Source organism: Xenopus tropicalis, chromosome 3 (assembly GCF_000004195.4).
Source record: "Xenopus tropicalis strain Nigerian chromosome 3, UCB_Xtro_10.0, whole genome shotgun sequence".
NCBI classification, from domain to species: Eukaryota; Metazoa; Chordata; class Amphibia; order Anura; family Pipidae; genus Xenopus; species Xenopus tropicalis.
In genome coordinates this window covers 130,921,163-131,065,341 of record NC_030679.2, presented here as the reverse complement: position 1 = coordinate 131,065,341, position 144,179 = coordinate 130,921,163, and the positions used below count along the sequence as shown (strand labels likewise).

At 42.5% G+C, this 144,179-nt stretch overlaps 3 protein-coding genes across 13 annotated transcripts in view; 2 read left to right on the top strand and 1 right to left on the bottom strand.

Moving 5' to 3' along the window:
- letm2 (leucine zipper and EF-hand containing transmembrane protein 2) overlaps positions 1–6,066 on the top strand; it is a 17,136-nt gene extending 11,070 nt beyond the window's left edge. For both annotated transcript variants that reach the window (XM_012959045.3, NM_001016801.2), the window contains 5 exon segments: positions 2,221–2,340; positions 2,444–2,560; positions 3,114–3,200; positions 3,988–4,047; positions 4,811–6,066. In XM_012959045.3, coding sequence (XP_012814499.1) covers positions 2,221–2,340; positions 2,444–2,560; positions 3,114–3,200; positions 3,988–4,047; positions 4,811–4,837 — 411 coding nt within the window. In that variant the 3' untranslated portion in view covers positions 4,838–6,066.
- A 36,759-nt stretch (positions 6,067–42,825) lies between these two features.
- coprs (coordinator of PRMT5 and differentiation stimulator) lies at positions 42,826–50,035 on the top strand. 5 transcript variants are annotated; one of them, XM_012959403.2, is made up of 6 exons: positions 42,826–42,916; positions 43,211–43,338; positions 45,960–46,053; positions 47,819–47,896; positions 48,479–48,709; positions 49,015–50,035. In XM_012959403.2, the coding sequence occupies exons 2-6, from the start codon at positions 43,333–43,335 to the stop codon at positions 49,200–49,202; spliced, it is 597 nt and encodes a 198-aa protein (XP_012814857.1). In that variant the 5' UTR covers positions 42,826–42,916; positions 43,211–43,332; the 3' UTR covers positions 49,203–50,035. The 5 variants fall into 5 exon arrangements, with proteins under 5 accessions (XP_012814857.1, XP_012814858.1, XP_012814855.1 ...); XM_012959404.2 differs by having other exon boundaries at positions 42,859–42,954; positions 49,019–50,035; XM_012959401.2 differs by having other exon boundaries at positions 42,859–42,954.
- A 25,896-nt stretch (positions 50,036–75,931) lies between these two features.
- Positions 75,932–122,913, bottom strand: fgfr1 (fibroblast growth factor receptor 1). 6 transcript variants are annotated; one of them, XM_012958975.3, is made up of 18 exons: positions 122,301–122,913; positions 114,944–115,110; positions 99,393–99,656; positions 95,866–95,952; positions 92,363–92,529; positions 90,753–90,876; positions 88,130–88,320; positions 86,542–86,692; positions 82,816–83,012; positions 81,444–81,589; positions 81,241–81,362; positions 80,831–80,941; positions 79,842–80,032; positions 79,540–79,662; positions 78,856–78,926; positions 77,692–77,829; positions 77,457–77,562; positions 75,932–77,336 (listed from the first exon to the last, which is right to left on the bottom strand). In XM_012958975.3, exons 2-18 carry the CDS (start codon positions 115,032–115,034, stop codon positions 77,172–77,174), a joined length of 2,445 nt encoding a protein of 814 aa, XP_012814429.1. In that variant the 5' UTR covers positions 115,035–115,110; positions 122,301–122,913; the 3' UTR covers positions 75,932–77,171.
- Between the last annotated feature and the right edge of the window lie 21,266 nt (positions 122,914–144,179).

The window sequence follows — 144,179 nt, the reverse complement described above, 5'->3', positions numbered from 1 at the left end:
TGTCATATTGAATCTGTGCATATTGATGGAATACAACCCATTACACTTGTGTAAAAATAAATAAATCTTAAAGTATGGGTTTATTAGAAGTCACCTTGGCATTCCTTGACCTCTATAACTCAGCCTGCAGCCTTGTGCCTTTATATGGAACCCCTTAGTGACTTCGATTATCCTTATCATTTACAGTAGGGGGTACATTATCCCATATAATACATGATTGATACTCAGAGTTCCCTGTATAACTCAGCCTGCAGCCTTGTGCCTTTATATGGGCACAGAACCCCTCAGTGACTTCTAATATCCTTATCATTTACAGTAGGGGGTACATTATCCCTTATAATACATGAGTGATACTCAGTGTTCCCTGTATAACTCAGCCTGCAGCCTTGTGCCTTTATATGGGCACAGAACCCCTCAGTGACTGCTAATATCCTTATCATTTACAGTAGGAGGTACATTACCCCTTATAATACATGAGTTAGAGCTGGGCGGTATGACCAAAAATTTATATCACGGTATTTTTCAAAATTATATCGGTATCACAGTATTTGACGGTATATAAATAAAAAAATAAATAATAAATATTGGTGGCCCCCAACCCCCCCCAACAACCCCAGCCCCCCCAACCCCAGCCACAACCCCCCCAGCCCCCACAACCCCAACCCCAGCCACAACCCCCCAGCAGAACTTACCCAACTTGTGGTTCCTCCAGCTCCAGCGATGCGTCCTAGCGACGTCGCGTGCGCGCTGACGTCACGTACGCACGGGCGCAACCCGGAAGTAATAGGAGAAAAACAGCAGGAGGCGTGCATACCGGTATAGCGGTATGTTTAAAACTCATACCGTTTTTTTTTTTTTAAAAACCGGTATACCGGTTAAACCGGTATACCGCCCAGCACTAACATGAGTGATACGCTCGTTTGGTGACCTCGCTAAATGAGCGGCTCTTACTGTGCATGGCTACCATTAGGTGTATGATATAATATATATGGCAGGTCAGTGCTGTATCATACTTGAGAGGCAGAGCAGAGTTTTTATTCAGGTTTGGGCTTATGTTGTATTCTTATAAATGTCTGACTACCTGATCGTTACAGGATATTGACCATATACACAAGTGCACCCTAAGGGCAATTGTCTTTTTTTATGTTTTTGAGCTGTACCAGGTTATTAGTTGAGGCCCAAGTCATTAATGCAACTTGGATTCTGAAAATCCGTTACCAGAATGAATACTTGATCTGTGCAGAAAAACAAGCAAAATAACATCCTTATTATCAACAATAATATAGTCCTGTTAAATGAGGAATCCGTCCTGATGATCTGCAGTTTGGAATGTGTCCTTTAGGTGTCACTGCAGAAGCAGCGAAATAAAAGCCCTTAAAGGAACAGTAACACAAAAAAATGTATATATTTTAAAGAAATTAAACTATAATGTACTGCTGCTCTGCACTGGTAAAAGTTTTGTGTTTGCTTCATAAACATTACTAGAGTTTATATAAACCCTAGTGTGTAGCCATGGGGGCAGCCATTCAAAAGAAGAAAAGGTACAGGTTATATAGCAGCTAACAGATAAACCCTGTAGAATACAATGGTGTCTTATCTGTTATCTGTTATGTAACCTGTGCCTTTTTTCCAGCTGGAATGGCTGCCCCCATGGCTACACAGCAGAGTATTTATATAAACTATAGCAGTGTTCCTGAAGCAAACCCCCGAGTTTTACCAGTGCAGGGCAACAGTACGTTATATTTCAATTACTTTAAAACACTTTCATTTTTTGGTGTTACTGTTCCTTTAAAAGCCTGTTGCTTATAAAGGATACACATCAGGATACCATGTTGGGGAGGTACCTGCAATACAGAGATTTAAGCCTTACAGCTGGACTGAGTACCCCAATGAAATATACATGAATACCATTCACTATTCTTAAAACTAAAGCATACATTAACTCACAATATATACTGGCGAAAACCATGCATTTAATTACCTAGAAACCAAAGGAGATAAAAATTTCTAACTTTTTTAGCCCTGCATGGTGCAGTCCACGTATATAAGTATGAATGGCATTCTATAGCTCCTGGGTAAAGACTGACCTGGCTGGCAGGTTGGCATATTTCACTGACTTTTATGTAGTGCAAGGAAAGCCTGAATGGTTTGCTGTGCCAATTGAACAGAGCAAGAAGCAAAATGGAGTCACTCTTGCTCACCTGAGTTTTTGTTGTACAGATGATCTCCAAGGAAGGAGTGGAGAACCTGACTGTCGCAGAGCTTCAAGCTGCCAGCAGGGCACGGGGTATGAGATCTCTGGGCCTCACAGAGGAACAACTGAAGGAGCAAATGAAACAGGTAGAATTGAGGGGGGGAGGGGTTGGTACAGCCATGGGGATACTGCTGCTTAATTATAATTATATTTAAGTTATAACCATATCAATGTGATTCCATCCCGCAGTGGTTGGATTTACACCTGAAGGAGAACGTTCCTCCATCTCTGTTACTTCTCTCTCGTGCGCTGTATCTGACTGAGCTGAAGCCTAAGCCAATCCTGCCCTTGAAACAAGCAGTGGAGGTAAGATGGAAGCGCCAGGTTGTGTGTGTGGCACTGCTGCTTCAGCCTGTCTGTCCCACCCCTCCTTCCATTCATACGTATTTACCGGATCACCAACAGCCATGTCTTTGCTTGTACCTGGGAATGGCCAATGGGGTGAATAACCCCATTTAAATCTGACAGGGGAGCCTTATTTAGCTTCATATCTGTGCCCATGCTACAGGAGGGCTGCTGCCATGCTGGGCATACACAGAGAAGCAGCATGATTGACTGACACACACGAATTCTGCAAACCGGGGAGCTCTCCTGTGTATATTCCACTACATGGGGGATCAACGCTTTGCAGAAGCCGTGTGTGCCGGACAATTTTGCTGGCTCAGGTACCCTGTGGGGTGCCAATCCCCCCGGACTAAGCACCTTACTGTACTGATGAAGGAGCCAGGCTGTGCGGTTGTATCTCCATGACTTTTATATGGCTGCAGAATTTCCTATTGAGGTTTAATGATATGTACATATAATTCTTACGTGTATTAAACACCACTTTCACTATTCTGCTCGGTAATCTCTTTCCTAGATCCCTAAAATAAACCCCACTGTAGTGGAAGCCGTAGAAGCTAAGGATAATCTAGCAGACACGGCTCCTACGTTGAAAGGGTTAAAGGTAAGTGTAACCAAGTTTCTTTTTATCCCTATTTTTGCAAAACAAAACTATATCCAGATCCAGCAACACTGATAGCCCCCTACAGAGCTCAGCGTCTCCAGTTTCCCTCTGTCTGAGTAGCGAGAGAGGGAGTAGCGAGAGAGGGAGTAGCGAGAGAGGGAGTAGCGAGAGAGGGAGTAGCGAGAGAGGGAGTAGCGAGAGAGGGAGTAGCGAGAGAGGGAGTAGCGAGAGAGGGAGTAGCGAGAGAGGGAGTAGCGAGAGAGGGAGTAGCGAGAGAGGGAGTAGCGAGAGAGGGAGTAGCGAGAGAGGGAGTAGCGCAGACAGTACACACACATCCATCCTGGGCCCATACTGGTTTTACCCATGGATCAGTAGCGGTGTCTAAGCAATACTGACATTCTTACCCACAAAACTTAGGGCCCCACCTACCCTGCTCCCCTTATTTCTTTGACTGGTGAGTGTTTATCAGTCACAGCTGCTGATTCCCTTTTCCATATTTTTACCCTCGTCAGCCAGAAATTCCATGCTCTAAACAATGGTGGTCATTTATCAACACTGGGCAAATTTGCCCATGGGCAGTAACCAATGGCAACCAATGAAATTGCTGCATTCGCAGTTCTACATGCAGCTGGCTGAAAGAAGCCAACCGCTGATTGGTTGCTATGGGTTACTGCCCATGGGCAAATTTGCCCAGTGTTGATAAAGGAGCCCCAATGTATTTACATTGAAACTCTTTGCCCCTCTCTTGGGCTGTCAACATAATGTTTCTATGGATCTACCCCTGCAGGGAGAAGAACTTGTGTCCGGGACTCTACTCAAAGAATCTGCCGTGCAATCGAAGGAGAATGTAAGTTCCATTTTGGGCCTATTATTAGAATGGTCAGTTCTAAGCAACTTTTCAGTTGGTCTTTTTGGTAGTTTTTTCTACTTTTTTGCCACCTTCTAACTCCTTGCAGGGGTCACTGACCCCCAGCATCCAGAAAACCTGTGTTGCGTGAGGCTACAGTTTTATTGCTATTGTTACTTTTCATAACTTATTTTTGTATGCAGGCCCTCTCCTATTCATATAGCAGTCTCTCTTTCAAACCACTCCTTGGTTGCTAAGGTAATTTGGACCCTAGCAACCAGATAGCTGTTAAAACTCCAAACTGGAGAGCTGCTAAACAAAAATAGAAATAATTAAACTAATAATAGAAAATGAAGACCAATTGCAAACTGTCTCAGAGTATACATGGGCAACACTGAAGCCCAGTCCGTATCACTGGCTACAGGAAGAGGGAGGCAAATCCAAAACCAGGGTAAAAGGAGAATTGGGAAGGGAAGGGGGGGTAGTGTATCTCAGAATTATTTTCCATGTAATTGGGAGTTGTGACAGTGTAGCAGATATTTAGGGTTATGTTATAAAAGGCACTAAGTTTGCCCAGGAGCAGTAACCCATAGTGACCAATCAGCAGGAAGCATTTACTGGTCACCTGTTAGCAAACATCTTATTGGTTGCTATAGGTTACTGCTCCTGGCAAACTTGGCGGCTCGAGTTGACAACTTTATTATACCCAAACTTTCATTTTGCGATAGGGGGTGGATTAAACATCTTGTGCTTGTTGCTACAGACAAAAGCCAGTGCCAATGGGGTGTGACGCTGCTGGATACCAGGAGCAGAGCGAAGGTCCAAAGCTGAAAATCGCAGCCAATGAAAATCTCCCGTGTTTCTCTCATCTAAAATGATGCTGTGTCTCCCGGTGATCTTCCCAGAATTCTTTGCATTGTATCATGTCTTGTCATGTCACTCCTACTATGGCTGCTAATGGGTGTGCTGGGCTGTGCCATGGTGCTGGGTATCACTATTCACTGCGGGTTAAACTCTGCACTGTATACTGATGCCACTTATCCTTCTATAAACACACACCTGTTGCGTGGAACTGTCAGATTTGTCCCCTACCATTTTAGGTACAGGGCTAAAGCGGGTGCATATCATAATGCTGAGTATCACCAAAGTATATATATTGTACAGGGCCCAGGTTTTTTTTTTTTAATTACTGTAGCACTGAAAATGGAGCAGAACAAGCATGAAGTTCCCATGCCCCCCCCCCACCTTCCAAGCAGGCAGCAGTTGCTGTACAGGGAGCCTTAACTCTGGCTGTCGTTACAGCTGCAGGGGTCACATTTGGATTCTTACTAAGGCTGATTAGGTGGGGTCATCAAAGAACTGAAACCAGAATCAGTCAGGATCTAACCGTGATCATTGTAGCTGTACTAGCAGGCAGCAGTTGCTTTACAGGGAGCCTTAACTCTGGCTGTAGTACAGCTGCAGGGGTCGCATTTGGATTCTTACTAAGGCTGATTAGGTGGGGTCATCAAAGAACTGAAACCAGTATCAGTCAGGATCTAAACGTGATCATTGCAGCTGTACTAGCAGGCAGCAGTTGTACTACAGGGGGAGCCTTAACTCTGGCTGCCAGTGCAGCTGCAAGGGTCACATTTGAATCCTTACTGGGGTTGATTGGGTAGGGGTAAAATGCAGCCCTCTGTTTATCCGGTGTTTAAGTGACCAGCGTATTTCCCTGCATTAGTTCCGATATAATAACTGTACTGTGTAACTAACTGCATGGGTCCAACAGTTTACACGGAAATGAAATGCCAATACTTTTCCTATTCTGTAAGTAGCTCTATATAATATATATATTACTTTTAAATTATACTGTATGTAAATATGTACATAGGGTTTTTTTGGACTAAACCATTGTAGACCACTGTACATTTCTGCTCAGATAGACTTTATATTCTTGTATGTAAAATTGAATATTTTCCTTGCTGTCTTTAATTGTAAACAAAAGCCTCTATTAAATGTCTGCAATTTTTTTTTTAACTGGTATTATGTATTTTTTTAAATCCCGTTGGTGACATAAATAGAAGTTGCCAGGCCCCCCAGCAAAATCAAATTAGGGGTCCCTCCTTAGCCTTTTCAGAAATGTCTTATTCCTACAGTTTAAGTGAATGTCTCACTGGGTTAATAACACGATTGGGACCAGACCATGTGTTCTAGGGCAGGGGGGGGGGGGCACTCTCTTACCAGGCAAACCATTTAAAGCTTAGCAGAAAGCATGGAGGCATTGGGATTTGCCTCGGCCCTAACCTGAGATACAGAGTTGGAGTGCACTGAAGCATTATGGGGGTCAGATTACCATTTGTGTTTATAACACTGCCTTGGGTGTACCTCCCAACTCACCCTAATATGTTCTAACAGTCCAGAATAGCCGACCCAAAAATGGGCTGTGACCCTGCTATAGAGAACATGGTGGGTCTTCCATATATTGGGCTACACCCAGCCAAAAATGTAACCTCAGCCAGCAGAATGGCATGGATTTATCAGAAGAACAGCACCACCTAGTGGGAAGTCTTTTATCACCACCAATGACTGTAATCCATATTGAAATATTTTTATATCCATCTATCCAGAGGTGTCCAACTGCTGGCTGGATATGGCCACCCAGCATGACCAAGCTCTCTAAACACTTGTATGGACATAATTGTTTTCTAATAATTGCCCACCCCCAAATATGTGGGGGAAAAAAGTTGATAACTGACCAACAGCATTGAGCTATGCCTACAATTTATCCATCTAAAAATATACACGCGCCTAGGGCATTGCCCCCAGTGGCCACCAGGTGGCAGTGTGGTAAAGCAGACCATCTGCTCATTCCATGTTTGCAAGAGGAATTTTTATATCCCTTTGCCAAGTCAAACTTGGAATATGAGAAGGGGCTAATTTATGGTTAAAACAGACATGTTACCTGCCTGCAGCCCTGAAACAAGTATCCCTTTGTCCGGCTCAATCACTTTCCCCCCCATGTCTTCTTTACTGCCATGTTTCTCTTCCAGTGGTTCCCTGTCCCAAAGAAACATCTGCTTTAAATAAGCTTTTGTGGTGCCTAAAACATGGCTGCCAATGTTAATCCCTCTGTAATGCCAGCATATATTTGCTTTGGAATATCTATATTATTTTTCATTGTCAGCCTGATTCCCTGTTTGAGAGTTTGGTACCCTGTATGCAGGGGATAGGGGTGCAGCCTGTAGGCCGGGGGGGAAGAGGGAATGCTTATTGGCTGGACATTTCTGGAGGCCCAATCGGAGATGAGATTTGGGGGGCAACGGCGCTTACTCTTTCCCTGACTAAAAAGGTTCTTGAGGGACCTGCAACACCCCAGGCTTTTAGTTCATTTCCATTCCTTTGACTAAGGAGGATCCAAGAGCCTGAACTGGACTTTCTGCCTTTTGTATTTTCACAACTCATGTAGTGTTGCCATCTTCTTCAGGAAAAGAAAAAATACTGGCCTATAATTTTGTCTTGCTTTCCTGTTAATGTCATTGCAGCATTTTTATTGGCCATGCTGGTAAACTGCTGGCCAGTTGGCACCCAGTCCTGTCTGTGTCACATGGGATTCTCAGCCACTCAGGGAAGAGGTAACATTGCTATATTGGGATAATAAAAATGAGTTCCAACATGGCGGCTGGCCGTTCCCTCTGCCTCGCTGGGTCACAAATACAGGTTCACTCCAAATGCTCAAATGCACGGTCTTCCCAGCCCATTCTGTGTAACTGGGGGGCCTTCCTACCCTGAGGCAAGTTCAGAAACTTCCCCCTGGCAGTCAGATGGCAGGTTACCAGGGTGGCAAAAACCTGCTCCTGGCAACCATAAGAGCTACCAGAAATTTGTGGTGCAGTAGAGCTCTGTGCCGTAGGAATGCGGCCTCTCCTCACCCCTGTAGGGGGGGCCATCTGAAAGGCAGCCTCTGGGGGCCATGGGGGCCGGAGTTGCCCATGACTGCAATGTTACTACATGAGGCAACAAGGTATTGATTTCTTACCAACCGGCCAGTGGGAGGGGTGTCCAGATATTCTTTGCAATGGCCCATGGTGCCCAACTTCTGTGCAATTTGGTTCTTGTGGGCAGCCTACTTTATATGGCAGTTGTGTAAGTAGGCGCTAATGGGCCCCCTACACTTTATAAATGACTTTTTTCATGAACATATGTTGAAACTGTCACCCTGTGCCCCCTCAACCCCATTCAGTGGTGCAAAGGGCCGGGCCCCCCTGCAAAAAAATGTCAATAAGCCTATTCCCCAACCACCAGCACTGCCCGCCCCTAGCTGCCCCGCCCACTCAGAGGTAAGAGAGCGGCTGAGGAGGGGGGATTTTGCAGTCCACGCTCCTCTGGCCATTGGATCTTCTTCCTCTATAGTGACCTCATGGGCCCCCCAGCAGTCGCAGGGTCTGCTTCCTCTATAGTTACCCCCCCCCCCCCCCCGCCCATGGCTTGAGGTATAGGGACACGTTGGCCTTTGTCCTCTGAGCTGGGGGTGCATTTGCTCATTTATTTCCACTTACATAGCTGCTCCGTTATTTTCCCCACAGTATCACAGGCCCCCGCACCAGCGCCAGGGTTAAACGTCCACAATAAAAAAAGTGAAGCGATCAATTCTACACTTCAATTCATTTTTGGGGGCCTATTTTCCATTTCCATAGAGGCTGACCCCGCATGTCAGGCACAAGCCGCTTGAATTATTCATGAGCCGCCGCTACATTGTTCCTTCCAAACCTTTAGACAGATGAAGCTGCTCCGGGGTGTAGGAATCGATTCATAAGTCCATCGCTGTCAGCCATCACTCTTCCCATGCTAATAATGGGGGGGTTGCTAGAGGGGCAGGCCACTCTGAGAGCCGGGGAATGTGGAATTTCCAGCGCCTGCGGGTGTTTGGGGGCCGTCGGGAACTTAGTGGAAGATATTTATCATCTGTAAATGTAATATTAGGCTGTCACTGCTTCCTGGGGGGGGGGGGGGGAGTCACCTGTAATGTCATAATGGGCATGTGGCTGGCACGGAACCTAGCTGCGGATTTTAGCAGTACAATGCCATCCCCAAATCCACTCGTACCAGCATAGCCAATGGCAGCCGGCATGGATGGGTCCATGCACTTCTCCACCAGAAAAGCTGGGAGTCATGTAATAAAAGGGAATAAGTTTGCCCAGGAGCAGTAACCCATAGCAGCCAATCAGCAGGTGACATTTATTGGTCCCCTCTTTAAAAGCAAACATCTTATTGGTTGCTATGGGTTACTGCTCCTGGGCAAACTTAGTCCCTTTTATTACATATCAGGGTAAATTAGAGATTCCAACTGTGGGGATGGTGGCTTAATGGGCACACAGGGAGAGTAGTATCTATAGCTTGGCTGTGGTTGTGGGGAAGCCCAGACTGCGGGGCCTGCTGTACCATATTCCCCCTCCCCTGCATTTCTCCTACCGGAGGCTACTATTAGCCTGAGGGCATAATGAAGGTTAATGCAGGCTGTCAGGAGAGGATTGTATGAACAAGGCAAAGCAGTCCTCACCTTGATGGAAACATTAAATATCCCTGATTGATAGCTGTCCAATTATTGTGCAGTTATCTGTTGGGCAGGGCCCATACACAGGCCAATCAGCAGCTTTATCAGCCTGTGTATGGGCAGCTTATGGGTATAGACTTATGCCATTTATCAGTGTCCAACCTGCTACTTATTATAATACAATTATAACACAATAGGAGGGTTACTGCAGACAATATGGATGCTCTATTATCCCCTCCTTGTATCCTACTCTATGTCCCTAACACTCTGCTATTCTCACCCCCCCTGTCCATTCTTTCTGTTCTTCTCTGCGCTGCAGGGGGGCTGAACCAAGAAAGCATTTTCAGTAAGTGATAGGAATCTCATGTGTCCGTTCTGCAATCAGATTAATGGATCTTATTCCCAGGGTGCTGCGAGCACTTTCTGCGCAGGTAGAAATTAAAAACATCTTTGCAAACCAAATCTCTTATTGATCAGCCATTTTAGCTCAGGGGAGGGCCTGTGAGACCCGAAACGGCCGCAAAATGGAACGTCTGCACTTTAGCGCCAGCCCTCTCCCCCATGAATATTTCATACTCTCAGTACTTTCCATATTTAGGCTGGACGCCATGCTGATGATAAGGGCAATTAGGCCCATTTAACCTGACATCACATGCAATTCATTAATGCTGTGCTTATTATAGGATGAGTCCGCAGGCTCCTTTTATCATCCTTATAAATAACCCACACTCATTAATTGCATCTGTGCCTGCTGGCCCCCTATGGAAGCTTTCCTGCAGTCACTCAAGGACCAATCCAAACTGAGCACAGTCACATGGTCAGGGGCAGTTGTAAGTGGTAATTAGTCACCAAGGGGTTTATTTGGCCAGAAAAAGGTCCTTTGTGAAAGTACAAATTAAAAAGTTAACATTAAACCCCCCCTCCTATTTTGTAATTACCACTCCTTACGACTCATGAAGGAATAACTGCTGGGAGTTGAAGTTCAATGAAAACCAATGACTACAGGTTGGGCCCCCAGGTGCCCTTCTCCCTGCCACCCCCATTGTTATTACTCTGTATCTGCCCATTGGATAGTCATAAGTGGTTTTACAATGCAGTGCTGGGCCAAGCTGGCTGGGTGCCATAGGCAACCCTACCGGCCACTATGCCCCCCACGTGAGCTTAGGAGGGGGGAGTAGGAGCGGGCAGAAAGGGAATTGAGCGCAGGACTCGAGGGCCCAGACCAGGGGTAGGTGAGGGGCCGTTTGTGCCTCTGTGTAATCCAAATGCCAGGGGCTATTTTTACTCCCAGTCCAGACCCGGTTCTGGCCTTGCTACAATGTTTATTAATCAGCCCCATATTGTGTAATTTAAACTATTCTAGCGTGCTTGTTCTACATTACTATACTGTATTGGTGAACTATTAAACTTAATCAATACAGGGAATGAAACAAATGACTTAAAGCAGATCTAACCCCAAACAATGAACTGATCTGTAATTAGGGTGGTCCTCTGAGCCCTTTTGCCATTTACATTAATGTTACAGACCTATACTATCTATACACTTTTTCTTGTGTTGCAGATTTGGACTTTTAGATAGAGCCGGTGATCCAAAAGCCTGGTATTAGCAGGCTTAAACTGCTAATATTAAAAAAAAACTGCTAATAGTCAAAAACCACTACAAATAGAAAATCAATGTAACATAGTAAGTTTGGTTGAAAAAAGACATACGTCCATCAAGTTCAACCATAATGCCTATATATAACCTGCCTAACTGCTAGTTGATCCAGAGGAAGGCAAAAAACCCCCATGGCAATTGGACCTGTCCCTGGATCAATGTGAATAACAAAAGTTCTTAGAACTCAGAACAATTCATTTTTTGAGGTTTATATCCCCCATAAAGAAAACTGCCCCCTCTGCCCACAGCACTGCCATTCTAGCACTGTACTGTATATACTGTATATAGTACGCTTGTCACTACCAGCATTCCCGGGTATCTATCTGCACTAACCTGCTCTGAGATTGCAAAGAACTGGTCAACTGAGTCAGGCCCAGCTGCCATATGGAGCTTAAAGGCAGAACATGTGATGCACCTCATTATCTAAACATTTCCTGCCCTGGTTGGGGGGGGGTCCAGGCACCTGTAATGACCCCCCCGTTAAACCTGCTCTTGCCACGCACTGTGAGTGCTGCTCAGTTATGCACAATGTGGAGCCGATATGTATCCGGCCTGGAAGGAATGATATGGCAGCCCCAGGGGGAAGAGTTATTTGCTGATGTGGAATTGCCTAACGCATTTCAGATACAGCGAACAGCAGCCCAGTACGGATTTCCTTAAGCCATTTGTTTGGCTCAAAGGGGGGGCCATTATCAGGCTTTTTGTTAGGAAAGTGAAAACTATAGGCCCCCTGGGAGTGTCTGATGCCCAGCACACAAGTGCTAGAGTAGCCACTATCCACAGAATATCTGCCAAAGTGCACAGTAGCCTTTACTGAGTTGTTTCCTCTTTAGCCAGTGAAACAGAAACACATGGATATGATTGTGCTTTTAGCTCCTTTTCCTACACAGAGAGTGTGGCACCTGTGTAGGAATGGGTACTGGTGCAAAAAACTTTCTGACTTTGATCCTTCTGTGCATGATTTTGGAAGCCTCCCATAGGGCTCAATGGCACTCTGCAGCTCCAACCTGGCCCAAGGAAAGTCTCCCATAGAGCTCAATGGCACTCTGCAGCTCCAACCCGGCCCAAGGAAAGTCTCCCATAGGGCTCAATGGCACTCTGCAGCTCCAACCTGGCCCAAGGAAAGTCTCCCATAGAGCTCAATGGCACTCTGCAGCTCCAACCCAGCCCAAGGAAAGCCTCCCATAGGGCTCAATGGCACTCTGCAGCTCCAACCCGGCCCAAGGAAAGTCTCCCATAGGGCTCAATGGCACTCTGCAGCTCCAACCCGGCCCAAGGAAAGTCTCCCATAGGGCTTAATGGCACTCTGCAGCTCCAACCTGGCCCAAGGAAAGCCTCCCATAGGGCTCAATGGCCCGGCCCAAGGAAAGTCTCCCATGGGGCTCAATGGCACTCTGCAGCTCCAACCCGGCCCAAGGAAAGTCTCCCATAGGGCTCAATGGCACTCTGCAGCTCCAACCCGGCCCAAGGAAAGTCTCCCATAGGGCTCAATGGCACTCTGCAGCTCCAACCCAGCCCAAGGAAAGTCTCCCATAGGGCTCAATGGCACTCTGCAGCTCCAACCCGGCCCAAGGAAAGTCTCCCATAGGGCTCAATGGCACTCTGCAGCTCCAACCTTGCCCAAGGAAAGTCACAATACTGAAGCTTGAATGAATCCGAAACTTTCGTACTTGTTGCGACAATACGATTTTGTCGCACAAGCAGCACGAAAAAGTTGTGGAAATTAATGAAAACATTTCAGAAAATATGCACAGTTCTAAAATTTTTTCCATTCAGACTTAATCATACTTTAATGAATAGGCCCCTAAATAATAAGAGTGCCCAAGGTGAGAGCCCTGCCATCGTTCCCCTATCACATAACAACCACCACCCTGGTACCCACAACTCCACCAACAACCCCATGTCAGCACTTGCCTGCTCTCTGATGCGCAGGGGACATTCAAAAGGCAGAAGAGGTATGTGCTTAGGTTCCTAGCGCCCCCATGTGGTGCCTCTAGGCATGTGCTTCCTCTGCCTTCCCCTAGTGCAGGGATCCCCAAACTTTTTTTACTTGCAAGCCACATTTAAATGTAAAAAGAGTTTGGAGAGCAACAAAAGGATGCAAAAGGTTCCCAGTGTGCAAAATATGGGCTGTGATTGGCTATTTGGTAGTCCCTATGGGGATTGGCAGCCTACAGGAGGCTCTGTTTGGCAGTACGCTTGGTTTTTATGCAACCCAAACTTGCCTCCAAGCCAGGAATTCAAAAATAAGCCCCTGCTTTGAGGCCACTGGGAGCAACATCCAAGGGGTTGGAGAGCAACATGTTGCTAGTGAGCCACTGGTTGGGGATCCCTGCCCTAGTGGCAGACCCTAAAAACTATTTTGCGGTGGTACTGCGTATGTATGTAATTTTATCACATATTACCTAGACCAACTGGAAAAGCCAGAGCTAGAGCAGAGGTACAATTTGGTCCAGTTGCTACATTCTGGGGCCTCCGGCTTCCATTACTATTGGGAGTGTCTGTAAGTACAATGCCTTTACTCAGCAGTACCCCCACATAAGGTGCAACAGGCAATTTGTGGATTCTGGAGGGGCTGCTCTAAGAAGCCATAGACAGTTGCTGGGGCTGTTTGGGCCCTTGTGTACTTGTAATGCCAGGGCCTATTTTAAATATCAGTCCTGGCCTGACAGCAGACATTTCTGTAATTGGTCTAATTTATCTTACTTTTTACTTTTTATTGGCATCAGGTATTACCTCTTGAAACAACTGCAATCAAAGCAAAGTGCGCACCATTGCCCTCTGAATTCTGCCCCAAGGTATTCACTTTTATGTAGACGGTATTAATAAGTAAGTAAAGTCTGTAGCTTTTGCAGCAATGCCATATTGCAAGGATTTCAACAAAAATCTGTTATTGTTAGTTCCTACAAAATACTCCCCCTAGTGGTTTTATTTAGTAAAATAGTAGGGGTCATTTATTATGTGCAGGACAGAGAGAAAGGTGCAAAAAACAGACACAGGAAACAATGGGCAAGTTGCTATATTTGATGTTTTTTTGCACTTAGCACCCTGCTCTACACATGGAAGAATTGCTGCAGGTTTCCTGCATGCCCTCAGATGAATACAAAGCTGCTTGGGTTTGGCAGCACTTTATTCACAAGGGGCAGGTAGAGGGAACGTGTCCCAATCCCACCTTCTTGCTCAAGATAAGGTGAAGGGTTTTTACTTTTTTTCTCATTTTTGTTCTAATATAAAGTGAAAAATATAATGTATATATATATATATAGTTAAAGAGTTAAAAATATCAGAACACATTAAATGTATGCAGAATTCAGAAGTGAGTCAGTCCCTTTAAACAGCTTTGTGACTTCCAAGTGATTTATGTTCCTGTGTTACTAATTATTACTGGGGAAGTGAATATCCTCAGGGCCATCAACACATTGAGCAATATCTTGTACCCCGGACTGCGTGTGTGTTTTTTGTTTTTTTTTTAACTTGGAAGAAAAATACACATTCCTCCTCCAATGGCGTCTGCTGAGTTACTTACTAGGAAGAATGCAGCCAGTGGGATGAAAGGCTGAAATAATGAGTGGGGCTGTTTTTATTTCCTATAGAAAATATTTACACCCCCAGTCCGTTGAAGGTCATTATCCTGTTTACTGTAAAATCAGATGTTGCTTCCCAAAGACAGACCCGGAGCCCTGTGCCATGTCGGCTCGGGATGCATTGGGTTTGTGCAAGATCCGTTATCAGCAGCAAAAGAAATATTTGCCTTTCTTGTTCCAACCTAATTCCAGATGTCAGGTTCTGGCCCAACTCTCCAGGGTAACAATCCATTCATGGCAGATTACAGGAGAAATGTCTAAAGGAAACATTAACCCCACTTGTGTTTCTTTCCAGTTGGGAACATTGGTTTTTAACAACAATATAATTTGAAAAGTCACCTTATTTATAAGCAGACTTATGGGTAATGATTATTCCACTCTTAAGGTGGCCATACACGGGACGATTCTAGCTGCCAATATTGGTCCATTAGACCGATTCGAATTACGACCGAATTAGCCCAATATCACCCACCCGTAGGTGGGGATATCAGGAGAAGATCCACTCGCCTGTATGCGTGTATGGCCACCTTTAGGCCATCTATACCTTTAGATAAAAACTATCAGCATCCATTGGGCCATATAGTGTAAATTTGTCCATATCAGTAGTTGAGCTTTTAGAAAACCATGGCCAAGTTGTCTCAGTACTTGTATGGCCACATCTTGATGTGTCCATACAAGCACTAGGAAAACATGCCCATAGTCTCCTTACTGCTCAATCACTGATATACATTCTAAAGGTGGCCATACACGCTAAGCGAGCGGATCTTCTCCCGATATCCCCACCTACAGGTGGGTGATATCAGGCTAATTTGGTCATTTGGCTCTTGGGCCAAACGATTCAATTAAAAGATGGGTATAGGCATCCATCGGTTTTGGGACCACCTCAACAAGCCGATACGGTCCCCGATCCAACTGAAAACCTGCCCAATCAAGATCTGCTCGATTTCAGGCCAGATTTCTGTCAGGCAGGCCCGTCATTAGTGCCCATACACGGGGCGATAAGCTGCCGAACCAGCTAGAATCGGCATGTGCTCATCAGTTTTTCTAAAGGGATGCAGAGCTGGACTGGCTGCAAAGGGAGGATCAACTCCATATCAATGCACTTTTGTCTGGGAATGAGATGATGGACAGGCAGATGTACTTGTGGCCGTGTAGTGTCTATAGAGGCACCACAGTAGGCAGCTGGCACAAGCCATAGTGCTGTCCGGACAGATTAACTCTCTGAGGTCCCTTCTTGGCTTGCTCACACTTCTGTTCAGGTTCGTGAATATTCAGGACAATTTCGCTGTTCATGTGAATAGCACTGTAAGACAATATATAACTGGATTTCTTGAATAGCCCCAAAAATTCAAGTAGATACAGGAAAATAACCAAAATATGAACTGGGTGGAAAGGGTATGTTTATTTAAGAGATCACCATGCCATGACCCTATATTATATAGTGCTCACTGGAAAGGGAATGCCATTAAGGCAATAGGATCTTTATATACAGTGTAAGCTGCTTCCTACTCAGTGCTAATGCTGCCTGTTTATAAACTGTCACATATAAAGGGACCAAAAGAAGAAAGACCTAATGTGTGAGCCTTCCTGTGGCCACAAAGATAGCCCCTACTGCTAGCATAGTGTGGTGGGGTACATTGTGGAATCCAGTGTGGGTATAATGGAAACCAAAACACTGTTAAAAGCCATAGACAACAGTAGCAGAAGTACAGACTAGGGTTGACCGAGACAAGTGGTAGAATGTTCTGCTCCTTCATACTCTACTGCAGGGATCCCCAACCAGTGGCTCGGGGGCAACATGTTGCTCACCAACCCCTTGGATGTTGCTCTCAGTGCCCCCAAACCAGGGAGTTATTTTTGAATTCCTGACTTGGGGGCAAGTTTTGGTTGAATAAAAACAAGGTTTCCTACCAAATAAAGCCCCTGTAAGCTGATAGTGTGCATAGAGGCTCCTAATAGCCAATCTTAGCCCTTATTTGGCTCCTCCATGAACTTTTATGGTGCTTGTGTTGCTCCCCAAGTCTTTTTACGTTTGACTGTGGCTCACGAGTAAGAAAGTTTGGGGATCCCTGATCTACTGTGTATTTAATTGAAAGTATCTGGTGCTTCAGGTCAGCTCTCTTGTTTTTACTCGTGAGTCCGGGAGAACAAAGTGCAGGACCAGCTGGGCTTCTAAATATCAAAAAATGTGTGTAGTTTTCTGTGTTTCCTAAAACACCATCTTTCCTAAAAAAACAACACAGAAGAGACAGGAAAAGTCCTTACGGTCACATAATCTGTCATGTTGGCCTGAGTGTTTGGCTTTGTTACATAATCTGTCTATGATACATAATCGCTCATGTTAGACTGGGTGTTTGCACATATGGATCCTACTATGGGCCTCTCCTGATGTTCTTTGGAGATAGGATGCTGTACAAGACATTATAGGGCCGGTGACTACAGAACTTAGTTTGCCAATTTCACTTTTTTCCTTCTTGCAACTGGCAAAGACATGGGTGCTATGTGGGAATAGATATGGGTGTTTGTGTCAAACAGAGGTACATTGTGTTCTAGGTAAGTGTCTACGGTCATTAATAGAGAGCAAGTGGTTACGTATCTATCACAGTGCTGTCCAACTGGCGGCCCGCGGGCCGCATGCGGCCCGCGGCCCCCCTCTGTGTGGCCCCCCACCTGTCTGGCTGCTTTGATGGCTTACTCTTGTGTAAGCTCTAAGTGGTATCAGTACTGAGATTAACTGCCCCCTGCATGGTTCTCACCTCAGATTCAGGCTGTAATCAGGCTGTATTGTTTAAATATGTAATCCCCTGTGTTTTTCACACCTTTTAATCTCTGCATTGTTCACCCCCTGCAGTGTTCACACCTCAGGCTCAGGCTGTAATCACCCCCATTGTTCCCCTGTTCACACCTCAGGAGCAGTAGAAACCCACAAATAATCCCTGCACACTACAAAAAGAACATATACTGAGGTGGTACTGCAATTAAAAAGTTTTTTAATATATAGTTATTGTGCAGACTGTAGGAGCAGTGCCAGCATTGTGTCACTGTAGGATGCCTGTGTGTGCCATACACACAGGCATCATAGGGCAAGCAGAGTATGGCACACACAGGCAGGGAAGGCAGAGTATGGCACACACAGGCAGAGTATAGCACACACAGGCCAAGTATGGCACAAACCAGCCAAAAATGGCAAACACAGTGAAAGTATGGCACATGCAGGCAGGGTAGGGAAGGCAGAGTATGGCACACACAGGCAGGGTAGGGCAGGCAGAGTATGGCACACACAGGCAGGGTAGGGCAGGCAGAGTATGGCACACACAGGCCAAGTATGGCACACACAGGCCAAGTATGGCACACACAGTGAAAGTATGGCACACAGGCAGGGTAGGGAAGGCAGAGTATGGCACACACAGGCAGGGTAGGAAAGGCAGAGTATGGCACACACAGACAGGGTAGGGCAGGCAGAGTATGGCACATGCAGGCAGGGTAGGGAAGGCAGAGTATGGCACACACAGGCAGGGTAGGGCAGGCAGAGTATGGCACACACAGGCCAAGTATGGCACACACAGTGAAAGTATGGCACACACAGTGAAAGTATGGCACACAGGCAGGGTAGGGAAGGCAGAGTATGGCACACACAGGCAGGGTAGGAAAGGTAGAGTATGGCACACACAGGCAGGGTAGTGAAGGCAGAGTATGGCACACACAGGCAGGGTAGGACAAGCAGAGTATGGCAGGTTTTTGCTGTACTACAACCATTAATATGGGTATGGTCATGTGATAACACGGGTGTGGTTTCAAGTGGGTGCGGTTTCAAAAAGGGGAGTGGTCAAAACTGGCTTCCATTATCGGCCCTCCACCACGTACGTCGGAAAAATTCCGGCCCTCGGTACCACAGAAGTTGGACAGCACTGATCTATCAGAACCTGCCGGTCAGTATTAGGCACAGCCCTAGCCAATAAGCAGGAAGTCGCCTGTTAATGTACTTTTTGCTCGGCTGGTTATGGCTGCACAACCTCCCCGAGATATATTCCACACTAAAACAGATGCTCCTGCCCATAAATCAAATAATGCTTTTCACAGTGCCGGCCAGTTAAAAGATTTCCCAGAATGCTAAGGGGATACCAACAGATGTCAATCAATCAAGTAATAGGGTCAAAGGTTTAACGTCAGGAAAAGTTGATAAAAGTGGAATAAATCTGTCAGCCCCGTGCAGCTGAGAATCAATTTCGGAAAACAAGAAATTTAATGTGTCGACCAACTCCCTGTAGCCCCGCGGAACGAAAAAATGTTAAACAGAAGTACTGGGTTCTGTGCCACTACGTGCTTAGATAGGGATACTGAGAGGGGCCGCTCTAAAGCTTTAACAGCTGCGGGGTCTGTGTGTAAGGGGAGGGGTTCATGGGATTGTGCTGGATACCGGCCCATTGTACTCACTATATCGTATGATATACTGTATATTATATATATCATTCTCAGCATCATTATATAGAGCAGCCTGGTCATTATTAACGTATAGAGATACTCATCATCATTATACAGAGCAGCCTGGTCATTATCAGCGTATAGAGATACTCAGCATCATTATACAGAGCAGCCTAGTCATTATCAGCGTATAGAGATACTCATCATCATTATACAGAGCAGCCTGGTCATTATCAGTGTATAGAGATACTCAGCATCATTATACAGAGCAGCCTGGTCATTATCAGCGTATAGAGATACCCAGCATCATTATACAGAGTAGCCTGGTCATTATCAGCGTATAGAGATACTCAGCATCATTATACAGAGCAGCCTGGTCATTATCAGTGTATAGAGATACTCAGCATCATTATACAGAGCAGCCCGGTCATTATCAGTGTATAGAGATACTCAGCATCATTATACAGAGCAGCCCGGTCATTATCAGTGTATAGAGATACTCAGCATCATTATACAGAGCAGCCTGGTCATTATCAGTGTATAGAGATACTCAGCATCATTATACAGAGCAGCCTGGTCATTATCAGTGTATAGAGATACTCAGCATCATTATACAGAGCAGCCCGGTCATTATCAGTGTATAGAGATACTCAGCATCATTATACAGAGCAGCCTGGTCATTATCAGTGTATAGAGATACTCAGCATCATTATACAGAGCAGCCTGGTCATTATCAGTGTATAGAGATACTCATCATCATTATACAGAGCAGCCTGGTCATTATCAGCGTATAGAGATACTCAGCATCATTATACAGAGCAGCCTGGTCATTATCAGCGTATAGAGATACTCAGCATCATTATACAGAGCAGCCTGGTCATTATCAGCGTATAGAGATACTCAGCATCATTATACAGAGCAGCCTGGTCATTATCAGTGTATAGAGATACTCAGCATCATTATACAGAGCAGCCTGGTCATTATCAGCGTATAGAGATACTCAGTATGGAGTTAATCAGTGTATAAATATACTCAGGACATGACCAGACTATTTTTTGCTACAATTGTTTCTCAGATGCTGAATATTTAATGAAAATATTTATTTTCCAAATGTTCTCCCATTTCACATTATTAGATTTGCATTTGGCATTTGTGTGCTTCTACCCATCATCTCAGTCATTTTTAGCTACGCAGCTGACAGACAGATCTTTTCTATTGGCTTTGAAAATAGTTTCCATTCCTGGAAATACTGATCTTCAACCACTGATGTCTCAGGAACAAAAGTCCATTAAATCCCCTCTTAGCATGAAGGGTCTGGCAGGGGGATGCTTCATGCAAAGGTTATAGCAGATGAAATGGCTGATAGTGGGCCCCGGGTAAATTTTGCCCACCTTTAAAATGGCCGTGAGTTTGGGAAGCTCAGCTGTACACTGTATAGCAACACTTGCCCTGCACTGTGTCCCATATATTGTAGTAAGTAACATATTACCAGTGTAAGGTTTCACATATCAGCACCCTCTTTTCAGAATCATTCACCAAATATCACATTTATCTGCCTTAATGGGATTCAGACATAGTGGAGAAGATAATGGAAATGGCTAATCCTTTATTGATCAATGCTTTGGGCCTCATCCAACTTGCTGTTGAAAAAGTGCAGGCGTGGGCTTCTTATTTTTTTATCCGTCTAAAAGCAAATATGGTGCATGGACTTCAAATGGATAGAGAATATTTTCGAAGTTAATGGTGGATTATGACTACCCGGAGCTCTGTGAGGTTGTAAAAACATGGGATCCAAACTGATCTGTTGAATAGCGGTCACCAGCGTCCAATTAATGATCAACCACAGCCATGCAATATCCACCAAGTGTCAGACTAGGGCACCGGGTACCTACCAGAGACCCTGAACTCATGGGCCCCCTGGACCTAGCCAATAATGTCATCAATGATCCTTCTTGAGCGCACAAGAATAATAGGAATAAATAAAGAATTTACAGAAATGAATAACTAAATTTAACCAGGGACATGTTCTGCACTCCAGTATAGTAGGGTAATGTAGTTCTTTTTGCATTTAAATTTGCCTTTTCAGCATATGTATAAAATATTTTTTTCTGTATGTTGCAAGGTGCTATTACGTGTGCATCGTTTTGCTTTATCAGTTTTGTTCTAAGGGCTCTGGCACACGGGGGAGATTAGTCGCCCGCGACAAAACTCCCTGTTCGCGGGCGACTAATCTCCCCGAGTTGCCATGACCCACCATCCCGCCGGCGAACATGTAAGTCGCCGGCGGGATGGCACACACGGCGGCGTGATTTCACGAAATCGCCGAAAAAGACTCGCGGGCGACTAATCTCCCCGTGTGCCAGAGCCCTTAAGGTGTGATCATAGTATGGTGATGTCACATTCATACCCTTTAAATGTCAATTGGCCTCAAGTTTGTCTGATGAAGGGTTTCCCCCCGAAACGTTACTGTGTTGCACTAAATAAATGTGCAGGGTTTTCCCTGCTTACTGTATATACTCGAGTATAAAACGAGTTTTCTAGCACCCAAGCCGACCGGGCGCCCTAGGCAACCCGGTAAGCCAACTCCGCCCACCTCCCCGCCCCCCCCCCCCGAACGGCGCATGCGCGCCAAAGTACAGGAGGAGGTGCAGGGGGGGGGCGGTGCAATTACATCGGTCATTGTGGAGGCAATGACAAAGTAGCACTAGGGGTAGGCAGGAGAGGCTGCCTGACGCCCCTCAATCGTTGCGCCCTAGGCAGCTGCCTCTTCTGCCTACCCCTAGTTCCGACCCTGCTCAGTGGTTAGGCATAGGTAGACATGCTATGTATTATATACAATCAATGCAATCAATAGGGGATGGTATATGTTCCAGTTCAGGCCTTTCATTCATTTGGTGACTGGCAATCACCTGAATGCAACGTAGCACTTCCTGGGCAGGCTATTCTTGCTCAGAAACCCTGACCGGTGAGTTTTCCAGGGACAATCATCTGAGAGCTCAACAATAAATATACAGGTACAACAATGAAAACTTTAAGGCAAACTTTTCTCACCCCTTTACACTGAATGATCTTTACCTAGAACTTCTGACAAGCAGCAGTTGAGAACACTGCTCTGATTGGTGGGAGATTCAGTGCTTTGCTCACAGTAGCTGCTTATCAGAAGTTCTAGGCATCGGGCACAGCTTTCCAGATGGGGGGTGAGTAGAATTATTTTAGGCTCCAACTCCATGCTGTTTATGTATTTAATTAATTATTAATTGACTATAATACATATTATTGCTCTTAATCTGCAGCTGCCAACATTATATATTTATGTAGAGTTCACAGGGGGTTACGCTGAGTGTCCTTTTATTAATTATTTGATTGTTGAAATTTAGCAGTAGCGGCTGCATTTCCCACCCTAGGCTTATACTCGAGCCAATAAGTTTTTCCAGTTTTCTTAGGTAAAATTAGGTAACTCGGCTTATATTTGGATCGGCTTATACTCGACAATATATATGGTATAACTGCCTTGCTGTGCCAGCATCTGTGTATTTTATATCAGACAAGTAGTCATGAATCATTTTAAAAAGGCCAACGCAGGACCCAACAGGACCAGGGTCCACTGGGAATTTCGCTGGCCCTCTGGTTGGCCAGTCTGATCCTGTATCCACCAGAAACATCCTGTTGGTAGTTACTTAGGCATGCACACACCACATGGAAGGATGGAAGGTGGGTCTTGGAGTTGGAAACAGGATAAAGGACCAGCAGGGCAGCTTTTAGTGAAGGACACAAGCCAGAGCAAAGACACAGCTCAAGCACCAATAAGCATGTGTGATTGTTTATGGTGTTGGATACCAGGATCTGCTTTTGTGAGTGAGACAGGAGCTATAAAAAGACCAACCCAGGGCCCAACATGACCAGGGTCCACTGGGAATTTTGCTGGTGCTCTGGCGCACCAGTTTGACCCTGTATCCACCAGAAACATCCTGCTGGTAATTACTTAGGAATTCATATACCACATGGAAGGATGGAAGGTGGGTCTGTTGTTGGAAACATGATGTAGGACCAGCAAGGCAGCCTTTAGTAAAGGACACAAGCCAGAGCACCAGTAGGGAAGATTGGTTATGGTGTTGGGTATCAATATAGAACAGGCAAGAGGGTTCCTATCACTTTGCCATCTCTGCAAACGAGAGATCAGAAACACATTGCTGTGGCTTTGACTCCTGGGGCCCCTGGGCAGCTGCCTTTAAAGCTCTTACTGTAAACCATCTCTGATGCAATATATTCTGGTAGATCACTATTTTGCACACCAGCTCCTCTAATGATAAATGCACCTGTATAATCCCCCCAGGATGGTGCAGGGAAAATAATTGTCTGTGACAGGAACGGCAATGACTGCGCTGAATAGAAACACGGATGCATTTGCAGGGTAATCGACTACTGCTTCCAGCCGCCTAATGCCTGTGGTCTTTTCCATACCTGGTTTTGGGCCCAACGCCATGTAACCATCTATTTAAAAGCATATGCTGACTTTAACAAATTCACTTCCTCTCGGAAGAAAAAGGAGGTTGCATTTTCCCCCAGCCACGTTACACTTGTCAGCAGAATTTCATGTTCATTTTGTGCTGGGAGCGCTTTAATGGGTTGCAGACATATGGTTGGGAGAACAAAGTAGAGCCTCGGTTTCTTCCACATTACACAGCACTTTATCTTCAGGCAGCAAGGCCTTGACTCTCCGATGGGGCCCCTTGGGCAAGCTGTTATTGTAAAAACAAAATATTATATTGTATAACAACAAATACGTGTATGTTTTTTTTGTAGTATTTATATCAGAGATGTCCACCCTGGGCCTTCTGGCTGTTGTTGAACTATAGTTTCCAGCATCCCTTCAGCAGCATGCAAACTTCTCATAGAGATATTGATTTAATTCTATTGCTAAGATCTTACCACCTTAAGGTAAGCAGCAGTTCAACTACACCTTCCATCTAAGGCTAATGCCACACGATGCCTATGGTGTATATTTTCAGCAAGCCGGAAAACGCTTGCCGAAAATATGTGCCATATGCTCCTACCTGTGCCTGCACCCGAATGAATGGAATATGCTTGGGTGCAGGCACATGTAGCCGATATCCCCGTAAAAACACGCATTCTCGCATTTTTAGGCAGATATTGGCTACATGTGCCTGCACCCGTATTCCATTCATTCGGATGCAGGCACAGATAGGCACGTATGGTGCGTATTTTTCACAAGCGTTTTTTTGCCGAAAATATACACCATATGCATTGTGTGGCATTAGCCTAATACCTTTATCTATATGATTAGAACAGGGGTCCCCAACCTTTCTTACTCATGAGCCACAGTCAAATGTAAAAAGACTTGGGGAGCAACACAAGCACCATAAAAGTCCATGGAGGAGCCAAATAAGGGCTGTGATTGGCTATTAGGGGCCTCTATGCACCCTATCAGCTTACAGGGGGCTTTATTTGGTAGGAAATCTTGTTTTTATTCAACCAAAACTTGCCCCCAAGTCAGGAATTCAAAAATAACTCCCTGGTTTGGGGGCACTGAGAGCAACATCCAAGGGGTTGGGGAGCAACATGTTGCCCCTGAGCCACTGGTTGGGGATCACTGGCTTAGAGGCTGATGCAGAGTCAGACTGGGCCAGCGGGGCTCCTGGGAAAAAACAGATGGGCCCCACCAGCCCAGGTCTGCTCCCTGCCCGCAGCTTGTGCACTCTACTTGGCCCCAAATAAAAATAATGCAATGCATCGTGCGTGCACAGTTGTGTGTGTGGCTGCAAGTGCAAGGAAGGCAACATGGAGGAACGGTAAGGAAAAGGATGACTATAGGTTGGCTGCGGGGGCCCTTGGGGTGGCAGCCCCAGTGGGACCCAGACAATCCAGACTGACACTAGGTGGATGTTTAAAAACAATACAATTTTTACTGTAATGTATGTGTTATAAGTGTTTATATAGCAGGACAATACCCTGGCCACATGGGTCAAACACCCCAATGGGCATCATTGTTTACAGATTGTATACATCAGTAACCCACATATAGGCTAATGTGACCTGGCCAAACCTTAGATGAAAAACAGAGGCTTGAACCCAAAATATTTTTTTAAAAAAACCCTCACCCAGCTACTGGTTTATTTTCCCAAGTCACTGTTACAGCACAGTCCAACACTCATCAGCTCCTCTGACGTTGCCAAACCCGGAGCAACATGTTCCGTGCCAGTTTTCTGTCGTGGGTGGCTTTTAAAATATGGCAACTTAGACATTAGGTCATTGAGTCTTGTCGAAATCTGTAGTATTCCATTGAAGACAGGTCTGTGGTTATTCTTTGCTTTCTGTCAGAAAATATATTTTGGAAAGTAGAATTATTTGTGCCAAAGTGCCCAGAGCCATAAGCACAGATAGTCACGTAAAATATGTTCACCAGAATATACAGAACCTGTTGGTCTATCCCAACCATATAGCTAGGAAGCTACTACATGTTTAACCTTTAGAATTGGGATCCCAAACTCTGGGTCTGGTCTCCCTGAAGAACCTGGAGCAGTGGCACGGGTGGGCTCAGTCTCAAGGCCAGTTTTGATTTAATTTTGTAATTAGAGAGAATGGAAATTTGTTCTAGATACACTTGGAAGCCCAGCTTGAAGGTCAGTTAGGATTAAATTGAGGGTCCTGTTCTGCATAGTTCTAGATAGTCTTAATGACCAAAATACCAATATTCCTGTATCCAGGGCCGGAACTAGGGGTAGGCAGAAGAGGTAGCTGCCTAGGGCGCAACGATTGGGTGGCGCCAGGCAGCCTCTCCTGCCTACCCCTAGTCCGCTCTCTTTAGTCACTGCCCCCACCGCTTGTCCTTACACGGTGGGGGCAATGATCCATCGAATCGCATCGTGAACCCCTAACCCACCCCGCGACTCCATAGACTCCATAGACTCCATTTTAATCAAATCATTTAGAATTTTAAAATGGATTTCCTTTTTCTCTGTAGTAATAAAACAGTACCTTGTACTTGATCCCAACTAAGATATAATTACCCCTTATTGGGGGCAGAACAGCCCTATTGGGTTTATTTAATGGTTAAATGATTCCCTTTTCTCTGTAATAATAAAACAGTACCTGTACTTGATCCCAACTAAGATATAATTACCCCTTATTGGGGGCAGAACAGCCCTATTGGGTTTATTTAATGGTTAAATGATTCCCTTTTCTCTGTAATAATAAAACAGTACCTGTACTTGATCCCAACTAAGATATAATTACCCCTTATTGGGGCAGAACAGCCCTATTGGGTTTATTTAATGGTTAAATGATTCCCTTTTCTCTGTAATAATAAAACAGAACCTTGTACTTGATCTCAACTAAGATATAATTACCCCTTATTGGGGGCAGAACAGTCCTATTGGGTTTATTTAATGGTTAAATGATTCCCTTTTCTCTGTAATAATAAAACAGTACCTGTACTTGATCCCAACTAAGATATAATTACCCCTTATTGGGGGCAGAACAGTCCTATTGGGTTTATTTAATGGTTAAATGATTCCCTTTTCTCTGTAATAATAAAACAGTACCTGTACTTGATCCCAACTAAGATATAATTACCCCTTATTGGGGCAGAACAGCCCTATTGGGTTTATTTAATGGTTAAATGATTCCCTTTTCTCTGTAATAATAAAACAGTACCTGTACTTGATCCCAACTAAGATATAATTACCCCTTATTGGGGGCAGAACAGTCCTATTGGGTTTATTTAATGGTTAAATGATTCCCTTTTCTCTGTAATAATAAAACAGTACCTGTACTTGATCCCAACTAAGATATAATTACCCCTTATTGGGGGCAGAACAGCCCTATTGGGTTTATTTAATGGTTAAATGATTCTCTTTTCTCTGTAATAATAAAACAGTACCTGTACTTGATCCCAACTAAGATATAATTAATCCTTATTGGAGGCCAAACAAGCCTATTGGGTTTAATTAATGTTTTATTAATTTTTTAGTAGGCTTATGGTATGGAGATCCAAATTACGAAAAGACCCCTTATCTGGAATACCCTTGGTCCCGCGCATTCTGGATAACGGGTCCTATACCTGTACTATGATTTATAATTCTTCATAAAGATTAAAGATCATTTGCTCCTTTAAAAGAGACAAGTTATTCTGACCCTACAATGAAAAATCCACTCATATGATGAGGTTGTCTGAAGAGCAGACCTGAATGTGATAGGCCAAATCAGGCTGATGTGATCATTTTGCCCCAGGCCAATGATTATATTACAATGGGGGCCCACACAATTCAACCAGGAGAGGATCACATTAAAGGTTCCTGGTTCCTGCTGGGCCACATCTTGTGAGTGACAGTGGTGGGACTGGGGCTGAGAAGCTAAGCTTGGGGATCATTTGAAATCATACCAATATTAGCAGAAAGTGTTAATAAGGTACATTGCTGATTATTAATCAATTCCATTCCATTACTGCTTTCTGGCTGCCATGTAATGTGAATCTGAATGAATAAAGGGCTATGGTGTCCTTGGGCTGGAATGGAAGTCGTAAAACATAACTAGACTACATTTTATAGTGAGATTAGTTCTCCTTTAAGTTATTAACCCCCATGTGTAAAAATATGCACTTGGTTTGCTCAGAAGCAGTAACCCATAGCAACCAATAAGATATTTGGTATTAAAGAGGTAATCAGTAAATCCTACCTCCTGATTGGTTGCTGTAAGTTACTGCTCCTGGTCCTGGTCAAATTATATCTGACGAGTCAGTTATAATTTATCACTCTTTATACCCCTATAGCATAAAAATCTTTCCTGTACAAAATTATTTGCAGTTACCAGACATAAACGATATCATCTATGAAGCTATATAAAATAATGTTTTTTGTGTCACTGGCCCTTTAAGGTTCTGGAATGTTAATGCTACATATGGAAGGCGTAAAACCAGTAAGTAATAGAGACTTAAAGTTTTGCCTTCATTCAGAATGATAGATATTGGCAAGTCGAAATGGTCTTAACGCCGGGCAAAATAGAGCGGAACTAGTCTTAATGCAGCTCTGTCTCCTCTGGCATTAAGGGCCTTATTTAATATCAAATATTATTGCATATGACACTCCAGTAACAAGATTTGCCTCCGACCCAGACTTTAATTTCAGCTGCCAGATGAATTTACTTTAACAAGATTGTTTTTTCAAGGGAAGGATGTGGTTTGAGAAGCAGGTTTCCTATAGGATTTCTGAACAAACCTGTATTTGTGTGGCTTTCAGAATGTTTCTTTTGATATCCACCCCAAACCAGGCCTTATTTTATTAAACCACATTTCTATGAATTTGGGCCTGTCGAGTCTTCCTGTGCAGAGTTCAGCTGCGTTCGCTGGCCCGTGAGTAATCCAGCAACAACTCTTGCTTTTAGGTCAAAAATAAGCTTTTTTGGCTCAAATGAAACACTTTTCAATTAGTCATTAGTCACCAATAGACAGCAAGCGGAAGCCTGATTATTCAAAATAAACAACCCCCGCGGAAACCTTGGATAAACAAACATGTGGCTAATAAGGGATGTAGTGATAAAGATTAAGCAATGTATAAAATAATAGATACTGAGTGATGAGAAATCAGGAACAGTAATAGTATTCTGGCAGTTAATATACTCTACAGATGTCCATACACTGCTGATTCATATACATCTGACCAGGCTGGTTGGAATATCCTTTCAGGTGGTGGCTGTAGAGTCCTCTGCCAATTTGTCTGGACGGCCCCTGATGTGATCATGAGATCAACATGATGTAGCCCACCACATGGGGTCACCAAAGAAGTAGACCTTCTTGTGTAGGGCCAGCAAAAGTCCTATGGAACATGGTGAATTGTGACCCAACCTAGTCCATCAGGGAGAAATGACATGGTCAAAACACCATTTTGCACCACCAACAGTTGCTTCCCATTTGTGTAAATGGTAAATATGTTGCCTTTGGAAGATGCTGGTGATGATCATTTAGGAAAGGTCGATTTAGTGTTGCCAAAAAATCCCTGTCTGAGGGCATCAGCGTCTGTCATAAGCAGTGTGTTTCTCATTAGCATGTCCAGTCAGGAGACTACTGCATCCACTAATGCCCCACCCCCTCATGTGGCATGATAGTTGACCTGGTAGGCTTATGACTAGATCTAATTTAAGCCTACCAAAATAGATCTCCAAACGAATGGATCTTCTTGTTTATGGTCAGTGTAAAGGTGGCACTACACGGGCAGATTTAAGCTGCCAATTTGAGTCCTTCAGAACGATTTGGCAGCTTATGTGCCCATGTATGGGGCCATCCGACAGGCCTCCCTGACCATTACCTGGCCCAAAATCAGCCAGATGTCAATCACACAGACTTGATTTTTCTGTCAGATCAGCTCATTGATATCGTCCCTTTGAATTTTCATATCCCTTGGCCCTATTGCATTAACACGATAACGCCCACCCAAAGTGCACATATTGGGGGAAAGATTTGTTTGCCGACCTCACCAAATGAGTGAATGAGTATGTATGGCCGCCTTAAGCCTCAGGGCACATTGTAAATTTTAGCCCAGCTTAGTCCATTAGGGGGAGGTGAGGATTTGAAAACACCAGTATACACCTGCTTCCCATTAATCTGAATGTTAATATGCTGGTGACAAGATCAGCTGAGGACCAATAGGGAAAGTGTTTTGCGTACAACATTGTATGTGTGGCAGCCACTATAGATTGTAAGCCCCACTGGGGCAAGGTCTGCATAATGGGGCTGCTGCCATATAAATCAAGGATTGTAACAATAAAACCAGTTAAATGGTATAAAAGTGATGGCATTAAAGTAACGTATTGCTGCTGTTGTTCTGGTGCTTCCAGACATTCCTTGTGCAGAAATTATGCCCGTCTTGTAAATTAGCTGTCAAAGAGGCACCAATATGTAATACGATGTGCATCCAATAAATGAGAATTTGCATTAAAATACATCAAATCAGACACAAATATTTACACACAATAACAGATCAGAAATACCCACAAACATCTGGCACCAAAAGTTCCTGCTGTTTATTATACTGAGCCATCATATTAATAAATCCCCCCCCCCCCATTTCCCAGGGTACTTTGCTTTATAAAAACCCAAAACTGCTCCATTTGAATCTAGGTGAGTTAGTAGCACATCACTCACTGCAAACACTTGGAAAATGCTAATGCTTAATTAAAAAAGCTTTCTTCCTCAAAAACCAAGACTATATTGTGATAAATAATCCCTTTAATGTTTTAAACATCATTTCCCGGCCGGTTAAAGAGATTTACTTTGAAAGGTTCCTTGGAAATCATTCACAGCCAGTAAATAAGGTGCTATTTTCTGCCCGCTGCCTTTCTAGAGAGCCCATTTGTCTTATGAAGTCATGTGTAATATCATCCAGGAGTGGTGGCTCAGTAACCTCATATACATGGCCAGGAGGCTGCGGGCAGGATGTCTCCTCACACAACAAACAAACATTATTTATGGCTATGTACATTACAAATTCAGCCTCAATAGATGTTGGTGTCTCGACAAGCTTTGAAGAAGGTACAAGAAAATAGGTGTGTGTGTCGGGAATATTGTGTGAAGGAAATAGCTAAGGAGAGATCACTGTAGTTGCATTTTGAGCCATTTTAAAGGGACACACATGGTCAGATTTCCCTGCAGCTTATAATACCAAAAACTTGCTCTTTGGTACCTTTCTGTACAAGAAAAACCTAGGGAGGGGGTCTCTGCAATGAAGAAGTTCCATTTATAGCCAAGCTTACTGACCACACCGTTAATGGTCGTACACGCTCCTTGAACCGCAGTGGGTACCGCAGGGGTCAGTCCTTGGTCCTTTGCTTTTTAACTTGTTTATTACTGACCTGGAGGAGGGCATAGACAGTACTGTTTCTATTTTTGCTGATGACACAAAATTGTGCAAAACTATAAGTCCCATGCAGGATGCTGTCTTGTATAAAAAAAGGGCATTGACTCAAGGGATGAAAACATCATTTTGCCCCTTTATAGGTCCCTGGTAAGGCCTCACCTTGAGTATGCAGTGCAGTTTTGGGCTCCAGTCCTTAAGAAGGATATAAATGCGATACTAAAATCTACAGTTAGTGTTGGTGTTGGTATATATGATTTATGTATGTGAGTGGATAGATAGGTCAGTATGGGTCTGTATGTGAGTGGACAGATAGGTCAGTATGGGTCTGTATGTGAGTGGATAGATAGGTCAGTATGGGTCTGTATGTGAGTGGATAGATAGGTCAGTGTGGGTCTGTATGTGAGTGGATAGATAGGTCAGTATGGGTCTGTATGTGAGTAGATAGATAGGTCAGTATGGGTCTGTATGTGAGTGGATAGATAGGTCAGTGTGGGTCTGTATGTGAGTGGATAGATAGGTCAGTATGGGTCTGTATGTGAGTGGATAGATAGGTCATTGTGGGTCTGTATGTGAGTGTATAGATAGGTCAGTGTGGGTCTGTATGTGAGTGGATAGATAGGTCAGTATGGGTCTGTATGTGAGTGGATAGATAGGTCAGTGTGGGTCTGTATGTGAGTGGATAGATAGGTCAGTATTGGTCTGTATGTGAGTGGATAGATAGGTCAGTGTGGGTCTGTATGTGAGTGGATAGATAGGTCAGTATGGGTCTGTATGTGAGTGGATAGATAGGTCAGTATGGGTCTGTATGTGAGTGGATAGATAGGTCAGTATGGGTCTGTATGTGAGTGGATAGACAGGTCAGTATGGGTCTATATGTGAGTGGATAGATAGGTCAGTGTGGGTCTGTATGTGAGTGGATAGATAGGTCAGTATGGGTCTGTATGTGAGTGGATAGATAGGTCAGTATGGGTCTGTATGTGAGTGGATAGATAGGTCAGTATGGGTCTGTAGGTGAGTGTATAAATTGGTAAGTATAGGTTGTTGGTGCTGGGTTTACTTGGATGGGTTGAACTTGATGGACTTTGGTCTTTTTTCAACCCTATGTAACTATGTAACTATGTAAGGCCACATCCCATCTGACTTTTTCTAATGACATTAGAACGCCACAGGTTGTCTGAGCTTGTAGGTACAAACCTTAAAGACAATAGCAGCCATATATGCCTTCCAAGGCAGTGTACAAAGTGCAAAAATCAGGTGCAATAATCCACACCTTCCGGGGCTTAATAGATGCTTACTGCAGGAAGAGGTGGAAACACAATCAGATAAGGTTAAGATAAGGCATGAGTTTCATTTGGCTTTCATCCAAGGGTTCCCAGTTTAGTTCCAGCCAGACCACTCTATAATTTTCATGAAGTTTGGCCTGAAACTGTAAGTGGTGTACCACAAGCTTTAGCACTTGGCCAAGATCTTCCCTGCTTATTATATTTGGAAGATATTGTGGAACGTGAAGTCCAGTGTCAATCTTTGCAGATTATAAATATGTTGACTAATAAAGAGGGGATGTATTTAATTAAACAGAGATTTGGAAGGGATGAGAATTGGGCAAGTTGGTGGCAATTCAGAATTACTGAATGTATGAAAACAAAATTGTTTATAAATATATGTGTGAAACCCCCAGGAAAGGAGCCAGCTACCAGCAAACCGACCAACATGGCTGAGCGACAACAGCTGCATGCTTGTGATGGAAACAGAGAGATATTGATGGTTGCGGTGAAATAAATATTAAATTCCTCTATATATACATTTCTGGTTAGTTACACCCATCATATGGGCACAGCCTGGGAACAGAAAGAGGACATTGACTATAAAAGTGTTACAGGGAAAGCAGCATCAGTGGCTGTTATAAAGAGACTCCAGGGAAGGGCATGCTTATTATGGGTTGTTTTCCTCAAAGGAAAAAGCTGACTTCAAAGGGAATATGGTCAGTATAGAAATATATCCGAGGTGAGAATACAGAATTCCTTAGTCCTAGAAGGCAGTCAAGGGAGTTCATCTAGTGTGACTAGTGGAGATATTCCAAGGGACATGGTTACAGAGAATTAAAAAACAACTTGCTGGTCTTTTTTGAATGGAAGGAGGGTGAGTGATAAGCAGGGGGCTGTATATTCTGCTTGCCAAACAGTTATACTCAAAGGGGTGATGCAACAAATCCACTATTTTAGGATCTGGCCAAGTCCTGAATCCTTTGCAAAAGATTTGGCCGAATACCGAACCAAATCCAGTGCTGTATTCAGTGTATCCCTACTAGTGATGAGCGAATCTGTCCCATTTCAATTCGCTGAAAAATTAGTGAAACAGCGAAAAATATGTGAAACGCATTTGTTGCACGACTTTTTTGTCACACATGTCTTTTTTGCCACTACCACACCCATTTTTATGTGACCACACCCATTTTGATGAGACCACGCCTATTTTGATGCAACTGCTTTTTTTATGCACAATAAATTTGTTTGCGTCAAATTTTCGCAGAGCTTTCACAAACCAATTCGCGAATGGCAATATGCAGAAATTCGCTGCTGATGCTCTACCTGGACAGTTTTCTCATAGACTAAAGTCTGGTCCAATACAGGGCCACTTTCAGGTAACTGTGGGTTCATAGAAAAAATCTTATTGGTGGGTCCCCATTGCTCAAGAAAATATTGACAATACCAACCTGTAGCTACTGATGGGGGGCAGTTTTTAGAACGCAGGAGTGTTTAACCAGAGTGTGTTGTGTGTGGAGGTCTGGAAAATGGTGGCATTTTCTAGTAGAATGTTCTTAAACCTATTGAGCTCTGATTAGGACCCCTCTTAGGAAGGCCTTACTAAATGGTTCCTATTGGTGCTATTCATTATTCTGTTTCATGGTGATTTACCTGGTGCTGTGGTTCCCCGTGCTTATGACAACTCATGGGACATGCTGCCACTGTTGCAAATATGGAGTTTCTTTAGTGGGCAGAGTATAAAGCATGCCAGTAGGTGTTTTTGGATACAATGCCAGACTAAATGACCTTGTATTTTAAGGTGGCCATAAATGGTACGATCTGCTTGTTTTCCTCGAACTTCTCCTGATATGCTCACCTAATTTGGGCGATATCTGGCTATTTCAGTTGTTTGGTCCTAGGGTCAATTTAAAACTGTGGATATATGCACCATCAGACCGGGGATTGCATCAACAAGCCGATGAGGTCCCTGATCTGAAGGAAAATCAAACCTGCCCATGGAGATCTTCCTGATTTTAGGCCAGATATTGGTCGGGTAGGCCCATCGGGGTGCCCATACATGGGAAGATAAGCTGCTGAATCTGTCTGAAGGACCCAAATTGGCAGCTGAAATCTACCCGTGCATGGCCACCTTAACACATAAGCATCTATCCAATACAATTGGAGTTTGTTTCCATTTTAATAACAAGAAAAGGATAACATGCTCTAATCTGTTGTCTTTAGCAGGGTAGATAATAAAATCTTCCTGTGAGTCAGAGATTTCTAAAATCAGTAAACCTTATTTTCATGAGGAAATGACACAACAACAATGTGAAAGTCACAACAATGAAGTTGAGTTTGAGTCTGGCTTTGTGTGACCTTATGTGAGTCATTGCTATCTCTAGGACGAGCAGCCTTCTAAATGTGTGGGAAGAAGGAAGAATCATATAACACAGGACTGGAAATTTCCCCTACTCTTCTTTGGGCAAATTCTATAGGTCCTGTACAGTCACATATACATTCAAGTGGCAAAAAGGCCAGCTCAGCCTATTATTGGCATATACACAGGGCCACCATCAATGGTGTAAATGTGTGGTACCAGTAATGTGCCCAGTACTAGTAGGGCCCCAAACAAACACAACAATCTTTAACTATGCTAAATGGCCAGCACTATCAGCTTATTGCCCACCTTGACCCTTGTGTTTGGGTAGCAGAAGGCCTGGGGGGAATTGGGCTAATTGTATGCTGGTGGATTTGTTTTTGTTTTTTTCAGTGGTACATCTATCTATCTATCTATCTATCTATCTATCTATCTATCTATCATCTATCATCATCATCTATCAATCTATCATCATCTATCTATTATTATCTATCAGCTCTATCATGTATCTTTCTATCTCTATCTATCTATCTATCTATCTATCTATCATCATCTATATCTATCTATTATGATCTATCATGTATCTTTGTATCTCTATCTATCTACTGTATCTACTGTATCTATCTATATATCTATCTATCTATATATCTATCATCTATATCTATCTATTATGATCTATCAGCTCTATCATGTATCTTTGTATCTCTATCTATCTATCTATCTATCTATCTATCTATCATCATCTATTATCATCTACATCTATCTATTATGATCTATCATGTATCTTTGTATCTCTATCTATCTATCTATCTATCTATCTATCTATCTATCTATCTATAATCTCTACCTATCTATTATTATCTATCTGCTCTATCATGTATCTTTGTATCTCTACCTATCTATCAGCTCTATCATGTATCTTTGTATCTCTACCTATCAGCTCTATCACGTATCTTTGTATATCTATCTATCTATCTATCTATCTATCTATCATCTATCATCGCCATCTATGGTTTAGTCTCTCAGCTATATGTATATCTAGCTGTCTCTGTATGTACCACACATGGGGGTGGTTCTCTTTACTGATGTGCTTGTTGGGGATGATTTAAAGTGCATTTAATATGCACGTTGTTGTCTTGCTTCACAATAAGAGATCGATACAAAGCATGTTTAAATTTTTTTTTTGTTGCAGCCCAGGCTGATTATTTATGGGCTTATGCAGGCCAGCCACAGCTTTAATTAGACTAAGCAAAACAAATGTGTCTCTGTAATTTCCCTTGGACTCCATAGAAAACTCAGTGACTCAGTAAGCCTAGTGAGCTCATGGAAACTGTACACCTTTCTTATAGCCTTACCTGATCGACTGTCCCACTGCCAAATGTTGGCAGAAAGCTTGTTTTCTGCTCTGCTAGAGATGAGATTATAGCTATTTATATATAAACAAGTCACATTTTCCGACGCTCCAGAAGGTAGCTTTGTTCCCAATTTAGATACAGCTTCCACCATACAATTCTGCAATACCACAATACTTTGCTCACAGCTGTATTTCCATAGAAGGATGGAGCCTTACTTATCAATCAGACAAAAGGCTTTGGTTATATTCTGTCTTATTTAAAGGTGAAAACCTTTACTAATCAGCCTTTTTATTCAATTACATTTTATTGTATAAGAGTATAATGTTTAAACAGTACCCTTGTATTTCTTTACTTCCTATATCTCATTAAAGGAAAACTATACCCCCAAACAATGTAGGTCTCTATAAAAATATATTCCATAAAACAGCTTATATGTAAAGCCCTGCTCCATCTAAGTAAACAATTTTTATAGAAGTATGTGCCATTGGGTACTTCTAAACTGAAAACTGCCATTTTAGGTACTAAGGGCCGCCTACTGGGATCATATGATTCACAGTGCACACAAACAAACCAAGGGCACACATACATGTTAGGCCCCATCAGCCACTTAATGTTCTGTCTTTACTCCAACATTTCTTCTTGTTACAGTTAGAGCTGCATTATTTCCTGTCAGGTGATCTCTGAGGGAACACACAGCCCATCACAAAATGGTGGATCAATGGAAAGGATGTAAATGGGCAATATTTACTGATTATATATATATATATATTCCAGTTTGGTAAGATTCTTTAATAGGTGCTTAATATGATATAATATCTGTTGATTAAATGTTCATTCTAGAGGTATAGTTTTCCTTTAAATAGCTTCAATATTATAACATAATCTCTGGAATGGACCTCTAGAGCCAGTAAGTGAGTAATTGAAGAGCATAATTAATTAGATTCCTGTATTGATGAAAGGTCTGCTGATACTGTACAAACTCATTTACCAAACATCTCTAAAGTACTGGAAAAGGAGAATTTCAATGTCAAATTGTATGAGTGAGTTGTACCCTCTGGAGTGGAGCAGATTTCTTTAGACTAGGTCATATCTGGATCATTGTCTTTAGTAATTTAACTCCTGTTTAATGTGAGGTGCCATGTAATATACTGGAGATCCTACGCAAGTGAACTTTTCTTTGTGAATCGTTTTCTTTTCAAAATCCTCTGATCATATGGAAACATTATAAAATCACAAATGTGGTGGAATGGTGGGTAACTGGTGTAGGGCATGAATAGGTATTGGCTAGTTTGTGAAAATACTAGTCCTGGTTCAAATTGTATAGAGGAGCATAGGGTTTCCAGGTACAGAAAATGAGCAATCCAAGGAAGTCCTAAACTATTCTACCTCATAGCTTTGTATCTGCAGAAATGTTGAGTGATGATTATTTTAAAGATTGTGGCACTAGTCCTTATGGTGCAACATGGCATGCTAAGACCAACTTGTCCTTAGGGACATTTCACATGGGGCTAGCCATATTCTTCATTTCCCAGGGTGCCACAACCATGTGACCTGTGCTCTGATAAACTTCAGTCACACTTTACTGCTGAGCTGCAAGTTGGAGTGATACCCCCCCCAGCAGCCGATGAGCAGAACAATGGGAAGGGAGCAAGATAGCAGCTCCCAGTAGGTATCAGAATAGCACTCAATAGTAAGAAATCCAAGTCTGGCTTGGGACTCCTCCAGTTACATGGGAGTAGGAGAAACAATAGGTTACCTGAAAGCAGTTCTAATGTGTAGCGCTGGCTCCTTCTGAAAGCTCAGACTCAGGCACAATGCACTGAGATGGCGCCTACACACCAATATTACAGCTAAAAAAATATATATTTGTTGATTCAAGAATAAAATTTTAAATGGTAGAGTGAATTATTTCCTATGCAAACAGTGTCATTTAGAAATAAAAAGTATACCATAAAAATCATGACAGTATCCTTTTAATTAGTTTAGTCCAGTGAGTAAGTATCACTCCTTGGAAGTCCACATTTTGGTCAGGCACCTCTTAGGCCAAAACAAGGTTATAGATATAAGATAATACCAGTGTATCAGTCATTGAGTTAAGATTATCTAGGACAGAAATAAAAGTTCACCCCTAATATTACCTTTATTGACCTTCAAGCTGAGCTTTGAAGTGTTTGTAGGAGATTCAATGGGCTTCCTCTATAAATCTCACCCTAAATGGCCTTCCATCTTAACTGCCCTTCCACTGCTCCAAGTCATGCCTGGTGGGAGACAGACCCAATTCACAGTTTATAAAACACTGGTTTAGGGTTATCATTCTCTCCTTGCTTTCTCTTTCCCCAAGTATTCAACCCATTCTGTTCCACTGAGTTCCATATTGGATCTGCTTAACACTGGTCAACAAAAGTCAACCAGATCCATGACTTAACATCAGGATTAATATTTATTAACTAATCTACCAATTGTTACAATAACATAATAACCAAGATATCCCTTTCACCAATTATTCTGCAGGCAACAAAGAATAAGGGAAGGGCAATAACACCAGTTCTTATGGAATATATTGAGACAGCCGTAAAGGAAAACCACGTTCATCCTTGTGCCACATCTGAATTACAAATGTTTTAGGCTGCTCTCCTAAATATTGCAACAAACAGAAAAACAAGTTATCTTGTCTGGTCACAATATGTGAAGACTGGTTTATTTCAGAAATTCTGATCTAATAAACAATAAAATGATTAGGCTATAAAACTCAAACATGTGATACTTCCCCCAAGAAACCTCCTCCCTTTCCTCATGTCCAGATTGCTGCCTTCAGTAGCTGTCTGGTGATGCCTTTTCCTTGATTCCAGCTGTCGTTTATTATCATCATTATAGGAAAACAGCTGGACAGAGGGATTCTGACTCACAAACTATTTCATTATAATATCCTGAAGTGGGATCTCTCCACTACCCACCTATTGCCATCCACATCCTGAATGTACAAGACTGGTTTTATATGAAGAGGATTTGGAAACCTGGAAGTGAATGCCAGACAGTCTGGGGAGCGTAAAACTTTCCTCTGGTCTACATATTCTGTTAGTCCTTCAAGATGTCTCGGAGAAAATAAAAAACTAATTTGGTTTGCAGTTTCCATATTTCCCAGTTTTGAAACTGATTAAAGCATCTTGTGATTATTTTGGATACTCCCTTTGATTGTAGTTCCTATGTGATCAGACCAATATTGCGGTCAGTTTATTGCATGAAGCAATACTTTTATCTATGTAGTCAAAACCAACACCAATGTTTCCTCTTTCCATGTGTTTCTTCCAGCCCCCATAATGAGGCACAGCCATTTTGTGACACACACAGCATCATGTGACCAGGCTGTGGCCCAGGAGTCTCAGGGCAAATGAAATAATGATATTGCTATGGGGCCCAATAACTAGTCATTCCACTGCTGAAAAGTTCATGTAAGAAGTGCCTATATCATTCAATAAATAGCCAAAGTTACTCTATAATAAGTAGCCCATATAAATACTTCCATTAATTAATGAGCTAATAAGTCAGTCAGTTCATTGGGGGGCAGTGGAATTTACTTGAACTTTTTAATTCATTGGTGGTCAGTGAAGTTTGCCTTCATACACAAGTTGCACAAGTTAAAAAAAAAAGTTGCACCTGTTTTGTTGCATTTTCTTCTGTGGTTGTGTTTTATTATTTTTCACGAAAAACCCCCCTGATTTTTACGCCATTTATTATGCATTAACTGCAACAAATCCAAAAGAAAAATTACAACATCTAAAAGCTGTCCAGGTCACATAGAAGTCAATGGGCATCCTATTTCCAATTAGGAGATTTCTTTTGCTTCATGTATTAGAGGTTTTCAGATTTTTCGGATGCTCCATTCGTTGAAAAATCTGTGGTTTTCACATTTTTTCTGCGTTTTTTTTTTTTTCGACGGTGCTTTGTCAATTCGGGTCTTTTAAAAAATGGCCAGACATAACTGGGAATGAGTTGTGGTTTCAAAAAACTTGAAAACTGCGAAAATGAGAATGTTGATAAATGGTCCTCCGCGTTTCAGAAGAAACGTGTCCAGAAAAAATGATCACTGCATCACACAGGCACTTTACGTACATTTCCCAGGCTTCCCTCAGCAGACTGCAGGGGTTATTTACAACCACAAGTGCAGGGAGCAAACTGCCCTTCTAGAAGTTATTGCCATGTTTTTTACCCACATTGCAACACTTTTTTCCCATAGTTATATCTTTAGGGTCCATATGGAAGGTTTCCATGATTATACTGACCAGACATCAAGCCATGGTTTCTTTCGTGCCAGGACAAATGTTTATCAAAACTATAATATGAAGTTTTTTCAGAATTCCCTGTAAATACATAAGCATAAATGTATACATTTTGCAATGTAATTGAAAATCTTATATGAAACAAATAATGGACCGATAGTTCTTTCTGAATATGATTCAGATGTCAGCAGCATGAGCGTTATACCAATATTTCACTATATAACATAGTGCATAAGCGCAGACTGAACTGCTCCTATCTGCTCTGCTTTGTGTTTGCACCTAGAGCCATTGCAATGCCCTGGGTGCAGACAAATAGAGCGAATTTCAGAATAAAAAATGCATTTTCGTGCTGAAATCCACTCCGCATGCCTGCACTCATGCTAACACAGCAGTTCTGGGTGCAGACACGACAAAGAGCACATAGGTGCAAAGTGGCAGTTTTTCAGTCTGCACTTATATGTAGGACAAGAAACTGTCCTATAAGCTATTGATTCAGGGCATTAGTCACTCATTTGGTTTTGCCCCCCAAGTAGGACTCTTATTTTTTATCATATTACTCATGTGGTTAGGAGTAAAGCTGACAAATCGTTTGTTCCTTTTCTAAAGAGCTGGCTGCCCAGGTTTAGGGTAAATTAAGAATTTTAGTGTATAGGAAGTCTTGCCAGTTTTGGTGCAAATTAGGGGCAAGAGAAGTGCCAGGGAATGCCAGGGCGGGAATGTCTTAACTGGTACCATCAGAACCAGCATAACCTACAGATCAGCAGCCCTGTGGGCAACTCTGGATGATTAGCTTCAGGATAATGTGGAGTTTAGCTAGGGTTGCCACCCTTTCTAGAAAAAAAATTTTCAGCATTTTTGAGAATATATTGCCATTTCTCAAATAAATCATGAAATTTAAACAGACATTTCCATGAATCCTCTATTATTAGCGGCCATTTTAGGTGCATTGAAGCTCATTTTACTCATTTGCATCTTGGAAAACAATAATGTGTTCCACTTAAAAGTGTGTGAAACAGAAAAAACATTCATGTGTTTAAGTTATCCTTGAAAGTGTGTGAAATACAAAACAATAATGTGTTTAAGTTGCCCTTGAAAATGTGTCAAGGACAGGCTGTCACTATTCTATTTCTTTGTGTTTTTTTTCCAATGAAACTCTAAAAATCTGAATAATAAAAGCCTTCCATAGGACTCAATGGCTTAAACCTGGCATGTTTTTTGTTAATTTTTTTTACCAGCAGGCTGGGGGCCAGTGACAAAAGGGGGCGGTGTCAATGGGTTGTAGTAGGGGTGGGTGATGTCGTAAAAGGGTGGGGCTACAGCACATCGGTAAGCTAGAGAGAGGATTAAGTCGAGATGGAGAAAGGGAAATGGTAATAATGCGTAATAATGCGGCAGGTTGAGGCTTAAGCTGGCCATATACGCACTGATGATATCGTACGAAATTAGGTTTCGTACGATATCATCAGTGCGTGCATGGTGGCTCGATGAGGCAATCGATATTGCAAAAGGCTGTGGATATCAGTCAACTCGTCTATTGGCCAGGTTAAAAGATTTTGATTGGGCAACACTGAAAGTTCCATATCTGACGATTCAGCCCTGAACATCAGTGGAGGGTGGGTACGATCTTTCGCGCGACCATCGGAAAGATCGAAATTGCTACATGTATGGCCATAATTAGGTGGGCAGGCCAGGAACTAAATTAAGGGATATTACAAATATCCTTCATTGCCAGTAAATTTGTAATACTGGCCTTGGCCTTGACAGGTGTTTTACTGGCTAGGCTGGTAAAATACCAGCCAGTTGGCATTCCTAGCTGGGAGGTGTGTACCTGGCCACATACTAGGTAGCGATCTGCCAGGTTTGACTTTTGTGCCGGATCGAGGGCCGCATCACTTTGGGAATCACTTCCAAGGGCAACGGCTGCTGTAAATGCAAGTCTAAGGCCAACAGCACAAATGCCATTTTGTTGTCAGCTGATGCAGACAGAGGACAAAATCCCCATATGTTGTGTTTTTATAACAAAGCCTTTGAATCGCTGCCTCCTTGCATTTCCCTGCTATTACATGGCTTCACTGACAAGCACAGGGATCCAACTGTTACACTAAAGGATGACATTTTATCACTGAAAGTTACACAGGCAACAAAATACAGTGTGCCCCAACAAGCAGAACTCATAGGAGCAGCACTGCAACAACAGCACAGGACCAACTGCATAAATGTACTTACAGCCAAATAGCAATGTGTTTAAATTATGGCCACCCCCACCCCCACCCCCACCCCCACCCCCCTCATGGTTTCCTGAGTCTGAAAAAAATGGATATGGTAATTGTGGAAATAGCCCTGCTGGATATATACCTTTGCCTTATATGTTTATTATTTACTACATCAAGGTATTTCTTTAGAAATACATTAAAACCTGGCTAAACCAAAGTTTAATCCATCTATTATTCTTGCAGTTCACACCCCTACAAAAAGAAATGGACTCTACCTGAACTGAAGCAGCTGGCTTAGCCCCGCCCCTTCCTTGTACAGGGAGCCCAGCACCATTACTGTGTGAGGAAACAAATAGGAGTCTCCTCCAAATAATGCAGGTGCTGTTACCCCCACCCCCAGATTGTGTGTGTGAAGGGTCAACAGTGTGTGTGTGAGTGAGTATGAGAAATTGTGAGAGTTACTGTGTGTGTGTGTGAGACAGAGTGCAATGGATTAGTGAATCTGCACATAGGTGGGTGCTGCTGGGTGTCTGTTGTGCCACAGCCCATCCCTGCCCCAGCTGTACATTACAGTGCTGCCCTGTAGGCTTTCTGCCTCTCTGCCCTATGCCTACTGTTATGCTTTATCTCTTAGGAATCTGGAAGTCACTGGGGGGCCATGCTCTGAGCTGCCCCTTGTGCCCTTAGGTTGGCACCTCTGTGTGCAGAGAGATCTACAGAAACAACAGGAGTCCCAGCCAAGTTTCATTTTCACCAATGGAGGTATAAACAAGTTCATTATGGAACTATTTTCCGTCTATTGTTAAACAGCTCACTGATTAGTTCTACCCTTCTATACATTCATTCTTAATCCCTCAGCCCTCACCCTGTGAGCCTTCATTTCTCTGGTACATCCCACAAGGGCTACTGCAAGCTGCCACAGAGCAGCACTTGTTTTATTGGACCCTCACTGTACCCAACCAGTATATTCTAATACTCACTCCAGTCAATCCCAAGAGAGTAAGGCAGCTGTGGCTCTGTACTGCTCAGCCATTCCTTCCTCCCATAATGCCTTCAAGCTGCAGAGTTGGCTTTGTAATTCTCACCTTTCACTGGTTTCCCATGATGCTCTGGGCTTGCAGTTCTCAGTCTGTGCTCCTTGCCATTTGCCAGTATCCCTATGCCTGTGGCTGGGAGTCTTTATTTACTTTATTTGTAGAATATTCCTGTACCCAGGAGGGCTGAGGTGAGGGTGCCTGGGAGGGCAGAGGTGAGGGTGCCTGTGCCTGGGAGGGCAGAGGTGAGGGTGCCTGTGCCTGGGAGGGCTGAGGTGAGGGTGCCTGTGCCTGGGAGGGCTGAGGTGAGGGTGCCTGTGCCTGGGAGGGCTGAGGTGAGGGTGCCTGTGCCTGGGAGGGCTGAGGTGAGGGTGCCTGTGCCTGGGAGGGCTGAGGTGAAGGTATCTGGGAGGGCAGAGGTGAGGGTGCCTGGGAGGGCAGAGGTGAGGGTGCCTGTGCCTGGGAGGGCTGAGGTGAGGGTGCCTGTGCCTGGGAGGGCTGAGGTGAGGGTACCTGTGCCTGAGAGGGCTGAGGTGAAGGTATCTGGGAGGGCAGAGGTGAGGGTGCCTGGGAGGGCAGAGGTGAGGGTGCCTGTGCCTGGGAGGGCTGAGGTGAGGGTGCCTGTGCCTGGGAGGGCTGAGGTGAGGGTACCTGTGCCTGAGAGGGCTGAGGTGAAGGTATCTGGGAGGGCAGAGGTGAGGGTGCCTGTGCCTGGGAGGGCTGAGGTGAGGGTGCCTGTGCCTGGGAGGGCTGAGGTGAGGGTGCCTGTGCCTGGGAGGGCTGAGGTGAGGGTACCTGTGCCTGAGAGGGCAGAGGTGAAGGTATCTGGGAGGGCAGAGGTGAGGGTGCCTGGGAGGGCAGAGGTGAGGGTGCCTGTGCCTGGGAGGGCTGAGGTGAGGGTGCCTGTGCCTGGGAGGGCTGAGGTGAGGGTGCCTGTGCCTGGGAGGGCAGAGGTGAGGGTGCCTGTGCCTGGGAGGGCTGAGGTGAAGGTATCTGGGAGGGCAGAGGTGAGGGTGCCTGGGAGGGCAGAGGTGAGGGTGCCTGTGCCTGGGAGGGCTGAGGTGAGGGTGCCTGTGCCTGGGAGGGCTGAGGTGAGGGTGCCTGTGTCTGGGAGGGCAGAGGTGAGGGTGCCTGTGCCTGGGAGGGCAGAGGTGAGGGTGCCTGTGCCTGGGAGGGCTGAGGTGAGGGTGCCTGTGCCTGGGAGGGCAGGGGTGAGGGTGCCTGTGGCAATAATGGCAGCCATAACATAAAAATATCTACTGGTATATTTTTATTTTTAAAGCCCAGTTACAGCATTTACTGCATGTAACTCCTTCTTACTGTATGTAATGGTTGTAATTATATAAAGCCATTCTGCACAATAAGGGCCCTTGTACGCTGGTGTTTTTTCAATGCATTTTGGCACACAGGTTTGAGTGCTGCTGAGCCCATGAGCCAGCCCTCTCTATTTTGCCTGACTGTTCCCATGAGCAATTTAATCTGCCCTTTAGCACTGTCCTGCTCCTTTATATTTAGTTAAATACAGCATTCTGCATCTCTATGCAACTGGCATGCATTCAGAATTAACACAATATGTTGAACTCCTAAAACCCTCCTTATGCTAACACATGTATACAATAGATTAAGGTTTAGATGAGGTAAGCATGAGTATCAGTAGATACAAAGCCCATTTGTAAGGGTGAAGACACACGGAGCTACTTAGTAGCAGCTACTTGTCACGGCTACTAAACGCCATAAAATATTCTGCCATAGACAATAATGAGAATTGCCTCTGCTTAAACATACAGAGAGACAATTATCAGTAAATGATCAGCATTGTCTATTTCTGTAGCCATGACAAGTAGCTGCTACTAGTAGCTCTGTGTGCCTTCACCCTAAGGGCTCTGGCACACGGGAAATTAGTCGCCCGCGACAAAGCTCCATCTTCGCGGGCGACTAATCTCCCCGAGTTGTCATGACCCGCCATCCCACCGGCGAACATGTAAGTCGCCGGCGGGATGGCACACGCGGCGGCGCGATTTCCCGAAATCGGCGAAAAAGACTCGCGAGTCTTTTTCTGCGATTTCGGGAAATCACGCCGCCGCGTGTGCCATCCCGTCGACGACTTACATGTTCGCCGGTGGGATGGCGGGTCATGGAAACTCGGGGAGATTAGTCGCCCGTGACAAGGGAGATTTGTCGCGGGCGACTGATCTCTCCGTGTGCCAGAGCCCTAAGGGCCCTTGATACTGCTGATAGGGGGACATAAGGAATGCAATACTGAGGAGCATGTTGTACTGCAGATACCTGTGGATGATATTGGGGTATGTAATACCATGCACATATGGTAATAAGTGTGCCATTTTGCAGACAGATAGTGGGAACAGCAAGTGCAACAGTGAGGCGGAGGGAAGCGCCATTATACAAGGGGAGACGCCAGCGCGCTGTTTGCATCCAATAGCAGGTTGGTTTATGCTGACTTTCTGTATTAGTGCTTGCACGTAAATAATATGTGTGATTGTGTCTATTGCAATAGCAGTATTCCAAGACAATTTGCAGTTGGTCTTAATTTTATATGTATTTTGTGTTTTTTTTTTATTTTTGGCAAATTGACATCCTCCTGCAAATCTTAAGCATAGAATTTCTGCTGCTTTCTGGTTGCTAAGCTAAGGGAGCTATTACCCTAGCAACTATCAGTCGTTAGGAAGTCAGAATGGAAAATCAATAGGAAAGGGCCTGAAAAGAAAGATAATTGTAAAATAAGTATAATGATAACATTAAGGGGGTGGTTTGCCTTCAGTTTAACTTTTAGTATGTTATAGAATGGCCTATTCCTAGAAAATTTTCAGTTAGTCTTTATTTTTATTTTGTATTGTTTTTAAATTATTTGCTTTCCTCTTCTGACTCTAACCAGTTTTCGAATTGCTGTATGAAGCTACAGTTTCATTGTTATGTTTTATTACTTATCTTTCTTTTTAGTCCATCCTATGTTAATATTTCTGTCTCTCTTTCAAACCACTACCAGGTCGCTAGGTTAGATTGGACCCTAGCAACCAGATAGCTGTTGAAATTCCACACTGGAGAGCTGCTGAATAAAAAGCCAAATAATTTAAAAACAGCAGATAATAAAAAATGAAGACCAATTGCCAGCTGTCTCAGAATAGCACTCAGTAGGGGCAGTTTGCCTGTAAATGACAGAAAAGAAGTCTAAATGTAAGACTATCTGCAAATAGTCATTTTTATTTTTTTGTGGTTTTTCAGTTAATTTGTTTTTTGTTCAACGGCTCTCCTGTGGGGTATTTTACCAGCTATCATGGAATTCGAAGAGAGTCCATTGGAGAGTTGTTGAACTGTATTTAGTGATGCATAGCTATACATCTCTACATAAGCTTACCCTTGCACTGCCATGGCTCTCCAGTGGACTCTTTTCAATTTCATGATATTATTATTATTATTATTATTTTGGAACACCAAACCACTGTATTGAGAGACACGGGACACTGTTTATCACTGCAGTAGTATATGAGAATATGATGAACTGATATTTTAGTAGCTATCTGGTTGTTAGGATACAATATACCCTGGGAACCAGGTAGCATTGGCTTCCAGAAAGTTATTTAGTCCTGTCCGGCACATGAACTGGAGAAAGTGGTGACTATAGCTTCTGACACTGAAAGAAATGGTAGGCAAGAATATATATTCCCTGCATATGCAAAGCTGCTGCCCATACACAGTGGATTTTTGGGTGCTCTTGTCGGGTTCATTTTACTGCCCTGTGTGTGGGTTAAGTCTCCCTGGTCATTATGTGGACCTAGTTACTGTGCATTAATGTGCACTGGTACCCCTATGATCATTGGAGCAGCATGTTGCTCATCAACCCCTTGCTCCCAGTGGCCTCAAAGTAGGTGCTTATTTTTGAATTTCTGATTTGGAGGCATAAAAACTATGGGCAACATCACCGGTGATATTTGTTTACACACTATAATAAATATGCCCGTGTGTACTGCCAAACAGAGTCTCCTGAAGTCAGCCAGTCCACATTTGGCTACCAAATAACCAGTCACAGCCCAGTAAGGCTCTGGGAGCTGTTTTCATGCTTGCATTGCTCCCCAGCATTTTATATATTTAAATGTTGCTTACAGGAAAGGTTGGGAACCCCAGCTCTAGATCAACTTGGGGCTACTAAAACACATTTATGGAAAGTAATATTTTTTTTGTTGTAAATGCAGATAACAAGGAAGCAAATGGTACATGTGGAACAACCTGCCCAGCTGAACACCACCCCTTTTTTGCACAGAGCTCAGATGGTATGCCTCTATGTGTGATTGTGCCTTCTGTTTTGCACTAAGGTTAATATACATTCTTCATCTCCTGTGCAAGTACCTACTTTATAAAGGGCATGCGTGCCCCCACATGAGCCAGATACCTATTGCTTTGCAATACAAATGCCTGTTGTTTCAGTTTCCTGCTGAAGGCTGTGCATCTATAAAGGGTTTGGGCATGGGTTGTTACCAGCTGCAGCTCTGTTTGGTGGGACAGAGTGGCACACTGGGGGCAGGGCAGGTGTGGGTATAAAAGCCTTTTCTCAAGCCCACACACTGGGTTGGGTCTAGGTTGAGTAGGGGGAGGCAGAGGTTGGGATATGCCAAACCCATGTGTCTCTATACTTCTGCTCTTCAAGCCCTCTGTGGCCACCACATATTTCAGCTTGGTTTAGTCATGCTCTACAAATACAGAGTCGTTTAGGGCTGGAGAGGGAACTGAATGCCAAATGGAAAGATCCTGTTAAAGGAAGCAGCTGACTTGTGCCTAGGCCTTGAGTTGAAGTGGAAATAGCAGTTAATGGAAAGATTTCTAATAAACTCAGATCTTGTCCCTGATCATTGTAGGGTCACCTCGGAGCAAACAGCTTTGCGCATCTGATAACGAAAGTGACACAGAGAGTAACATCTCAGATACAAGCTCAGAGCCAGGGCCGCTAGACTTTCATCATTGTTTTGAGGAAGAGGAAGAGGAAGATTGGGTGGGTAATTGTGAATTACCCCCTAAAATGACTGCCTTTAATCAGGAAGTGGAAGACTGGGATGCTGAATTGGAACAAAGTGAAGACAATTATTATGGTATGGTTAAAATATAAACCAGGGAATCTCCCATTAAAACATTGGGATAAATCCATTATAATATACAGTTTAGTCATTTCCCTATGGGACCAAATTGTAAATGATATCCTTATAAACGGTGCTTAGTGACATCACCAGTTATAATTGGTGCAAAGTGATGTAATTTCGATCTTTCACAGTCTCTCTTTCTCTTATATATAGGATTGGATATGCAGCATTTTAACATTTCTATGGGCTCTATAGAGTGTTTGTCTCCCATACTCCTCTCTGCACTTCTGGGATTACATATGTTTCTCTTGCCTTAGACAGGGAGGACCTGGCTGATCTTGCCTCTGCTCATAGTTTCTCAGTGCCGGACTCTGAATGGCAGGAAGATACTTCATACAACCCCAGTGTGCACCATGCCTCTGTAATCGCATGGACTTTGGTGTCTCGACAGCTAACTGAAGGACAATTTGATGATGCTGATCCCAAACAACAGAAGCACAGTTAAGTGAGGCTGAGAATTAGAGGGCACAAGCTGAATAAAAGCCTTGGTAAGGGTATTTTTTTGAGGCCCAGAAGTAGAACAGTGTGATTCTGAACAGTGGTGGTATTGTAAATATATCAAAGAGTAGAGGAGCAGCCGTTTCATAATCTCTGATTTCGAGCAGTACTTTACATTGAAAAGCAAGTTTGAGGCTAAGCATTAGAAGGACTCGACAAGAATGACAAGCAGGAGAGGACGATCACAGTTTGTGCTGTGTTTCTTTAACCTTAAAGGAGAAGAAAAAGGTTGAATCATGGGGGGGTAATTGGATTGAAATTACTTACCCGATGCCCCAGCCATTGTTCCTGTTAGCAAAAAGCTGCAACCGCCCGGGGTACATGCAAGTGACCCTCTTTTTGCTTCATTGTGAGTGAAAAGTCAAACTTAACAAAAAAAAGCTGCTTTTTTCACTCTACTGCACATGCCTTGGCCCTGGGATTTTGAAGAAAGGAGAAAGGAAAAAGATGATCTCTTGCTCACTTGTACCCCAGGCTGGTGCAGCTTTCTGCTAACGGGAGCATTTGCCCAGGGTATCGGGTAAGTGATTAGAATAAGTGGGGGTGCCTAACATTTGGCATTGCTCACGCATTCAACCTTCCCTTCTGCTTTAATCTCTATGTTTGGTTGGTTTGCAGGGGACTGTGTATGGAAGTATTCACACACATTTTTTTTATATTTGTAGTTGTTAATGTAAGAGATTTATTATGCCATGTTTGTCCTGCAAAACCAGAGGAGTTTGCAACTAAAACAACAATACATAAAATAAAATAGAAACCTGTTTTGTTTTTCCATAAAGATTCCTGTAGTGTGATACTTTGATTCCTACATTAAAGCAATTTGGTCAGGGCAGCATTTTGCTGCAGTTGTGCCTCCTAGGTCTGTACTGGGACTCAAAATAGGCCCTGGCATTTCAAGTACAGCCCCCACCAGACCAATATATAGTGACTTACATTCAGCTACCAGCATGGTCAGTGCCATTGGCTGCACATTGTACATTCCATAGGAATGGCAAATATTTACTGATTTACTGCTGCTGTTAGGGAGGCACTTGGGTTTCTATCTTAATTCTCTACTTCATTTTGTAGTGGAACAGGGAGTTTTGATAGAGGAATCTCATGAGTTTCCTCTTCTCTGAGTTTAGGAGCCCTCATCAGAGATGGCGACATAGGGCTTACTTATTAAGGTGGCCATACAAGCAGGTCTTTTCCCGATATGCCTGCCTAAGGGGGCCAATATAAACTGCAGGCATGGGCACCATTGGACCTAGGTCTGCATTAACGAGCTGATACGGTCCCCAATCAGACAGGAAAATAAAACCTGCCTGATCTAGATCTGCCCAATATTAGGCCATATGTCGGTTGGCCTAATAGATTGATTGATTGTAGTGCCAAATTCTAAAGCCAATTCTCCTGTAAAACTGTCCTTTTCTGCTTTGTTTTTAAATATATATATATATACACATATTTTTTGCTTGCTACAAAACCCTTTACAGAGCGGTACAGCCCTACACCCAAAACACATAGTAACAGAAAAATAAAGAACGGAAAATAGATTGTTCTGTAATTTAAATGGCATGATAATTTGGTGCAGCAGGAAAGGCCAAACAAGCTCTTCACACGTATGGCCACCTTTATTTCTACAATGTAAAGTGTGACAGACAGATATAAAGACTGGTAACCTGACATAATCCAACGGGCACTTTATTACTATGGATTCTAGTGTCGCTAAATAGAAAGAACCTCACCCTGCAGCTTGGGGGTTCCACCTTATCTATCGAGAAAAAAAATTATTTATAAATTGCAGCATTAATTAGCAACTTCAGTGGATTATCCTCCCATCTCTCCACTGCCTATTTTCATACTCCATCCTTGCATTTTGCTGTACTAAGTTGACGTTGTACTCTATTAGATGGTTCACTTCTTCTTGTAGTTCTCTTATTTGCTCTTGTAATCCTTCATTCTCTGGAATCAAACGTGCCAAATTTTGGTGTAGCTGGTCATTCTCTGGAATCAAGCGTGCCACATTTTGGTGTAGCTGGTCATTCTCTGGAACCAAACGTGCCACATCTTGGTGTAGCTGCCCATTCTCTGGAACCAAACGTGCCACATCTTGGTGTAGCTGCTCATTCTCTGGCTTCAAGCGTGCCACATGCTGGCGTAGCTGCTCATTCTCTGGCATCAAGCGTTCCACATGCTGGCGTAGCTGCTCATTCTCTGGCATCAAGCGTGCCACATGCTGGCGTAGCTGCTCATTCTCTGGCATCAAGCGTGCCACATGCTGGCGCAGCTGGTGAATATCCTGAATCAAATGCAGGTTTGCCCATATGGGAGGATTCCAAAATGCTATGGTCACGAGAATTACCAGTAACAAGATGCATGTAACAAACAATATATGCTCTATAGAGTAACCCTCATAAGTGTTACTGGGTCCCCAGAGGAAGGCGAATATTTTCCACAATTGCCTGTTCATTGTCGGGTATCTGTAGGGTACAGCTTATTAGTTATGTAACATAACTCTTATGATAAAATTCTTATAGAGTGGCCCATAAACTAGAGTGTGTATTTGTGTTGTTTTGTGTGTATGCATGTGTGCGTGTTGTTCTGAACAAGATGGTGCCAGTAGGGCAAGATGGGCACAACAAAGGGGCAAAATAAACAGAGCAGGGTAAGATGGCAAAAGTAAGTAAAGAGAAAAACAGGAAAAGACTGCAACAGTAAAACACAATGGAGACAGTAGGGTAAAATGGAAAGAGGAAGACAGCATAGAGGCAGTTGGGCAATAAAGCAACCGGATAAAATGGCAACAGTAAAGAAAGAGGATAATAGTAGGCAGAGCCCCTCCTGCCATAAGGCAAGATGAGAACCTTGCTTCATGCAGTAGTGAGTGCCCAGTTACCAGGGGTGGTAAAAGGCCACATCTGGTAACTTTTAAGAGCTGAAACACACAAGTTTTAATCGCGGATCAGGAGAAAGGGGGCAGCAGGCCCAGGATCACAGCTGATAGTACGGCACGATGGGCACAGAAAGGTAACATGGCAGCAGTAAGGCAAGATAGCAGTAGTAGGGAAAGGTGGGTAAAGTACGGGAAGTTGTGAGAAATGCAAGTTGGTAGTAGTAAGACAGGATGGAAATAGCAGGGCAGGATGGAGAGATGAAAAGAGTAGGGCAGGATGAAGAGAGCAAGGCAGGGTGGAGATAGTAGGGCAGGATGGAAATAGTAAGGCAGTATGGAGACAGTAGGGCAGGATGGAAATAGTAAGGCAGTATGGAGACAGTAGGGCCAAATGGAAATAGTAAGGCTTTATGGAGACAGTAGGGCAAGAAAACAACAGTAGCATAACATGGCAACAGTTGAGCAAGAGGGTGACAAAAGATGTAGAGATAAGGCAGTAGTAGAAGAGCTGATGCAGAGATAAGGCAGTAGTAGAAGAGATGACGCAGAGATAAGGCAGTAGTAGAAGAGATGACGCAGAGGTAAGGCAGTAGTAGAAGAGATGACGCAGAGATAAGGCAGTAGTAGAAGAGATGATGCAGAGGTAAGGCAGTAGTAGAAGAGATGACGCAGAGATAAGGCAGTAGTAGAAGAGATGACGCAGAGGTAAGGCAGTAGTAGAAGAGATGACGCAGAGGTAAGGCAGTAGTAGAAGAGATGACTCAGAGATAAGGCAGTAGTAGAAGAGATGACGCAGAGGTAAGGCAGAAGTAGAAGAGATGACGCAGAGGTAAGGCAGTAGTAGAAGAGATGACGCAGAGATAAGGCAGTAGTAGAAGAGATGACGCAGAGATAAGGCAGTGGGACAAGGTGCCAAGGCATAAAATAAAAGTTATTTAAAGGCTGTGGTGAGCCCTCCATATTCACAGTCCTAGTGACAGGGGCCCCTTCCTGGTAACAGGTATGGGGAAAGCTCTTGTGGTTCTTACCTTTCTCGTGCCACCAGAGGTTTGTCTGTTCATGTACCTGCGCTTGGCTCGATACAAGAGGAACAACCGTGCTTCATTGGCAACCTGACACTTGCACACACGCCCAATAAATAAGCCAATGCCATCTTCTTATATTAAAGGGGACTTGTCCCCCAGACACACAAAGCTGTATAATAAAAGTCTTTTTCAAATAAAACCCAAATCATTTTTTAAATTAAAAATCTAACCCCTATGAGTTTAAAACTCTTCACCTTTTTTAAATGTATTTAAAAAGCTCAGCTGCCAATCATATACTGCCTGCCCCGCCTCTAGACCAGAGGTGCGGGAATTACTTTCACTTTCATTTCTGCACTTTCTTGATGTCATTGCCACGTTTACATGCCCCCTCTCTACTCACTGCCTATAGTTGTGTAGCCTGTGAATGGGCATCAGCTCTTCCTCTCAGGCGCATACATTAGATTCGGCACGGCGCCTTCATAACAGTTTCCGCAAAATGTGCTCTAATTGTGGATTCCAAAAGAATGAGGAAACGAGATTACAATAATTTATATGGTTTAAGCAATGTTTATTTTGCTCGACTGAAACAGCATTTGGAATTAGTTGTTAGGGTAACCAGATCCACTATAATAATGCCAATTCATTCCTTATCATGCCATATACCCGTAACTTGGTTTAGAAGTGATATTTAAAGGGGAAGTTCACCGTTAATGAAACCTTTAGTGTGCTAAAGATGGACCTATTCTACTGCTCTAATCTTTAATGTTTTATGCTGCCTGTGTGTATAGGCAGCATAGGGCAGGCAGAGTATGGCATACACAGGCAGCATAGGGCAGGCAGAGTATGGAACACACAGGCAGCATAGGGCAGGCAGAGTATGGCACACACAGGCAGCACAGAGCAGGCAGAATATGGCACACAGGCAGCATAGGGCAAGCAGAGTATGGCACACACAGGCAGCATAGGGTAGGCAGAGTATGGCACAAAAAGGCAGCATAGGGCAGGCAGAGTATGGCACACACAGGCAGCATAGGGCAGGCAGTGTATGGCACACACAGGCAGCATAGGGCAGGCAGAGTATGGCACACACAGGCAGCATAGGGCAGGCAGAGTATGGCACTCACAGGCAGCATACAGTGACACAATGCTGGCGCTGCTCCTATAGGTGAAACAAGTTAACAATGTGGTTGCTTACAGCCTGAACCTGAGGTGTGAACAATGCAGGGGGTGAACAATGCAGAGATTAAAAGGTGTGAACAACACAGGGGATTACATGTTTAAACAATACAGGGGGATTACAGCCTGAATCTGAGGTGAGAACCATGCAGGGGGGCAGTTAATCTCAGTACTGATACCATTTAAAGCTTACAGAAGGGTAAGCCATCAAAGCAGCCAGACAGGTGGGGGGCCACACAGAGGGGGTCGCCAGTTGGACAGCACTTTTTCGGAGAATTCTTCACCATACAGTGTAAGGTATATTCATCTGCTGGGCATACATGGGGGAATTCTGGCTCACCAGAGTGACTCTTCACTGTGTCTCTGCCTGTGTCCCAGTGTTTAATGAACAGTAATTTAATTTAAAACATATTTAATTTAAAGATGTGCACAGTCATGTAGTGTGAATGACCAAAGCTGACTATGCATAGGCAAAAATTGAGCTGAAATGGTTTTTATGTATTTTATTAGCACATTTAATAAATGCACTCACGGTCCTGAAAACAAGATTGATTGCAGTGCCAAATTCTAAACCCAATTCTCCTGTAAAACTGTCTTTTTCTGCTTTGTTTTTAAATGTATGTATGTGTATATATATATACAGAGCGTTACAGCCCTACACCCAAAACACATAGTAACAGATAAATAAAGAACAGAAAATAGATTGTTCTGTAATTTAAATGGCATGATTATTTGGTGCAGCAGGAAAGGCCAAACAAGCTCTTCACACGTATGGCCACCTTTATTTCTACAATGTAAAGTGTGACAGACAGGTACAGAGAATGGTAACCTGACTAAACATAATCCAACGGGCACTTTATTACTATGGATTCTAGTGTCGCTAAATAGAAAGAACCTCACCCTGCAGCTTGGGGGTTCCACCTTATCTATCGAGAAAAAAATAATTTATAAATATCAGCATTAATTAGCAACTTCAATGGATTATCCTCCCATCTCTCAGCCGCCTATTTTCATACTCCATCCTTGCATTTTGCTGTACTAAGTTGACATTGTCCTCTATTAGATGGTTCACTTCTTCTTGTAGTTCTCTTATTTCCTCTTGTAATCCTTCATTCTCTGGAACCAAACGTGCCACATCTTGGAGCAGCTGGTCATTCTCTGGCATCAAGCGTGCCACATGCTGGCGCAGCTGGTGAATATCCCAAATCAAACGTATATTTGTCCATATGGGATGATTCCAAAATACTATGGTCATGAGAAGTACCAGTAACAAGGTGCATGGCAGCAACATATGCTCTATAGAGTAACCCTCATAATGGCAAGTGTCACTGGGTTCCGAGACTGAGGTGAATATATTCAGCAATTGCTTTTTCATTATCAGGTATCTGTAGGGTACAGCTTATAAGTTAGTTATCTAACATAACCCTTAGGATGAAATTCTTATGGTGTGGCCCATAGACTGGAGCAGTGATCCCCAACCAGTGACTCGTGAGCAACATGTAGCTCCCCAACCCCTTGGCTGTTGCTCCCAGTGGCCTCAAAGCAGGTGCTTATTTTTGAATTTCTGGTCAGGAGACAAGCCTTGATTGCATAAAATCCCAGTGTAATTGTCAAACAGAGCCTTCTGTAGGCTGCCAGTCAACATAGGGGCTATCAAATAGCCAATTATAGCTTATTGGCATCTCCAGTAACATTTTCCATGCTTGTGTTGCTCCCCAACACTTTTTCCATTTAAATGTGGCTCCCAGGTATAAAAGGTTGGGGATCCCTGGACTAAAGTGTGTGTTTGTGTTGTTTTGTGTGTTGTTCTGAACAAGATGGTGCCAGTGGGGCAAGATGGGCACAACAGAGGGGCAAAATAAACAGAGCAGGGTAAGATGGCAAAAGTAAGTAAAGAGAAAAACAGGAAAAGACTGCAACAGTAAAACACAATGGAGACAGAAGGCTAAAATGGAAAGAGGAAGACAGCATAGAGACAGTTGGGCAATAAAGCAACAGGATAAGATGGCAACAGTAAAGAAAGAGGATAATAGTAGGCAGAGCCCCTCCTGCCATAAGGCAAGATGAGAACCTTGCTTCATGCAGTAGATAGCGCCCAGTTAGCAGGGGTGGTAAAAGGCCATCTCTGGTAACTTTAAGAGCTGAATTTTCGTTTTTTTAAAAACATAAATTCGTCTCTGCTAGTGCAGACAGCGCTAGTGATGTGGCCCCCTCTGGACTCGCTCAGACACAAAAGTTTTAATTGCGGAGCAGGAGAGAGGGGGCAGCAGGCCCAGGATCGTAGCTGCACCATGGGCACAGAAAGGTAACATGGCAGCAATAAGGCAAGATAGCAGTAGTAGGGAAAGGTGGGTAAAGTAGGGGAAGTTGTGAGAAATGCAAGTTGGTAGTAGTAAGACAGGATGGAGACAGTAGGGCAGGATGGAGAGAGTAGGGCAGGATGGAGAGAGTATGGCATGATGGAGACAGTAGGGCATGATGGAGACAGTAGGGCAGGATGGAGAGAGTAGGGCAGGATGGAGTGAGTAGGGAAGGATAGAGACAGTAGGGCAGGATGGAGACAGTAGGGCAGGATGGAGAGAGTAGGGCAGGGTGGAGACAGTAGGGCAGGATGGAAATTGTAAGGCAGTATGGAGACAGTAGGGCAGTATGGAGACAGTAGGGCAGTATGGAGACAGTAGGGCAGGGTAGAGACAGTAAGGCAGGATGGAAATAGTAAGGCAGTATGGAGACAGTAGGGCAGTATGGAGACAGTAGGGCAGGATAGAGACAGTAGGGCAGGATAGAGACAGTAGGGCAGGATAGAGACAGTAGGGCAGGATGGAGACAGTAGGGCAGGATGGAGACAGTAGGGCAGGATGGAAATAGTAGGGCAGGATGGAGACAGTAGGGCAGGATGGAGACAGTAGGGCAGGATGGAGACAGTAGGGCAGGATGGAGACAGTAGGGCAGGATGGAGACAGTAGGGCAGGATGGAGACAGTAGGGCAGGATGGAGACAGTAGGGCAGGATGGAGACAGTAGGGCAGGATGGAGACAGTAGGGCAGGATGGAGACAGTAGGGCAGGATGGAGACAGTAGGGCAGTATGGAGACAGTAGGGCAGGATGGAAATAGTAAGGCAGTATGGAGACAGTAGGGCAGGATAGAGACAGTAGGGCAGGGTGGAGACAGTTGAGTAAGAGGGTGACAGATGATGCAGATATAAGGCAGTGGGAGAAGAGCTGAGGCAGAGATAAAGCAGTAGTAGAAGAGTCGACGTAGAGCAATGATCCCTAACCAGTGGCTCGTGAGCAACATGCTGCTCCCCAATCCCTTGGATGTTGCTCCCAGTGGCCTCAAAGCAGATTCTCATTATTGAATTTCTGGCTTGGGGGCAAGTTTTGGTTGTATAAAAACCCAGTATAATGCCAAACAGAGCCTCCTGTAGGCTGCCAGTCCCCATAGGGGCTATTAAGTAGCCAATTATAGCTCTTATTGGCACCCCAGGAACCTTTTCCATGCTTATGTTGCTCCCCAACACTTTTCTAATTTGAACGTGACTGACAAGTGTAAAAGGTTTGGGGATCCCTGACGTAGAGAAAAGGCAGTTGCAAAGATGATGCAGAGATAAGGCAGTAGTAGAAGAGATGATGCAGAGATAAGGCAGTAGTAGAAGAGATGATGCAGAGATAAGGCAGTAGTAGAAGAGATGATGCAGAGATAAGGCAGTAGTAGAAGAGATGATGCAGAGATATGGCAGTAGTAGAAGAGATGATGCAGAGATAAGGCAGTAGTAGAAGAGATGATGCAGAGATAAGGCAGTAGTAGAAGAGATGACGCAGAGATAAGGCAGTAGTAGAAGAGATGATGCAGAGATAAGGCAGTAGTAGAAGAGATGATGCAGAGATAAGGCAGTAGTAGAAGAGATGATGCAGAGATATGGCAGTAGTAGAAGAGATGACGCAGAGATATGGCAGTAGTAGAAGAGATGATGCAGAGATATGGCAGTAGTAGAAGAGATGATGCAGAGATAAGGCAGTAGTAGAAGAGATGATGCAGAGATAAGGCAGTAGTAGAAGAGATGATGCAGAGATAAGGCAGTAGGAGAAGAGATGATGCAGAGATAAGGCAGTGGGAGAAGAGCTGATGCAGAGATAAGGCAGTAGTAGAAGAGATGACGCAGAGATAAGGCAGTAGTAGAAGAGATGATGCAGAGATAAGGCAGTAGTAGAAGAGATGACGCAGAGATAAGGCAGTGGTAGAAGAGATGATGTTAAGATAAGGCAGTGGGACAAGGTGCCAAGGTATAAAATAAAAGTTATTTAAAGGCTGTGGTGAGCCCTCCATATTCACAGTCCCAGTGGCAGGGGCCCCTTCCTTGTATCAGTAGGTAACAGGTATGGGGAAAGCTCTTGTGGTTCTTACCTTTCTCGTGCCACCAGAGGTTTGTCTGTTCATGTACCTGCGCTTGGCTCGTTACTAGAGGAACAACCGTGTTTCATTGGCAACCTGACACTTGCACACACGCCCAATAAATAAGCCAATGCCATCTTCTTATATTAAAGGGGACTTGTTCCCCAGACACACAAAGCTGTATAATAAAAGTCTTTTTCAAATAAAACCCAAATGATTTTTTAAATAAAACATCTAACCCCTATGAGTTTAAAACTCTTCACCTTTTTAAAATGTATTTAAAAAGTTCAGCTGCCAATCATTTACTGCCTGCCCGCCTCTAGACCCGAGGCACGGGAATTACTTTCACTTTCATTTCTGCACTTTCTTGATGTCATTGCCTCCTTTACATGCCCCCTCTCTACTCACTGCCTATAGTTGTGTAGCCTGTGAATGGGCATCAGCTCTTGCTCTCAGGCGCATACATTAGATTCGGCACGGTCCCTTCATAACAGTTTCCACAAAATGTGCTCTAATTGTGGATTCCAAAAGAATGAGGAAACGGGATTATAATCATTTATATGGTTTAAGCAATGTTTATTAGTTGTTAGGGTAACCAGATCCACTATAATAATGCCAATTCATTCCTTATGATGCCATATACCCGTAACTTGGTTTAGAAGTGATATTTAAAGGGGAAGTTCACCCTTAATGAAACCTTTAGTGTGCTAAAGATGGACCTATTCTACTGCTCTATCTAACATCTTTAATGTTTTATGCTGTTTTAGGCAGCATAGGGCAGGCAGGGTATGGCACACACAGGCAGCATAGGGCAGGCAGAGTATGGCACACACAGGCACCATAGGGCAGGTAGAGTATGGCACACACAGGCAGCATAGGGCATGCAGAGTATGGCACACACAGGCAGCATAGGGCAGGCATAGTATGGCACACACAGGCAGCATAGGGCATGCAGAGTATGGCACACACAGGCAGGGTAGGACAGGCAGAGTATGGCACACACAGGCAGCATAGGGCAGACAGTATTGTACACACAGGCAGCACAGAGCAGGCAGAGTATGGCACAAACAGACAGCATAGGCAGGCAGAGTATGGCACATACAGGCAGCATACAGTGAACCAATGCTGGCACTGCTCCTATAGGTGAAACACGTTAACAATGTGGTTGCTTACAGCCTGAGCCTGAGGTGTGAACAATGCAGGGGGTGAACAATGCAGGGATTAAGGGCTCTGGCACACGGGGCGATTAGTCGCCCGCGACAAATCTCCCTGTTCGCGGGTGACTAATCTCCCCGAAATGCCATCCCACCGGCGAAAATGTAAATCGCCGGTGGGATGGCATACGTGGCGGCGCGATTTCAGTGAAATTGCGGAAGTTGCCTTGAGAGGAATTTACATTTTCGCCGGTGGGTTGGCATTTCGGGGAGATTAGTTGCCCGCGACCAGGGAGATTTGTCGTGGGCGACTAATCTCCCCGTGTGCCAGAGCCCTAAAAGGTGTAAACAACACAGGGGATTACATAGATTGTAAGATTTACGGGGCAGGGACCTCCATCCTCTTGTGTCATCGATTCTTAACTTATTACAGCTGTATTTATTTTGTATCTATCTGTATTTATTGTTATACTTTGTATTTATCTATTATTATCTTAATAATCCCCTGTTTGTATTAATGTATTCTACTGTACAGTGCTGCGTACATAAGTAGCGCTTTATAAATAAAGATATACATACATACATACATATACATACATACATTACATGTTTAAACAATACAGGGGGATTACAGCCTGAATCTGAGGTGGGAACCATGCAGGGGGGCAGTTAATCTCAGCTCCGATAGCATTTAAATCTTACACAAAGGTAAGCCATCAAAGCAGCCAGACAGGTGGGGGGCCACACAGAGGTGGGTCGCCAGTTGGACAGCACTGTTTCGGAGAATTCTTCACCATACAGTGTAAGAAATCTTTATCTGCTGGGCATACATAGGGGAATTCTGGCTCACCAGAGTGACTCTTCTCTGTGTCTCTGCCTGTGTCCCAGTGTTTATTAAACAGTAATTTAATTTAAACATATTTAATTTAAAGATGTGTACAGTCATGTAGTGTGAATGACCAAAGATGACTATGCATAGGCAAAAATTGAGCTGAAATGATTTTTATGTATTTTATTAGCACATTTAATAAATGCACTCACGGTCCTGAAAACAAGATTGATTGTAGTGCAAAATTCTAAAACCAACTCTCCTGTAAAACTCTGCTTGCTACAAAAACCTTTACAGAGCGGTACAGCCCTACACCCAAAACACATAGTAACAGATAAATAAAGAACAGAAAATAGATTGTTCTGTAATTTAAATAGCATGATTATTTGGTGCAGCAGGAAAGGCCAAACAAGCTCTTCACACGTATGGCCACCTTTATTTCTACAATGTAAAGTGTGACAGACAGATACAAAGACTGGTAACCTGACTAAACATATTCCAAAGGGCACTTTATTACTATGGATTCTAGTGTCGCTAAATAGAAAGAACCTCACCCTGCAGCTTGGGGGTTCCACCTTATCTATCGAGAAAAAAATAATTTATAAATTGCAGCATTAATTAGCAACTTCAATGGATTATCCTCCCATCTCTCAGCCGCCTATTTTCATACTCCATCCTTGCATTTTGCTGTACTAAGTTGACGTTGTCCTCTATTAGATGGTTCACTTCTTCTTGTAGTTCTATTATTTCCTCTTGTAATCCTTTATTCTCTGGAACCAAACGTGCCACATCTTGGAGCAGCTGGTCATTCTCTGGCATCAAGCGTGCCACATGCTGGCGCAGCTGGTGAATTTCCGGAATCAAACGTAGGTTTGTCCATATGGGATGATTCCAAAATGCTCTGGTCATGAGAAGTACCAGTAACAAGATGCATGTAGCAAGCAATATATGCTCTATAGAGTAACCCTCATAATGGCAAGTGTTACTGGGTTCCGAGAGGAAGGGGAATAAATTCAGCAATTGCCTTTTCATTATCAGGTATCTGTAGGGTACAGCTTATAAGTTAGTTATGTAACATAACCCTTAGGATAAAATTCTTATGGTGTGGTCCATAGACTAGAGTGTGTTTTTGTGTTGTTTTGTGTGTGTATGCATGTGTGCAGGGCAAGATGGCAACAGTAAGTAAAGAGAAAAACAGGAAAAGACTGCAACAGTAAAACACAATGGAGACAGTAGGGTAAAATGGAAAATAGGAAGACAGCATAGAGGCAGTTGGGCAATAAAGCAACAGGATAAGATGGCAACAGTAAAGAAAGAGGATAATAGTAGGCAGAGCCCCTCCTGCCATAAGGCAAGATGAGAACCTTGCCTAATGCAGCAGTGAGTGGCCAATTACCAGGGGCAGTAAAAGGCCACCTCTTGTAACTTTAAGAGCTTTTCGCTTTTTAAACTCGCTCAGACACGTTTTAATCACGGAGGCGGAGAGAGGGGGCAGCAGGCCCAGGATCGCAGCTGATAGTACGGCACGATGGGCACAGAAAGGTAACATGGCAGCAGTAGGGCACGATAGCAGTAGTAGGGAAAGGTGGTTACAGTAGGGAAAGTTGTGAGAAATGCAAGTTGGTAGTAGTAAGACAGGATGGAAACAGCAGGGCAGGATGGAAATAGTAAAGCAGTAGTAGAAGAGCTGATGCAGAGATAAGGCAGTAGTAGAAGAGATGACGGAAAGATAAGTCAGTAGTAGAAGAGATGACGCAAAGATAAGGCAGAAGTAGAAGAGATGACGCAGAGATAAGGCAGTAGTAGAAGAGATGACGCAGAGATAAGGCAGTAGTAGAAGAGATGACGCAGAGATAAGGCAGTAGTAGAAGAGATGACGCAGAGATAAGGCAGTAGTAGAAGAGATGATGCAGAGATAAGGCAGTAGTAGAAGAGATGATGCAGAGATAAGGCAGTAGTAGAAGAGATGACGCAGAGATAAGGCAGTGGGAGAAGAGATGACGCAGAGATAAGGCAGTGGGAGAAGAGATGACGCAGAGATAAGGCAGAGGGAGAAGAGATGACGCAGAGATAAGGCAGTGGGAGAAGAGATGATGCAAAGATAAGGCAGTGGGACAAGGTGCCAAGGCATAAAATAAAAGTTATTTAAAGGCTGTGGTGAGCCCTCCATATTCACAGTCCCAGTGGCAGGGGCCCCTTCCTTGTATCAGTAGGTAACAGGTATGGGGAAAGCTCTTGTGGTTCTTACCTTTCTCGTGCCACCAGAGGTTTGTCTGTTCATGTACCTGCGCTTGGCTCGTTACTAGAGGAACAACCGTGTTTCATTGGCAACCTGACACTTGCACACACGCCCAATAAATAAGCCAATGCCATCTTCTTATATTAAAGGGGACTTGTTTCCCAGGCACACAAAGCTGTATACTAAAAGTCTTTTTCAAATAAAACCCAAATTATTTTTTAAATATAACATCTAACCCCTATGAGTTTAAAACTCTTCACCTTTTTTAAATGTATTTAAAAAGCTCAGCTGCCAATCATTTACTGCCTGCCCGCCTCTAGACCCGAAGCACGGGAATTACTTTCACTTTCATTTCTGCACTTTCTTGATGTCACTGCCTCCTTTACATGCCCCCTCTCTACTCACTGCCTATAGTTGTGCAGCCTGTGAATGGGCATCAGCTCTTGCTCTCAGGCGCATACATTAGATTCGGCACGGTCCCTTCATAACAGTTTCCACAAAATGTGCTCTAATTGTGGATTCCAAAAGAATGAAGAAACGAGATTATAATCATTTATATGGTTTAAGCAATGTTTCGTTTGCTCGACTGAAACACTAAAACAGGATTTGGAATTAGTTGTTAGGGTAACCAGATCCACTTGAATAATGCCAGTTCATTCCTTATCATGCCATATACCTGTAAAGGGGAAGTTCACTGTTAATAAAACCTTTATTGTGCTAAAGATGGACCTATTCTACTGCTCTAATCTCTAATGTTTAATCTGATGTTCCTTTCTGGCTTGGAAATGAAAATGCTTTCTGGTTGTTGTGATATTAGGATGATACCAGGTTCTCTGGCGGCCCTTGGCGTCCCAGCCTGACACTGATTTGCTTGCAGACTGGACAAAGATGGCTGCATTGGGAAATGTCACTCATGATCCCCCTCCCGTTCCACTTTAAACCCCAGTTGTACTAAAAATAGAGCGTGGGCAGTGATACAGTAAGGATCACATTGGCTTGAGCAGGGGGTGACTTTGCATGGATGAGGCAGCAGGGACCTGTCAGCTAAAAATAAGGGCAAACAATTAGATTTCAGAGGGGGGAGCGAGCAGGATGCACTTTAATTTGGCACAGAGATATCCTAAATTGGACCCTGTATAAATGTTATACTTCTTGTGTTTTTCCAGCTTAGACATACATAAATAAGGGAAAACGTGTAACACGATCTGCGGGGTTTCTGAATAACCAATTCTTTTGCGGTTCCTGGACTGGAAAATGTTTTCCATGAGAGAAAAGTACTTCTTGCCTTGTTGTGATATCATGGGGAAAGTTCATTGCCTCTGGAATCACATTTTGCCTGTACGGTACCATTTAACTAAAACTACACTTAAATGCTTACCTTGCTTCTTCATGCCTTTTCCTTCCTACATGGCATTTATTTTCCACCTTTGTGTGACCTTGAACGGTGCCGTCCAAGATTGTCCGTGGCAGCGGGCAATTATCTGCTATTTCCTGTGTCTGGAGGTGGGGCTAGTCTATAAGAATGACGTCATACAAAGAGGTGTGTGGAAATCTTGGCCATGTTGGGTGCCACATCTGGTCTAACAGGCTTCCTGATCTACAGGAAGAAGATACAATAGAATAAAAATATGAATTCCCAGAAACTCCTCTCTATTTACAAACGGCTCTAAGTGTATATTGATATAATGGCAAGGGGAAAAAAAAAAAAGCTGATGTGCCCACATCTAAACCTCTGCACAAACCAGTATATTATTATTTTTGATCTTGTAGTCTTTAACATAGGCCATGGATTCTCTGTCCAAAGGCCATTGCACTATTTAGTAATTGTTACTTGGAGTCCCTAAACCTGACTGTTTTTCCAACCTGACTGTCTCTTCTTAACCTGTCAGTTACAGCTTCTAATGCTAATGGACTTCTGCTGCACAAATATGGCCGCCTCCTCATAGAGGAACATGGGGAATGTAAAATGGAATTTTATGGCAAAATTATAAATAGTATGCAAAGACAATGTTATGACAAATGTAAAACATATTTCATTTCTGGTGTTAGTATCTCTTTAAGGTTGAACTTGATGGACGTATGTCTTTTTTCAGCCTAACACTATGTTACTGGGCCTAACTCCGCCCAGGCAGGGGTAGAATTTCATCCACCTCCTCCAACAGGTGGGATCCAAAAATAATCACCTGCTGTGAGGCCAATGGGAGCAACATCCAAAGGGTTGGTGTGCACGAGGGTGCTCGCGAGCCACTGGTTGGGGATCACTGTTATAGATGATCTAGGAGTGAAAGAAAAGGGTTAGTGAGCAAAAGAAGCTACAGCCCCATTAAGCAGTGTTCCACACCTTAAGATAATGTACTTCTTCTCATACATTGTAAGAGGGATATATATAAAAAAGACCCAGTAACAGAACAGTATGGAGGTAGCCTCAGCATGAACAAACCACTGATAGGTAGCCAGGTGCCCTGTCATAGCGGGTGGCTACTAGTTTTCTATTAAGTGCATCATCAAAAAAGCCACCAAATCAAGTAATGGGCTGTAATGAATGAAGCAGATTTCCATAGTTACATGATTTGCCCATTTTCTATCCTCGGAGGGGGCAAGTTCAAGGAGTTTTTAGTGAAAATGTTTCATCTCTGAAGGACGCAAAACGCCATAGAAGGTTCCGAGGGAGATATCTATCTATGCCTACATGTATTATGTTCATTCTGTTTTATCTGCAGCACATTTAGTGATGTTTGCACAGCCTTATTAGATTTGAGAAGGGGTATCAGATAACATTGTATGGCCACCATCTTGAAAGTTTGATTGTTCCGGGAATAGTGAGCGTGAAGCTGAGAAAGGAGATGCTATCATTCCTTAGCGCAGGCCGCCAATGCTATTAGGCCGTCACATTCCTCCGTTAATGCAATCAATGATCTGCAATGGTGTTGCGCCCCCTGGGAGCCCAGTTTAACTACTGCTGCTGCGCAATGGAATCCTCCACCATTTGGGAGAGGCAACCATGATTTTATTAGGGAACATAAAATACACCGCTAGGCACCGGCCCATTGCATGAGCAAGTACCTGGGTAATGAGCAACAGTAGGTTTCATAAATTAGCCAAACAGATAGAGGGAAGAATGAATGGGCCCAGAGGAGCCATCTGACACAAATTGCTCGTTAGACTTCAATTAGCCACTTTTAGCTTGAAAAGATGCTTCATTACTGTCTGGAAAATGTGTGTTGCTCTGCTAGATCTTAGAGCTGAGCTCTCCGGATTCTTGGGATTCTTCTCTGAAGCACCATAGGGCCCAGTCCCCTCAGCTAATAGCAAGGATACCAGTATAGGACCCGTTATCCAGAATGCTCGGGACCTGGGGTATTCCGGATAAGGGGTCTTTCTGTAATTTGGATCTCCATACCACAAGTCTACTAAAAAATCAATAAACCATTAATTAAACCCAATAGGATTGTTTTGCATCCAATAAGGGGTAATTATATCTTAGTTGGGATAAAGTACAGGTACTGTTTTATTATTACAGAGAAAAGGGAATCATTTAACCAGTAAATAAACCCAATAGGACAGTTCTGCCCCCAATAAGGGGTAATTATACCTTAGTTGGGATCAAGTACAAGGTACTGTTTTATTATTACAGAGAAAAGGGAATCATTTAACCATTAAATAAACCCAATAGGGCTGTTCTGCCCCCAATAAGGGGTAATTATATCTTAGTTGGGATCAAGTACAGGTACTGTTTTATTATTACAGAGAAAAGGGAATCATTTAACCATTAAATAAACCCAATAGGGCTGTTCTGCCCCAATAAGGGGTAATTATATCTTAGTTGGGATCAAGTACAGGTACTGTTTTATTATTACAGAGAAAAGGGAATCATTTAACCATTAAATAAACCCAATAGGGCTGTTCTGCCCCCAATAAGGGATAATTATATCTTAGTTGGGATCAAGTACAGGTACTGTTTTATTATTACAGAGAAAAGGGAATCATTTAACCATTGAATAAACCCAACAGGGCTGTTCTGCCCCCAATAAGAGGTAATTATATCTTAGTTGGGATCAAGTACAGGTACTGTTTTATTATTACAGAGAAAAAGGAAATCAGTTTTAAAATTCTGAATTATTTGATTAAAATGGAGTCTATGGGAGATGGGCTTTCCGTAATTTGGAGCTTTCTGGATAACAGGTTTCCGGATGTGGGATCCCATACCTGTATATATAAACACTGGCAGAAGGGTGGGTATCCACATATGTTTAACCGTGCGCTTCTTCTGCCCTGGCAACCAGCAAGCATAGAAGCACCAACACCAAACAGAGGCAGCGATGGTCTTCCAATATATTAGGTGCCCACTTCTGTAGATATAGGGCAGAATGAAATCAGTTAGTGCAGGTCCTGGCATTTGGTGGAATCCAGTTGTTAAGCACCAGTGAACCAGTTAAGTGCAGCAGTGCTGGACTGGCCAAACCGGATACCAGGAAAACTCCCGGTGGGCCCAGGTGTCAGTGGGCCCTCCTGCACCTGACCCTATTTCTGAATGGGAACAAAGAGGAGAAATAGATGGAAGGATAAATGTTAGCATGTAAATAAAAGAGACTAGGAGAATAAAGAGGTTGGGTGAGGAAAGAAGGAAAAGAGCTTGTAGACTATTGGTCTATGGTCTAAGGTTTCTCGTGGGCCCCTGGGGTCCCGACACTGGCAGGAGACCCTGTGATTGCAGCAGGCCTGGCATGGGTTGAGGGGTATTGTGGGTAGTGGATAGGGGGACCCACCAATTTATTTTAGCACAAGGGCCCTGACAAGTCACCTTATTCCACTGCACTTCGTTTTCTATTCATGTTAATAGGCACAAGGGGCAGTGTGTATGGGCACTAAGGCGCCCTCTACTGTACAACTGCCATAATGCACATATTGAAAAGGGTTTCTGTTGTCCATTGCGCTTGTGCACACCAAACTGTACCTCACAGGAGAGAGAGGAGCAGTTATTGTTTGCAGAGAACATGCCATCACGGAATATGTATTCTAATAGATAGGAGAGGGTGTGGCCATAGGGTTTGCTTAAAGGGGTTGTTCACCTTTAAATAACTTTAAGTATGCTGTAGAGAGTGCTGTTCTGAGACAATTTGCAATTCAGCTTAATTTATTATTATTTGTGGTTTTTAAAGTTCTCCAGTCTGGAATTTTAGACGTTGCCTGGTTGCTAGGGTCCAAATTACCCTAGCAACCAGGAAGCAGGTATGAATGAGAAACTGGAAAATAAATAGTAGTGGGCCTAAATAGAAAGATAAGTAATAAAAAGTAACAATAAAATTGTAGCCTTGTAGAGCATTGGATTTTTGCCTGCCGGGGTCAGTGACCCCCATTTGAAACAGGGAAAAAGGGAGGCAAATAATTACAAAAAACTCTAAAAAATAAAAAAGGAAAACAGATTAAAAATTTGCTAAGAATTGGCCATTCTATAACAGGCTAAAGGTTAGGCTAAAGGTGAACCACCCCTTTAAGGTAAGCTACTCAATTCCCCATAGACAAAGGCCCCTTTATTGGTCATAAATGAACAACACTATTGGCATTGGTGCCATCCGTTCATACGTGTTACATGTCAAAGAATTATTGTTATATAATCCAGGATCCAGTTCGGGATTCAGCCAAGAATTTGGCATTTTTCTTATAATTTCATTCTCCAAAACTTAATCTTGAATGTGGTCTCCTGACAAACTTCCAATAACTTGCCCATCACAGATGTCACATTTACAGGCCTGTAATTACCAGGCTGAGATCATAGCCCATTTTTAAAAATACTGGAATGACATCAGTTCATTGGTACCATACCAGATGAAAGGGAAAAAAATATGAAAAAGTGGCCAGGCTTAAACTGCGCGATGGTTTCCAAGTAATCAGAGTGTATTACATCAGGCCCCCAAGGATTTACTTTCTTTACATATTTAAGTAACGTATCCTACGGCGGCCACCTTGTTTGAGATGAGCCATCTGTACTACTACAGAGTGGGCCCTGGAACTCTGGTTCCTCTATTATATCAACTGCATGAAGTAAAAGAAATGATTGGATACATCTGCAGAAAATCCCCTGTAACTAAAATATTTAGATTTTGTAACAGCCAAACTTTCAACCCATCTTTTTACTACATACCTGTATATACTTTAAAGGAGAAGGAAAGGCATTTTGGCATTTTACTGCCATTAGATTTGCCACATTAGTGCCACCTAGAATGCTATATTTATTCTGTAGAAAGCTTTACCATACCTGAGTAGAGAGTCCTAGATGCTCCCTCTGTTTGTGTAAGACAGCAGCTGCCATTCTAGCTTGGTCTCCCTAGCTTCCTGCTGCGGCTCTAGAGGCTGGTAGCTCAGATCACACATTCTGATGGGAGGGGGAGTGAATCCTTAAGGGAGGCGGAGCAGGAGAAAGCTGCCCTGCCGGGAATGAAGGATTTTTCTGAGAGAGGAAGTCAGATACAGAAGAACATGTTTAAAAAAAAAAGGAGACAAGAAATCATGTTTCTTTTGATAGATGACTATGAGTTCTTGTGGCTGTATTTACATAGACCTTTCTGATAAAGCTTAGTTTTTATTTATAAAAACTATATATACATTTATATTCTATATATACGGTATAGTGTGCCATTTATATTCTATATATACAGTATATTGTGACATTTATATTCTATATATACCTTATATTGTGCCATTTATATTCTATATATACAGTATAGTGTGCCATTTATATTCTGTATATACAGTATAGTGTGCCATTTATATTCTATATATACAGTATAGTGTGCCTTTTATACTCTATATATACAGTATAGTGTGCCATTTATATTCTATATATACGGTAGTGTGCCATTTATATTCTATATATACAGTATAGTGTGCCATTTATATTCTGTATATACAGTATAGTGTGCCATTTATAGTCTATATATACAGTATAGTGTGCCATTTATATTCTATATATACAGTATAGTGTGCCTTTTATACTCTATATATACAGTATAGTGTGCCGTTTATATTCTATATATACGGTAGTGTGCCATTTATATTCTATATATACGGTATAGTGTGCCATTTATATTCTATATATACGGTATAGTGTGCCATTTATACTCTCTATATATACGGTATAGTGTGCCATTTATACTCTCTATATATACGGTATAGTGTGCCATTTATATTCTATATATACGGTATAGTGTGCCATTTATATTCTATATATATGGTGTAGTGTGCCATTTATATTCTGTATATACGGTATAGTGTGCCATTTATATTCTCTATATACAGTATAGTGTGCCATTTATATTCTATATATACAGTATAGTGCCATTTATATTCTATATATACAGTATAGTGTGCCATTTATATTCTATATATACATTATAGTGTGCCATTTATATTCTATATATACAGTATAGTGTGCCATTTATATTCTATATATACAGTATAGTGTGCCATTTATATTCTATATATACAGTATAGTGTGCCATTTATATTCTATATATACAGTACAGTGTGCCATTTATATTCTATATATACAGTATAGTGTGCCATTTATATTCTGTATATACAGTATAGTGTGCCATTTATATTCTATATATACATTATAGTGTGCCATTTATATTCTATATATACAGTATAGTGTGCCATTTATATTCTATATATACAGTATAGTGTGCCATTTATATTCTATATATACAGTATAGTGTGCCATTTATATTCTATATATATAGTACAGTGTGCCATTTATATTCTATATATACAGTACAGTGTGCCATTTATATTCTATATATACAGTACAGTGTGCCATTTATATTCTATATATACAGTATAGTGTGCCATTTATATTCTATATATACAGTATAGTGTGCCATTTATATTCTATATATACAGTATAGTGTGCCATTTATATTCTATATATACAGTATAGTGTGCCATTTATATTCTCTATATACGGTATAGTGTGCCATTTATATTCTATATATACGGTATAGTGTGCCATTTATATTCTATATATACGGTATAGTGTGCCGTTTATATTCTAAATTATATACGGTATAGTGTGCCGTTTATATTCTATATATACGGTATAGTGTGCCATTTATATTCTATATACACGGTATAGTGTGCCATTTATATTCTATATATACAGTATAGTGTGCCATTTATATTCTATATATACAGTATAGTGTGCCATTTATATTCTATATATACAGTATAGTGTGCCATTTATATTCTATATATACGGTATAGTGTGCCATTTATATTATTTATATATATATATATATATATATATACGGTATAGTGTGCCATTTATATTCTATATATACGGTATAGTGTGTGCCATTTATATTCTATATATACGGTATAGTGTGCCATTTATATTCTATATATACGGTATAGTGTGCCATTTATATTATTTATATATATATATATAAATAATATAAATGGCACACTATACCGTATATATAGAATATAAATGGCACACTATACTGTATATATAGAATATAAATGGCACACTATACCGTATATATATATATATATATATATATAAATAATATAAATGGCACACTATACCGTATATAGAGAATATAAATGGCACACTATACCGTATATATAGAGAGTATAAATGGCACACTATACCGTATATATATATATATATATATATATATATATATATATATACGGTATAGTGTGCCATTTATATTCTATATATACGGTATAGTGTGCCATTTATATTCTCTATATACGGTATAGTGTGCCATTTATATTCTATATACACGGTATAGTGTGACACTTATATTCTATATATACAGTATAGTGTGCCATTTATATTCTATATATACAGTATAGTGTGCCATTTATATTCTATATATACAGTATAGTGTGACATTTATATTCTATATATACAGTATAGTGTGCCATTTATGGTATATTGTGACATTTATATTCTCTATATACGGTATAGTGTGCCATTTATATTCTAAATTATATACGGTATAGTGTGCCATTTATATTCTAAATTATATACGGTATAGTGTGCCGTTTATATTCTATATATACAGTATAGTGTGCCGTTTATATTCTATATATACGGTATATTGTGACATTTATATTCTATATATACAGTATAGTGTGCCATTTATACTCTCTATATATACAGTATAGTGTGCCATTTATATTCTATATATACAGTATAGTGTGCCATTTATATTCTATATATACAGTATAGTGTGCCATTTATATTCTGTATATACAGTATAGTGTGCCATTTATATTCTATATATACGGTATAGTGTGCCATTTATATTCTATATATACGGTATAGTGTGCCGTTTATATTCTAAATTATATACGGTATAGTGTGCCGTTTATATTCTATATATACGGTATAGTGTGCCATTTATATTCTATATACACGGTATAGTGTGCCATTTATATTCTATATACACGGTATAGTGTGCCATTTATATTCTATATATACAGTATAGTGTGCCATTTATATTCTATATATACAGTATAGTGTGCCATTTATATTCTATATATACAGTATAGTGTGCCATTTATATTCTATATATACGGTATAGTGTGCCATTTATATTATTTATATATATATATATATATATATATATATATACGGTATAGTGTGCCATTTATATTCTATATATACGGTATAGTGTGTGCCATTTATATTCTATATATACGGTATAGTGTGCCATTTATATTCTATATATACGGTATAGTGTGCCATTTATATTATTTATATATATATATATAAATAATATAAATGGCACACTATACCGTATATATAGAATATAAATGGCACACTATACTGTATATATAGAATATAAATGGCACACTATACCGTATATATATATATATATAAATAATATAAATGGCACACTATACCGTATATAGAGAATATAAATGGCACACTATACCGTATATATAGAGAGTATAAATGGCACACTATACCGTATATATATATATATATATATATATATATACGGTATAGTGTGCCATTTATATTCTATATATACGGTATAGTGTGCCATTTATATTCTCTATATACGGTATAGTGTGCCATTTATATTCTATATACACGGTATAGTGTGACACTTATATTCTATATATACAGTATAGTGTGCCATTTATATTCTATATATACAGTATAGTGTGCCATTTATATTCTATATATACAGTATAGTGTGACATTTATATTCTATATATACAGTATAGTGTGCCATTTATGGTATATTGTGACATTTATATTCTCTATATACGGTATAGTGTGCCATTTATATTCTAAATTATATACGGTATAGTGTGCCATTTATATTCTAAATTATATACGGTATAGTGTGCCATTTATATTCTATATATACAGTATAGTGTGCCATTTATATTCTCTATATACGGTATAGTGTGCCATTTATATTCTAAATTATATACGGTATAGTGTGCCATTTATATTCTATATATACGGTAGTGTGCCGTTTATATTCTCTATATACGGTATAGTGTGCCATTTATATTCTATATATACGGTATAGTGTGCCATTTATATTCTATATATACGGTATAGTGTGCCATTTATATTCTATATATACGGTATAGTGTGCCATTTATACTCTCTATATATACGGTATAGTGTGCCATTTATACTCTCTATATATACGGTATAGTGTGCCATTTATACTCTCTATATATACGGTATAGTGTGCCATTTATATTCTATATATACGGTATAGTGTGCCATTTATATTCTATATATACGGTGTAGTGTGCCATTTATATTCTGTATATACGGTATAGTGTGCCATTTATATTCTCTATATACAGTATAGTGTGCCATTTATATTCTCTATATACAGTATAGTGTGCCATTTATATTCTCTATATACAGTATAGTGTGCCATTTATATTCTCTATATACAGTATAGTGTGCCATTTATATTCTCTATATACAGTATAGTGTGCCATTTATATTCTATATATACAGTATAGTGCCATTTATATTCTATATATACAGTATAGTGTGCCATTTATATTCTATATATACATTATAGTGTGCCATTTATATTCTATATATACAGTATAGTGTGCCATTTATATTCTATATATACAGTATAGTGTGCCATTTATATTCTATATATACAGTATAGTGTGCCATTTATATTCTATATATACAGTATAGTGTGCCATTTATATTCTATATATACAGTATAGTGTGCCATTTATATTCTATATACAGTATAGTGTGACACATATTCTATATACAGTATATAGTGAGTGGGTCCCTAAGCTCAGGTAAGTGACAGCAGCAGTATAGAGTATGTGCAGGGAAACAGCAGAAAAGAAGATGGGGGCTACTGGGGCATCTTTGGGGGCACAGATCTTCCCTGCTAAAGGCCTGTGGTTGCCTTGGGCTGGTACAGAAGCCACAAACATAATGTACAACATTTCTGCCCTACTTCTTTAGTTAGGCTTTAGTTCTCCTTTAATAGTAAGTCATGTTTAGCTTTCTATATCTACTGCCCATTCATGAGACTTGTTCAGTCATGTGACTCTTTCAGCAAAGCCAATGATATTGTATCACTCATCCTGTGTCATTTACTCCAGAAATAAAAGAGCGAGCAATGGAACATATTAATATGGCTGCTCTCCTACAGACGGGGGTTTGTTTCCCTGCAGAGAGGCACCACTGTCTGGAACGTTATCGTGTTCAACATGTGTTTGTTTTTACATCACATTATTATTATTAACATGTATTATACTGTGCCAACGTATTATGCATAGGAGTAGAAGCTCCCAGGCTGCTTTCATCTTCACAGAATAGATTAATAATACACTACACCCATTAAAGTGGAACTCCACCCTAACACAATGTAAGTTTTTTGAAAAGAAAACATACTTTCAATAAACATTACAATACCCATCAGTTAATAACTATGCAGCCTTTTCATGATTTTAATGTAATAATACAGTTTGGAACAGTTCCCTAAGCCCCGCCCCCTGCTGATCTGGCTGACTACTTTGAGACTCAAATCAAGTGTAACAGTAGTCGCCTGTCCTCAGTCTGCCTTCAGCCTGCATCATCCCAGTCCCACAATTCCATGCACACGTGATGTCAATAAGGAAAGAAACATCACAGTGCAATGCATTGTGGGTTATGTAGTTCCTGCTTGTGTGGAGTTTTAGTCTCTCCTCCCCTGCTAGGAGTGCAGGAATAAATGCATCTTATTCTTCCTAATGCGCCTGTACTTACACAGGCACATGTAATCGCTGAATGCTCCCACAAAATGTTTAATTAAAACCTACATTTTCCTACCATGTATAAAATCATCTCCAACCCCCTGACATAATTTGACCCTCTGGCATCATCATTGACATTTACACAATACCTGTATGCACTGTAAAGTTCATGTAATGAAGAATGCAGGCTTACACAAGCAGAACTAAAATGGTTAAGCTGAGCTCATGTTTCTCCAGCAGAGGGCACAACCAGAGCAGAGTTTCTATGGAAACCAGCAGTGACATCTCTTCATTGGCTGATAGACTGGAGGGTACGTTTGGTAACCTGAGTTAAGAAGTGAGCATGCTCAATAGCCAACAGCTAAGGTCAATTCCTTAGGGAGGGGGCCGAGTGGGTTATTGGATGAAAAGGAACCCCTAGTGATTAAGGGGATGCTGCAACCTTACTATTAACCTTTCAACAACTCGAGTGGCAGGTATTTAAAGATTTCAAAGAGGCTGTTCACCGATTAGCTTTTCTTTTTGTGGGGGGTTTACATGTCCTTTAATATTGCTTGCTATGCAGAGACTCCACTAAATTAGTGCCCCTAATGATACCATACCGAGAAAGCAAACCCATTCGGTTTTATTGTTCATATGCTTTCTTACTCAGTGTAGTACCCCTTTAATAGTGAAGCGGATCTGTTATACACATAGGCAAAAACACTTGCATACAAAAAAGTCAACTGAAGCCAATTCTCTTTATTTAGGGACCTGTACTGGGAATAAGAAAGTTTTTAGAACATAATTTAAAAAAATACAAACTGAAAACATAGCAAAATATAGGATATTTTTTTTTTTATAGCAACTGACAACTACCAGCCACTTTTACTACTGACCTGGTATATATTTTGTAACTTTTTTTTTCTTAAAAAGACATGTAAATATATAATTCATATTTATACATTTTCTAGCTATATACAAAAGGAAAGCATTATTGGATTCCCCCGCCCGCCCCCATTTTTTTTTTTTTAGGATAAAAATCTGACTATATGTCGTGTTTTCTGGACAACCGGACCTTAGGAGTGAGATAAAGCCTCTAGTTCCAGGGACTTTATATGGGGCTTTCAGCGAAACACAGGCCTTCAGTCAAACTTCTAGTAAACACATTGCAGGTCAGCAGTCATATTGATCGTACCGTTAGCTGACCATCAAAATTCCTGAATAAAAACAGTTTGCACAACGAGCACAGTCCGTTAAGGTTCTCGCTTAATTAAGACTTCTGTGAATCCACCTCGTACCTAATAGACATTCAGGAAGCCGAGATGTCATGTAGCTTATAATGAGGTCTCCCTTCATGATTCCGTTCAAGCATCAGCACCTCTTGCACTGGAAAATGAAGAGCTATAGGCTTCTTCGGAGCAAGCAGAAAGCCTAATCTAGCTACGACGAGTTGGAAGGAAAGAGGTGTTGTCCGTGAATATTTTCCACCAAAAGACGGTATGACCACCTAAGCTCAGACAGTGCAGGCAAAGCCAAAATAAAAGCGGACAAAGTGTCTTTAAAGGTAGTCTGGAGTGTTTGAGGAGGTTTAAGACACAGGTCAGGTGTTGATATTAAGATGAGGTCAGGAAAATAAAATCTCATAAAATTGAGGAATATCAAAAGAGTTGGCATCGTTTCTGCTTAAGTTCCCATGACGTTGCCAACGTTGCGCGATGCAGAACTTCTTGACACTTGTTGCAGTTTAGAAAGTGCACTGGCTGGAGGTGAACAATAGGAAGATTGGTTGGTTCCATTCGCAACCGGAGAAAAAAAAAAGTACCTCCTACAAAAGGCATGTGGTAAGGAATAAGGCTGAAGATGTAGGAGTGGAATTGTACCGTGCTTCTGAGGAACTCGTGGCATTTCTGGAATGCTCGAAACAAATGTTCTTTCATTGGAATATATGGAGAGGAACCCCCCCCACTGAACCTCCAAGGTCAGCGTTTTTTAAGTCCACCATTGGAGTATTTGGGAAGGCAAGGTTCATCAGGGAGGGGGTCATGAGAGAACACAGAGTCCTCGCCTGAAGAACACGTGGAACTTCGAGTGTCTGGGAAACATGGAGAATACTGATTCACTGGCATGGAAAGATCGAGATACTCCTGCAGAGAGGGAAAGAGAAAACGATGGAACGTTACCAATGCGGAACAGTGACTATAACACATTCAGGCACAATACAGTGAAACCAGGACTATATACAGTAGAATTCATTAAAAACGTACCTGATTGGAACTCAGAGCAAGAATTCGGTCAAGATCTTCAACCAGCTGATTGAATGTTGGTCTTTGAGAAGGCATGGCATGCCAGCAGTCCTTCATCATCATATACCTACAGAAACAGAGCTTACATTAAATTCACTAGCCCCCGAGGCAACGTGTTTATGGACATGATAAGGAGACACAAGCAGTGGTTGTTAAGCTACAAGTTAAAAAAGCATAGACGCACATAGATACTTACAACTCATTGGTGCAGGTAGTGGGTTTATCCATTCTGTGCCCTTCCTTAAGTAACTTAAAGAGCTCTTCCATGGGGACACCAGGATACGGGGAGCCCCCGAGCGTGAAAATCTCCCACAGCAGCACACCGAACGACCAGCTGAAATACAGCAGGAAGAGGTTAAGAGTGCACAACTGCAGTCATCCTACAAAAACCGCTGAGCCCAACAGATGTTGCATTAGAGATCAGTAACCTTCATGACTCCATGCTTTTATATGGCAAAGGAAATCCTCCTTCCAGGCCCAGACTGGCAATCTGTGGGTTCTGGCAAATGCCACAGGGGCTGCTGTAAGAAGCCATAGACAGTCACTATTTATTGGGCTGGTAGGGGGCTGTTTGGGCCTCTGTGTACTTTAATACTTTAAATGCCAGGGCCTAATTTGAATCTATTGGAGGAGACCTGCCTCCTTCAACAGCCTTAAAACATGACATTAGGGAATACATTAGCCTCTATTATACAAACAAAATCCATCTTTTTTTTCTAGTTACTACTGTCTAGTACAGGGCAGTCCAACGGGGAGCTTGTGAGCCAGGTGTAGCCCACATATTGCTCAGGAGCTACGCTGGACCCCTTTGGATGACATATAGTTACATAGTTACATAAGGTTGAGTCCATCAAGTTCAACCCATCAATGTTTTATTGTTATCTGGCCCCAAACAGAGAATAATTGGCCCAGTATATTGGCTTCAATAAATGGGGGTGTATAAAACATTTTATAAAGGTTTCTGCATCTATTTATGAGGTAACCCCCATGGATGACTTGAAATGCAAAAAACTCTAAGCTGAATGCACACCCACTGATATTTTGCATTTTTCAATAACCAACAAAAATGATCCGTTTTGGCCAATCCATCTGTATTGTGAGTGTCCTAACAGTGGTGTAACTAAGGAAGCAGACCCCATGGTTGCACGGGAACCCAGACTGCGGGGACTGCTTCCTCTATAGTTGCATAAAAATCCCACCTGAGAGCAGGCAGGGGAGTGGGGATTCATACACGTGTGGGAGGGGGACAGGTAGGGTTTGCTACTCGGCACCAGGCTACAGGGTCTGGAGGGCCCAGTGCAGAGTAGTTACATCATTGTGCCCTACGTTCAATAAAAAGCTCACATTTAATGATACTCACACATCACTCTGATGAGTGTAAATCCGGTCAAAAAGGGCTTCTGGGGCCATCCATTTTACAGGCAGCCGTCCCTAAAAGAAAATTCCATGTCTTAATATCAGCATTCCAGTAAGATCAAGATAGTTTCCTTAATGACAAGCCTGGCTTAGGTAGGCAGCATTGTGGGGACCTTGCAAAAACTATTTTGGTGGCTTTGACAGTGTAGGGAAATTGCCACAGGATATTTAGCTTTCCTAGTGACACTCAACCAGTGGAAATAGAAGTGAAGTCACGTTCCTCGCGTGTTCATGGCCCTAAATTTTCTATTATTTGGCTCCTACAACCTATCTTTCCCTGCTGCAAACAACTTAGTCTCAGTACAAGTAACTGGCTGATAACGGCTAGTCACTGAGTCAGACTCCGTGACACACTCCCCCCGTCATAATGCACAAAAGTTTTAGTTGCCGTTATCGAGTAGCAATTATTACACACAATAGAGGTCACTTATGGTGACTGGTGGAAAAAGGGGTGCAAGAGCACATCTCTTAGTATTTACTCATTCAGCCAGCGCACCCCCCCCCCATACAAAAATCTGCACCTCCTACAAACGGGAGACCCCAGCCATTTCCAAGGAAGGTGAAAAATGAATTTTATTGTGCCGCATACCTGCGCTAGGTAGGAATGGGATGTCTGTAAAGTACTCACGTTTGTGGTCTTCTTGTAATAGTCAATGTGATGGATATCACGGGCTAAGCCGAAGTCGGCAATCTTCATCACATTGTCCTCTGTTACCAAGACATTCCTTGCAGCCAGGTCTCGGTGGATACACTGTGGGGGACAACCATGCAGAGCTATTAATTTCACGACTAAACTATATGGGTCATAAAACTGAACTATTTGTTGAAATGCTAAAAACTACAATCAGTGCAGGAATATATTTTTGAATATAATATCACTGTAATTTTCCTCTTAGGTCTTCGAAGTAAAGGCAACAGGTTGCTACCAACCTTTTTAGAGGCAAGGTACTCCATCCCACGCGCCACCTGGTAAGCACACGACACCAGATCCTTGAAGGAGAGCAGCTGATCGGGGGCACAGGTAGGGTTGTAGCAGTACTCCATGCCCGGGGGGCGCCTGGCTCGCAAGTACTCTCTAAGGTTCCCCTTGGAAGCATATTCCACAATTACATAGAGTGGACCTGAAGGGAAGAGATGGTAATCAGTGCTAATGTAAAGATATCTCCTCTGCAGCAATATCTACAGGTATAATTCCTAGTGATCCAGCCAAGCATTGATATGTCGGGTATATGTCCTCTTAATGGAAGATAACATTTCTTGGTATAGGATAGTTTGCCCAGGAAGCTATATTTACCTATGTAATATGTTTATTCTTATAAAAAGGCAGCTGTCATATTGGTAAGTATGCATTTCATTACATCCATAAACTCATATGGATAATAATATAAACAACTCATAATATAAAACAGCGGCCTCTGGTGGTCAGTCATGAAAATCATAGATTTTGTAAATGGCTTTACGCTAACAAAATATTTGCTGTTCGCTAAAACCACTAGTTGTCAGTCTCTTAGTAGTGACTGGCAGAGAGCCACTAATTCAGGGACAGCAAACCTAAACATAACTCTTAGTACGTTATCTTTAAACCAGCATATGTAGTTCAGCATACAGCTACTGTAATGGATAACTAAGCCCTAACTAACTAACTAACTAACTGCAACCTGGTAGGGGGTGGTGCTCTGGGAACAGCTACTGTAATAAATAACCAAGTACCTGCTGATTGGAGGAGGAGATCCTCCAATCAATAGACCATCACTAACAGTTTTTCTAAACACGAACAAAATGGCGGCAGCATAGCAGGTGTTATTGTGGTTCTTACATAGGAGAAGGTAGTGGAAGGGAAAGGAGGATGGGTATGCACGAAAAGGAGGGGTTCAGGTCAAAACATTATAATACATGTTATTCAGTTTGAAGGAACTCACCATCTTGGGTGCAGGCACCAAGTAAATTGATGATATTTTTGTGTTTTCCAATCATTTTCATCATTTCCATCTCGGAAATCAGATCAGACAGGTCCTTTTCACTTGCATCAGCTAAACGGAGATAAATATTCACATTATGGAACAATAAACTATACTTATCTTATAAATTCATGATCACAGTCTCTATTATCCAACCCATATGACCCAGTTGGCGTTTATTGGCTTCTCCTTGTCAAGACTAGTATTACTGTATCCAAGCAAAATGGCAGCCTACTTTAGCTAGGAATGAGAAGCCTTCAATGTGATTGGCTGTCAGATAGTACATTGGCAAAGCCCACCTCAAAACCTTTCATAAAGTATAGTAAATGAAATGAATTAGCATAGGGTCAGTTTCTATAAAGGCAACTCACACTTTAACATCTTCACGGCAACTTTTGTCACTTTGTTAGGCTTCTCCTTATCCAGGCCGATAGCCTCTGCCATTACTACTTGCCCAAAGCAGCCTTCTCCGAGAGGTTTCCCAAGGATCAACCTATGAAATAGCACGATTTTGTTTAGGATTTGCATTGGTAAAGATTGATTTTACTTGCGAAATTGTGTGCAAGTTCCTCACCTGTCTCTTGCCACTTCCCAACGTGGATCTTCCGGAAGCTCGTATTCCGAGACTCCAGACAACATAGGCGTCCCACTGGATGAGAGGCGTGAGGGTCTGACCAATATCACTCCAGAGTGCATTGATGAGTTGGAGTCCCCTGAAACCTGTTCCAAAAGTAAGAGTTGGGTTACCATAAGAACACAGACGCAGAGCAGCTTAGTCTTTAATGCTTTGAGATGATGAAGTAACAGTAGCCACATTTTTGTTGATATGGTTGCAGAAATGCTGTCTTGTTGAGTAGTTTTGACCTTTCAACAGTTACGTATATAGGCATAGTTAATTTCATGCACAGAGCGTTCCACTGGCTGCCATGTTGTTTGTTATAGGGAAGGTTTTCTGCATCAGTTGTAACACAGTAAGTCCATCAATGTTTGGTGCAGAACAGAAGCCACCAACTTGCCAGCTCTCACTTTGATCGGTATCCAAAATCCCAAGCAGCAGGAAGTTAATTGGTTCTATGGGCATTGATGAGAAATGGGAATGTCTTGTCAACTACAAAATGAGGGGCAGCAGGTCTTGCACCTGCCAGTACTGTAGGTCTAGATGAGCCCTTACTGAAGTGCAATGTCAACACATTGGTTGCCACTTTTTAAAATAAATTTAGCGGCTTTATGCGGGGACAAAAGGGGCAGGGCAGCGATGAAAGGGGTGGGGCTATTTAGTCACGAATGTCACAAAGAGGATTGGGGAAAGAGAAGGAAGAGGAAGGGTAATTCTGGGGCGGGTTCTGGCCAGATTGGAGGCTTAAGGGGTGGGCCAGGGGCTGAACTTCAAAATAATACGGATTTCATGGCAGCTACATTGCTGGTAAATTTGCAATACCGACCCCGGCCTTGCCAGCTGTTTTACCAGCCAGGCCAGTACTGGCAAGGTGGCAACCCTGGAAATAGGTCATCTGCTCCATTGTATGCAGGGGATAAATGGTACAGAGATGTTTTGGTAGATCCCACTGTTTATGTTGGCTGTCTTAATTCCTAATTTAGTATTTGCATGCTTTATTCTGTACAAAGATGTACAGATGGAGCTAGGTTTACATGCCTCTGTTTCTATAGGTTTGGGACAAAGCACACAGCTTTAAAGTAGATGCATGTTATACAGAAAGCTTATGGATTTCAAAAACAAATAGTTTAACAAAGCAGCAGTTCTTCCATGCTTTATGGCAGCAATTGTACTTAGCAGAATTAACCACAGAGCAGATAAGGAATTATATTAATATTATATTAATATTATAAATATGAAAGAGAAATATAATATAATATAATTTTGGCAATTAACATCCTCTATAAAACAGGCAAGTAGGAAATAGAAACCCCTAAATACTTACTGTTACCTGTCTGCGCAGCGGGATGCTCTTGGCAAGCTTGTGCACGGCCAGCTGGCTGTTGAAGTCCGACTTCTTCGACGGATGCTTCATTTTAAAGATAATGATGGTGATTACCATGGCGGACACGAAGGCGGCCCCCGTGCAGTAGATTATAATCTCCAGTTGTAAAGGGGAGGCCAGAGGCGCAGGTTTATCGTCCTCCACTGCACCCACGTACACAAGAGAGTGAGGGGTTAATATACCGATAGGCATGGAGTGCAGTTATAGGTCCTTATATACACGTGTATTGGCTACACCCTATGGCTACCAGCATGTAAGCAGTACAAATGCATGCATATACACTATACAGCACTGTAATGCATCTTTTCTAATGAAATCATCATTTACAGCTGTGTGAATATTGGGATACATCTCATATCTATATAAACAGCAAATACAAGAAATAAAGCACACATGTAATACATTTATCTCCCTCCATAAAAAAGGTGAAATTCTCAGACACAAAATTGTTCAAAAGTTATGTTTTTGAACAGAAAGATGCAAATAATTGCCAATTGGCTGCACACAAATACAGCCCTTCAATGGCAATTATTGAGAAACTACTAATAAAAAATATATGACTATAAGAAGTCTTATTTGCCATATATTTACACCAAGTAATAAGAAGAGAGAGACTGTGGTACCTACTGGCACACACACACACACCCCCAACACAAAAGGTCCAGTGCAGACAGAAAAAGCCCATATACCACAGCAAGAAAGAAAGAAAAATGATAGATTTCCAGTGCTGCAGTTGTTATAAAGCCAAATAATAATAAAAAATAATCATTAAATGTTCCCAGCACATGGGAGTCGACACACAGGGAGACTTTTCGTATGTTGTAGAAAGTATTAACATGCCATGTTCTTAATGGCAGTGTCAGACCAGGGCATTATGGGCCCCCCAGACTATGGGAGCTCTGCATATTTTAGAAATAGGATCAGTTTCAAGGTTAAAGTGTCTGTAGGAGATGGAGGCCAATGCAAGAACCATAAAAAAAATAGAAGAACTGGGATTGTGGTACAGGCTGCCAACTGAATACCCTTGGCATAAAGGAATGAGGGCCTACCAGGTTATTCCCTAGTACCCCAACAGGCCAGCCGGACTCTGACAACTATGGAATTTAGATTTCTCATTTGCTTTACTTTCCCAAGCTTCTATGTCTCACTTACAAGTACAAGCTTTGTTACCACAAGGCTACCTAGTTCTGGGACACGTTGCTGGATATCACTGATTGCAAATGAACTGCATTCTAGATTTTCTAGAGGTGTGGTAACCTGACCATCCCACCTTCCACAGGACTCTGATTTAATTCAATTATAAGTAGGGGGAGGGGGGGGGGGGGGTCTAAGATTCTGTCCACATGAATCAATGGGTGCCTAACTATTTGGATGAGGCTCTCTCTCCATGGTCAGGGCAACTCTTTAGGCTTCTTTGTAGCCTGTATACACTGAGGTATGCAGCTCTGTAGGCAGGCTTAGGGCTACCAGTATTTGTTCTGACTACAATCTACAACATGGGAAAAGTCAATATCCATTTAAAAAAATAATCCTTTCTCAAGTAAAAAAAAACAGAGCAGCTGGAAAGTTTACCAGTACACGCATTTCATATGGCCAAAGGATACAGTTGTTGGGGAAACCTATGTGTGAAATACAAAGGTGTTTTCTTATGAGGTTCTCTAAGCCCAAAATGGCTGCTTAACTTGCTATTGGGTGGTCAAGCCATTTAAAATGAGAATGAGTGAATTGGAACCTACACTCTTATATTTTACAACACAGGGATTTAGCACAAGCCTAAGTGTGTGTGTAGCTTTATTCAAGGTTGTCATCATCATTTTCTCCTTCCTCTAGGCTATTCCCAATGTAACTGAAGGTGGTATGTTACAGTGTATAATTATACAAAGATCCCAACAGTGTCATTATACTAGAATTCTTCTTTAATAGGAAAAGGCTCATAAAGATAGCAGAGAATTTTCTCTCTGCTTTGCCTGCTGTATATTTTGTTGATTTATTATGTTCATTTTCTCAAATGTCTTTACTTTCAAAAGTATGACCATTTGAGTAGCCGTTGGGTTAAATGGCAAAAAAAGAGGCTATTACATGATAAAGTTTGTACTAATACACTAAATATAACCTGACCAACTCATGATAAAATAATCACTTATTAGAGCTGTTATATGTGTTTGCTTTGTTGGAATCCTTTGGCTCTGAAATGCATGAAATGTTTAGAGGTATAGTCAGATAGGACAGAACAGAACCATATATACCTTCAAGAACGGTCAACCATGCAGAATGATGAGATATCCCAATGGAGTTAGCGGCCAAGCAGGTATACTGGCCAGCATCCTCAAAAGTAACATTTCTCAGGTGGAGAACCTCCATATCCTTGTCCGAGGTGTTGACTCCTGCAGTCTACAGATAAGAGCATCGTAGAGGGAGGAAAAGCCATCAGAAACCAAAAGAGCAGAAGGCAGGTTGTTGCCTTGGAACCAGAGGTCCCAGGGTATAAAGAAAAGAAACCATTGCAAGAAACCTGGTTAGAAGATTTACGATAGCTTCTTCCATCAAGTTCCACCTAAGGAGAAGCTACCTTGGTTAAACCCGTCACCAAAAAAAAAAATCGAGACCTCCTTCCCATTGGAACATGCTAGAGATTGGCAACATGGAAAAATGAGACCTGTTGTGGAAGCCTGGTTTAATTTCAAAGGGAAATGCTGAAGAAGATAATCAGGACAGAGAAGACGACGACGCTAAGGTGAATTAGGACAGGGTAAAAGAGAATTAAGACAGAAGAAAATGGAGAAATAGGACAGAGAAGATGATGAAGAATAGAATTAGGACAGAGTTGAAGATGCTAAAGAAGAAAATTAGGATAGAAGGAACTGTGAGAACATTTTCAGAATAAAAGACGTTTAATAAAGAAAAGTCACATGGTCATGGGGATCTGGTACAATGAGCACAGAAGTGCCAAGGACATCTCCAGTACGCTACAGCCAGTTGTAGTTCCTGGTGCATACTCTATTGAAAAATATAGCAGAAGCCACTAGGCGTGGATATTTACTTCAGCCAAGTTTTGTAGATATGTTGGCTACACCATTTATCTTTAGATATCACTCCATTGTAATGTGGCATGATATACCTATATATGAGTGTTTCATATTACAAATAATCCTAAAAGGGGACCCACTGCCTTCTATGGTGACTATGCAGTGGCTCTTTTCCTTTTTTTCCAAGACAGGGTACATTCAGTATGCTGCCTGGGGAATTTGGGCACTTCATGAGATGGAAGCCGGTGGAACGGAGATGGTAAATTTAGTTGTGTGGTGGCCATATCTTATTTCCCATCAGCCTACTGTGCGCAAAAATAAACACTAGCCTAGGTCAGTTCAGTTTAGAACAAACATGGCTGATAAATCAATATCATGTGGGGTTGAGGAGAAGGTAGAAATCTCAAGTGTGTAAAACAAGAAAGAAATAATAATACCGAATTAAAAACAGGTTAGAAATAAGGAAAGAATAAGAGAATAAAGCAGAAACACAATGAAACTAAAACCAGCCTCACACACCAAGTATTTTTCCATGGAAATAAAAGCACATTAAAAAGGGGAAGAAATATAATTGTTTCTGTCCAAGAGTCTGGCAGAGATATTGTACCAAAACCATTTTTTTTCCAGGAGGTGCCACCGATTTTACCTTTTGTCACGGGTCTGGTGACGGTAAGCCACGCAGACTGATTGGCCTCACCAATATAATTGGACACTTTACATATGTATTCCCCACTCTCTGCCTCAGTCACATTGTAAAGGGTCAAAACTTCTGCGTCTGAGCTATTAATCCCAGAGTGCTGAAACAAACCGATAACAGGAGGGAATCAAAATGACAAAGGAAAGACGAACATACACAAACATCATATAAATGCCTCTGTGGCCATTTATTAAACTCTCCTGTGCCATCTTCACTCAAAGCATAAATAGTGCACCAAATGTTTAGAGCTAGTTCTAAGGTCTGCTCCATAATGATCAGACTGAGCATGAGCAGTGTGCCCCTGGCACAAGGGAGAGGTTGGATCAAGATTAAAAAAAGAAATGTGGAACTTCAGGATGGAACTTTGGAGACATGTAGGGTTTTTGGACTTACTGCACTGTGCCGATATTTGCCCAGTGTTAGTATGAACACTACTACTGTGCTGGTACAACAAGCTCTATGTACAATGGGTTTAAAACCTTATGACAAAGATATATGAATGTTAAACCAGGCCAGCAACTCAAAACAATCAGTGTTTTTACTAATTGGTTGCTAGGAGTTCCTGGAAGGCCATAACATAATCATTAGATACTATGACAAACTCTAGGAAGTGAGACCTGGGTCCACCAAGGTTTGTGGATGTTAACATTTGTCAGAAAGTTTTGATGCCTGTTTTCTGCTTAGTGCATTAGGGTAGGCACTGATGCCCCTTTGGCTGAACTGCAGGAAAGGGTAAAATATTGGGCATAAGTATTTATAAAAAGCAACATTTATGACCTGCGTTCAAGGGAATTCAACCAGAAGCTGTTCAGCTGTTGAACACCTACTGTAATGGGGAGAGTTGCAGTATAACAAAAGCACCCTTGCCATACTATAGACCAGGGGTCCCAAACCTTTAGCTGTGAACAACATTTAACATTTAAATAATATAACCCATGCATGAATAAAGTTCCAAAGGGGTGGCCGATAAGGGCTGTGATTTGTTATCTGGTAGCCCAATGTGGACTGGCAGCAGACAGGAGGCTCTGTTTGGCAGGACACATGGTCTTTATGCCTCCAAAATTCAACTGGAAATTCAAAAACGGGCAACTGCTTTGAGGCCACTGGGAGCAACATCCAAGGGGTTGGTGAAACATGTTGCTCCTGATCCACTGGTTGGGGATCACTGCTAACTAAGTGTGCCTGCTCCTCCTCGGTGAAAATTCAAAATGACTTTCCAGACAAAGGGAGAGAGACCTACCGCAACTCTCTACCTATCTTGTTCCTGAAGATAAAACGCAGAAAGCAGCCGGGACGTGTTTGTGTCCGCAGCTATATTTAGCAGCACCCTGGTTAATAAATAATGCACTTATTGGTAATTACATTCAGGAGAGTCAGCACGCTGCATCTGTTTGCAACTCTGTCCTCCTAGGGCGTCATAGGTGGATTAAAAAAACAACAAAAGGAAGGGAAAATAAGCGTAACTGTAACAGAAGGAGTGTCTCGCCTTGCAGGGAGCCAAACAACACATGGCACATAGGACAACAGATGTATTTACCTTGAGGATTTCCACATACGGGAAGCCATCCGAGGCCACTCTGCTGCCATTAATTTCAATGTGCCTGAGCCATTGGATGTGAGGCTGGGGGTCGCTGTACACTTTGCAGAAAAATTCAGCAGTGCTTCCCACAATAACACTCGTATTCGCTGGGAGACCGGCCTGTAGGATTGGGCGATGTGGCGAACGTTCTGCGAAGGAAATGGTTGTTTCCAAAGGTCAATGTAGCTGGAGCACTTTCTCAACAAATATTGGTAAACGTAGCACTAATTCAGCACTATTTACAGATGGAGCACCACTATAACAATATTACATTTACTGTAGCACTTATCAAAGCGTGGAGATGGAGAACTAAAATCAACAATGTTTATTATTTGGCATCTGGGATTGAACCCTGCATGTAGATGGAATGATACCAGTTTCTGCAGTTCGGGCACCGATAGAACAGAATTTTGGAATCCTATTCATAACCAAAATAACATTTTGCCTATCTATAAAACACAACACAGAGCTTTTATTAGCACAGAATAGACAGGGAATTTGTCCTGGACCCCAGTCTCGAAGAGGGGCCTTTGAAGTATTCTAAAATTATAAAAAATATAAAACGACATTTCAATATAAAGCTATATCTCAGAGCAAAATATTTGTTGTTTCCATTCCTGCAGAAGACAGATTTTAGCCAATCAAAGCATTGGATATAGAAAAAACTTGTTTTGTCAGCCAATCACAGAGCAGAATGTCTCCTCTGCTACCTCATTACTTCAACAGACACATGAATGATGAAGGTTTCCATAAAAACCCATGTAGAAAGGGTCTTATTTATTTATTCAAGCAACTTTGGGGAAATCAGATTTTCCTTAGCCCCCACCATACACATCCTGGAGTCAACACAGCTTCTAAATAATTGGCAGCAGTTTTATTTACTATATCGGAATAAGAAGTGAAATACTCTTGGTGCACAAAAACAGTTGGCTGGTAAATGAAGGGGGACAGGGTGTTGGCTTTCGCCATTGATTTAATTTGCTTTTCATAGGCTTTACAGTAAAGAGGGGGGAAAACAATTCTATCCTTAAAATGGCCCAGGCAGCAGTAAGGTTACAATTACCTAGAGATTCTAGGCTAAACAACCAATATTATTGTTAGAATTAAGAAAGGCCCAGCGCTGGAAATGAATCCCAGATCCCGGGAAACAGATGATGCAATGGTGGTGTATAGAGTAGGCTCTATGTACGTTTATTACGTCTCCAGGAATAACAGACTATCAGTACGCCGCCTTGATTCTTCAAGTCAGTCGAGAATGTAATGAGAGGAGCGGGGAAGAAAAGCAAGGAGACAGAATAAATAAACTCAGCACCTTAATGCAGGCCCCACGGTGCCCCCTGTACAGGAAATATTTGAAATTTAATAGGTTCTGTGAGGTGGAAATGGCAGGCTGGGGGTGGGGGGGAGTCAAAGAAAGGAAAATATGTAGGATAATTAAAGGCGGATGTTCGTGGAGGAAATATTTGAGAGGAGAATTGGCTACTCATTTGAGGAAATGGAGGATAATTTCACGATCTGCTAGATATTGGGCAAAGAAGGGCTTGTTTTGTTTTTTTCCTTTCCTTCACTTTAGCCTGCGCCTGCCATCGCTCTTCAATTAGTTTCGACATAAAAACTCCAAGGACTTTTTGTTCTGATCCCCAAGCGCCAACAAAAAAAGCCTCGGCTCCAGGCCCGTGGGTGATTTCTATCGCAAATTCAACCAGGAGGCCGAGCAATGCAGAGTCAATTATTCGCACAAAACCTTGATTAATACTTGTATTTAAGGTACGCATTATTTTTTTAGACTGTCGTCTTCAAACTGGTCTACAAATCCCAGCGAAAAATTAAATACTATAGACTTAAAAAACAATTTTTTCCAGGGTCCCTAACGCTACAACTCTGTGACCATGAAGGACTGAGCAATTGATATCCTCCCCCCCCAAGCCCAAATGCCTGTGGCTTTTAGATATATTCGAACGAGCACCCTTTTGAGACCCAACATTTGCCCAGAGCACCCTCCTTAGCTCAAAACAAGGTTGCAAACATACAAAAACCATTACAAAATTTCCCATTCAGCCATAGTTCCATGGATATCTAAGATACTAAAGAAGTGTTCACTCCAAATCTTACTATAATTAACCTTGAAGATGGGCTTCCAGCAGAACCTAGGAAAGTAAATGGGCATATCCCCAAATCTGTTCCAGATTAAAAAAAAAAAAAAAAAATTACACTATAAATAAAAGGAAACCCTACATGTTTTGACTCATGGAGGATCTTCATCAGGGGAAAAAAAGTATGAAAAAGGCCTTTACATTGGAGTGGAGTCACTTAATGGGTTGCCTCCTGTGGATCTCACCTCACTAAAATAACTTGCGTGCACACTATCCAACTCCTATGGCCTTCAGGCTGGGCCCATCCAACCAAGGCTTTTGGGAACCACTGCCATATGCATTAGAACTAGATTGTGCTGGTCACTTAACCACAACCCCATAACTAAGAATAGCAGCCAGCCAGCAAGGCAAGCATCAATGGAAATAGAGCGAGAATGAATGAGAGGCAGAAGGGCTCCTCCATGCCACAAACAAAGTACAGCACTTACCGACTACATCCAACTGGTAGGTGTGGTTGAGGGTGCCATACTTGTTCTCCACAATACAAGTGTAATTGCCTTTATCAGATGGGACAACGGAATCCATAATAAGGCTCCATGTTTGAGAACGAACCTAGAAGTGTTAAATAGTTGATAGTATTAATCTTTATTTTAGGCACTGCCATCTTAAATCCTACACGTTCCCTTCAAGCTAAAAACCCAGCTTTTTTGCCCTGGCGTGGTTGCCCCTCTTCTCTGTTTGCATCTTTGGAACCCCACTTATTAATTGGGGAAGGTGGCAATCTCAAACATAAACATCACAAAGGACTTGCCCAGATCCCTAACAGTGTAAAGGGATCTGGGCAAGTCCACCACCACTGCCAATATACAGCATGTTGATGGCACAGTTTCCAATCCATAGAATGATAAATATATAAGGTTGGTCAATAGTCTGATGAAAAGTCACACTCAGCAACAGCTTCAAACACTCTCTCGATGGTGATTACATTTAGCCTGTGAATCCCTCTAACGAGCTGCAGAGCGATCAGCAGGAGGAGTGATTAATGAGAGTCCTTTCAAACAAGAGACACCACAGCATGCTGGGCCGACAAAAAAGGCAGTTCCACTTCAAAGGTCCTGCTGGCATGCAAGAGGAACCCATAACCCGGTGCAACCTCGTCAGCTGAAATGCTAAGATGCGTCAACCATTCTGGCACTGACGTTATAAATGTTCTCAAGTTTTTAGGGTCTTACTAGCTAGCATTATCAGCCCCTTCTCAGGGAGAACCAGGAACCAAGTGCTATCATATGAAAGAGAACTGAATTGTCTATGGCAGACAATGCCCAACGCCACTTTCTTTTGTGCTTTTACCAATCTCCCTCGTCTTCCTTCCCCCAGCTCTCCTATTGTGTTATATTCACTTATAAGTTGACCTCCAGAACCAAGGCAATTTAGCACCCTAGACACGGGGTGGCCCCTTATCTAAAATCAAACAGCCCCTGCTGCTTGCCTCTGTCCCAGAACCCTCGGGTGATGCTTTTATTTCCTTCCTAAGTAGAACGAGTTCTGCCGCTTTAAGTACACCTTTCCCTTTCTAACAAAAGAAATGAAATTTGCACCCGGTGCATCTCGGCCACTATACTTATATGGAAATGTCAGCTCCCCGTGGCGCTGGCTCTGGATTACAATAACACAGTGAGTGGTATGTGAAATACAGGAATGTCAAACATTCACTTAATGCAGCTTTTCACTATGGCAAGTGAAACATCTTATTAAATGGAAAATACACTCTGTTTATGTGTGGCCTATCTGTTGCCTCATAAAGACCAAAGGCACAGCTTGCTACGCACACAGAACATTCCGTCGTCTCATTTTGGAATTTACAGTTTATTAAATATTAAAGAGGATGCCGCCATACTGCTTATATTTGCTGGGGCCTTCCCCTCAGACTGCAGAAACAACAGCACCCCTGGTGGTCATTAAGATTTGGGCTTTTTTACAATTCTATGGAAAAAGCCTGCTGTGTATATGTACAAATGCATACAATAAAGCTATTTTCTAATATACACACACAGATACCGAGAGTTTATTTCACATGTGACATAAAGCGCCATCGTACCTTATATCCACCAATGCGCTGATCCTGCCGGAACTCCTTGCCGTTCTTCAGCCAGCGAAGATTTGGCTGCGGAGTTCCATTTGCTGGGCACCTGAATTTCACCGTTTTTGCCGCTGGCACCGCATGAAGCTTTTTCTCCATTTTTTCTGGGTGTGACCAAAATGGACCTGCAGAAAAGAAGGGAAATTGGTATGATAATCTGAAGATATAGTTGCGACAATCTAGTCATATTTCCTGGCTCAGTTGGGCTTGGGTTGGGGCCTTTTCTTTTATTCATGGCCGTATATTTACAACGGAGGCTCCCAACCACAATAGAGGTTATCACTGGAGGAAACCATTCAGTGTATACTTCTTGACTTTATATGGGATATGCTTTGGGTTCTACTAAAGACAAACTGGAAATGATGTAAGACTGAACAATCCGTTATAGGATCAGAGTGCATTCTAGACCTGATGTTTCTAAAGGCAATTGCTCCTCTGCCACTACCTGGTACTAGCATTTTGAGAGTTGTAGTTTGACAACCCATAATATTGGCATATTGGGGGGGCTTTAAAAATGTATTGGCCAAGAAATATCCTGCCAAGCGGTTTCATTACCATCCATGAATTATGCTGAAATAATGCAAAATGTACTATTATGCCTTTCTAACCACAAGAGTCAAACGCATGCAACAGACCACCCTAGGTTAGTAAATCTCCAGTCCTGATAAGCTGCAAGCATAGTCAGCTGTATAGGATAACTCAAAGTAATTTGAAAAATTACACATTTAATAAATGCTTTTTTTTTTTTCTACCCCGTGTCCTCAGTTTGCACCACTTTCTAGATCTCCCTGTACCCTCAGGCTATGCCATACGATACCTATCCATGTAAATCCCACTGCGTTTCGTTCTAGATTTCTGCGTGTCCTCACATTCACCCGGTGCTATTAAAAAATCCCATTTATCTCCAGACACACAAGCACTGTGTTCGGAGGGTTAAATGGAACCCAGTCGGAGTGCTGAGCCTTTATTTCAGAGATAAAACCCTAACTCCGCTCCTGCCTGAACTCATCGCTAAGCCCAGATAATTGGGCAGCCAATTGAAACTGGAACATAACAAGATCACACACTATCCAGTGTCTCATTGTTCCCCACACACAATTGTGCCTTTTGTGAAGGTGAAAGAGGTAACTTTTTTTTTTGTATTAGCGGGTCTCAAAACACCCACCCACTTTAAAAAAAAAAAAAAAAGAAATTAAGGATTTCCGTAGTGTAAAAAATATCAAGTAAGGATTTTATTGTATTGTATGGTTCCTGTGCCTGCCCTGCCTTTACTCTGGGGCATACGCCTAAACAATAGAAGCCACCGGACATGTCTCCCCTTCCACAACCTCACAATGCAATACCATTCATGGTGTAGTAGCCAATAAGGGGAATCTTGCAAAACTCAGTATTAGAAAAAGGTTACTCCTCCACAGCCAAGAAGAGGAATTAGTAAGGACAATATGGCATCCCTTTGTGACTTGGTATAGACACGGGGTTGAGCATGTATTTCCCTATTTCTTTATAACTGTGATCCCCAACCAGTGACTCGGGGGAACATGCTGCTCCTCAACCCCTTGGATGTTGCGCCCAGTGGCCTCAAAGCAGGGGCTTATTTTTGAATTTCTGGCTTGGGGCAAGTTGTGGTTGAATAAAAAGCTGGTGCAATGCCAAGCAGACTGCCTGCCCACATAGGGACTATCAAATAGCCAATCATAGCTCTTATTTGGCACCCCCGGAATTTATTTTCACGCTTGTGTAGCTCCCTTAATACTTTTTCCATTTCAGTGTGGCATATAAAAAGGTTGGGGACCCCTGCTTTAGAACATGGGCTTTTAGGAGTATTAAGATAAACAGCCTATTTTCAGCCTGTTGGACTGTTATAGATGGGCAGAGTATAAGAAACTGCCCAAGTGGGCCCCATTGCCATTAACCCCCTTCTTATTCCCAATGTAAGCCTCCATATGCTCTAAACCATTTGGCACTGGTTCCCTCTAATTATTGTGAGAGCAGGTCCTGGATGGGAAGTTCTCTGGTGGGCCCTAAAAGCCTGATACGCCTCTGGGGACAGTAACCACAGAAATAATAGAATCCTTAAGGAAAGTAGGCCTTTATGAGGCACTTAGGAAAAATGTAGAATAGATGAATCAATGACCACAAAACATAGGATCTAGTAAGATACACAAGGGATATTCCATTAGACCACAACAGAACAGTTCATGGCCACAGCCATTAGTAGTCATGTGGCTATTAAGCATTCAGCCCAGTGCTGTCCAACTTGCTGTGTGCCGTGGATGGTTATGACACACAGGAGATTTTTGCAATGTGATTGTTTTAAAGGGCAAGTAATGCCCAAAACATGAAAATGCACTTCCTTTTGGAAATCAACATTATCACCACGCAAGCACAATATCTGTATTTGAAAATACCAGTAGATTATCTAGTACAGCATTATATTCATGAACATGCGCTATTTGAACTTGCATTGAACATGAATACTGGGCGGGGCTTTGTTGAGATAACAGACAAAAGATGGCTGAACACAGATAAGAGATGCCACGTAATCAAAACCACGGCTCTTACTTCCAAGAGGATATTTCTACACATACAGGATAGAAATAAATACTGTCAGAATAAATAATAATGTTCATTTTTGGGAGTCACCTGTCCTTTACAATGATGGTGCCACGAGGGACACAGCAGTGCCAATCAGTCTCTACCTTACTAGGATACAGCTGGGTACAATTTTCATTTTCTTTATTGAAAAATGTGTGGGGATTTTCTCTGTTTTATTAAATATTTCTCATCAACATTTTTCCAGGCAGTAGGAACAGATTCACAGCAATCTCATATTCTCCTGTCATCACATGATGAATATTTCCTACTGTGTATCTGCAAAGCCAGAACTCATAACTCTTATTTTTGATCTTCATGCAGTTTGAAAGCATAGTCATAATATTTCAGAAAACTGGATAATCATATTGGATTTCCTACATTGTGGAGACCAGCATGATCCAATTTTAGACCCTTAAGTTTTTCAAATCTGGACTCCTCTTAACAACCTAAAGCTGGCCATACATGCACCGATAATATTGTATGAAACCTCGTTTCGTACGATATTCGGTGTGTGTATGGCAAGCCGGCGTGTCGACCTATATTGCAGGAGTCCGCTGATATCGGTTGACTCGCCAATTGGGCGGGTTAAAAGATTTTGATCGGGCGCCATAGAAGGCGCCTGAGCAAAATCTGCCTTCAGGGCTGAATCGGCAGAAGGAGGTAGAAATCCTATTGTTTCTACCTCCTTATCTGCCGTTTCAGCCCTGAACGGTTAGTGGCGGATTGAACGATCTTTTGTGCGACCTCGCAAATCCCCACGTGTGGCCACCTTCAGGGTCTAAAGTCCAACTTCTTGTTATTGAATTTTTTACAGTTAGGGGCTAAGGAACATCCCTGTCCCTAACATAGGAGGCCATTGTACTTACGGTTCGGTTTGGAATTCTCAGAAGCTTTCTCCTCAGAGGATGAGTTGTCATCATCGTCATCATCATCCTCGGCTGAAGGCAGTGCATCTGTGGGAAAATATAAATACCATTACCTATAACACACTGGCCTCTGTGGGTGTATGTATGTTAAAAGAAGACAATGTTATACACATTACAGGAAACCATATTGTAGGATCCAAGATGATGATAATTATGCTTGATTGTTGGTTGCAGGTATTGGAACATACTGTATATAGTAGTTAACTAAAGTCACGGGAAATGAATGGAAAGTGCACTTGCTTTCGACTGGCAAAAATAAGCATAAAGAGAGCAAATCACTTCAATAGTGATCTGCACTCAACTAGAACAGAGATGGTTCAAAATGGCAGCCCCACCCTGAGCAGACAGTGGCATGGCGTCCCTCATGTCAGAGAGAAAAGGTAATTATGATATTTTGTAAGGAAGATTTGCTTCCTATGATCAGCACCCTGAACTATACAAGAATCCTTCCTGTACACAGTGTGACAGTTGATGGCATTATTGATGCACATACTGGCATCTTTCTGGGTTCGATCCTTACCAGGGCACTATTTCTAGGTCATGTTCTTCCAGTTTGCTCTGGAGTCCAACATATTGGTAGATCAGTTGGCTTCTGCCGAAGTTGGTCCTAGTAGTGTGTGTTTCACATGTCCTGAAAGTTATAGTCTAAAAGTCTACAAGACCCAGCCATCCCTTCCTTTGGGCCTCCATCTCAGCACCCTGCTCCCACTGGATAACATGCAACTTCATACTGTCCATCAGGCACTTATAAGCTCCCTTGTAGACCACAAATACATGGAGACTGGGTCACTGCATTGGTTCCAGTGGTCTATCCTGAACTGACTGATAGAACCTCATTTCCCCAACACCCAATATGGCTGCATTCCTAACAGCTGCAGATGACCACACTAGGCTCCTCACAGCTGAGGTCAACAGGGGTCATTTATAATGTTATCCCCTAAATGGTTAAATTTTAGACTGATGTTCCCGTTTTATCTCAAATTGCTGTGAAATGTGAATTGCACATAAAAATTTGCAAATGGCTCACAAGCGAGGTGGAGGTGTGCGCAAGCATGGCCACTGTTGCGCGAGAACATAGCGCCAATTTTCACTTTTTTTGAACGCCAAAGTTGCGGTGTAATTGGGATGCAGAGTGTGCACATAAATATTCACAATTTGCGACTTGTGCCATATTTGAATAAATGCGAATAAAACAATTTGTCCAGCTTTATAAAAATAAATACACTCAGTGCGAATAATTCTGCACTGTGCAAACTTTATAAATGAGCCCCACTGTTTCCCTTCCACTATAAAGGGCATAAGGTGTTTGGCTCCAGCTCTGAGGAGCACAACATGGCTAGCTTTGAAGAATACAAACAGCAACTGTTTCTGCAAATCAGCGTTGGGCCCAGAGCAATGAAACCCTCAGCAGGGTTATGTATAAATCAGGGATCCACAACTTGGAGTAAACTAGATGTTTGAAATTAAAACTCCCCGTAAGCTCAGACAACCTCTGCTTGGAGAACCACCCTAACAGATGGAGGCTATAGTCATGTACTTGGGTTTCCATCTGCCCTGCAGCTGGCCTTTCACAATCCTATAACCAATAATGCAGACACAATTCAAAGACATGAAGGCAATGTGAGACGCTGGCATAAACGTAAGCTTCTGACTGGCTGATTCAGAATTAGTTGGCAACTAAAACTGATGCCCACTGGCAGAATTAATTGAATATATCATGAGATTAGTACAGTACGTTAGCAAGTATTCCCACAGAATCAAACAGCCCTTACAGTTACGTTATAGGTTTTGAACCTAAACTCACACACAAAAATTTCCTACCTTTTTTGCTGGATTATGGAAATTCTGTTTTAAAGAGGCAGTACGCCTATTGCAAGCTGCGGGGCACTTAGTGACAGCTATGACCACACACAAACTCCAACTGCCCTCTACCATTTGGCCACTCTAAACAGATTTAATCATTTCAAAGGTTTCTGACCAAATGGCTTGCTGGGGGATAGTAACACATGAAAGCCCACTTAACACCCCAACTCCAAGTCTGTCACACACACTATGCAGTCCTTAATTTCATCAGGCTAGCTGCCCCGGGAGGTGAGATTTACAAACAGAAGCAGCAATAAAGTGAGAGCTCTGCCATGTCACACCTGAACTCCTGGCTGGTCAAGGTTTCCATAATTAGCAGCCTGGGCGCTGGTCTTTGATCTAATGGACAGTCACAAAACAACTGTGCCATGGGAATTTCTTGTTCTCTACAAATATTTTGATTGGTTACTCCGCTCAGTAGGGCGCTGTCAGTAGGACAGGTGGTAACATTTGAATATAATTCCCATGGACAGTACCGGGGGTCCTTTGTGCCACATGAGAATGGTGCTAAACAAGGGAATTCTATTTCAGACCTACTATGTCTACCACTAACTATAGGCTATACCAGGGGGGTCCTCAACCTCTTTTTACCTGTGAGCCACGTTCAAATGTAAAAAAAAAAAGGTTGGGGAGCAACACAAGCATGAAAAATGTACTTGGGATATTAAATAAGGGCTGTCATTGGCTATTTGGTAGCCTCTATGTGGACTGGCAGCCTACAGGAGGTTCTGTTTGGCAGTTCATCTGGTTTACAGGCAATCCAAAACTCTAAGCCAGAAATTCAAAAATAAGCACCTTCTTTAAGGCCACTGGGAGCAACATCCAAGGGGTTAGAGAGCAGCATGTTACTCCCGAGCCACTGGTTGGGGATCATTAGGCTATACGGTGAGTAGACGCCCAAAACTAATTTCTTGGTCATTTGTGGAGTTTAGCATTCTCCAAGACAAAGAAGGCATTTGGCAACTCTACAGTTTCTTCTCTGTGGGAACCAACACTGCTGGGAGATTAGTAGGGATGTTAATTAGGATTCAATTTAGGTTCAGTATTTGGCCGAATCCCTTACGATGGATTTGGACGAACCCAAAAAAACTGTGCTCGGTGCATCCCTAGAGATTAACACCCCAAACAAACAGTAACAAGGTAGTGGTAAGTGTTGTACCACTGCCAACAGCCTAAATTAGCTTGGAAATAAAAATGCTATGACCCAAACTTGGTGTTGCCTGCAACGTTCTCCCTGATATGGGAGAGAACTTGGCGCCTCATCAGTGTAAGGTATCTAACCTGAGGCAGTCAATATTCCATACTAAACATTACTGAAGGTGCCCTGCCACATATCTATATTGTACCACCAATCCACGGAGACCATTACAATCAAAATGCCATGTTCTACTGTTGGTTTGACATTCAGCAGAGACTTATTACAGAATATGCAGGCAATAACGTACAAACACCAAGACAACACAACAAAGGAGAGGGACAAGACAGCGAGACAAATTAAAGGGCAGACAGCTACACAAAGGTGACAGGATGGACAGCTACACACATGCCACAACACTGGAAGAGGGTAGGGGGTTGACTTATGACACAACAAACAAGCTACAAACCTGATACATTAACGGAGAATAAAACTGTATATGTTCCAGAAGGCCCGTTAGTAACACAGGTATACACCCCATTGTCCTCCGGCCCTGCGTTGGAAATTTGGATCTCCTCCCCCGTTATGCGCGTGCGGTTAGTCTCCGAAAGCTGCATTTCATTTTTCGCCCAGTTGATGCTCTGAACATCTTCTCGTAGCCTGCACTGCAAAGTTATCCTGTCTCCTGGCCGAGCTGAATATGGCTCCACGTCTGTTTTGGTTTTAGGGGCGACTGAGGGTTGGAAACAAAACCCAAATTAAAAAAAAAAAGGTTTATTCAAAATGGGGGCATGGGTTTAAACAACTTTAAGACAGCCAAGGTTTGAATTTGGGAATACTGGTTCAGATCACCAGACATAAAGTCAAGGGTAACTCAGCTGAAGATATAAAGGGACCCTATTTATCAGTAGGCTTTGTCTTACGTATGAGGGTATAATTTATAAAGTACATTTCCTTTCCTTTGCTACTGGAGGCAGCCATATTGTTTCTCACAAATTATATTAAAACTTCACCAGTTTAGTTGTAGCTGTTTCCAGTGTCTACATACAACCCCCCAAGTCAAGGCAAGAAATATATACATCTCCTATGCCCATGTACTGGTCTATGCATGTATATATAGAAAGGATGCTCCTCCAGCTGGAAATTGTCAACACCTAAAATGAACATTTTGAGGAAATCTATCCAAAACCTGTGTAAGGAGCAGGGTATGATGGGTGAAGAACAGGTCGGAAGGTCTAGACTGGTAGCCAGAGCAGAGAGAATTAGTGGCAGCAAAAGCACAAGCAATAGTTGGGGACACCCCCACCCCTGTAAATGAAAATACCCCCAGTGTAAAGGGACTCGTCTAGCAACCAAGCCTATTTTTTCTCAAACTAATGAGAAAAGGCAAGGTTTCCCAACTTTTTTGAGATCCAACATTTTTCTAGGTCACAGATATAGAATTTCACAGATAGCACAAGTTTGCTATTTCAGCCCCAATTCCATGATGCCGACAGCCCCACAGTTTGGGAACGACTCCCCTATGGTATCCTTATCATTGATATGAAAACACCAATATATAGCACAATACAGTACAGCCTTATATAGATCTATTTGCTGGTCAGTTAAGTAAAATTTTGTAAAGATAAAATTAAAATATAAACATTAATGAAGATTGTTTACCAGTGTGCAAAGAACACTGCTTTATCTGTGTATCTGTATTTCTATATGTGGGGGTAGTGCAATAAATGCAGCACAAGGGAAAATGGCCCAAACCGATCTTCTGAGCAATACAGTGCAGACTCAGATTAATTAAATAAGGAAAATACCTTCACATCTATTTGCATGATACATCTACATTTCATGTAGAACACTGAAGCACAAAGATCTACGTGTGTTCTATGCTCTACTACACACGAGCAGAATTCATTTCTACACACTTGATTGACACAAGAAACCAAGCTCTTCCCACTTTTACTGCACAAAACGGATGCGCCAGATGCACCTCATTAGAGGCAGCAGTGTGACAATATGCACAGACAGGAATACCATTTGCTACAGAAATTTTTTTTATTTTTCTAACGATTTCCTTTTTCTCTTCAATAATAAAACTGTACCTTGTACTTGATGGTGACTCCGCTGCATGAACAAAACATGGCGGCAAAACATTACTGTTGGTTTTATTAATGCTCGTAAGTTTTTCTGTAAGTCTTAAATAACAATGGTCCAAATTACAGAAAGGCCCTTGATCTGGAACTAGGGTTGCCACCTGTCCGGTTTTGACCCAGACAGCCCAGTCTATGGTAGGTCTCAAAGTACCTGCCCGTTTTTCCCAATTTGGAAAACCAGGCAGGATTCTCTAAGATTGACATGGTAATTGGCCAATCGCCGCGTCATAGCCCCATCCCCCTGCCCTGAGTTCCCAGGCAGAAGAGGTGGCAATCCTATCTGGAACACACCAAGTCCTAAGCATTCTAGATAACAGATCCTATACCTGTACCTAGACTTGGCACGTACAGTCTAAACTTAGATTAAGACCAATCCCAAACCAAATACAGGTTTATATAAATGTATTTAATCTATTTGGAAAATCCCTGGGGGGGGAACCATCAATTTCCACAGTCACATGATTTTAAATGTTCGGATTGGTTTCTGCCAGGTTCTAAAATTCCACACCAAGAGGTCCAATATGGTGCAACAGATAAACAAAAGGCATGACTTGCACTTGAAGTAGAACGTACTGGACAAAAATGCAGTTTATTTTCACTTACTTGCCTGGCAGTGACACTTATAGCCCCACTAACTGACCAAATCCTACCCTGCCAACTCTGCTTAACTTCAGAGACCCGATCACAGAAGTAGTAGTTTAGGCCCAGTAAAGCTATGGTCACACGTAGAGCCAGGCCAAGGGAGCTTTGCTACCCAACATTAGGGTAGTATGATTCAGTGCATGTAGGCTACCAAAGGTGAGGTTTTGAAGACCATGAGTACAGTAGTAGATATTTTATGAAGGTGTAAGGCACTATAATTGATACCAAATTGGATAAGGACCCTATACACCGCAATCCAACTTTGGGGAGAGCAGAAACAATCAAAATGGCCTTCTCTGCTGTATGATACTTTTGATTCACTTGGCAACATTAGAGTCAGTGTTCAATTCAAAGATGCCAACTAGTGTCAGTGGACAAAGGGTCAAGCCCCCCCCCACCCTCATCTATCTGCTGGCCCATGGTGTTCAAGCAACATGGAAAAAAAAAAAGTAGCCCCTTAGACTAGCTAGGAATTCATAAGCATCCTACTGTTTATATTAGTGCTGCAAGACGGTACATTGAGAAACTTAGCAGAGCCGAAACGATAAGCCCAATAAACAGAGATCCATCAGAGGAGAAACAGAATGTGACAGAAACTGGCAGAGGAATAAAAAGGGAAGATAGCAGCTCTGGGTTTCTAAGTAAAATCAAAGGTAACCAAGAGATTATAACAAAAACACAGGACTCTCTTTAAAAACAAGCTGCTCACATTACGCCTCATTATTTTCTTAGCACGCCCACAGCAGTGCTGTATAAAGTTTGTTTAGTCCCCGTACGACTCCTGGGCCGCCTGTGCCAAGAGACAGGCCTAACATCACACAGACTAGCCCACTCACAGCTGGAACAGAAACACGTCTTGACTTTCCCACAAGAGAAAAAACACCATGCGATATTATGGAATCTATTCAGTTCCCAGTAGGACACGGGCATCACCCTTCCTTGTAACAAGGCATTCAGATCAAATCTGCTTCACTGCACTAAATCCACCATTGGACTGGACTTGTTTGAAATGGGGAGGAAAAGAGAGGCAATGGGTATATTAACCTTCTATTCTCTAATACAGGAATCTTTAGTAGAAGTTGCTAACTTCTATTCCTACCATCCGGCAACAGCCAATATTCTTTAGCTTATGTCCTAAAAAGCCCATGAATTCAGGGGGAAGAAGTTTCTATCGGCAAATGTACCACCATCATCAGGATGATTCCATACGTAGCTGCCAATTCGGCTCCTTCAGTTCGAGGCAGCAGCTTTTCTGCCCATGTATGGGGCACTACGACGGGACTATGTGATATCTGGTCAGAAATTGGCAGATTTCATTAGACAGATTTAAAAATCTGGTCAAAGCCATGACCACACTGCTTTGTTCAGAAGGTCCTCACTCCGACGGCCTGTATCCCCATTGATGTGATCTGATCTTTTGCCCCTAGGCCCAAGTGATCAGATCAATCAGATATAGACCTCACCAAACAAAGTATGGCCAGCTTAAAAGGAACCGACTGATACACAGCGATCAGCCCTTTGAACAACATTTGTATAAATCTCAGGAGGCAACCCAGCAAACCACATATCTGCACGGAGTGTTCTTTGATAAGGCAAAGTGCAACAGAGAAGATAAACTGAGCAATAAATGCGTAATTGCAACATCCTTAAAGTGATAGGGACAGGAGGCTGCCATCTATTATGGCAGAACATGGCAGAAATTGACAAAGTCACACTGGCATTTCTTCCCCTTAGGCTGTTGGAATGAAGACACGTGTGGCATCAATTTATTATTCACTGCGTCGCAATCTGAAAAATGTTTATTGTAGGTCTACATTATTTCTCATAATAGGCAAGTCATGTGGTGTAAGTGACTAAATCACCAAGCACCTCCTATATAGGGAATTCTATACCCACTATTGTAAAATATATGAACACAGATGAGGTACACAAGCCACTGTGACTTTTTATCCAGGTCCTACAAGCCCAAGTTGAGTAAGCCGTGCCCTCTTCTATTTCATGGAACATGTTGGAACATTTATAACATTGTTTAAACCCTGCATTTTAATAATGTGTTCCTTATGGATTGTGCCGAGTACATTGGGAACAACCCTATGTCAACAAGCATCAGTATAGGCCATAGAAACATCTTAGAGCAGTTTTCCCAACGTGTGGGGGCTCAAGGCTGTAGCTCAGCCTAAAAGTCAGTTAGGCCGAGATTTGGGGTGAACACTTCTTTTCTGTCCTTGATATTATTATGGCTTAAATAGCAGTTTCATATCTGTGACCTGGTTCTTGAGCAGGCTCTTGACCAAATGTACAGAAAAAAAAGTCTGAGGAACAGTCTTAGGTGGCGCTCCTGTCTTTGATCTTTTGGAGATCCACCCAATGTTGGAACTTAAATTACAATAAAGGCACAGGAACAATGTCTTAGGGATTGCCAATGTTGTTGTCCTCTTTAATGTTTTGGAGGTCCACCTATTTTTGGACCATAAACTACAACAAAGGCTGAGGAACAATGTCTCAGAGGGTTGCTCTTGTTGCTGTTCTCTTTTGGAGATCCACCTAAACTATTGGCATTACATATATACATATATGTAAGAGGATTGGGAGACTTTACTAGCACACCGGAGTATTTTATTTCTGTTCTTCTCATTGCCACAAATGAAACCAATGCTAATTACCAAAACCGCCCCTTCCAACCAAACGTTACATCTCTTTGGATTCGCCTTCTGATGGGAGAGTTGCCAGTTAAATTAACTTAGCTCTAATGTGCGCTCGAGGCGACGGGACTGAATAATGATGCTCAGGTGGCAAGACGACGGATACAGGAGAAATTTCATTTCATTTCTTCCCCCCGGCTTTTAATATCATATTTAAGGACAAAAACAGTGAGAAATACAATCATATAAATAGCTTTTATTTCAGAGGCGGTTCTCTCTCTCTGTTTTTCTTTTTTAATCAATGTGCATTCAGAAAAACGTTTACCATCCCTACTGACTTATGAACAAGGGGTTGAGACTAGCGTTTTATTCCCGGGAATCAAAATACCACAGCAAACTTGCTACTAAATCCCATCCAAGTCAATGGTAGTCACAGGTCTGGAGGATTTTATAGTAATTCTCAGATAAAAATGCCTACACATAGCTGGAAAATTACCCATGAGGCCATTTTGATGTGGTTTCCATTGACTTGGGAAGGAGAAGCAATGGCACACAGGTTGCCACGTTTTGATTACAGATCTTGACCAAGAAAAAAAAAATGGCGGTCAATAAGTCACATATGTACAATTATTACTGAATTTCATTTTGAAAAATCTTGATTTTGAAAGCCTTGCAACTGCAGTAATACCAAAGGTTGCCTGTGTGGGCTTCGAAAGCATTTCCCATAGAAGAGATGCAATGGAACACAAGTTGCATCACTGACTGCATGTATGGATAGAGAATCAACTGTGGTGGTCAGTACTCCACATATGTCCCATAATTCCTTATGGGTTGAGATACAGAGACAGCAGTAGCACCAAAGGTTGCCTGTGTGGGCTTCTAAATCGTTTCCCACAGAAGAGATGCAATGGAAAACTAGTTGCATCACTGACTGCATGTATGGATAGAGAATCAACTGTGGTGGTCAGTACTCCACATATGTCCCATAATTCCTTATGGGTTGAGATACAGGGACAGCAGTAGCACCAAAGGTTGCCTATCATTGGAAAATTACCACATAGGCTCTCTGAGGCAATTCCTTCAGCCCTAAATGAATGACCACGGCTCACAAGCTGTAATAGTGATTTCAGAACAAACAACATGGCAGTCAATGCACCAGATATGTCTATTAATGCCTTAGGTGCTGCTTACTGAGGGTTTTGGTCCATCAACAGCAGAAGCACCAAAAGGCTGCCTATGTGGGCTTCTAAAGCAATTTCCATGAACACCAATTCCGTTACTAACTGCACTCAAGTTGTGTCACTAACTGCACAAAAATTACCACATGGGCATTCTGAGGCAATTCCCTTAGACTTGAATGACAGGCCATGGCACAAAAGGTGGGTCATATGATGTACTGACCACCATGGTTTTTGTTCTTAATCTTAGTGCTGCTCACAGAGGCTTGAGGTCTAGCAAAGGTTGCCTACTCTTGCTTCACACTGCCAGAACTGTAACCAAGAGATGACACAAAGGTAGAGGTAAATGGATACACACAAACAACATTACACAAGCTTCCAGCACCCAGCATCATCCCACAGCGAGCAGTTGCCACAATTCAGCTTAATTAGCCTAAGGCGGCCATTTACTGGTGGGAAAGGACTACTTTGCAGGAAGCTGCACACCTGATCCCAGCAGAGGTTTTGTTTAGGTGTCACATGAAGCCTTTTGTTGCTGTTGTCTTACATTAAAAAAAAGATATTTTCCACCCAGGCAGTTTGCAACTGTGATCCATTTGTCAGGCGGTATCAGATTATCGGACTCAGTGTCTCCTTCCACTGCACTGATCATTTAAAGGTAAACATACATTTTGTGTACTATCCATATGATACTGTCACAGGAACTATATATGCTATGAAATTATACAGGGCATTATGGTTCGAATAACACGAAGGCCGTTTTTTTTTTTCTTTTTGATATTTTTTTCCCTGCTCTGAAGCTGCAGTGTGTGATGTCCTCCATATGGGGGAGCACTTATCTGATGGTAACAAAGGCCTTAGTTAATTGAAAATGTATCTGCAACTGAAGTATTTGTTTTATCCTTGGTAAACTGCTGTTCTGACTTTTGAAACAATGTAGCAGAATCCAGCTATCCTCCCACACAACTCTTCTGCTATGTTGTCTCAAGAGTCAGAAAAAGCAGCACAGGGAATAGAAGTGATTTAAAACCACTTTATTTACATATTTTCAGTTGTTTTTAGTAAAGTATATGGGGAAGTTGCAAAGAAATACAATTTTTTTATTATAGAAAAATAACTTTCCGTGGGGTTCCCCCAAAAAACAGAAAATACAACGCAGTGTATGTTCTTTTCATAAGTGCCTAATCACCTTACCTTATTAAGGAGAGGATTTCTGTACCACTAAACACCGGAATACTTCATTAACTCAGATTATACATCACAAGAATCTGTGAGCCATTACCTTACCAACCCTGGTTAATGTATAAGCCAGTTTTGTAGCTCAATGAACAAAGCAAAAGGTGATCTGCTCAGAAAGGCAGGCAGTTATTATAGCGCAGCTTCTATTATATCTGCAGGACGCTACGCACATTGTACATAAGGCAGGGGTCTCAAACTCGCGGCCCGCGGGCCATTTGCGGCCCTCGGTACAATATTTTGTGGCCCGCACCAATGCCTTCGCAAAAGCAATGAATGGATCACGATTTTTATTGCGATTCAAGGGATAATGCAAGGCACGGCGGGCAGGAGCTGCTGATTGCGGAAATGAAGTTATGCCATCATAACAGTTATTATGGGAAGACGTTCTGTGTGCACAATTAGCTCCTTAGTTAGCAGCTAATTGTGCACACAGAACGTCTTCCCATAATAACTGTTATGATGGCATAACGTCATTTCCGCAATCAGCAGCTCCCGCCCGCCGTGCCTTGCATTATCCGATAAAAAAAGTCCATGAAGGCTTGCATTTTGTGAAATCCCTTATGCGGCCCAGCCTCATCCTGACTTTGCCTCCTGTGGCCCCCAGGTAAATTGAGTTTGAGCCCCCTGACATAAGGGCAGAAAAAAATATCCACCCTTAAGCTGGCCATACATGCACCAACCGATATTATCGTATTATCAGTTCATGTATGGTGAATCGATAAGACAACCGATATTGCAAAATACTTGCAGGTCGTCTCGTCAATTGGGCAGGAAAAAAGATTTTGATTGGGCGCCATTAAAGCTCCCAAGCAAAAGCATTCGTTTAGAGCTGAATCATAAGCTAGGGGTAGAATTCCTATTGTTTCTGAAGGGTAGGAACGATCTTTCCTGTGACCAATGGGGCCCCCCATATGCAAGACTTTCTGGGCCCTCCATGTGGCCAGTAGGGTCTCAAACTCCCACCCATTGCCCTGCTCGTGCTTGCTCACTTACTTGGGGGCGGAGAGCAGGAAGCAAACAGTAGACCTTGTGACCCTCTGGGCCCCCCTCTATCATCGTGGGGTCTGCTGTATGCTAGTTATGTCTGTCAGAGACAGGCCGTACCTTGTATTTATTACTATGCTTTGTAATTATATATGCTTTGTAATTGTATATTGTAATACCCCCGTTTGTTGTATTAATTTATTGTTCTACTGTACAGCGCTACGTACATAAATACTGCTATATAAAGACATACATCCTTTCAATCTGTGGAAACGTGTGTGAAAAATAAATGAAAGCGGAATAATGTGGCCCCAAGTCAGTAACATGCCTCAGGCTCCATTTTGTCTTACTCCATCTCTGCCAGCATATCACTTAGTCCCTATAGTGCCACTGCCTCAGTGAGGGGAGACCAGCCTTACTGCCTACTGGGGGGGGGGTGTTGTGCTGAGACATGCAGTTCAACATCTGTTAAGAGTCAAGGCAAACTAGATTTTTTTTTAAAAAGGTGAAGGGGGGAAAAACTTTTTCGAAGTGAATCTTAAGAAAATAAACATGTAGAGGAAGTTGCTGAAACATGTCTGAGGGAAGGGGAAAGAGAAGGCTTCTGAGGGGGAAAACAAAACATGTCCGCTTTCAAATGTAAATGGAGCAAAAGGCATGGGGATGCAAAACTCTCGTTAAGCTGATGCTGATGGGGAGTTTGCCATAAAGGCCTTACACAAAGCCTATTCCAGACAAAAGGGATTGAATGGTTCTGAGCAGCAGGCGCTGGCTGGTTTCCACGGAAACGTCAACGGGGCCTAGTTCCATTTTTCCCCCCCTCTACTTCCTGAAGCATACAAATGGGCCCGTGGGTACCCTAATCCCAAAACCTAATGGGTGGAGTGGGGGTTTTAAGGATTCCCACATATATAGGAGCAGCAATAAAGCAAAAGCACTCAGCCACGGAACTTTTTTTTTTTTTTTAATGCCTATTCAGGGGAAGCCGAAGCCGGGGTCGGCCTCCCAGCACAAAAAGGGTTACTAAAAGAGCAAAATGATCTAAAAGGAACACAATAGAATAAGTAGCCCTTGGCCAGAAGAAAAATAAATGAGGGCCCATGTACAAAGGGCCGGGCACAACTACAGAGTGATTAGGGCCCCAGTTGGTTGCATCCCCCGGCGACCCCCATCTTGATTGTCCTAAATAAACGTGAATGCAAATATCATCATTAAGACTGTGCTAAATACCCCCTACAGAGACAGGTACATAAGCAACGGTCACCTGAGATACTTAGAAACATAACTGGCGGCACCTTTCCTTATGCAGAATGTGTGCTCACCTATGGGGCTAAATTAATACAGTCGCAGGAGGGAGAGGCTACTTGTAATTCACTCAGCAAACAGCCAATGCAATGTCCACAATTATTTTTATTATTATTAATTCAGCATATCCCCATGGTGTAAACTATAGAAACCCAAATATTCATTATTATCAAGACAGTAACCCTTCCCATGCCTCATCAGTCCAAGCCAGCTTCCAAATGGTTGCCATATACAAAGTAAAACATAAGTTTAACCCTATTCATTCTCCTAATGAAGTTTTTTTTTTTTTGTGCCGTTAATTAGTTTCCTTCATCGAGTGAGATAAAAATAGGTGTTTTCTTATCAAACACTCCAAGCCCCAAGGCCATACTGACCCAGGAAACAGCCCCAGGACAAGCAAATACCTTTTGTCTCCAGTGAAAAGGGGGGAGGAGAGCCTAAAAGGTTCAGCATGGGGCCTGCTCTGCACCTCCAATTACTCTTGATCCGTAACGGGGCTGCCTGTGACCTTTAAACACCTTTCTAGGAGTTGTTAGTATGTTATAGAATTACCAATTCTTAGCTCTTCATCTGGTCTTCATTTTTTATAGTTTTTTAATGATATGACTTTCTCTTCTGACTCTTTTTTTAAATGGGTGTCACTGACCCTCCTCTATTCATATTGCTCTCTTGCAAACCACAGCCTGGTTGCTAGGTTAAATTGCACCCTAGCAACCAGATCGTTGCCGAAATTCCGAGCTGCTGAACAAAAAGCTAAATAATTCAAAAACCACAAATAAAAAAAAAGACCGACTGCATATTGTCTCAGAATAGCACTCTCTACAATATACAAAAAGCTAAAATTCAACCACTTTTTCCTTAAAAAAAAAAAAAAAAAAAAAAAAAAAAAAAGTAACTTTGCAAGCAAAACCCTATTATTTGCATTAGGGCTCTGGTACACGGGGAGATTAGTCGCCCGCGGCAAAACTCCCTGCTCGCGGGCGACTAATCTCCCCGAGTTGCCTTCCCTCTGCCATCCCACCGGCGAACATGTAAGTCGCCGGCGGGATGGCAGCAAATCGCGAGGCTTTTTCGGCGATTTCCCGAAATCGCCCCGCCGCGTCTGCCATGGCAGAGGGAAGGCAACTCGGGGAGATTAGTCGCCCGCGAGCAGGGAGTTTTGCCGCGGGCGACTAATCTCCCCGTGTACCAGAGCCCTTAGGGATAGCACCTGATCTTCAGCAGCTCCAAATTGCTTTTATTGACACAGGCTCCCTCCCTGTCCCCCTCATGGGTAACTGCACTCTGATAAGAACAGGGTGGGCATCTGTCTGACAGCCCCCTCCCCCCTTAGCATCCCAAAAATGCCGGTTTAATTATTTTTAATTTCCTGCAAGACAGTCCCAGTGTGCAGTTTGTTTTAGGAAGTCAATTATACAAATAACATCTGCAAGACGGAGGGATTCGATTGGCCAGTTAAGCCAGAACATAGGAGAAAAAATAGAGAAATAAAGATAAACATTTGCCGAGGTTAAATGCAATTAGCACAGAGCCTACAGAACACATAGCTGAGGAATGTGCCATTTCCAGAGGGTCATTATGTCCTAATTAGGTGCCCTTTGTTTGGGTCCCATGCAATTTCATGTTTTAGGGAGAAAACATCTTTATACAGACAACTAGTTCACTGAGCAACACAAAAAATGCCAGTAGGTTGGTTATACTGAACCACTTGGAAAAACTAAAGAAGACTGGCTAAAACTTGGAGATATTAAGCTGGCCTGGCAAGGGGCAAATTGGCCCAACAGGCCACTAGCTTTTTAGGTCTGCATGTAATTGTGGTTTGTTTTAGGGCAAAGACACACAGAGCTACTTAGTAGCAGCTACTAAACTCCAGAAAATACCCTGCCACAGACAATACTGAAAATTGCCTCTGCTACAACACACATAGAGACAATTTTCAGTAAATGATCAGCATTGTCTATTTTAGGAGCTGTGACAAGTAGCTGCTACTAGTAGCTCTGTGTGTCTTCACCTCTAGATAAATTCAGCTGCCCTACAAATTGCCCTGTCTACCACTGGCATTGCCCTTAAATGTGTCTTTCATCCAGCCCTGGCCAATGGCACGAGCAAGGCATGGAGATTAGCGAAGGGGACTTCTCCCAGCACAAGGAACTGTGATAAAACATAGCCATTCTGTCTAAGAACATTCTATGGGAAAGATGGACAATGGCAGAGGGGTGCTTTACTCATGGCACTTTTGGTTGCCCAAACACGATGGTGTAAAATACCTGTATATAGATACTCAGCATAATTATACAGAGCAGCCCGGTCATTATCAGTGTATAGAGATACTCAGCATCATTATACAGAGCAGCCTGGTCATTATCAGTGTATAGAGATACTCAGCATCATTATACAGAGCAGCCTGGTCATTATCAGTGTATAGAGATACTCAGCATCATTATACAGAGCAGCCTGGTCATTATCAGTGTATAGAGATACTCAGCATCATTATACAGAGCAGCCCGGTCATTATCAGTGTATAGAGATACTCAGCATCATTATACAGAGCAGCCTGGTCATTATCAGTGTATAGAGATACTCAGCATCATTATACAGAGCAGCCTGGTCATTATCAGTGTATAGAGATACTCAGCATCATTATACAGAGCAGCCCGGTCATTATCAGTGTATAAAGATACTCAGCATCATTATACAGAGCAGCCCGGTCGTTATCAGTGTATAGAGATACTCAGCATCATTATACAGAGCAGCCTGGTCATTATCAGTGTATAGAGATACTCAGCATCATTATACAGAGCAGCCCGGTCATTATCAGTGTATAAAGATACTCAGCATCATTATACAGAGCAGCCTGGTCGTTATCAGCGTATAGAGATACTCAGCATCATTATACAGCATGGTTCATAAAGGCCCCCATACACGGGCCGATAGAAGCTGCCAATATCGGTCCCTTGGACCAACTCGGCAGCTTATATCTGCCCGTGTAGAAACGAGCGGACTGGCTGACCGATATCTGGCCGATCGGCCAGGTTAAAAGATTCAGTGGGATCAGGGACCGCATCGCCTCGTTGATGCGGTCCCCGAACCGACTGCCCCATTGCTGAGTGCTCCCAGGGCCAAACGATCGAATTTGCCTACATGCCTCCCCGATATCGCCACCCGTAGGTGGGGATATCGGGTGAAGATCCGCTCACTTGGCGACATCGCCAAGCGAGCAGATCTGCCCGTGTATGGCCACCTTTAGTGTGCAGACTGAAATTCCCCTGTACAATCCTTATCTGTTGAGTATTTCCCAGCACCCTATAAGCACACACATAATATCCAGGCCGGTAAGACATTAGAGAAACTATCTAATGTTCATCTTTAAGTTCTGTTTGCTGGGAAATAATTGGTTTAGAAGGGCCAGGAAGGTGCTGCATGGTTGAGTGCTTTATATTTGCTGCTTTTTAACCCCCCTTAAAATGGGGATTAATTCCTTTAAAAAAAAAAAAAAAAAACACAGGGCCCCAGCTGTTCCAGTTGGCCTCTGACCTTCTGCTTTTCCAAAGTGTGATTTTTACCCCTCACCCCGTAAGAAAGAGACCCTCGTCCGCCCCCCTCCCCCATGCTTACAAGCCCAGACACAAAAGCTTCCTCAGTCCCTCTTGATTGATGCAGCACAAAGTTTAGTGGCCCTTTGGTTAATGAATTGTATGGGTCAAAGTGACTGCTTATGTATGGAAATCCCTTTACACACAGAGACCCCCCCTACCCCCACCATCCAATCAGCTGCCCTATAGGCCTTCATCCACATCCGGCAGAGCAGCACCAGTTTACGGGGGAGGTACAAATTCACATTGTGTGTAGCATAAGCTGCGCCAGTGATCAACCAACCAATGCCTTCTCTCACTAAAAATGTATTGGCGGGTTAGATGTTTTAATTGGACAATGCCAGAAATATTAGGTTGTTTTTTGAGAAATGTGAAATACCAAAAATGTGCTTGCTTAGGATATGGGGGCATTGTCTGGGCCAGTAGCAAATGGTGGAGTAGGCCCCATGTGCCACAGATGGATGAGCCCAATTCCACACGGAGCTTTTAGGGTTAAGGAACTGTAGTTCCTTGGCAATTACCCCAAGATTCCCACAGGTAGCAATGGAGTGAATGGGGGTCAATATTTGATCTAGATTTGCAGACATAAGGATCCCACAGGTTGTAGAATCCTCCAGGCAATGATCAAAGTGAGTGAGTCTATATGGATCCACCATATATGTATCTAGAATCTAGAACCAATCCCCCCCCAAATCAGGAAAAGAATTATAGCCATAGGTTTCTCTTTAAGAAAGCACTTATTACTGGACACAATCTCCATAAGGCCATTACTCTGGAGCTTTCCCTTCCATAGGTTCTATGCTCCTCTAGGAAGTCTTTCTGGCGACAAGGACAAAGCACACCTGACTGTAGCAAAGGCTACCCCAATAAATGGACACCCAAACGATTTGTGCTATTCTGCCATTTGCTGTTCCTGGCAGGATAACTAAGAGGGTCCCAAAGGAATCTGGCACCTTAAAAGAAGTAAATAAGCTTGACTGACAAGCTGGATGTTCTGGCAAATTCCAAAAGAGCTACTGTAGCTTCCATATATCAGAGTTTAAACTGGGCCTGTGTAAGCCTTTGTGTGATTTTACAGGGGCGTGCTATAGCAGAACCAACTTTAAATGGCAGGTAAAGGACCATATAGACATGGCCTGCACATATGCTATGCTACTGGCTAGCTTAGAGAGTCAGTATAGATTAAACGGAAGGGCTTTTGCTTATGAGGCGCTGGGCCGCACACAGCTCTTTGCCATAAATAATAAGAAGCTTGTGTTCATACAGGCCTTTACTTGCCCTTTAAATTTAAATGGTATAAGCATTTTGAATATACTACTTATCTATGTAAAAGTTTAGGGGATGCCTCATTTTTCTGCATTTGTCGAACTACGACTCCCAGCTTCCCGTGACAGCAGGGTTGATAAACTTCAGGTCAAGCAAACCTTTTTGCACAGCAGAATTTAATAGCAGGGACAAGCACCCTGCCAGCTGCCTGTGACAGTATTATAGAGGTAGGAAAGGAGGAAGGTGTTCAGCACCCAATTACAAATGGTTCTCATCTGACTTTTTATTCAACTGGTGGGAACAGGGAACTCAAGCCCAAGGATTCTGTCAGCAGCTGCCCCTCAGGTACAGGACACCCTATCTGTTTCGGTATATATTTTCTGAGCAGTAGCCCCAGGCTGTGTTGTGTTACCCGTACCGCACAGTGCCAGAGAGGTATGCAGCCTGTTTACCTAGAAGATGAGCGCAGACACCCTACAGCTATGGAAAGTAATGTGAGGCCTTGATCAAGACAAAAGGCAGAGCAGGAAGTCTGCACCGGATTATGTACTAGCCCCCGGGGTAGAAAACCTGCTCATCAGACTGTCAGGAGCTGGGAACACCTTGGGTGCTGTTTGCCCGAGATTTGTACTGCTGCTCTGTATGTGCCTACCTAGGGGGGAGTAAGGCCCATGGAGGGGGGGGGGGGGGTCAAGCCAACCACTGAGCAATATGTGCCACCAAAAAACACACCCCATCTCATGAACTACTACATGTCCCACAGGCCATTAATATTATACTTTGTTCATATAGCATAGACATGTAATAATAATAGGCCCAAAACCTGGCCCAAACTGGCAATCTGTAGACTCTGGAAGATGCCAGAGGGCCTTGTTGTAAGATGCCGTAGACCATTTCAGCTGGTGGGGGGCTGTTTGGCCTATTTTGAATCTCAGTCCGGACCTGACCAAAACCAGTTCAATTCAGAACAATTCTAGAATCTTTCCAACACCAGAATTTTAGAGAATTAAGAACAAAAACGTACCTTGGTCGGGGAGGGTGGAAGGGGGCCGGGCAACTGATAGAGCAGCGCCGAGCAGGACACCCCACAGGAGGAGGGACCTTCCGGAGAACATCCCAAGTTGGCTAGTGCACACAGGCGGAATCCATGAGACCTCCAGTGTCGGGCACGAGACAAGCCTCGCACAGCTCCTGAGGAAGGCAGACAGTGAGGCATCAGTTAGAATTAGTGCCAAAAGGATCACATCTCTGGGTCTTTTCCTCTGTATTGTAAAATATACACATCATTTTGCAAGTCAGATGACCAATAAACGTGTTTAATATGTATATTGCAAAACTGTGTAGAATTCCACTTTCTTTCATTAAGCAAAAACAGGTGAAACAAGGATTATAACTACACAGGGCAGGAAGGAATATTCCTAAATGTAATTCATTACCCCAAGACCCTTGGAGAGAGCCCTTTCCAGAAATCTTACACCTTCTTTGCTGCTCACAGTGGTCTAGAACTCCACAGCTAAGTGCAAATATCGGGACAGACTGGAAAGTTCCACAGCACAAGCATAGGGGGAGAGTGCAGTATTTACTTGGGAAAGTGCAAACGAATACGAAGCAAATGCTAGGGTGCCCTTTCAATAAAATGAATGGCATTTCCCCCCTGCTGGTTGACAGTGCATATTATATGGGATTAACAGATGCAAGCCTTTTCATACGTACTCTGGATCACTAGCCACATGTCCAGTAGGAAAGCACATAAGAATGTGAGTAGTGATACAGCTACAAAAATGGATGCAACATATATATTATTCCCACTGCTACTATAGGCACCATCTCTCCCTACTATACCTGCTATCCCACAGCCACAGTCCCTTCCCAGAGGCTATTATCCCCCCACTGCTACTATAGGCACCATCTCTCCCTACTATACCTGCTATCCCACAGCCCCAGTCCCTTCCCAGAGGCTATTATCCCCCCACTGCTACTATAGGCACCATCTCTCCCTACTATACCTGCTATCCCACAGCCACAGTCCCTTCCCAGAGGCTATTATCCCCCCACTGCTACTATAGGCACCATCTCTCCCTACTATACCTGCTATCCCACAGCCACAGTCCCTTCCCAGAGGCTATTATCCCCCCACTGCTACTATAGGCACCATCTCTCCCTACTATACCTGCTATCCCACAGCCCCAGTACTTTCCCAGAGGCTATTATCCCCACACTGATACTATAGGCACCATCTCTCCCTACTATACCTGCTATCCCACAGCCACAGTCCCTTCCCAGAGGCTATTATCCCCCCACTGCTACTATAGGCACCATCTCTCCCTACTATACCTGCTATCCCACAGCCCCAGTCCCTTCCCAGAGGCTATTATCCCCCCACTGCTACTATAGGCACCATCTCTCCCTACTATCCCACAGCCCCAGTCCCTTCCCAGAGGCTATTATCCCCCCACTGCTACTATAGGCACCATCTCTCCCTACTATACCTGCTATCCCACAGCCCCAGTCCCTTCCCAGAGGCTATTATCCCACTGCTACTATAGGCACCATCTCTCCCTACTATACCTGCTATCCCACAGCCCCAGTCCCTTCCCAGAGGCTATTATCCCCCCACTGCTACTATAGGCACCATCTCTCCCTACTATCCCACAGCCACAGTCCCTTCCCAGAGGCTATTATCCCCACACTGATACTATAGGCACCATCTCTCCCTACTATACCTGCTATCCCACGGTCCCTTTCCAGAGGCTATTATCCCACTGCTACTATAGGCACCATCTCTCCCTACTATACCTGCTATTCCCACAGCCCCAGTCCCTTCCCAGAGGCTATTATCCCCCCACTGCTACTATAGGCACCATCTCTCCCTACTATACCTGCTATCCCACAGCCACAATCCCTTCCCAGAGGCTATTATCCCCCCACTGCTACTATAGGCACCATCTCTCCCTACTATACCTGCTATCCCACAGCCACAGTCCCTTCCCAGAGGCTATTATCCCCCCACTGCTACTATAGGCACCATCTCTCCCTTCTATACCTCTCAAAGTGCTTCTCTGGCATTTACAGGCCATCCTGGAGTGTATTATTGAGCTCTCCCACTCTCTTCCTATGTACAACTGATGCTCCGTGGTGTTACTAAGACCTTCTGGCTGCCCCTCACTTGCATACAAAATGCTGCAGCAGCAAACAGTAAACGATTGCTGGCAATACTAACGTGCCTGAAAGAGCCTGAAAAATCATCACTAGTCAGTAACTACATTGATTATTCCCAGGGGAGCCTTCTGTTTAATAAATGTTTCACTCATGTACACAAGCGCAGATTAAACATTACATACGGCACTTACCCACATAGGTCATAAATAATATAACAGCACAGAATGAATAATTAATTGCAATCACAAACAGTACCCCGGCAAGGCAGATTTTGGTTATTTGCCATGCATACGGAGGGAACAAATGTTAATGACAAAACCATCTGGTAGCTACAAAGTTTGATATAAGAACAGCAATCAAAGGAAGAAAACAAAAGGTTCAGGATAACTGAGAAGCAGCGGATAGTGGTCAGTTACTAGTAACCCCCAAGATAGAGACCCTGGGTTCGGGTCACCATGTCAATTCTTTGTGACTTGTGTTTTCCAAGAATTAATTGGTGAACAGAACCTGTATTGCTGTTGTGCCCAGTTATTGGCACCTATGTTGCTAGTGCACCCAAAGACTGCTGCCTGCACTGCGGGTTTATCCAAAAACTACTTTCTGTACTGTTAGTTCCCAAGTGAATTTCTGCCTGTGTTGCATGCTTGTACAAATATGGTTGCCCGTATTGCTGGTTTGCCCCAAATACTTTGTGACTTTCTTTTGTACTGCTAGGACACCCCCAGACTGCCACCTTGATTGCTGCAAACCCTTCCATTCCAAGAGGCAAAAGGTGCTACTTAAACATCCCAGCTTTCAATGTTATATACCAGTTGATATGTTAATTGCGTTGAAATTAACACAATTAAGATTCCATAGAGACGTGGGGATACAACCGTCTACTCTACGGATAGTGTGCGGCCATCTTGAATCAGTTGAAAGCATGCAGTTAAGATATGACATCACAGATCTGTGTGCTAATGCTAACCCCTGAAGAACATGGAATTTTGGACATAATTTGGTACGCCTTGGCTTGATTCTGTAACCAAATACTGGAATATTTATACCTCAGAGGAGACATGCTGGGTTTAAATCAGTGGCTCAGAGTCTGGTACATTTACCTACAGTGCCGCCATGTCATCTTGTGCATTGAGGAGTAAAAAGCAATCCTTTGTCCCAAAACATGCCCTCCAGTGCCTACGCTCAGTCACTTCCATCCCATTAACTCTCTTCCCTCTCCTACTACTTACTATTCCAAATTAATGAGTATTATGCAAATAGACAGGCTGTATTCAAAAGCACATGATTAACAAGCCAATAGAAATTTCGAATAGGGGGCCATGGGTTCTTTGGGAGTCTCACAAAGACGCATCCATCAAGTTCTCCCTCTCCAAATATATAACTTGAAACATTTACTTGGGGCATGTTTCACATGAGAACCTTGGGGATGCAGGGGTCTGTAGTTAACCCAAGGTGCTGTGGGACCAGACTACCCTGCCCTAAATCCAATGCCGGGTACAACATGATTCCAGCAGGTTGAGAGAATCCAAATGATGCCCTTGTTTCAATATAAAATAGCTGCACTGTGGTAGAAGTAGAGAATACCATTTGTAGGGGTACCAACCAGCTATCAACTCAACAACTAGGGTCACACTGTGAACACTGCTGATCCGTCCCTCTATAACCCAGTCTCTTAAGTGAATTTCAGTGCCCACTATTAAAAGAATTTGATGTGCATACACAAACACGCAAACAGTACAGGGCTGTTTTAAGGGTGAGTGCTTTTACTGTCTGTTTTCCCCTGACTTCATCTGGAAATCCAATATTTCCAGAAGGGGGACATCAGACCACCTGTAAAAACAATTTCATGTTTATATCATGCGGTCCTGAGTTTCTTGACACCTAACCTTCTGTTCTCTCTACTGGGTAGCACTTCAAAAGGTTAGTCACTAAAGCAGATGGCCCCTGGAAAACTTTAGCTGGACTGTCCTTCAAACCAATGGGGGGGCTGACCAAATTAACTAAAATAATCTGCCCGTTAGGTATAAGCCCCTCCTCCCATTCTGTTCAGAGTGCACCTTTACAGGCCAGTTGTTAAGAGTAAACATTTAACTGATACAAGGATTTAAAAGCAACAATCACCCAACAAAATAATACAGACCCACAAAAGCTAGAAACATGACTCATAATTTGCAAGTGAAGCGTTTTTGGATAAATATAACACGGGATTAGGTTAGAACCGAGCATCATGGCAAACCATGCCCCGAGCTGTAGATGATCAAAAACCTACTTATAGCTGGCAGGGTTCTCTGTACCCAGACTGTGAGAGATATCATCTACACGACTGACTCATACAATTACGTCTGGCAACTTGAGATACGTCAACTGTGACACCAACACCTCGGTCATCGAAAGACCAATTTCCTCGCTAAACCTCTTCTCTAAACCCAGGCAAAGATATGCCCCGTTAGTTAGAGGGGATGAACAGCAGGTTAGTAATATGCGTAGGCTGAGATAGGTACAGAAGGAGTTAGATTGTAGACACATGGGTACATATTCACTTCACAAATGTTGAGGTCACAATGAAGTTAAAGAAGACCAAAAGCCGGCACTAAATACAATTATAATGGGAAGACAGCAGAAGAAATGTTGGTTGGACTTATTTGATTGATAGATAAGTTGGCTGTACAGGGAAAGCTCTAAATAGGCCATGAGTGTAGAGGAACATTGAATGAATGATTAAGGAGGGACAAGAACAAGGCAATAATGAGGGCAACATGATGATGGATCTGTATGGGGAACTAAGTGGGATGAGACAATGCACTTAGAAGCCTGGGTCAGATTCCTATGTCCGATCCTGATGACCCCGGCCAAGGCTATTTGTTTTCCTGTGCCGAAGCATCCAAAAATGACAGCACATCCTAAAAAACAGGGCAAATAAAGGCAACCTGCGGCGCTTCAGCTCCACTCCAGTACAGACACTGCTGTTATTTGTAGTTTTTGTACTTGGGAGTCACGATCCTTGATATTAACTGTCAGTATTCAGGGAGTCTAGAAGTACTCACTGTGACACGAACGAGATCAGCAGGGCAATAAGTAGGTTCTATATCTTTTAACATTAATATGATAGGATACCAACATGGAGGTATTACTGCCTCAAAGCAATGGGGTACTGGGTTCACAACCTACCAAGACTATCCACGGTGAGTCAATTCTCTCCCTGTGCTCCAGTTTTTTTCCGGGATCTAAAACCATACTAACATTGAAACTCCCTGTACCCCGCTCTAGAAACCTATCCTCATGTTTCTTCAGCCCTGCAGCAAACACTTGTACTTTTAGTATGTTCCTTACTCTCCCCTACAGCAAGCAAGTGAGGGCGTCTGCACCCTACAGCGAGCAAGTGAGGGCGTCTGCACCCTACAGCGAGCAAGTGAGGGCGTCTGCACCCTACAGCGAGCAAGTGAGGGCGTCTGCACCCTACAGCGAGCAAGTGAGGGCGTCTGCACCCTACAGCGAGCAAGTGAGGGCGCCTGCACCCTACAGCGAGCAAGTGAGGGCGCCTGCACCCTACAGCGAGCAAGTGAGGGCGCCTGCACCCTACAGCGAGCAAGTGAGGGCGCCTGCACCCTACAGCGAGCAAGTGAGGGCGTCTGCACCCTACAAGCAAACAAGTGAGGGCATCTGCACCCTTCAGTGAGCAAGTGAGGGCATCTGCACCCTTCAGTGAGCAAGTGAGGGCATCTGGACAGAACCAAAGCAAAGCCACAAGCTTGGCATCTACTCTGAACTTTCTGCCCCCCTTTCTGGGCTACATTTCCTAAACTCAGTAGGCAAACAAAAAATATTTGCACAGATTATCAGTGCAGGAAGGGCAACCTCCTATCTTAATTTGACTATAATTATCCAAAGCCATATTTGGCCAGCCATACATTAAACAAACAAGAAGCACATTTACAAAGGAAATAAAAAGAAAACCATTCAGTTTAATGGTCCTGGAAACAAATAACCTCATTGTTCCACATTGTCCTGTGTGCCAGGCTGAATATGCCAACCGGAGAAGGCAGGTCAGAGGACTCAGTGGCATCATAGGATGACACATTACACATGACTTAAGGTGGCCATACACACACTGATTTTATCATACGAAATGAAGTACGATAATCTGTGTGTGTGTATTGCGGTCAAGGCAACCGATATCCATAAAAGCGTTGGATATTGGTCGCCTCGTCGATCGGACAGGATAGAAAATTTTGACCGTGCGTCTTTGAACATTGTAACATTAACGCTGAACCGTCAGATAAGAGTAAAGAATTCCTTTGTTTTCACCTGCTTATCTGACAATTCAGCTCTTAATGTCAGTAGACAAACAATCTTTCCTATGGCCAATGGTCGTGGGAAAGATGGTAACTGTAGTGTGTATGGCCACCTTTACAAGTCAGTGGATAAAGAGCAGAAGGGGGTGTCAATGACTTAAACACTCAACACGGATCCTGGAAACAAACTCAACTTGTTTTGGAGAATTCTAAAACCTTAAAACCACTTCTGGGGGAGACTCTAATCCAAAAAGACGTAAACTGTCCACCAACATTTTACCTGCAACTACCCAGATGTTGTTGTACTACAACTCCCAGCATACACTGACAGCTGAAGCCGTTCAATTACACAGAAATTCCTGGTTTATTATATGTTGCACTGACACAGCGAGCAAAAGCACTCGCTCACACAACACCCCTTTAGCGGCACTCATGGAACGGTGCTTGTTAAATGTATACCTCCAAAACAAAGTACAGCGTGGCCACTGGCCATCCCAGATAAATAACGGTGGCCATATTTAAATACCCCTTTGGCCTCAACCCTGATTTGGCAATGGAAAGGGGGTCCTTTAACTATCAAAATATCTATCTTACTGTAATGGGGGGGTCACGTCAATAGGTTTGAAATGGCTATAATTACATTATAAAGAAAAATTTACCCTGGAAATCCAAGTTTTTGGGTCATCAGTTTCATAAAGTGCAATACAAGTATAGATTGCAAGCTCTAAAGAGCAAAGGCCCTTTAAATTGTATTAATGTGTATGATTAATGTATACAACATTATGTTGTACCGCGCTACGGAATATGTTGGCACTTAATAAAATTAATAAGAATACTAATTAGAAACTAATAAGAACATATACCCCCCCCCCGAGCTGCTAAACAGGCAACGGCAATTAGGAAAAGGGCATAAAATTTGCTTTTTTTTACCTGTTCCCAAATGTTTTTCCAATTTCTTCTTATCTCCACTCGTCCAACGTATATTCCTTATATTAGTAGGAAAAATAAAATTAAAAAAATAACTAAAATAATAAAAAAGTTGGGGGGGGGGGGTGATCTTTAAATTAAAAAAAAAATTGTCTTCAGTAACTTTAGTGAATTAAAATTTCTCCCAGGAATCCACTGTTTGTAGAGAAAAGAGCTAAAATAAAAAAAGAAAAACTTTAAAAAATAAAGTCTTTTTAGTTAAAAGCAGCAGTAATTTGAAGCATGTGTCCCTCTGGGAAGGAAAGAGAGAAATGTGCAGCTTTGAAGACACCTTGAGAGAATTCCAGCAAGAGGGAAAAGTTGTGGGATCGCACAATTCCAGCAGTCGCAGCGCAGGATTCACATCCCACATGAAAAGTTGCTTTCCCAGTGCAACTGAGAGCAGGAATGGAGGAACCGGCCAATTTCTATCAAATAGTATCAGAAAAAAGAAAATGTGCAGGAAGGATGAGCAGCGAGCACGGCAAGTCTCCGGGATTCCTTGGGCACGGAGAAGTGAGTCAGTTCTTATTGAGACTTAACAATACACTCCGCTTCCCATCCCCCCATGCAAGAATTTGCAGCCCCTCCCTAGCAGAGCTTCATTTGCACAAGCCCCGCCCACCCGCTCGGATTTCTCCCGGTGCACCCTGGGGCTTGTAGTCTTTTATATCCTAAACTACTGCTGCTACTGTGGCTGAATCTGGGCATCTGCAACCAGAGGAAGTCAATGAGATGTAATGGGCAGCGCTAGGGCTTATGTTAATTCTCTGTTTGCCCCCCCCCCCTTCCCTGTACATGTGAATAGGAGGGCAGTTATTTGTGTTTAGACAGCAGACAGATGCACAGATGGGGGAGGCATGCAACAAAATAGCAGCAGGGCTGGGTTTTTAGTTGTGGATGCTTACAGCTGTAGTGCAACTATAACTCCACTCTAGTAAATGTGTATGCCAGCTGCGGAAGGGCAGAGAAGTGTAGAGGGCCCTTAATGATATATAAATATATATAGATAGAGAGAGAGAGAGAGATCCAAATTACAGAAAGACCCCTTATCCAGGTCTCGAGCATTCTGCTAAAGGGTCCTTATATATTTACTCTACCAAGTAAATGTGTATGCCAGCTGCGGAAGGGCAGAGAAGTGTAGAGGGCCCTTAATGATATATAAATATAGATAGAGAGAGAGATCCAAATTACAGAAAGACCCCTTATCCAGGTCTCGAGCATTCTGATAAAGGGTCCTTATATATTTACTCTACCAAGTAAATGTGTATGCAAGCTGCGGAATTGCAGAGAAGTGTAGAGGGCCTTTAATTATATATATAGATAGATAGAGAGAGAGATCCAAATTACAGAAAGACCCCTTATCCTTGGTCTCGAGCATTCTGCTAAAGGGTCCTTATATATTTACTCTACCAAGTAAATGTGTATGCCAGCTGCGGAATTGCAGAGAAGTGTAGAGGGCCCTTAATTATATATATAGATAGATAGAGAGAGAGATCCAAAATACAGAAAGACCCCTTATCCTTGGTCTCGAGCATTCTGCTAAAGGGTCCTTATATATTTACTCTACCAAGTAAATGTGTATGCCAGCTGCGGAAGGGCAGAGAAGTGTAGAGGGCCCTTAATTATATATATAGATAGATAGAGAGATCCAAATTACAGAAAGACCCCTTATCCTTGGTCTCGAGCATTCTGCTAAAGGGTCTTTATATATTTACTCTACCAAGTAAATGTGTATGCCAGCTGCGGAAGGGCAGAGAAGTGTAGAGGGCCCTTAATTATATATATATAGATAGATAGATAGATAGATAGATAGATAGATAGATAGATAGATAGAGAGATCCAAATTACAGAAAGACCCCTTATCCAGGTCTCAAGCATTCTGCTAAAGGGTCCTTATATATTTACTCTACCAAGTAAATGTGTATGCCAGCTGCGGAAGGGCAGAGAAGTGTAGAGGGCCCTTGATATATATATAGATAGATGATAGATAGATAGATAGATATAGAGAGAGATCCAAATTACAGAAAGACCCCTCATCCTTGGTCTCGAGCATTCTGATAAAGGGTCCTTATATATGCTTGAGACTATTCTTAAAACAATATGTCTTAAATAAACTTATGACAATATTAAGGGTGTGCCGGCCATGGAATATTTATTGCTATATATATATATATATATATATTATCCAGAATACCTATGGTCCCGAGCATTATCGATAAAGGGTCTTATACCTGTACCTTTCTCCAGAATGCTCGGGACCAAGTGTATTCCGGATAAGGGATCTTTCTGTAATTTGGATCTCCATACCTTAAGTCTACTAAAAAATCAATAAATATTAATTAAACCCAATAGGACTGTTCTGCTAATTCTGTTCTGGTAATTATATCTTAGTTGGGATCAAGTACAGGTACTGTTTTATTATTACAGAGAAAAGGGAATCATTTAACCATTAAATAAACCCAATAGGGCTGTTCTGCCCCCAATAAGGGGTAATTATATCTTAGTTGGGATCAAGTACAGGTACTGTTTTATTATTACAGAGAAAAGGGAATCATTTAACCATTAAATAAACCCAATAGGGCTGTTCTGCCCCCAATAAGGGGTAATTATATCTTAGTTGGGATCAAGTACAGGTACTGTTTTATTATTACAGAGAAAAGGGAATCATTTAACCATTAAATAAACCCAATAGGGCTGTTCTGCCCCCAATAAGGGGTAATTATATCTTAGTTGGGATCAAGTACAAGGTTCTGTTTATTATAACAGAAAAAAAGGAAATCAGTTTTAAAATTCTGAATTATTTGATTAAAATGGAGTCTATGGAAGACAGGCTTTCCATAATTTGGAGCTTTCTAGATAACAGGTTTCCCGATAACAGATCCTATACCTGTATATAGATATGAGTGTGGACCAATAAACTTTTTACTTTTTTGAACCTACTCGAGCTGTGAGAGCTTTCAACGTGGTATGTATGTATACTGTATATATTGACTTTAGTAAGTGTGAATGTGATATAGACCTTAGATTGTAAGCTCCTCTGGGGCAGGGAACGATGAATAATAAAATCTATGTAAAGCACTGCAGAAATGTGTGTGTGCTATATAAATAATAGGAAATAATAAATAATATAATGGTTACTCTATTGCCACAAGGGGTAAAGCTCTAGGACACTATAGAGTTTCTTTACATTCCCCCTGCTTATAACCGCTGCTCTGTAGTGACTGGTGGGGGTTCCTCCTGTTTGTACCCCCTTTAATGACTCACAAAACCATAAATCTATGCTAGAAGCAACCCATTGTGCATTGCCTTGTTGGCTGCCCAGTATAAAGCTCCCAGATCAATAGACACACATAAATATGATATGATTTGCATTTCTAGCTAACATGAGTACACTCTGTGTCCAGGGAGTTCTCTGCCAATGGGAGCTGCTTAACTCAACCGCACAATCCATCATACTAATGTAACACTTGCCTTTCGTTCACTTGCATTCCAATTAAAGGGCAAGTTCTTCCATAAATACTGTTTTTTTCCTTAATTTTGTGGCATGCCATATCTTTCTATTCAGATAAATGCCTAGTTGCTAAGGCCAGAGAACATAGCAACCAGATGGGTGTTTTAATGAGCCTGCTACAAGTTGGACAGCCATGCTCTACAGCAGTGGCTCCCAAACTGTGGCATCGGCCCAGATGGACCCATAATAAAGGCTAGGTGGTGAAGAAACCCATAGAAGCCTAGCTGGAAGGTTGGGTGAGATCTGGGGGGAACGGTGCCCCTCAGGGCACCAGTAAAACTCTCAGGGAGTTTAGGTGTCAGTGGGTCATCTTGCTCACCCAACCATGTGGAGAGTGGTCTATAGTTTTCTGGTGGGCCCCCTGTTATCCACGTCTCTTACTGGGGGTAAGCTCCTGGTTGGTTCTACCAACTTCCAGCCTGCAACCCTCCATGTGTTGTAGAACTACAACTTCCAAAACATTGTAATAAGGTGGGGTGGTAGTAGTATTAGAGCATCTAAAATACTTCAGGTTAGTCAAACATGGCGCAAAGATAATAATGATAAATGTGGGATGAAGGTGTAAAGGTGGCATTTGCAAGGATGCCAAACAAGCTAATATTTCCCCCGATATACCCCTAGGGCCAAACAATCACATTCCAATGAAGTTTGCCTTATAAGTCTAAGTTTGCAGTTGGTCTGTATTATTTATAGCCGTGATAAACCCTGATGGTTCAGTGGGGGTCCTTTGGCCAGTAAATGTTCAACCAAGGATGGTTTACAAAGCTACCTTTGTGCCAACCCACATACTGTGCTTTGCTTCTGATCCACATATGTCCCACCAATTAGACATGCCAATACAGAAATACAATTAGCAGGGCTGCCCTGATTGCATAGTAAATCCATTTAATCCTTTCACATTCAGTGCAGCCCTGCTAATTGCATCACTTCAATAGGTAACCCCGGAATCAACACTCGATCTGGCAGTTTTACTTAAACGCGTGTAAAAGGCTTTGCATAATGAAAGAAAGTGTAATTTAAGCAACTTTCCAGTACAGACTAAACATATTTTCATGGGTTATTTGATGGTGTTATTGCAGTTGAGATCTGTTTCTGACTGCCCCTTTGTACACTGCTGGTTCCGACTCTTGAAACAATGGCGCAGAAGCCAGCTCTCCTCCAGGCCAAACAGGCAGTTTGCGGAATAAGTGGAACATGTGTGTTAGTTGTTGAGAAATATGGGGATATCAGAAGCCACCTCAAAGTCATGTGACCTGTATAAAAGCACTCAAGTGGTAGCCTTATGCCTTTCCATGGCCATGGATTCCTTTGGTGACATCTGATCTCCTTATATGTTACACTAAGGGTTAGAATGGATTATTTATGTTTATGAATAGCTTTATTAAACTCTCTAGGTAGCTTTGTTATTTATATATATACAATAGCTAGCCACCTTCCAGGGAGACTAATAGGTAGCTGACTAGCCTAGACTTGCCACCTATTTCCTTCTTAAAGTCACCTAAATATTTAGCATTTGCCTCAAGGCCAAGCTGTCCTGCCCCTGTTTTCACTTTCTTTGTCTTTCCTGTGACCCAAAGGGAATCGGGATCTTTTCCAATGTATACTAGATGGGGCCGTAAAGAGATTCTGTTTTCAGCAGGTTTTACCATGAGTCCTAGAGGTGCTGTGCTGTGGTTGTCTTTATCAGAGATCTTTACCATATATATATATACTGTATATATCAATCCAAATAGTGTCAACACTCCAAGGCTCAATATCCTGCGGGGTGCACAGCCAAAATGTGAGTATGCAAAAAGTAATAATCATCTGTGGCCGGCACACCCTTCAATACTTTGTCAAAAATTTATTGAAAACATATTGTTTAAAACTGACGTTTCGGTCCTTATTAGGACCTCATTAGGACCTTGAGAAAGGACCGAAACGTCGGTTTTAAACAATATGTTTTCAATAAATTTTTGACAAAGTATTGAAGGGTGTGCCGGCTGCGGATGATTATTACTTTATATATATATATATATATATATATATATATATATATATATATATTTTTTTTTTTTTTTTTTTTTTTTTTTCCCAGTTAAGGGATCTTTCTTTCTGTAATTTGGATCAGCATACCTCAAGTCTATTAAAAAACTATTTAAACATTAATTAAAACCAATAGAATGAATGTTTTGCCCCCAATAAGGATTAATTATATCTTAGTTGGGATCAAGTACAGGTACTGTTTTATTATTACAGAGAAAAGGGAATCATTTAACCATTAAATAAACCCAATAGGGCTGTTCTGCCCCCAATAAGGGGTAATTATATCTTAGTTGGGATCAAGTACAGGTACTGTTTTATTATTACAGAGAAAAGGGAATCATTTAACCATTAAATAAACCCAATAGGGCTGTTCTGCCCCCAATAAGGGGTAATTATATCTTAGTTGGGATCAAGTACAGGTACTGTTTTATTATTACAGAGAAAAGGGAATCATTTAACCATTAAATAAACCCAATAGGGCTGTTCTGCCCCCAATAAGGGGTAATTATATCTTAGTTGGGATCAAGTACAGGTACTGTTTTATTATTACAGAGAAAAGGGAATCATTTAACCATTAAATAAACCCAATAGGGCTGTTCTGCCCCCAATAAGGGGTAATTATATCTTAGTTGGGATCAAGTACAGGTACTGTTTTATTATTACAGAGAAAAGGGAATCATTTAACCATTAAATAAACCCAATAGGACTGTTCTGCCCCCAATAAGGGGTAATTATATCTTAGTTGGGATCAAGTACAGGTACTGTTTTATTATTACAGAGAAAAGGGAATCATTTAACCATTAAATAAACCCAATAGGGCTGTTCTACCCCCAATAAGGGGTAATTATATCTTAGTTGGGATCAAGTACAGGTACTGTTTTATTATTACAGAGAAAAGGGAATCATTTAACCATTAAATAAACCCAATAGGGCTGTTCTGCCCCAATAAGGGGTAATTATATCTTAGTTGGGATCAAGTACAGGTACTGTTTTATTATTACCAGGGCCGGATTTAACTTGGTGGCGCCCCGAGGCCGCCCCTGCCCCCGCGAGTGCGCATGCACGATCTATGCGCATGCGCACATTTAAACTCCCATACGGAGCAGTGGGGAGAGGTCCCGACTGCTCCGTATGGGAGATAAATTTAAAAATTCTGTTGCGGCGGGGCGGCATGCCGCCCCTAAACTTGTGCCACCCTAGGCCCGGGCCTTTGTGGCCTTTCCACAAATCCGGGCCTGATTATTACAGAGAAAAGGGAATCAATTAACCATTAAATAAACCCAATAGGGCTGTTCTGCCCCCAATAAGGGGTAATTATATCTTAGTTGGGATCAAGTACAGGTACTGTTTTATTATTACAGAGAAAAGGGAATCATTTAACCATTAAATAAACCCAATAGGGCTGTTCTGCCCCCAATAAGGGGTAATTATATCTTAGTTGGGATCAAGTACAAGGTACTGTTTTATTATTACAGAGAAAAAGGAAATCAAATTTAAAAATGTGAATTATTTGCTTATAATGTTGTCTGTGGGATAATGGGTTTCTGCATAACGGATCCCACACACACACACACACACACACACTATACAGGTATAGGACCCATTATCCAGAATGCTCGGGACCAAGGGTATTCCAGATAAGGGGTCTTTCTGTAATTTGGATCTAAAAAATCAATAAAACATTGATTAAACCCAATAAGATTGTTTTGCATCCAATAAGGATTAATTATATCTTAGTTGGGATCAAATACAGGTACAGTTTTGTTATTACAGAGAAAAAGGAAATCATTTTTAAAAATCTGAATTATTTGATTAAAATGGAGTCTATGGGAAACGGACTTTCCGTAATTCAGAGCTTTCTGGATAATGGGTTTCTGGATAACAGATCCCATGCCTGTATATCTCAAACTAAGAGAAGGGCACACACCATAAAAGATATTTGCCTGGGTGGCGTGTGGTAAATGCAAACATAAAGCAAAAAATATTCAAAATCCTTTTATTTGTGCAAAATCAACATTTAGGTCACATACTCAGACAGTTATATATATATGTATATAATACACAAGAGCTATGAATATCTTGCAAAATATGTCCCATGGCTAACTGAAACTTGGGTAAAATAACAATAATGTACCCTTGCAGTGAAACCTGTGTATTATAATAAATAATGTACCCCCAGAGTTCCTTGACCTGTATAAAAGCCTTCACCCTTCACCGTTGTACCTTTATATGGGTCATAGAACTCCTCAATGACTTATCGGGGCTGATTTACTAACCCACGAATCCGACCCGAATTGGAAAAGTTCCGACTTGAAAACGAACATTTTGCGACTTTTTCGTATTTTTTGCGATTTTTTCGGCGTCTTTACGAATTTTTCGTTACCAATACGATTTTTGTGTAAAAACGCGAGTTTTTCGTAGCCATTACGAAAGTTGCGTAAAATCGCCTGATTTTTTCGTAGCGTTAAAACTTGCGCGAAAAGTTGCGCCTTTTTCGTAGCGTTAAAACTTAAAAGGTGCGAAGTTTCGCGTAAGTTTTAACGCTATGAAAAAAGCGCAACTTTTTGCGCAAGTTTTAACGCTATGAAAAATCGCCAGATTTTACGCAACTTTCGTAATGGCTACCAAAAACTCGCGTTTTTACGCAAAATTGGTATTGGTAACGAAAAATTCGTAAAGACGCCGAAACAATCGCAAAATACCGATCATTACGAAAAAAACGCAATCGGACTCATTTCGACCCGTTCGTGGGTTAGTAAATGTGCCCCATAGTATAGTTTTAGAGTTTCCCTGGGGTGTTGAGCAAGGGGCGAGGGTGGGGTGTATAAGGGTATGGTTGTGGATTCGGTTCTCAATGCAGGAGTTAAGTAAACGCAAATAAACCTTTCTGTTAAAAGGATGATTGTCTCTTTCTCTTGTTAGGCACTGGCTCATACCATTAAAGGGGTTGTTCACCTTTAAATTAACTTTTAGATGATGAAGAGTGTGTTATTCTGAGACAGTTTGCAATTGGTCTTCATTGCAACCAGGCAGTGATTTGAGGCTGGAATATGAACAGGAGAGGACCTGAATAGAAAAATAAGTAATAAAGAGTAACAATAACATTGTAGCCTCACAGAGCAATAATTGTTTAAGCTGTTGGGGTCAGCGACCCCATTTGAAGGCAAATACTTAAAAAACTATAAATAATAAAAAATGAAGAGCAATTGCTAAGAATAGGCTATTAATTGGCATGAATGATAAAAGTACCAGTACTGGTGCTTTTTGGTCTGAAGACGCTAGAGCTGTATTTTGGGGCAGAACTGTTGGAGCTGCAGAACAGGATGGCTTCTCAGCTGGCTAATATCAGGGAATTGATATAGAGATCTTGAGCAGCAGGGAACTGGTCAGTAATACAATTACCTTTATCACTGGGAAATGAGTGTTTCTCCAAACAACTGTCACTAGCAAATGTCCCCCAGTCCTATCAGCCCATCAGAGACACGTCCACCCTCAGATAGCCAGGAAACCGCCAGTGTATTTTGGGAAACAGGCCTTTTAATCTCTCTGCCTGCCGGAGGCTTGGGGGTCAGATGAGATAAAAGTGGCAAAGCTGAGACTAGTGGCAAATGGAGTGGCCACTTGCACAGGCATAGAGAAAGTGTGATAATTGCTTATGATTTAGGGCAGTGGTACACGGGGAGATTAGTAGCCCAGCGTCAAATCTTCATTGTCGTGGGCAACTAATCTCCCCGCAATGCCATTCCACTGGCTAGAATGTAAATCGTCAGTGGGATGGTATACGCGTTGCTGCGATGTCCCGCAGTCGCCCGAAGTTGCCTTGAGAGGATTGGCGATTTACATTCTAGCCGGTGGGATTGCATTGCAGGGAGATTGGGGGGCTGACCCTTGGCCTCTGTTTATCCACATGCCAAAATCAGCCCCATGTGGCATCAGCCTTACAAGTAATAGTAGGGGCTACATGATAAGTTTCCAATGGAAGTTAATTATTCGGGCAGTCTGTTGTCTCTCTGTACATGGGTGAAGACACGGAGCTACTAGTAGCAGCTACTGCTACAAAAATGAACAATACTGAGACTTTACTGATAATTGTGTGTTTTGTGTGTTTTAGGGCTCTGGCACATGGGGAGATTATTCGCCAACGACAAATCTCCCTTGTCACGGGCGACTAATCTCCCCGAACTACCATCCCACCGGCGAACATGTAAGTCGCCTGTGGGATGGTACACGCTGCGCAGGCGATTTCGGCAAATCGCCGAAGTTGCCTCACGAGGCATTTTCGGCAATTTGCGCCACCGTGTGTGGCATGCCACCGGCGACTTACATGTTCGCCGGTGGGATGGCAACTGATGGCAACTCGGGGAGATTAGTCGCCCGTGAACAGGGAGATTTGTTGCGGGCGACTAATCTCCCTGTGTGCCAGAGGCCTTAGCAGAGGCAATTCTTAGTCTTCTCAGACTATGGCAGGGTATTTTCTGGCATTTAGTAGCTTTGACAAGTAACTGCTACTAAGTAGCTCCATGTGTCTTCATTTAAAAGCTTTTACTGTTCCTACATTATGATAACCTTTGCCATATCTAATAGCAAAAGGATTGTGTGGCAAAGCTTTGGGTTGCATTGAAGGGTTTAAAACCACAAGTTGGATGAAAGATAACGTCTCAATAATCCAGTCATTAACAGACAAAGGCGGTCTGTGCAGCGCAGTTTATGACAAAAGACTGTGAACAGACAATCATTTGACGAAGGGATGCCGCGAGGAATTAGCCTTTCCCAGATATCTGCAAATGTCCATCCCTCGGGAATCTTCTTGAGATTTGTTGCTCTCTTCCCAAACTTTAGGTGCAGCAGTTACTCACCAGGGTCCAGGACTGTATGGGCAATGTGGACACCAAGAATGGGATATTTTAATGCTAACTAAGAACATGGAAGGGTTTTGGGAGGTATGTTTGGATACATCTGATGAAATTAAGGAACAAGTGATGAAAGGAGTCAACGGGTGGAAGTCAACAAACATGGGGTCTTTAGTTACACTGGCAACTACGTTGGGTTCAGGGCTGTCCCACTACTAGAAGATCTGCAATCCCCATGGGCCACTAATCTCCCCGAAAAGCCTTTCCACCAACAATAAAGGGAATCAGCAGTGGAAAGGCCTATGCATCGATTCGGTTTTCTGAAGTCACGCAAAGTTGCCTATAGGAGGACTCCTTTTATTGCCGGTGGAAAGGCTTTTGGGTAGATTGGTCGCATCTGGTAGCAGAGATTTATCGTGGGCGACTAATCTCCCTGTGGGACATTACCCTAAAGCAGTGATCTCCAACCAGTGGCTTGTGAGCAACATGTTGCTCCCCAACCCCTTGGATGTTGCTCTCAGTGCCCCCAAACCAGGGAGTTATTTTTCAATTCCTGACTTGGGGGCAAGTTTTGGTTGAATATAAACAAGATTTACTACCAAATAAAGCCCCCTGTAAGCTGATAGGGTGCATAGAGGTTCCATAATAGGCAATCTTATCCCTTATTGGGCACCTCCTTGAACTTTTATGGTGCTTGTGTTGCTCTCCAAGTCGTTTTACATTTGACTGTGGCTCACGAGTAAGAAAGGTTGGGGATCCCTGCCCTAAAGCATATCCAGCGTGGGATGTCTAAATGAATGGATCTTTGCTTCATTTTACCACCCACATACTGGGAGAAGTCAGGTTGATCTGATCTGTCTTTGGAGACCAGGGCTGGGAGGACTGTGTAGCAGGAAGCAGAGGAATGGAATTGGAGATCTCCTACTCTAGTGGGACAGCCCTGAACCCAATGTAGTTGCCAGTGTAATTAAAGACCCCATGTTTGGGACCTTACCCTTATCCTTGTACCTTTAATAAATGTTTTCTTAATGATCTTTGGTGGAACTGTCCTGAGCAGGAGGCAGCTGTGACACTGAGCAGTTTCCCAGATCAGTAGTTCCCCACAAAGGACATACTCTGTGTGCTTCCAGGTTAATCATTAAATGGGCTGCTCAACTTCAGCACTTAGTAACTGACACCTTATTTAACTCTATAATGCTCCTCGAATGTCTAAATAACTTGTTTATTCTATTTTTTTCACGATTCGTGTACTTTTTGCACTAAAACTTGAATTTTTCATGCAAAAAATATCATTTGTTTCACCATACATTATGCGTAAAAACCGTTTCCGAAAGGAAAAAAGCCGCTGAGGTCAGAGCAACTGCCTGTTTCCAAATGGAAAACCTTTTTTGTATCAGAGGTTTTTGGATTCCCTGTTCACTGAAAAACACAAACATTTGTGGGTTTCACTTTTTTTCACTTTTTCATTTGTACCTTTTCAATTTGGATTTTTTATGAAATGACTAGACCTTTGTTGTTTTAGTGGAAATGAGTTAAGTCGTGGTTTCAAAAAACACTAAAACCCTCATCTCTGAAAATGATAATGGTGATAACTATGCCTCCCAAATTGATTTGTTCACTGATTTTGGGTTTTTTTTGTATTAGTTTTATGTTTTCACAATATATATTTACTTAGCCTATAACTTACAAAGAAGACTATTTATTGATGAATTCCACAACTGGGTAGTGGATGTAGGGAAAAAGAACAGCAAAGAGAACATTTTTACTAAAATCTTTGAAAAATGGCATTGCTGCAAAGGCCCCACCTGGAATGCGCTTTCTCCTCACACCCCTCTACATAAACAGCAATGCTTTTATTATCCCACATTATCCTCCATATGCCACTGGGCTTTATAAAGATTATACTTTATTTACTGGTAGAACTTATCTAAGGACCCTATAACAAGCAGGATATGAAACCCACACAAGGAGAATATATCCCCTGACTGGAATTAAACCTAGGACCCCAGTGCAGAAATGCTTACCATTGCACCCTACCACCAAAACACTTCATGTTTGTTAACCCTCTGTGGGACGTGTGCAACCCTAGAGGGTTTTTCTAGTGGATTATGCTTGTATACACCACTAGGAATCTAACTAGTGATGTACTAGTACTATGGGATCTATTTGGATGGTGGCCCATGGGGGCCCAGCTCCATATTTGACATACATTTATTTTCTTGCAAAATAAAGCAGGAGCAGGGAAGGGGCAGAGCAGGGGGTATGGTGGGAAGGAGTTGCTGCGGGTGTTGACAGAACAGCCCAAGGAACAATGGATCAACTAAAGATTGATATGTTGAGAACCACCCAGAGCCCTAGGTTATATTCTACTTTTATTCCCCTGCAGCTCCCTCCCGCTTCTGTTCTGAACCAGTCATCCGGGCTATTAGCCAAGTCAGTGGGTCAGTGCTATATGCCTATCCATGTGGATGGACAAGTCAGACAATATCAGACTGTTTAGCCTGAAGGCTGATTATATCTGTATAACAAACCATGCAGAAGTTCCAGATGCTAAGGAGGACGCCACTCCATAAATCTTCCCAATCCTATAGTTTTCTCTGGAATGGATTTCTCTGGCTGCGCCTTCCCTTCTAAACGCCCAAAACTCGTGAAAATGTTCTGCAGCCTTCGCTCTGGCTTTATATATGCAGGTCACTGAGTTCAATGGCTGTAATAAGAAACCTCGGCAGGATGATAACTGGGACTCTACATATATAATAAAGGCAACAAAGAGAACTGTTACACAAAATAATGGCAATGCCAAAACAATAATTATACTAAAATACAGGTTATGGTTACACGTTGTTACAATTGCTCTATTCACAGAATTAAAAAGTGTAAAGGGAAAGTTCACTTAGAATAAAAAGGAAAATATAGCCTATTTATAAGTATTTTCATAAATGTTTAATAACAGATACTGACATTGGGCATTACAGTGGGTGCCACCATACTCTTCCATGTCAGAGCAACCAGCTCAGTCTCGTTACAACCCCACCACCATAACAAAGCTACTGCCTGAAAGCACCTTCTTGACAGGTAATCATGGCATGGAAAAACTGACTGTCTTGTTGCCCATCTGTCCCAGCTCCTGCCCTAAAATGGAGCCCAGGCAGCTACATCAGCCAAACGGTTGCCTTGTCCTCCAGAAACTTTACTTAAATTTTGACTGCTGGGGACTATGGACCTCAAAAGAGATCCCAGCCCAGTTCCAAAGTAATCCAAGTGCATCTTATCTATGCCTATCCATATGGTCCCTGCTCTGCTGCTTCAGATGATATCGGGGGATAATTCTATGCATTTCAGTGAAGTGGTGCAAACTACTGACAGTGGTAGACAGACCTGTAACTATGGGAGATGGGTAAGAGGGGCTTAAATCAGAGAAACTCCCAGCAATTAGGCAGCATGGTGGCTCGGTGGGTCCTGGGATCAATTTCATCATGGCAGGCCTAGACTGGGATTTAAAATAGGCCCTGGCATTTCAAATAATTGCTTTTTATGATGAGGTAAGTAAGAAGCTGGACAGTGGGGATGCAGTAGATATAATCTATTTGGATTTTGCCAAAGCATTTGATACCGTTCCCCACAAACGACTGCTTTCTAAGCTAAGGTCTATTGGTCTTAGTGAAGTCGTTTGCACATGGATAGAAAACTGGCTACAGGATCGGGTACAGAGGGTGGTTGTTAATGGTACATTCTCTACTTGGAATAAGGTTCTCAGTGGGGTCCCTCAGGGTTCTGTACTGGGTCCATTTTTGTTTAATTTGTTCATAAATGACTTAGGGGAGGGTATTATGAGTAATGTATCAGTGTTTGCAGATGACACAAAACTCTGCAGACCAGTCAATTCTATCCAGGATGTGACATCCCTGCAGCAGGATCTTGACCAACTGGCAATCTGGGCAGCTAAGTGGCAGATGAGATTTAATGTGGATAAATGTAAGGTCATGCACCTGGGATGTAAAAATATGCAAGCCCCGTATACCCTTAATGGGAATGCACTAGGCAAATCCATAATGGAGAAGGACCTTGGAGTCCTTGTAGATAATAAACTTGGCTGTAGCAAGCAATGCCAGGCAGCAGAGATTCACGGGGGGAGGGGGTTATTCTTCCCCTTTGCAGAGCGCTGGTAAGGCCCCATCTAGAATATGCTGTTCAGTTTTGGTCTCCAGTGCTCAAACGGGACATTACTGAGTTAGAGAGGGTCCAGAGAAGGGCAACTAAGCTGGTAAAGGGTATGGAAAGTCTCAGTTATGAAGAAAGACTGGCCAAGTTGGGTCTGTTTACACTGGAGAAGAGGCGCTTAAGAGGTGACATGATAACTATGTATAAATATATAAAGGGGATCATATAATAACCTCTCTAATGTTTTATTTACCAGTAGGTCCTTCCAACGGACACGAGGGCACCCACTTCGTTTAGAAGAAGGGAGGTTCCATTTAAATATTCGGAAAGGATTTTTTACAGTGAGAGCAGTGAAGTTGTGGAATTCCCTCCCCGAATCAGTCGTGCTGGCTGATACATTATATAGCTTTAAGAAGGGGCTGGATGGATTCTTAGCAAGTGAGGGAATACAGGGGTATGGGAGATAGCTCTTAGTACAAGTGAGGGAATACAGGGGTAGGGGAGATAGCTCTCAGTACAAGTGAGGGAATACAGGGGTAGGGGAGATAGCTCTCAGTACAAGTGAGGGAATACAGGGGTAGGGGAGATAGCTCTCAGTACAAGTGAGGGAATACAGGGGTAGGGGAGATAGCTCTCAGTACAAGTGAGGGAATACAGGGTTATGGGAGATAGCTCTCAGTACAAGTGAGGGAATACAGGGTTATGGGAGATAGCTCTCAGTACAAGTGAGGGAATACAGGGGTAGGGGAGATAGCTCTCAGTACAAGTGAGGGAATACAGGGGTAGGGGAGATAGCTCTCAGTACAAGTGAGGGAATACAGGGGTAGGGGGGATAGCTCTCAGTACAAGTGAGGGAATACAGGGGTATGGGAGATAGCTCTTAGTACAAGTGAGGGAATACAGGGGTAGGGGAGATAGCTCTCAGTACAAGTGAGGGAATACAGGGGTAGGGGAGATAGGTCTCAGTACAAGTGAGGGAATACAGGGGTAGGGGAGATAGCTCTCAGTACAAGTGAGGGAATACAGGGGTAGGGGAGAGAGCTCTCAGTACAAGTGAGGGAATACAGGGGTAGGGGAGATAGCTCTCAGTACAAGTGAGGGAATACAGGGGTAGGGGAGATAGCTCTCAGTACAAGTGAGGGAATACAGGGGTAGGGGAGATAGCTCTCAGTACAAGTGAGGGAATACAGGGGTATGGGAGATAGCTCTCAGTACAAGTGAGGGAATACAGGGGTAGGGGAGATAGCTCTCAGTACAAGTGAGGGAATACAGGGGTATGGGAGATAGCTCTCAGTACAAGTGAGGGAATACAGGGGTAGGGGAGATAGCTCTCAGTACAAGTGAGGGAATACAGGGATATGGGAGATAGCTCTTAGTACAAGTGAGGGAATACAGGGGTATGGGAGATAGCTCTCAGTACAAGTGAGGGAATACAGGGGTATGGGAGATAGCTCTCAGTACAAGTGAGGGAATACAGGGGTAGGGGAGATAGCTCTCAGTACAAGTGAGGGAATACAGGGGTAGGGGGGATAGCTCTCAGTACAAGTGAGGGAATACAGGGGTATGGGAGATAGCTCTCAGTACAAGTGAGGGAATACAGGGGTATGGGAGATAGCTCTCAGTACAAGTGAGGGAATACAGGGTTATGGGAGATAGCTCTCAGTACAAGTGAGGGAATACAGGGGTAGGGGAGATAGCTCTCAGTACAAGTGAGGGAATACAGGGTTATGGGAGATAGCTCTCAGTACAAGTGAGGGAATACAGGGGTAGGGGAGATAGCTCTCAGTACAAGTGAGGGAATACAGGGGTAGGGGAGATAGCTCTCAGTACAAGTGAGGGAATACAGGGGTAGGGGAGATAGCTCTCAGTACAAGTGAGGGAATACAGGGGTAGGGGAGATAGCTCTCAGTACAAGTGAGGGAATACAGGGGTATGGGAGATAGCTCTCAGTACAAGTGAGGGAATACAGGGGTAGGGGAGATAGCTCTCAGTACAAGTGAGGGAATACAGGGGTATGGGAGATAGCTCTCAGTACAAGTGAGGGAATACAGGGGTAGGGGAGATAGCTCTCAGTACAAGTGAGGGAATACAGGGATATGGGAGATAGCTCTCAGTACAAGTGAGGGAATACAGGGGTATGGGAGATAGCTCTTAGTACAAGTGAGGGAATACAGGGGTATGGGAGATAGCTCTCAGTACAAGTGAGGGAATACAGGGGTATTGGAGATAGCTCTCAGTACAAGTGAGGGAATACAGGGGTAGGGGGGATAGCTCTCAGTACAAGTGAGGGAATACAGGGGTATGGGAGATAGCTCTCAGTACAAGTGAGGGAATACAGGGGTATGGGAGATAGCTCTCAGTACAAGTGAGGGAATACAGGGGTAGGGGAGATAGCTCTCAGTACAAGTGAGGGAATACAGGGGTAGGGGAGATAACTCTCAGTACAAGTGAGGGAATACAGGGGTATGGGGGATAGCTCTCAGTACAAGTGAGGGAATACAGGGGTAAGGGAGATAGCTCTCAGTACAAGTGAGGGAATACAGGGTTATGGGAGATAGCTCTCAGTACAAGTGAGGGAATACAGGGGTAGGGGAGATAGCTCTCAGTACAAGTGAGGGAATACAGGGGTATGGGAGATAGCTCTCAGTACAAGTGAGGGAATACAGGGTTATGGGAGATAGCTCTCAGTACAAGTGAGGGAATACAGGGGTAGGGGAGATAGCTCTCAGTACAAGTGAGGGAATACAGGGTTATGGGAGATAGCTCTCAGTACAAGTGAGGGAATACAGGGGTAGGGGAGATAGCTCTCAGTACAAGTGAGGGAATACAGGGGTATGGGAGATAGCTCTCAGTACAAGTGAGGGAATACAGGGTTATGGGAGATAGCTCTCAGTACAAGTGAGGGAATACAGGGGTAGGGGAGATAGCTCTCAGTACAAGTGAGGGAATACAGGGGTAGGGGAGATAGCGCTCAGTACAAGTGAGGGAATACAGGGGTAGGGGAGATAGCTCTCAGTACAAGTGAGGGAATACAGGGGTAGGGGAGATAGCGCTCAGTACAAGTGAGGGAATACAGGGGTAGGGGAGATAGCTCTCAGTACAAGTGAGGGAATACAGGGGTAGGGGAGATAGCTCTCAGTACAAGTGAGGGAATACAGGGGTAGGGGAGATAGCTCTCAGTACAAGTGAGGGAATACAGGGGTAGGGGAGATAGCGCTCAGTACAAGTGAGGGAATACAGGGTTATGGGAGATAGCTCTCAGTACAAGTGAGGGAATACAGGGTTATGGGAGATAGCTCTTAGTACTAGTTGATCCAGGGACTGGTCCGATTGCCATCTTGGAGTCAGGAAGGAATTTTTTCCCCTCTGCGGCAAATTAGAGAGGCTTCAGATGGGGTTTTTTGCCTTCCTCTGGATCAACTAGTAGTTAGGCAGGTTATATATAGGCATTATGGTTGAACTTGATGGACGTATGTCTTTTTTCAACCCAACATATTATGTTACTATGTTACTATTTTACAATGTAAATACATAAAGAATATCCAAGGCTATTGTGATACTAATATTTACAGTTAGTATTAGTGGTTATATATACAGTTTATGTATGTGAGTGTATAGATTGGTAGGTGTGGGTTGTGTGTGCTGGGTTTACTTGGATGGGTTGAACTTGATGGACTCTGGTCTTTTTTCAACCCTGTGTAACTATGTAACTATGAAACTATAGAGGCCCAAACAACCCAATAAATAGTGAGTGTCTATGGCATCTTACAGCAGCCCCTCTGGGTACCAGTCCAAGCCTGCAGCCTACATATTATATGCAAGGTGTTTGTATATTATCCCCTTATCTGTGTGGGGTTACTCCGGTTTCCTCCCCCACTCCAAAAACATAGAGGCAGATTAATTGGCCCCAGTGTGTGTGGTTTTGTCTGTTGCTATACTGTATATATGATATGATGCCCAATGTTTAGTAGCATGTAGATCATTTGCAACTTTTTATTTACCAGTTAAAGTAAATAGATTCATCTTGCTCTTGGACCTGCAATCTATAGCATGATCATGTATAATAATAATCGTCATCATCACCATCATCATAATGCGCTTTAACAATTTAAGTTGTTGGAGAACTTGCCTCATATCTTGTGAAATGGCATTGTTTTATTACAGCGTTATACCTGTAATTTAGTTTTGCTTTACTTCATTTTTGTAAATATTCCCCCCCCTTTGTCTGGACAAGTGGACTATGAGAAAATGAGAGTGCAAGTACGTCAGCAAACGGAGTCCTATAGAGCCAGAGCTACAGCTCAGTTGCGCTGACAAATTAAGACGTACACATGGAGGACACTGGAAAAGACATCAGGCAGACTTTTTATATATTTTGTGCAAATGTGTTCAATTTGCATTGAAGCACATGTGCAGCTGTGTTAATGTTGGTGAAATGGACACAGTTGCATTAGGCACAGTGCAATGAAACCAATGTTCCACAATGATGCCAGAATTCTGGGAAAAAACACTGCATTGTGGGAAAAACATACTGATTGTGTTCAAAATTGCACTTTGCTCTCTGCACTTTCTGACATAATTGAGCCCTCATATATAGTCCTGTTATGGGCATTAAACTCGAATGTACCATCTAATATTTAATCTGTATATATCAGGACCGGACTGGCAATCTGTGGGCTGAAGGGCTGCTGTAAGGTGCCATAGACACTCACTATTTATTGGGCTGGAGGGGGCTGTTTGGGCCTCTGGGTACTTGTAATGCCAGGGCCTATTCTGAATCCCAGTCCAATCCTGGGATATATAGCATTATTGTATAATAAGTACACACACATACAGAAATAATGAACATTTTTGTAGGACATATTCCATATTATCAAATGTGTGAGTTCTCAATAAAATATATTCATGGTGAACTGGATCTTTAAACAAGACAAACAAATATGCAAAAAGAGCCATTAGTCTGCCGTGCGCTGGCTTATTCTTCCTTACAGTGGGGGGACCAGCATTATGAAGGCACCTGTCCTCAGCTTTGACGTCCTAATTAGCATTAATTGCGTTAACGCAAGGTCTCCTGCTGGCTGCCTGCCAAGAAGCACGTATTAATTGAATTAATGATATTGCAGCTGTCTGGATTTCATTTGTTACTGAGGCTGCACGTACTTTTAACTCCTTTGTTGACAGCTGGTTGCTAAGGGTTAAAATGCCCTTGGCCCACCATGAGTTATGCCCCTGATCAATACATAATGCCAAAACCCCAGCCCTGGTTCACCACTTGAATCTTATGGTTGTATCTACTAACACCAGAGACAAACATCATTGGTGATGTTGCCCATAGTAACCAATCAGCAATTAGATTTAAACAGTCACCTACAAGGTAAAAAACAAAGGGAAAGATCTGATTGGTTGCTATGTGCAAATCACCGGTGATGTTTGCCTCCAATGTTAAAAAAATACACCCCTTAGTGTCTCTTCGGACCCCCTCTGCCAAAGGGCCCCTAGCTGAAGTAACCCCTGACCATTAACTTTGATAAGAGGCAGCCTTGGTGCCCTAACTCAACCTGCACCTGGCTTGCCATGTTGGTTTATATACCCCTGCCCCACCCCTTCCATGATGTAATGAGTGGATGGAGCCTGCTTGCATATATAAACAAGTGCTGCCCCGTCAGTAGGGGTCTTGGAACAGCGTAGAGAGTCAGGTATCAATTGAGCTGTCAGCCAATACAGCCAACCTGTCCATGAGTGCCCACTGGGAGCAATTAGTCAGGCCTGACCTGTCTGACCTGTGGGTTTTGGACCAACCTGCAGTTGATCAACAGAACAATGGAAAGCGAGCAAGATAGCAGCTCCCAGTAGGTATCAGAATAGCACTCAATAGTAAGAAATCCAAGTCCGGCTTGGGACTCCTCCAGTTACATGGGAGTAGGAGAAACAATAGGTTAGCTGAAAGCAGTTCTAATGTGTAGTGCTGGCTCCTTCTGAAAGCTCAGACTAGGTTATATCAGCTATTAAATGGACAGATCTTTTATCCCCACACTTCTTCCTGTTACAGTAACAACTACTTTATTTCCTGCCAGTTTATCCCTAAGGGAGCACATAAAGCAACACAAAATGGCCGCTTAAGGCAAAAGATGTAAAAGGGCAATATTTACTGACATGTATATGCCAGTTTGGTAGCCCACTCTGAATGCATTTTTTCCAGTTGGCTTCATAGGAGGCCTACAGTCATTTATCCATTTTTCTTGCTATGTAAAACTAAAATGTAATATAAATACATATAGTGAATAAAGTCTAAGGATATTATAAGTCACTGAGGAGTTTCGTGACCAAAAGTACGAGGCCAAAGGCTTCATAGACCTGGAAGCTCCATTTATAAGGCTATGATTTAAAAGATATTCTTGGCTCTTGTTTATTAGATATATATTTATTTATATCATAACCATTTGTTTTTAATAATATTAAGGCCAGCGCCTCAAAATCCTTAGAAAACATGTTTCTGATTACAACGCCGCTGTGGGTATTTGCAAGGCAATGGCCTTTCTGTCATGAATATGTTTACACCTTGGAAATAATTAACAAAAAACAGGATATTGTTGAGATATATAAATATATATATATATATATTGTAATAAACGTGCATGTTTAACCTTAAACTGTGCTGCTGTAATCCCTGATGGATTTATGCTGTCATTATGTTATAAAGAGCAGGAACTGCTTATCTTGCAAATACTCCTCTGACGGAAATACAGAATTAAGCAGCGGTTAATGAGAGAGATAAGTGTTTGGCTGTCTGTAGCTTCCTTTGTTGCTTGGGAACTTCCCCCCAGCATAATGTGTTGCCTGGTGCAGAGGTGTATATGAAAAGCAATAATAATAATGATCGTGTGAAACTGGGAAGAAAAACATTACAAAGTCACACTGACCCATTTTTTTAGAATGAAAATATTCAAAGAGAAATATAAATATTTATAAATCCTATTGCAGGGTGGTTCTATTTCTGATTTGTGATTTAACCATGGCCAGGCCTGGATTTATGGTGAGGCCACAAAGGCCTGTGTGATCCTGGGGGGGGGGGGGGCAGGTGGGTCCCCAAAACTGAAATCCAGCACTGACCATGGCTCTATAGTAGTGACTACTTTTTTTTATAAATGTCCCCTTTGTATTTGACCAGTAGGAATATTACAAGGTGGATGTATCATGTTCATTTTACTTTCTCCCCTAGCTAGTGGGATGTTTGGTTCATCATGCAACTTTGGTCCCAGTTGCTATTGTCCCTCAGGCTGCATGCACAACGCA

What these genes read in the sequence shown, in the direction of transcription:
- coprs (XM_012959403.2), top strand. An exon ending in TTTTGCACAGAGCTCAGATG is followed by an intron (nt 47,897 to 48,478) that starts GTATGCCTCTAT and finishes TGATCATTGTAG; the next exon opens with GGTCACCTCGGAGCAAACAG. An exon ending in AAGTGAAGACAATTATTATG is followed by an intron (nt 48,710 to 49,014) that starts GTATGGTTAAAA and finishes CTCTTGCCTTAG; the next exon opens with ACAGGGAGGACCTGGCTGAT.
- fgfr1 (XM_012958974.3), bottom strand. Translation starts at nt 115,034, where the DNA reads ATGTTCTCCGGAAGGTCCCTCCTCCTGTGGGGTGTCCTGCTCGGCGCT. An exon ending in TGAGAATTCCAAACCGAACC is followed by an intron (nt 92,530 to 95,865) that starts GTAAGTACAATG and finishes TCTTTTCTGCAG; the next exon opens with GTCCATTTTGGTCACACCCA. An exon ending in TGGTGCCTGCACCCAAGATG is followed by an intron (nt 80,033 to 80,830) that starts GTGAGTTCCTTC and finishes TCTTCCCTTCAG; the next exon opens with GTCCACTCTATGTAATTGTG.